Here is a 144179-nt window from a genome sequence, read left to right as displayed (position 1 = left end):
TCAATAGCTTCAATAGCTAACAGGACACACTATCAATGAAGCAGAGTGCTTGTAAAAGTTGAAGGGGGATTAGGGACATTATGAAATAGGCAGAGAAGGACATGGCTCCCAAAAATCAGTTCTCCTTGCAGGTACTACAGGACCCTTGCCTAGATGGTCTTTTGGAGCAAACATACCTAGTATATACTTTCTAAATAAGAAAATAAAAAGGTAAGTCCATTTTCTCGTACTTCTATAATTTCTTCCACCACAAACTATTCTTTCCTTTTCCACATCCCTGTACACACACTGAACAGAACGACTTTGTAACCACCAAATGCTTAGGGACTTTGTTGAGGGCTTTGTTCTGCCTAACATTTAATGACAAGCTGTTGTCCCTTGTCATTGCACAATGGGTCTCAAAATGAGCCTTCGTGCAGGAGCAGAGCAACATTTCAATATGGGCTATGGCTGGAATGAGCCTTTCTCCAAAGACGAACCTTCACCTCTCTGTCCACGCATATTGGTTCCTGTAGAGGTCAGCATAATGACTTACCAAGAAAACATTAAACTCAGCTCTCATCTCCCAGTTTCTCAGACACAGTTGGGGTCCAAAACCCAAGTTCTCAGGTGTGGTTGTCATACAGTCAGCCTATTGCATATATTTTTATGCATGAGAATAGTGCTATTTTTTAGGTATGTGTTGTGTGTATGTTGTTTTTGGAAACAAAATATTTGAGAATTTTTTGTGTATCCTGCTCTTCAACTCGGGCATAGAGAAATGCAGCTAATACACACAGACTATCCTTTAATATTCTTCAACAGGTACAAGCATCTCAGCAACATTAACAGCAGTATATTCATGGTGCTTATCATAGGTGGGGAAACAATAGAGAGAAGATAAGCTCGGGCAAATGAAGGACTTTCAAGAATTTAAAAAATTTAAGAATTTGATACTCCAGGATACGTCTTTGCAGCATTGCAGCCATATGCCTTTGCAGCACAAACCCCAGAGTATACAAGGTCCCTAAACAGCACATAGGGAAAAATGCTTCAGTAGAGTAGTTCAATAATTAACATTGAACAGTTTTAATTTTATGTTGAAAAATTTCCCAGAATAATGCTGAGGTTAGAGACCAGAGATAACTTTTGTCCTATCTCTACTGACAAAGATATAGTTATGCTCTGTCTTCTTCCTCATCTTTTTAGCCACCGAATCTTTAAGTCATTAAACCACGCTGGCACAGCTTCAACAAAAAGGTGGGTAGTTCCTACTCCCGGAAATTTTTCTAGCCATGGTGGGACCTGGGAGATGGCGCTTTTGAGCATCCCAAGATGCAAAAGTAGTTCCCAAATTCCTCCCATTTCCTACCCAAGTTCTCTGACTGGTACAGCATTATGTGTCAGATGGGCAGCATCAGCAGCATCAATACCAGAACCACAGCTGCATGTTGTGAAGGATGACGTCAAGAAGAGGTTGGATAAAAGCAGGGTTACAGAGCTGTCTGGCCTCTGCACCAGGACAGATTAAAATGAGTCTCTGAAGTGGCCAAGGCACCTCCATTCTGAGAAGCTTTGTGCTGAAGGTGTCAGGCATTTGGGCAGCTGAGAAAATGAAAATGTCACCTAGGAAATGTTCACTTCAGAAAAGGAGGTGAACCTAATAACCCCAGGGCACCATAAAGCAAAACAGTTTTTAGATCTCCACAGTTCAGGCATCCTCAGTCACTATCCCTTATATGCCCAGCTCCTTTTGATTTGATTCATCCAAAGTGGCTCATCCAAACTCACACCACGAAACAAAGGAATGAAGTGGACCATTATGCCAGGAGAGGGACTGACCATTAGAAAAGACCTCAGGTCTTCAGTGGACAGCCCTGGGCCACAAAGGGAAGTTTCTGAGTGAAGAAGGAGGAGGCAGAAGCATGAGTTCAGGATGTGCAGGGAAGGCAGATGGGGAGGCAGCTCAGTATTTTCCAGCTGAAGGTGCCTGTGGCCATGGGCTCCACAGCTCCATGGCATATGGGCTAACAGACTGTTTTAACAGAGGGGTGATGCCAACCTCTGGGAAGGAAAGGAGGAACGGTGTGGGGTGGGGTGTGTCAGAACAGGGTATTTTGCAATCAGGGCAATTTATGTGTTGGATGTGCATGTTGACAACCAATACTTTACATGGCATTTGACAACACGAACCCCCTCCTCCCCAACACGCACAAGCAGTATCTTCCCAGAGAAACATTTTGGGCAAGATTCACTGAGGTGATGGTGTTACACTTCCCCACCCTCCAGCTGCAGGGGCTGAGGCGGAGGAACAGCTTCAGGCAAAGGGGATGGTGCCAGGAGGGTAACACAGGCTGTCCAGGCGGGGGGAAACCAGTCCCGCTGGGGCAGCGGTGCGGAAACGAGCGCAGCTGGTGATGCGGTTGCACCAAATCAATTGCATGGGGGGGGGGGGGGAAGAATGAGGAGAGGGAGGGAGCATCTCGAGAGCAGCTTGAAATAACCGAGGATGTTCAGATCTGACGCGGTGAGCACTCCGGACAGCCGGCTGCCTGCCGGTGCGGCGGGCTGAGCCGCCGGGGGCGGCGGCGGCGGCGATCGGCGGGGAATGTGCGGCCACCGCCAGCAGCATCCCCGGGGCTCGGCCGCCCCCGCCGGCGTCCCCCCGGCTCTGCGGGCAAGCGCTGCTCGGCTCTCTCTGCAAGCCGGGGGGGGTTTGTCCTTTTTTTTTTTTTTTTTTTTTTTCGGGGGGGGGGGGGGGATACATTTTTTTTTTCTTTCTTTTTCAAGGCGGGCGTTTCCTACAGTCGGATGGGAGCCAGGATCCCTCCCCTCCACCCACACCTCTCCACCCACCTCCCGTGCTTTTCCTGCGTGGTCTGCAGGGGCGGGGGAGTGTTTGGTCCCGGCTGCCGGCCTTTAGTGCGGTGATTTCTAGATGTACTTTACAGCGCCGGCAGTCCGTGTGTCGTCCCCCCCCTTTCCCTCCTCCCTCCCCCCCCCACCCCCCCCCCCCCGCTTCCTTCTTTGAGCCCAGCTTTAAAAAAGCATAAATATGCGTGTGTGTCTGTGTCCCCCTCCCCCCAGCCCATGACAAAGCACTATGAGGTCAGAATGGTAAGTATATATATATATATTTTAAATTATTGTAATTTCTTCTGGAATCGGGTTAAACAAAGCAAAAAAAAAAAAAAAAATGCAGCAAGGACCGTCGGTTGGGGCGAGTGGAGGAGAAAATCCTCGCACACAAACCTCGTGTCTAGCCGAGGCGCAGGCGGGGGAGCGCGGCGGGATGCGGCAGGCTCCGCCGCTGCCCCGTCCTGCCGGAGCGGGCCGGGCCGGGCCGGGCACCCCCGCGGCGGGGGCGGCCCGTGGGCAGCGGGACGGAGTCCACGGAGGAGGGGAGGAGGCAGCGGGAGGTGTCCGCAGGGGGCGGCTGGTCAAACCCTGCCCCGCGCTTCGTCTCTGCCGTTAAATACCGGGAGGGATGCCACCTTCCCGGGGGCACGTCGGGGATCCCTCCTGCTCCGCCACGATGCCGACCACCCCCAATCTCCCCCCACCCGCGATTTTACAGGGCGGGGCGGGTGTGATGCGGTTTAGAAGCGACCTTCACGCCGGTCGTCTGTCCTTTACAGACCGCTGCTGCCGGGGGTGGGCTTAAAATAGCACGTTTGCACACTGAAACATGTATTTGTACAGCAAAAAAAACCATCTCGCTCCTGAAGAGCACTAGTTCACAAAACAAGCCGGGCAGTGCAATTTGCTCTTTGATTATTTTATTTTATTTTATTCCCATTCTATTCCATTCTATTTTTTTTTAATCGTATCTATTTGATTTCGTTTATTCTTTAAAGGATGGATACTAACAGCCAAGTAAAGGAAGGTTCCTCACTTCTTGATTACCTGAGGTAGCTTCCCCAGTCTTGCAACATTTAGCAATAGGTTAGATTTTATGTTGCATGGTAGACAGTAATAATTAACTTGCACTGACTTCTTTCTGTGGATATCAGAACCATTTCTATAGAAAGTAGCTGTAAGTCAGTATTAATTTAACATCACCATTACTTAAAGCAATACAGATAATTGTCAGCAGTGGTAAATATAGTTACTGTTCTGGTAACACTTTTAGGCTATTGTCTGTTATTGAAAGTGACTAGAACTTACATGTCTAAAGTGTATAAAGGGGGGGGGAGAAAAAAAAAGAATCGGAGTCTGCAATGGGTAAGAAGAAGGTATAGACTTCTAACTGTAGCTACAGACAGGATTTATTTTCCTAAGATCATTTCATCTTTAATAAACAAGTTTTTTGTCTTTTTGAATTATTTTTTTAGTGTTGTCTGTCCAAAGGCACTAATGTTTAGGTTAATATTTTGCCCAAATACAGATAGATGAACATACAGGTATTCTAACATTAGCTTGCCTCAAACTGTCTTCTTTTCAAAAATACTATTCTTCCTCTGACAAAGTCACTAATGTGTGAAATCAAGCATATAGGTACATTCAGTTTAATATTTGCTAGGGACAGTTACTTCAGCAGAGTTTGACCCAGTGCTGGTGGTAGTTAGCTGAACCATTCTAATAGACTGCATGTGGTAAACTGTACACATATTTTTGTAGCCAGGTGTTTGTTGTTTTTTTGTTTGTTTGTTTGTTTTTCCTGTCAGAAAGGCTGTTTCTCCGAAGGAAATTGGATCCACCACATGTATTAATATTTTCCTTTTATATCAACCACACAGAATATAAGTGCTAGAAGTATTTCTAAATTTGAAATTTCTTTCACTAATGGCTCACTTAGCCTTTTTTTCCATTATATTTTAAGCAGTATGCAGGAGAAAAGTGGTGATCATGCAGAGCAAAAGATGTTGAATTTGTTAGGAAACTCCCCTAACTAGAAAGGAACTCACTTTTCTTGCAACTGTTCTCCACAAATGCCATTAACTCCATAGGTAGGGACTAGATAGATTTACCTGTGTCCATTAGTCAGTTTTCTTATCACCTCTCAAATAGATGCATTTAGCCATGCTGGCAGCAACCACCCACCAATTACACAGCCTTTTCATGCTCCCTACCCAGACCCCACCCATTCTGCCGCAGCGTGATGGCGCAGGGGGTACCTTCATTTACCCTCACCTGCATCTGGTTGTGGAGATATCACAGGTTATGCATTAGTGACACTGGACATTAAAAAAAGAAAACAACAACAACAACAACAAAAAAACAACAAAAAAATCTAAGAATGCAATAGATCAAATTTAACCCAAACTGCTGATAAAAGGCTCTGACAACGAAGAAAACTGGAAGATTTGGGGATGCAAGACGTGATAGAATCTTAGACAGTGGCTAAGAATTTGATATTCTGAGTAGAAATATTAGAGGAAAGGCATTATGTTTCTCTGTGATTAGAAATACTTAGGAAAATGGTCTGCGTGCTCATGCAAACACTTTGTGTATGTGACCTTCCTGAGGAATACAGGGATGGATGTTCTGATGGAAGTGTTATTGAAAATTAGAGCAGTGACTGTAAGCAAAATATACCCAGATGACTTTGTGAAATTACAAGGGGTGGGGTGGGAAACCCATGTACACACCTTACAGCAGACGGGTGGGAAATGAGTTGAAATTCTTCTGATCCACATGAATATCACACTTTCTTACTTCAAAGTCCAGCCTTAGTGTGAAAAATTAGAATTCAAATTGAAGGGCAACAGCAAAAGTACCAGGACTGCACCAAATAGTAAAGGATTTCTTGAAAATTTAAAGTAAATGAGATTGTCTGGAGGTTCCTGGGCACACTCTTCTTCTTCCTCATTAGTTTCTAAATGATGCTTTGAGATTCTTCCCTTACAAAACCACCTAAAAGGTGTGAAAGTCCCTGTCAGTTGCTAGATATCAAGTGCCAAAAATGCACAGAAGGCATGGGATATTTATTCTGTTACAAGAAAAAAGTTAATTACAGCAATAGTTTCCTACTTAAGACACCTACCAAACAAGGTAACAAGCACTTCTTGTTTTAGGACCTTAATATAATTGTTAATTTGTTTTATCTTGAAGGGTTATCACTGTAAAATGTTTATACAGAAAGATTTTCATGTCAAATGGGCACAGTTCAAATGCTTTCCTATCTGCCAACGCACTTATATGACTTCACGAGGTCGTGATTTGCGATACTTTACAAGTCTATGTTTTGCAGACTTGTATATAATCAAAGCATGATTTCATACCAAAATACTTAATGATTCAACTACTAATTTTCAGTAATGATTCTTCTCCTCAGAAGAGAGTTTGAAATTTTGGGAATCAAAGTTCTAAATGAGACTCCTTTGCCGATTTTTACTGAACAGATTGGAAGTCATGGAAAAATAAGATTGCAGTTGTTGCAGGGTTTCCATCTTCAAATAATGCAGATGTCTATTAGTCAGGAGTGTGAGAAACATTTAAGAATTGATCCAGCCTAATTGAGGAAGTCACTGCAGCACCTTACAAATCTAAAGCTTAGTTAACTGTGTGGTTGTCTTCTGCCTTCTAAGTTTTTACTTGCGGAAAAGTAACAAATGAAAAAAATCACACTGCTTTGTTTAGAAGCTATGTGGGTCTTTTTGGACAAATATTACTAAAGCCAGTTCCTAACTTGAATGTTTGATAGTTCGTGTAAAGAAAGCTGTTGACCCAAACCCTGCAAATAATTCTGCACGCCTGTAAAGTCAACAAAACTTTAGAAATGCATATATCTTTGATGCTCCCAACAATACCGTTAGGTTTCCCAAATCTGCTTCTATGCTTTATTTATAACAAGGTATTGGCAGATATACTTGCAGGGATATGCCTCATACTTATTGCAGAGAACTAAACATTTGTAATTTTGTCTACTCTTTGGAATTTGATTTTTTTTTTTTTCTAAGCATCATGAAAGTGCAAAACACGTTAAAACATATAGCTTAGGAGCTATCCTTTAAGTCACTAAGTCTTTTAAAACCACAAGGCTTAAACCAAACTTTTGTTTTTTTATGTACTGGTGATAATAAGCGCTTCAGATCTCAGGCTTTCAGAAGCCTCTGGCATTAGAAGAAAATTTACCTAAGTATCTGTGAAGAAGAATCTGTATTGAAATTGAGCCATTTAGGCAGCAGAGAGTGTCATTCATCACAGCTGTGTTTTTCTTGAAAGTCGGCTTCAGAAGTTGTGTTGCTTGCCCTGGGCGTTGTTTGGTGACCTGGTGACAAAAATGTCAGGCTAGTCTACCTTAGCAGAAATAGAGCTGTATTTGTTAGAAATTACAGGTATAACAGTCGGGGTTAACATGGCCAGAGCGTTGTTCTACTGAGTGGACAGTAAGTAGTTTTTGTGGCTAGACAAGTTGTTTCTGTGAAATGCACAAGGTATTGCTCAGTCTTTTGGTGGTGTTGTGATGTTGGTCCCTATACTTTTCTCAGGGTTATGAGGAGAAGACAGCCTTCCCCTGTTCACCTGATGCTTATGTTCAGTTTGGGAGTCGCGACTTATTTCACTTCCAGAAATGAAATCTGCACAGTCATCTATGGCCACAGAAATACAAATTTGGCATGTTTCTGAGAACTCTTTTTTTTTTTTTTTTTCAAGTACAAGGTCTAAATATTTAATGTCATTGACAATGTAAAGTGGTATGGCCACATACAGCCTCAGCATAGGGACAAATCTACAAATATTCCATATTTTTTTTTCTTCAACAGCACAATTTAACGTGAATAAAGTGTTTCCAGCTTCAGTGACTACTTTTTCTACATTGTGTCTTAGCTGCTGGGGTCAGCACGGTCTGAAGTATAGCTGGTTATTCCCTCTAGGCGTGATTTCACTCTTTCTTGTTCCTGTAGCCCTACTGACCATTCAGACAACCTGCAGAAGTGATAATTTATAAACAGAGTGACAGGAGTGGGCACTGAGGCCCAGGGTGTACAGGACGCTTAGTTTTAGCCAGTACTTACCAGTTAGTCAAGTTTTTGATTCTTCTGAGCTATATGAAGATCTTAATGCCTGTTGAGTTAATTTTGTCTGTCTAGTTATGAAACGTTCATTAAAGCAGGCTGGGATACTAAATCCAGATGTTGTAAAATGTTTTAATATATGTCTTGAAATATAACATTTAATATATATATAAACTGAGATAAAAAAATAAATAAAAATTTAAAAAATTACAGGGCAAGGTTGGGGGGGGGGTTTGTTGGCAGGAGGGGAAGGAACAAGAGCAAAACTAGTTCCCTGAGTAGTGTCCTCCCTTTTGTTATGATTTATTTAAAAACGAATGACCATTCGATTCCACATTAAACTGAATGTGCTGTGATGGGGTTTTGCATCCCATGGTACACTATGTTGTCCAAAGCGTGCAGAATATGAAACAGATGGCTTGGGAAGATTGTCAAAAAGACCTGCTGGGCCTTCTCTGGTATTACCTTAAAGCAAGAGACAGGATGAGTAAGTGTGCTGTAATTTTTGGCCTTAACACAGCGTTCAGGAAGTTCAAGCTTCTGAAGGAATGCTTACTCAATCACAGTAACACATATAAAAATAAGTATCTATTTGAGGATAGTGGAACAATAAAAATTATTTGAAATTCAGATTGATAATAAAAGGAAAAAAATGGGAAATTGCAGTAGAGGAGGGGGAAGGGCAGACATTTGCTTGAAGATGCTCATCACAGGTCTGAACAATGCAGAAAAATAAATTTATTCAGGAGTTTCACAGGCCATCTTTAAGTATTTTGTGTACAATGTACTAGAAGCTAAATCCTGTGACCTTTAATTTTGATTTTTTAAATTATGATTTCAGAAGTCTCCTTATGTAAATAACAGTTGTGCCTTCAAGACCTACTTGGGTTTGGTATCAAAATCTCTAAGCACATAGTATCTTCTATCCAAAGGCAAACAATGTATTTCATACTAGAGAACCTTAGGCATGAAAATCAGACCCTACTGCATAAACTTGAGCTTGCAAGACTGTCTTCTTAGGAGATATTTAATATACTGAGAATATATGGTTGCACTTTTTTTTTTTCTATTATAAATAGTAAGTAATCAAAATTCCTCATGTTCTTGTCCACAAAAAATTTTTGGAAGTTAGTTTTTTTTGGAGTCTTATTCCTGCATCTTCATACTGTCTTATTTAACATGAACTGAGAATAAGTAGACCTAGTATTTCAAGTCAAAATTACTAAAAAGTACTACATATTCAGTAGTATTAAAAAAAGTAATTCTATCTTTGGGTTCACAGTTTACTGAAATGAAGATTTATTTCCAGAAGCTCAAATTGTTAGGTAACAGCTCGAAATTGGACATCGCAGTGTAAGGAAAACGATTTTCTTTACTCTGCTGAATTTGTGTTAACTATAAAAATGACCATCAAAACGATCACTGAAAGCTTCAATTGTTTTATGCATACACAGTTTGCAACTTGTTTTATTGTCTGTTGGTAGTTTCCTTTAGGTATTGTCATTGCTCAGTTGTCTGATAAAGCTAAAATGTGTAACTATCTGTCTCAGCAATATTTGTATTTTTCATCTCTGGAGCATAGCACGTGGCTTTGCAATACAGTTATCTCAGAGTTTTGGGAGATTGATACCTGCTAAAGATGGTGTTACAATACCTAATTTTCTGTTCCTTTGAAAATACACCTTTAACCTATTTTTACTTAGTCTCTTTCTTGGCATTGGGTTTTCATTTCCATGTTTTAGGAAAATCCTATAAATGTTGTTATGTTACCACTTTGAATAGGAAAAGAAAGGAGGAAACATGTAAAATACTCTTGAACTCATTTTGCTTGTGATTTTGAATAGCTTTCAAATTAGAATGATTTTCCCAGATTTTTATAGGCTTGCCCAATCCAGCTGTATATTTTATATGCTAATCTAAATTCTATTTTTGTTCCTCTTGGGATTTTAAGTGATTATAATTGTTGCTCTTCAAAAGCCAAACAGATGATGATTGCTGCTTCAGGAATATACCAAAAGAAACTGGCTTTCATTAAACCTGCTCATCCACTTCATAATTATCTCCATTTTATCTCACTAAGAAGCAGGAAAATGGCAACTACAGTTCATTGAAGCCAGTTCAGTTATTTAAACATCACTTTACCGAGATAACAGGAGGTGTTAAAGCGGGGAGGCTTTTTCCTTTCGAACACTAGAATGTAGCCAGTGCTATAATAGGCTTGCCAACTGGGAGACCAGACCATTCATGTCAGCTGAAGAGGTCAGAGATGAGGCCAGAGATGGCAGAAGATACTATGGTCTCTGTTGCGGTTGGGGCCACTTCTGGAGGCCAAAATGTGAAGTAGATGGACAGTTATTCTGCAAGGCATTTGCTGGTCTGAACTCTCTGGAAGAAATGAGAAATCAGAGTAAGCAGAAACATGGGAAAGGAGGAGAGGAGGTTAGAGCAGGCACAGGCGTAGAGGCTGAAGAAGCTAATAAATAGGCAAATTATATACAAGCTTTGATCATAGGTTCACTTTTCATATCTGTTGGACATAGTGATGTTTGGAATGAGCTGGGATAGACAAAAAGGTTTCTCCAGAATTTGTTTCAGTAATAAATTTCAGTATAATTGCATTTTAAGAACATTAATGGAGAAATTTTGCAGTGAAGATCAATGTCGGAGAGGAGCAGGTCCCTGTGAATTGCACCAAGATGCTGCGATATCTGGCAGTCCATGAACACTGGCATAAACAGTAGTAAAAAGGCACAGAGGTTTCTCAAGACCAAGAAATGCGTAACCAGTTATTTACTTCACATAATTGGTTAAAAAACTCACACATTCAAATTTCGGCATGTGTCTTCTAATGTTTTCCCTATCTTACAAATGTAAACAGTTTTCTTTTCTACCTGTTCTCTGAAGTGAAGCTTCTGCAATTTACAGGAAGACAACTGACCATATGTGTTGCCATTTGTCCACTGCTGCTTTCTTTATGCTGGCAATCAGTGCAGTGTTTTTGTATAAATCACAGCTTACCACTCAAGGGGACCTGTAAAAAAAACAGTGCCATCAACAGTTTCTTCTTCAAAGACAGACTAAAGCAGCTGTCTGAAAACCTGGTTCTTTCATCAAAGAAAGCAAGAATCTTTCACAGCTTTAGTCTCCCACATGGCACATTTATGCCAAGAGGATGACCAGGAGAAAAGTAGGAACTCACAAAGCAATGAATGTGGTTTTTTATTTCTCAAATACCTATAGGAAAGCGAAGGTTAAACTTGGCTGAGCACCAGAAACTCCTTTCCATAAATTACAGAAGTATAACTTCTGTCAACTTGTTTCTTTCTAGCTTGACCAGAATGTTACTGCATTTTGGCTACAGCAGTCTAAGATGAGAGAAAAATTGCAGGGCCTACAGACTGGAGGGGAAAAAGAAAAAAAAAAAAGTCAGTTTCAAATAGAACAGAGCTGGAACATCCACTGATTGCAGTTTTGTTGATACAGCATCGGGAGTCAGGCACTCACTCCTGTAAACTCACGAGGCCTTGTAAGCATCAGCAGTATGCTCAACACCTCCTTGAGACCAAAAGGCAGACGGTGCAAACCTCAGAGCGCGGCCGCAGGCTGCCAGCAGCATAGCTTGCTCAGTTCCCACGCAGCTGTATCCAGTACCACCAACAGTTTCGGGCCAGTTTCACCTGCAGCTAGAGTATCCCATAGTACCAAGTTGAGTCTCCCGTGTAATGCAGGAGCCACAGCAGCAAGATCTACTCCTGGGAGGAAAAATCGATGTGCCCCTGTCGCATGCAGACCTGGATTAGGTTTTACCGTAGCCGTATGGCTGAGCGACAGCAGAGGTGCTTTTCCTTTCGAAAACTGCTTTCAGAGGAAGACGTCAGTTACTTCCTCCAAAGGCCCCATATTGCATCTACATTCTTCTCCATTGCCATTGTTCAGCACAAGTTCCTCACTGCTGTCCCAACCAAGCTGCGTTTCCCTCCCTCCCTCCCTTGCCCCACCGGGGCGGGAGGATTCCAGAGGCTGCAGCAGCGCTCTGCCTTGTGCAGCTGCTCGGGAAAATGAAATCGCTCGCCCAGAGAAGAATGGCAACACTGAGATCAGTCCTATCCGTAAAGGCAAGTGAGGAATAAGTGACTGATGATAAAAGCAGCTAGTGTACGAGTTTATCAGCGCTATCACCTGCTTTTCATTCATTATCAAGAAGCAATTGGTCACGTCACTATTGCCTAAAAATCAGAGCTCAGCCCAGAGCAACAGGGCTCAAGAAATCCCGAGCTGTGAGTCCTGTCTCAAAGTTTTACTTCTTTGCTTTGCTTTCCATCCTCTCTCATCTCATAGGAATTTATATTAAATCAAACTCTCGAGTGTATTTAGAACTCGGTTTTCTCATTGCTGGCAATGCAAATTTTTATTTGCAAAATGTCATGCGCTTAACAAGGAAGGAGGTAGGAGGTGGCCTTAGGAAAGCAGATCATAGAGAATTTTGCACTAATTCTTTTTATAAATGGTTTATTAAACAAACCACTATAGGTTCTAAATTTATTACCTTTTCTAACGTAGCTTAATTGCATGCCTGCTTCCTAAACTGTTCAAGATCTGTTTCTGCACTAGTGAGTTTATGGCATAATGATGTGCATTCTGCCATACCACTCTCAGACCAAACTCTTTGTAGATGGTGCGTTTTCACAATGGCAAATGGTACTTCATAGTCCTCATTATAAACTAGCCACACTACATACTTTTAGCTACGAAGGGTTCTTAGATTCTGCAGCTGCTTCTACAGAAGTATTTATGCAGGTTCTGTAATTACTTGCTTACATTTACTTCTTGTTACATTATTATTTGGAATAAGCATCTTAAGCCAAATTAACATGGAAGGTATTGAAAACATATGCAAAATAAACATTGAAAGAAAGCTGTGCAAAAGTAGAATATTTTGTAATGAATTGCAAAATATAATTTTCCATGTTAGGAGAACCTCATTAAAATGGAAAACAACTGTACTTTCGCTTTCTTTTTATTAGTTTTCTGGCTTTGCTGTATTCATGGTAGATGCTTGATCTTAACTCTACATTGTCTGCTTCTAGTGTGATTGCCTTGTTTAATTTAGAACTGAAATTTGCAGAAATAGAAAATATTCTTAGAGAACCAGTAAACGCTAATAAATTAGCTGTGATGTTATAAAGAAATTGATGAAGACGATGCCTCAGTACTTACAGCTATGAATACAAATTGACTAGATACATTGTTGAGGAGGGTTTATTTTTAAAATATGGTCTCTTTATTCTCAAGTCTTTTTTTGAGAGTTACATGAATTGTAAAAAAAAAAAAAAATAAAAAAAAAGCACAGAAAAGTAAAACCTAGGATAGATAATGGTAATAAAACCAAGGCAAGAAAAAAAGAAAAGGCTTAACTGAAAATTACCAGCATAATAGGAGTTAAACAATATAAGACTAGAAAGGTTTCTTCTTTCCTCTGAAACCTAAGGGGAGCATAGTAAGAATAAAAAGAGATGTTTCACAGTACATAATGTCAGAATAATTCATGAAAATGTCTATTGCTACTCATACAATTCGAAAACATCTTTGTTACAATTTACGTTAAGGTATTTGACTTATGATTACTACAGCAGTTCCTAAAGCAACAATAATATTTTATTTCTCATATGAAACTGCAAAAGGAAGGAGGTGGCACTTTTGGTGTACATTGCTATTCCATTTGAGAACAGCTCCTACATACAGTGCAAAAATTATCTTATGCAAAATGATACTCGTATAGTGTTAAGTAATACAAGTTCTTGGCAGTTAAATAGATGAGAAGTGTTCTGCACGTTTGACTTCACACACTATAAATATTTCCATTTATCTCAGTAAGATTACCGTAACAAGGAGAGCAAAGAATGTGTTGAAGTTTCCACAGTGTTAGGGCTCCACAACACTACTCCTAAACCTTACCCAAATAGAAATGACAAAATTAATTTTCCACAACAGCAGCAAAACTTATAAGCCAGGAAGAAAACATTCTGTCCACTCACTGAGACTATGCAAACATTTTCTGGGCTTGTATCTTTGTTTTTAAGGAAATATAGGAAGCATAAAAACCTACGGTTATCTCTTTTTTTCTGTCCAGAGCATTTGGACTACTCAAGACAATACTGTAGTAGGGCTGAGTCAGCACTTTACAATGCAGAGTTGGGGGAGGGAATGGATGGGAGGGAAAGTCAGAGAAGCGGCTATTATATAAAGACTAACCCCAGCTTTGCTATTTCAAATAACCTCATTTCTCCAGGTGTCAACATTATTAAGAACCAGGAAACCCATAGCCCTGTGGACTGATGGGAGATGTTAGAAGATGTCTCCAAACAGCAGAACTTGATCAGTTATTCTCACGTGCTCTGGAGGTGCAAGAAGGGCTGAGCCTCCTCTCTCTCTTTTATTAGCTTGAGGATGAAGTTCTAGGGGAAAGTTTTGGTTCTGAGGAATGAAAAAGATCTATTCTGAATTCAGTCTACACTTCTCCACCTCCCTGGTGTAAACCTCTCCCACCCTAAGCTTAACTACGGTAACAGCTCTCTTTTTTTAAATTGTTATGTGGCTCCTTATAAACCCAGAGTCTCTTGTTTCTTGCTAATTTCTCTCTTGTGTGTAAACAAGGCAGTCACTCCCAACTCAAATACCTACAGCCTAATACTTTCTTCACTCATTTATTTTCCTTTTCTCAAATACCTCAGTTTTCTCTCCGTAGAGAAGGTATTGCATGACCTCACACTCTCAGCCCATCCAGTTGGTGGTGTTGCTCGTTTTCCACCCACACCTTCCAGACACTGTGTGCCACAGCACTACCGCCAGTTAGCACCAAGTTACGGCAAACCAGGTGGTGATGCTGTATAACAGGCTGTAATGAGAAACTCTTTTGCTTATGACTTTAATAGCCTTTTTATCCCATGTTGTGGAAGTGGGCAGCGTGTTAATAAACCATCTTCATCAAAGTATACATCTAAATATTGATTCTCTTAAGATGTACACTATATCAAAACTATGGTGACTCTCCACAGGTACAACCTGTAAATAGTTCATCCCTCTGACTTAGTCTTCCATGGAAAACGCAATTATTCCAAACAGAAAATAGCAAAGAATAAGTGACTGCCTGAACATCACATTACACAATGTATTTGCATGATACAAAATGCTCATTTGCATAGTTATTGCACAGTAGGCTTTTCAGACCTGAACCAGCCAGTAAAAATAGAAAAATACAAGGATGTATAAGCCTGTTTGAAGACGCTAAAGAAACAGGGGGATCTGAATACATAAAAGAAAGACTGGGAGAACTAATAAGATCCCATCTGAAGGCAAATAGATAGCACACATCTGAGTGGTATAAAGTGAGAAGATGGATGTAACTTTCACAGTTCAATTATTATACTCTTGTTCTGAATACTCAATGACAGTTACAGGGTTGTTTTACAAGGATTAAGGAGGATCTGTAGCCAACAAGTATTAAATAATTATTTGGAGAGTAACCTGATATTTACCTTTTATCTTACTGTAGCAGCTAGGAGCACTGCGCAAGTGCTAGCTAGAATAAATACATTTGGTATAAATCTAGTCAATCTCTAGATTTGCCATGCAGGGAAAAAGAGGAAAAGGATTGTGGATGGAAAGCCTTTTTACAGGATTAAGTAAGCCTTTTTACAGGATTTTTAATAATCGTGCTTAATTGTTTTTGTTGCTTTCATACTCTTCCATGCACATTGAAAATGTGGATCTCATCTCGTGTGTTTGGGAAGGAGCAATATGTTTTCATAATCTAAAAGGCAATATCCAGTCATCCTGTAATGCTAATTCGCTCCTTTTTTCACCTGTCAACACATTAAAAAAAAAAAAAAAAAGAAAAAAAAAAGAAGGAAGAAAAAAGTTAAGTTCTATAGGCTTAAAGGTGACGAGGCAGGAAGGCAGGTCTTTAGTGTAGAATGCAAATTTGAGTAGCAAGACAGACATGTTACAGCTTCTTGACACATGATGTGACTTCCCTTTCTGTTTTGTGTTAAATATCACCTGATTTAAATCAGCTTTAGATCTCATAATATATCTTCCATTTCCTGTAAAGAATGAAGAAAATAATCTAAGTATCATTGTGGAAACATCTGGGATGAAAATCTAGGAGAGTTCTGCACTATCAAGAAAGTACTGTGGAAAACCAGTTTCCATCATTAGGCCCTATTTCTAGACTCTGAAAATTGAATCTGTCCCTTAATCGCATATATTTCAGGATTTTGTTATTTTAAGATAAAAAACAGATCTCTCATTGTAGTTTCGCTTTCTACAGATTAGAGGTGAATCTCTAGCATTGTTGATAATGTCTGGTAACGATGTCTAAAATGTAGATTTTTTTTCCTTCTCATAGAGATGGAATTTGGTAGGTATGTGCCTTTACGCTACTGATCCAGTGGGTTTTAGCCCAAAGTTTTCATTAGTAAGTTAATGTCACCATTTTTAAGTGCCCAAATGGGAATTACAAAAGGATGCATCATTTTTGAGAATGCAGATTGTCTGCAGCTAGCTTAATTCTGGATTCCCATGTCTCAAGTGGACCAAAAAAAAAAAAAAAAGGCAAATTAAAAATCAACAGACAAATGCTGGAAGGCACTTTGAAGATAGAGGTCTAGGAGATCAAAAAAACAATCAGTCTTTGAATTCATCTGGAAAAAATGCTAGAATGCAAATAGCTTTGTGCATCAGACTGGCATTTGCTTGGTTTCAATGCTTATTGACAAAAAAGGAAAAATGTGTAGAGAACTTGTTTGGTACTTTACAGCTTTTCTCCTCGGCCTATCACCTATCAGATCTATGTCTTTCTTGGTTTTTTGTGTGGGGGCTTTTTTTTGTTTTCTTAGTCATTCAATTGATTATAAAAGACATAAAGGGAAAAGCACTATTGAGAAATTTAGTCATTTTGATGGGGGGGAATTATATCAATCAGAAATGTAAATCCCTAAGGAGCTTGAAGAGATCAAATAATCTGTCTTATTTCTCTGAGGAAAAATAAAGTGTATATATAACTTCGAACTTCAGCAACTTGCTTAAGTGATGTGGTCCAGTACTTTACTACTCTCAGAAAATGTTTCCCAGTTGTTAACCTAGATTTTATGTGTTGTGAAGCCATTTTCTTATTTTTTTAACTTACAATGCACATGTGAGTATAATCTGCCAATAATGATTGCTTCTAAAAGCAGTTTCTTAGATCGTTTGTTACTGTTCCTGTTTCTAAACAATTTCTCTCTTAAAATATATTCATAGGTCGTGTTTTCTAAAACCTTTACTTTTAAACATCCTTTTATAGGCTTTCTCCAATTTTCTTAAAACATGGAGAGATGGGGTTACAGCGTTCTGGTTTTGGCTCAATAATGTAAAACAAGAAAGGTATTCAGGTATGTCTTTTCGAATCGTGGTCTTGTTTATACATCTCAGTGTGAAATCTCTCTTGCAACATCAAATTCCCATGACTCTTAGCATGAAGCAGTAGTATCCTACAACTTCTTCAGTACTGCTGTTATTCTATGGGTTTCATTTGCACAGTTGATTATGATCTTACTTTTCTAAAATTCACAATCATTTGCCACTTACGCTTATTGAGCTTTATCTTGCTGGTAATCCCCTCTGTTCTGAAAAGATCATTTTGTATTCAGCACTTAATCAGCAAATGTTTATAATCATTCTGCTTGCTGCAGTCCACAGTTTTCATAACCATTCACTATGTTCCGTCTTCCAAAACATGTAAAGAAATACTATCTTAACCTTAACAGATATACTGCAGTAGATCCTTGCTTGATACAGCCATTCATTTGGCAATGAACTATCACTAGGTATTCTCTAGAAATATTTTTGTATACCCTTGTTAATTTAATTAACACTATGCTTCCTTTTTACCCCATGAGAATGCAATGGAAACAAACCTATAAAAATAAATGTATACTACTTCCCTGCCTTATGGAACATGCTATGATTGTAGAAGAAAATAGGATTTGCCCGACAATTTGTTCCTGGTAGAGCTATGTTTCTTAGTGCTGTCATTTTGGGGGCTTCTTTTGAATTAAGAAGCAGAATAAGGCTGAGTCGTCTGCCTTCTCCTGAACTTCTGTTTTAAAAAAAGGAAAGAATATAGTACCTTTAAACCCATTCTGCAGTGTGTATATATATTACCTAATTACCAGATATACAGGAGAACTTTCAGCAATGAGTAAATGCCCATGACATCATCAGAATCATTTGCTGTAATTTTATCACATATTTTATTCCACTAAACCATATTACAGTGCAGTACTTTACTATTAGTTTGAGTAACCTTTTATATGTTTGCAGCTACATGATCATTTACGGTCTGGATTTTGCTGATGACTCATCTTCAGCAGAATCAAAGTAGTACAGAGCTATGCATAATACTTCTGATCCAAAAAACTGAGCTGTATAAGCAGAAGAAACAAAACCTCCAGCATTTAAAGACAAGAAAACTAGGCCAGCACCAGTGAAAGACCATTAAGTCATCCACGAGTGAGTAATTTTGACATTAAAAAGTAGAAAAGTAGTTATTTAGATAATTTTTAGCCTGATCCTTCAAAATAAAATCTTGATGGTCCATCTAAGTAAGTTAAGAGAAGTGCTTTTTGGAAGTGAGACTTGATCTTCATAGCTAGTAATTACAAGGAGTAATCAGCAAAGTCTAATTCTACTGCTGTCGAATATTAAGCCACTTCCTTATAAACAAAATGTAATGTATGTAACATATAAAAGTAAAAAAAAAAAAGTGTGAAGAACTGGGTGGTTATGTGACAAGCATGAAGGGGTACATGTGAAACAGGAGGTAACTGCCTTTAATGTAATGCTAAGAAAAGAACATTTTTAATATTCCTTCTCAAGAATGTATAGATAGTCATCCGCTCCCCACCACTGAGCAGTTATGGTAGGTGCATGTTAAAAAAAAGATGAACTTTATTTGAAAGAGGAGGAAAATATGCTACTTTCATACACCTTCCAAACGTCTACCCTTATATGTTAGAGCAGAACACCACGTGTACCTCTACTGAATCATAATTGCCATCTAGGTTTGTATTATCTTAATTGAATACTACAAAATATTCAAGTTGATATGTAAAATGATGTGGAATATATTTAAAGAATCGCTTTACAAGGTCAAAAAAAAAAAAATTCCATCTACTGCACGTGTGATCTGATTATCTGAAAATTATCTAATTACATATTACACAAACACTCTGGAATTTATAAGGACTTTTTCAATAAAATAACAGCAGCAACAGCCCCTATTTTACTCCACTATGCTGTCAGCAGGAAATATGCTGGTATAATAAAAAAGCTATCTTTGTGTAATACATGCTTTTCCCTCAACAAATGAAAACAAATACAGGCTTCTGAAAAAGTAAAATCCATCTTTTAAGTCAATATTCCTGTAGCTTTAATATCATGAGAGGATATACTAATTACAGTAAGTTTATAACCCTACATCTCTTTCCTGGAGAAACTTATTGTTATGGTCGAAGTCTAATCTAACTGAATTGACAGTATTTGGGATGATTCACTGGAGAACTTGAAAGGACTTGTTATTTTTGGATAACAAACAGCATTAAAAATATTGATTACATTTTTGCTTTTGATTGTCTCTTTTACACAAGGTTATTTCTCCTCACATCTACACACTGGCAAGGGTACCAATCACTTCAGGCTCTGGTTACATATTCCCCACAAATGAGAAGGGGCAAGGGCAAATTGTTATCGGTGAGTTCGCTGATTTGTGACCTTCATTAAACTACCTACCTACTTGTGAGCTACTGAAATGCCTCTTAAAAAAAAAACAGGTGTTTTCCTGCTTTTTGGAATAGCCACTTGGCACTAATTTGCATGTGTTAAAACTGCACAGCCCACCTGAGTCGCTAAACAAGTTTCACCATATCCACATCTGCCTTCTGCTCTCTGCCAGTCATCTTGTGGTTTTACTCTCTGCCACACCATTAGAAAGACCCCCAAATTTCAGGGACAAGCAAAGAGGTGTTTTCAACAAAGGGCATGTGCCAAAGACGCCTCCCTTCCCACCTCACCCCATTCTGCCTTTCCTCTTGACTCTGAGAAAGCATGTCTGAAAACATGAAAGAAATGAGTCACCTTCCGGGTCCTTATTACTCCTCTTCCTCTTCCTCCTTGCTAGCTCCCCCGGTCAGATGTTTAAGTGACAGGCTAAGGCCCGGTGTGTGTGGTTAGATTATCAGGAGGATAGAACTGGTCTCGCCTCTCTGCCCTCCATTTAATAAGTCTGAGTGGTAAGGCTTTATGGTTTTGTTCAGGTTTCAAGTTCTTCTTGGCATAAGTACCTAGCAACTTGTCTTTTGTTAAGAAATAAAGTTAACCTTGTCTTAAATTATTATCCAAAGAAGATGGAAAGTTTGCCTTAATGGCCAAAATTAGATAACGTAATGGCTTACAAGCCCATACAGTTACTCCATCTCTTCAGGAATCAATCACAAGGAGTTAAGTGAATGTAGCCAACCCTTCTTTACAAAATAATGCTCTGTGACCTCAGGTTATATGCTCCATCTACATTCCTTTTAATTGCATTTTCCACAAACCTTCCTTCAAAAAAAAAAAAAAAAAAAAATCCCAGATCACAGGTGAACTGAACTCAGACTAAACTATTTCTGCTGGAAAAAGGTGGAGCTACAGTATTCTAATCTGATGCCATTAGTCAATCAAAAAATGCAGTTTGAGACAGGATTTTCTGCTCCTATAAAATGTTGTAGTGTGTACTATGGCTTATGTTTTGTCAAATGAATAATTCTAAAGGTCATTATAGATCCTTTTCACATCAGCAATTAATTTTTGTTTATCTGTGCTCACAAACACATGCTTCTATTTTCTGTTACAGAATTGAGCTTGTGTGCTTTAATGTGAGCTTGACTGGTTTTTATGAAAAATCACAGTGCAGTTCCTTCTCCTGCAGAGGAAATGGGGAATTGAAAACAAGCTACTGCAGTTTCAAAGTGGAAGTGTTTTGTCCTGTCCAAAGAACTTGACAGCTAAATAAAGAGCTTGTTCTGATACTCAAAGGCATGTCACAACAGTGAACCAGATGAGGAACCCCCACCCCAGTTCAGGTACTGCTGGGACAGCGATTTGGGATGGGGATGTTAAGGTGTATTTATTAAAGCAGTATCAAGTAAGAGTAACCTATTTCTCTTTGCTGAAAACATCCTAATGACAGTTTACTTCACCGGATTATCAGCAACATGCTGGCCGTGCCACCTGAATTTTAATTTCTTAATTTACAGCACAGATAAAATAGAATAGAGCTGGATCTCTGCTGCTCTCTACACTGCGCTGGTCTTATCAAGCATGAAGTTTGGCGCATTGCAAACCTATTCAAGTCATTATCTGTTGAGGACCTCTTGAGCCATCTCCATCTCTGCAATGTGCTGATAAGACAGCTGTTTCTGTAGCTGCAGTGTCTCTCTGGGCCTCGGTCTTCTTTCGGTGCAAACTACAGCGTTGTCACTGTGCCCTGATGCTGTCACTTTCTCTGTTGTGCAAGCGTTTGATCCAAGCACAAAAGAGGTTGATGGCAGCGACTGACTGGCAGGTGACACAGTCTTATTATTTTACAATTAAATGTGCATTACACACCACTGGAAATACAAATCCTCAATATAAGCAGCTACCTAAGCTGTGGTGCAGCAGAAATCTGCTTTTGCCTGGTCACAGTAGGAAACAAGCAAAGATACAATAATTTGAACAAATAGACAGCTTCTTTCAGGTATTTTATTTATCTGGATTAAGGCTCCACAGTTGTCTGTAGAAAATCTGAGCAGTTGTAGTTACCTCAGGTGGAACTGAGTTTTAAAATACCTTTTTAGTTGCTGTTGAAAAAAGGTGAAACCCCCCCCTTTCGCCTTCCCATCCAAATGCTAACCTCTTTTTTGAAAATAGTTTTTATTAATATTCAGACTTTGCTGTGTAACAGAATAGAGGAGAATACAGCAGCCTCAGCTGCAGTGTTTCATACCAGTGTATTTTTATACAATGTCTATATCTTATGACCACAAAGAGGCTTAGAGAAAAAGGAGGTAAAACAATCACACACCTATACTGAAGTGCAGAGTCCATGCAGGTACGTTTTGTACCAGGAATTGTCTGTCTGAAGACTTGATCTGAAGCTTTCCTGCCTGTTACCGTTGATTTGTTGAAGTAACGGGAACAAACATAAACTTGCGCTGTAAAAATGACCCGTGGAGTCCTCCGGGGTGCAGTAACACACACACACGCGCGTGTACCCGTGTGACCGTGCAGTTTCGCACATGAACACCACCGGGCAGGAACCGTTCGTCTGAAGTGCCTCCGAGACAGCCAAGACCACAGCGACATCACGTACCGGGCCGTTTTGAGTTGGTTTGTTTTTTGTTTTTGTTTCCCCCCTCCCCCGGGAGGGAGGGAAGGGCGGGGGCGGAAATTCCCATTTGGCGCCATGCTCTCGGTCGCCGCGGTGCCAGCAAGCAAACCAGCGCGGCGCCGACCCCGGGATCGAGCCCCTGTCCCCGTCGCCCTCCCCTCCGCCGCCGCCGTCGCCGCCGCCGGCAGCCGCGGGCCGGGCCGGGCCGGGCCGCCCCGTCGGGGCGCGCCGCTGTCCGTGGTGCTGACGCGGCGGCGCGGAGCTCCCCGCCCGACCCACCCCCTCCCGCCGGAGCGGCGGCTTGCAGCGGGCGGGCAAGCCGTGCTTCGTTTGCTTGGTTTCTTCTCCTTCTTCTTTTTTTTTTTTTTTTTTTCCGTTTTTTTCTTTCCCCCACCCCAGCCCCTTATGCTGGTTGTTAAACCTCTTTCCGCCAGCGCGTTGCAATTGCCGCTTTCACTGCTGTTCTCTGACGTCCCGGTCGGAGGGTTCAGCATGCCTAAACAAGCAGTCCCCTTGCTTCCTCCTATAGCTTTCCCATATCCAAAGACTACTTAATAAGCCATGCACGTTTTAGCTTAAGGCTATGTCCAGACAGTCAGCTACCGCTAATCATAAAGACTTCTATCCAGACATATTACCTAAGCAATGCTGAACTTCGCAGAAAAACGTGTTTTTCCTGGGAGAGGGGAGAATTTGGCTTTCCTTCTTCTGCCATTGCTGGCATCAAGAGCCTCTGAAAATGCACCAGAGACGAGAAGGGCTGATGACAAGACAATTCACTTTAACAGCTATTTTCTGCCTAATTTCACTTTAGCACTGTGTATCGACAAACGTGACAGATGTGAGTGCGTTATTGGTAGAGATATTAAGCCTCGAAATAAAATGCATAAAGTTTGGCTTCTGTTGCTAAAAGCTGGTCACTAATTACAGCTGGGGGATTGTTCCTTTTGGGAGGGAGCAGAGAGGAAGATGAAATCGGAATCCTGAGTATCAAACCTGACAGGGAAGCTGCCAAGAACAGAGTCCTTTAATTTCTTGGAAGTTCAGAAAGACACACTTCTGGTTTCTAATATCATACATTTTGGCTTCACCTTTCAGACAAGTTTCTTTAGGTCCAAGAACAGATGTGTATTCATATGACTTTTTTTTTTTTTTGGGGGGGGGGTGTCAATGCATTGAACTGCTTTGGAATTTCAGAGAGCTTATTTATTTACTTCCTTTCTCCCTTCCCTCTTTTTCTCCTCTCATCCATTGCTGACATTCTGCTATGGAACACTGTCGTTTGCTTAATCACATTCAGCACAAACTGGACGAGGCAAGAAAGTACCCAGCAACTAAACCTAGTAATTCCAAAGATGTCAACACATTGCACAGGTTTTACAGATGTTTTCTACTTAGTCTCTGCCCTAACCCACGCTTCAAAACTCAGCCTAGAACAATCACTCTCTTTTTTTGAAAGATGTACGGAAAACTTGTTGATATATGTACCCACAGCATAAAGAACATGAACAAGTTCATTGTTAATTGTGGTATCATTAGACTTTCAAAATCAGTTTTGCTGTATCAAAGGGTAGAGAGGGAGCATCAGATACAAACCAAACCACAGTGTAAACTCAGAGGACCTTCTCGAATACTAACAGACACTGCTGAGAGCACAGTTTACATGTGCAATTGCACAAACTGTGTGTGAATAGACATCACATCACGTAGCACTTTTGTATAAGCTGCTTTGAAGGAGTAGCCCCATTCTTTGCTCAGTCCTTAGACCTGCTAGCTTGGCACTTGTTCCTCCAGGGAGTTATTCCCTTTTTCAGAGTGCTGCTGATTCAGAATGTTGGTGATAGATTGTAAATAATCAGCTAAAGACTGTGTGTTCTAGAAAAACATCAGACGCATTCGGCATATAACTAATTACATAAAATATAAAATCAGGCCCTGTATAACACTCGGTTATTGTCACTGCGGTAGGATGGGGAGATTATAAGAAACAGATGATATGCAAGCATGTTTTCTCTTTTGTTGTATTAATCATTTATAAACGCTCAAGGACACTCTCAAGAAACACTACTTTATGTCTCTATTTGAAATTGCATGCCTCTTTAATTTTGCATCTTGCTACATGCAAATACCAGAATATTCTAAATAAGCATTTTGTTTCTGCAGGGTATAAGAGCTTTACTGTTGGAAATACATTATATACACTTGTGTGTTCTGTGTCAGAAAAGACACAAAAGAAAAGCCATGTCTAGGAAGCACTTCAGGTTCTGGAAAGAAATTACGATCAAGTGCAATGAAGGTCAAGCAGTATAAGGAATAAAAGGCATGTTTCTGAATAACAGAGTTTTTTCTTCCATACAACACAACCTTTTTCTCTGCAAACACTTATCTGTGCAAAACATAGGAACAGATCGCATAATGAGTAAAAGCTGCTTTTTTTCATTCCTTCCTGTCTCCCTCCCTCTTTTCCTTCCTTCTATCCTTCTTCCCTTCCTCCAATCCTCTCCTTTCTTTCCCTTTTTTCCCTTTCTTTTCCTTCCTTACCTTTCCCTTCCTCCCTCCCTTTCCCCCTTCCCTTTCTTTCCCTTCCTTCTTCCCACCCAGAATATTTGCTACAAGAAATATCACTCATTAATACATCCACTCTTAGAAGGGCAAATCACAAGAGCAGTCCCTGGGCAGCGATGTAAACTTTACACGCGCGGCGCCGACACACGTCTGGCCAGGACTGCGTGGAGCGGCGGGAAGAAAAAAAAAAGAAAAAAAGAAAAAAAAAAAAAGAAAGGAAAAAAAAGAAAGGGGGGGGGGGAGGGGAGGCTGGTTTCCTGGCAGCTTTTCATGCGAAGGCACGGTGCACCGACAGCCGGCCGCCCCGGGCCGTGCCGTCACGCGCTGCCCCGCGCCCACGTGGCCGGCCGGGAGGGCACGAGCCGCCGCTTCCCCACGCAGCCGTCCGCGCTGCCGGAGTACTGCCCCGCCGCCCGGCCCGCCGCCCCGCGGCGCGGCATGGGAAGGGAAGCGCCGGGGGCTGCCGCGCTGTGCCGAGGAGACGCGCGTGACCGCGGGCCCCGCCCAGTCTTCCCCTCGCCCGCCCCCCCTCGGACCCTCCCGGGGCCCACCCGCGACCGCGGAGGCGGCCCCGCGCGCCGCAACGCAGCCTGAACCGAGGCGCCATGGGGCCTGCCGGAGTGGCGGCGCGCGCGACCAATGGACGACCGCCGCCCGGCCGGGGGCGGGGCGAGCGTGCGGCGGTCGGGCCAATGAAGGGGCGCGAGGAGCCGCCAGCACGTTAAGTTGCGCAGGCGTGCGGGGACGCTGCTGCGCGTGGCGCCGGGGTAGGCGCGGGGCGGCCTCCGGGCGGAGGGAGGGAGAGAGAAGGGGGGGGTGACGGGGGACGGACACGAGACACGCACACGCCCCCCGCGCGCACCCCCACGGCCGCGCCGGCGGGCGCGGCACGCAGACGCACGCATCCCGGCGCGGCGCGGCGCGGCGGCAGGCAGGGAGCCGGGCGGCGGGGCTGCTATAAATCTGCGGAGCGGTCCGCCTCCCTGCAAGGCACGGCGACGGCGCGGCACCGCACCGTACCGCATCGCATCGCATCGCATCGCATCCCACGGCGGCACCCCACGGCAGGGCACGGCGTCCTCCCCCACTCCCCCCCACCCACCTACCCACTCGCCCCCCCCCACCCCCCCCTCCCGCGGCCCCGCGCGTACTCCGCGATGCAGCAGCAGGCTCCGGCGGCGAGCCGCTAGGAAGGGACCGGCAGGCAGGGAGGGGGAGAGAGAGAGAGACACCGTCTTTAAAATCGCCCTTCCATCCCTCTTCTCTTTGTTCCTTTATTTCTCCCTCCCTCCCCTCTTTTTGTTCGATTGGGTTGCGAAAGGAGGGTAGTCCTGTCACTCTCTCTCGAGTTCTTCCTTTTTATTTTTTTTTAATTTTCCGTAATTTTTTTTTTTCCTTTCTGATTTTTTTTTGTCCTCCCCAGTGTTGGATTGTTGGGGGAGGGGAGGGGGGAGAGGATTTTTTTTTTGTTTGGTTTTGGTGGTGGTTTTTGTGGGTTGTTTTTTTTTTTTTTTTTTTTTTTTTGCTTCCTTTTAGAACTGTCCCCAATTTAGCTCGTGTGTGTTGTCTTGAGAGAACTGTCCATCTGCCTCTTACTCCTCTTTATTGGGAGAACTGCATCGTTACTTTTTTTTTTAAGCCGAGGAGAGGAAGGTAAGTTGTGGCTTGATTCTTTCCGTGATTGTGCGTGCGCGATGGGGTCCACGCGAACGCCCTGAGGTGCATGCCGTGTAGAATGACGTTTGATTACCTATGTTTGCTCCGTGTGAACACCGTTCGTGCCGGCGGCGCCGAAATGAGGCAGTTCGCGCACATCGCGGCGTACCGGCGGACCCGAGTTGGTGGAAGTGTTCTCAGCGTGGGGAGGGCATCCATGGAAGCCGGGGAGGGAGTCGGAGGGGGGGAGGGGGGGGAACACGGACCGCACCGCGCCCACGCGGGAAGGCGTGCGCATCCCTACCTGTCCCGACCCAGCCCCAAAGTTCCCAACGCCGCCGCCCCCGGTGCAGCACCGAAGGGACGGACCCGCACCCCGCGGGTGACGGCAGGCGTATCGCTTTGAGGAGATAAACCTGCATTTGCAGATTAGCCGGGATAAGACACCACCCCCCCCCGCGCTTAATTGCATTAGCCGCGCGGCGTTTCGTGGCTTCCCGTGGGGCTGGGAGGCGGCTGCGTGTCACGGCGCACAAAGACGCGGCCGGCCGGCGCAGGAGCGCGCCCGGCGTATTGTCGGCGGGTGCGGAGAGCGGGCGGCGGGGCGAGGAGAGCCCTGGGAGAAGCTGATGGCCATCGGGGGCCGGGGGAGAGGGGGGGGTGTCTTTCGTGGGGATGATGAACCGGTGCGGGGGGCGCCACGTCCCTTTGTTCGGGGGGAGAGGGGGGGGCGGTGTTTGCGCGGCGGCCCCGATCTCTGTCCGTGGTCCTACCGAGGCGGCGGGCGTGGGGGTAGGGTGGGGTGGGGGGGCGGGGAGCGGTCCCCGGTATGCTCGGGGGAAGTTTTGCGTGCGGTAGCCGCGGTGGGGATGCGAGCGGGGCTCCGGGCAAAGGGAGGGACGGGGCGTCCCGTTCTCCTCGGGCGCCTCTCCTCGTCCTCTCGCCCTCCGTCCCCGCGGCGGTGGGAGGGTCCGGGCGGGAGGAGGAGGAAGGAGGAGGAGGCGGTGGTAAACGCTGGCGCTGCAGCGCGTGCTCCCGGCAAGGACCGGCCCCGAGCACTGCCATTGTGGTGTAATTTATGCCCAGCACGTTCCTCCGTGCCCACCTATTTCAGATACGAAAATAGTCAATGTGAGAGCTATACAAGCGGGGCAAATTGGGAGTTGGACGTGTTCCGTCAACTCGTTTCCAAGGCCCGGTGGTGATGCGGGCGTCGAGACTGTTTATTTTGACTAGTGCCGGCATCGAGACGGTTTGTTTTGACTAGTCCTTGCGCTGGGAGAGAAGAGGGCACACCAAGTCGTGTGCCCCCCCCCCCCCGGGGACGGGACCTCTCCCTCTGTCCCAGCGACAGCCCCTCGGGCACTCGCTGGGGCGATCCCTGCGGGACGAGCAGCGGCGGGTGCGAAGGAGCGGGGCCTCGGAAGGCTGCGGCGGCGCTCGGCAGCTGCGCTCTTCCCGGGGGCGGGGAGGAAGAGGGTGCCCCTCGGGCCGCCGAGAAACGGGACGGTGCTGTTGCAGCGCTGCCCGGAGGGAACCCGCGGATCCATCGCTGCCGCTGTGCCCCGTCGGACGGCTGGCTCGGGGGGGGGGGGAGGCGGGGCGGGAGGTTCGTCAGCCCCGCCGGGCCGCTTTCGGAGAGGAGGCAGCGCAGGACCTCCGGGGCTCGGCGTTCCGGAAGGGAAAGGCTGCAAGCCGGTGAGACGAGCAAGCGCTGCGGGGGCCGTGCCCCTTACCCCACCGGCGACCCGACGCCGCCCCATCCCGGTCAGCGCAACCGGCGGCGGGGCGGGGCCCAGGGCCCGGCCGTCCGTAGCGCTGCGGCGGGGAACGGGGCGGCCGCCGCGGGGTGCCGGCTGGGCCCGGGGGCGCGGCCCCGCGGGCGCGGGGCTTCTTGAGTGGCCGCCGGCGGCGTCACTCAGGCGGCGGCCGCGGGGGCGGGCGGTGGGGACCTTTATCAGCCGCCACCGCAGGGTTGGCTTCTTTTTGCGGCGGGGCGGCTGCGGCTCGCTGGGGTGGCGGAGGCGTTGGGACCGCCGGGACCAGCGGGTGAGGCAGCCGCGGGGCTGCGGTTCCTCCCTCCCCCCCCGTCCGGGGGACCTGCCGCCGGCTCCTCCGGAGCAGCGCGGGTCGCTGAAAGGAGGGTGAGCGGGCGGGTCCGGTTGGGAAGGCGCGGGGAGCCGTCGGTGCCGTCTCGGCACAGAGGCGGCGGGACACCGGGCCTCCCCAGGAGGCACGCCTGGGGGAGAAGCGGGTCCGTAGTGGGGCTGCAGCCTGCGGGGGAGGGGGGAGGTACGGCGGGGGAGGCTGATGAGGGGTCGCTGGTGCCTGACGGCGGCCCCACTGGAAAAGGGGGGAAAACCCGGCGTGTGCGGAGACCTTCTCCCTCCCCGGCTGTTGTAGGTGACCGGTGCCTTGCCGCCGGCTGTCGTCCTCCCAGTTACAAACTCCGAGGTATTTGCGGCGTTACATCAAGAGGGGCTTCGTCTTGCTGACAGGGCTTTTTATCTCTTCGAACGGTTCTTCTCTCGTTCCCCCTTTCTGGCGCTCGATGGGCTTCGCCGCTTTTTTGTTTTACCCTTTAGGATATTCTAAATGCCTCTCCTTTCCCCCCCCCCGCCCCTTTTCCTATGTGGTGCTAATTGGGCGAGTTTAGCACCTGTTCTCCTGACAAAACATTGTTCAACAAACGCTTTTATTTTTTTTGTCTGCAGCATCCCTCTGAATGACTTACTCCTCCCCACCACCTATTTCCTTGGCATGGCCCTACCACTTGAGCCTAGCTCCCATTCTTCCCGCAAGCTGCACCTCTCTCCTTCCCTCTTGTTTGGGTCTGACCTTGCTCTAACCGCATCGCTTGTGCCCACAATGGTGCATCTGCCGCCTCACGCCCGCGCCGTCCCGTCTGGTGGGGGGAGCTGCCGCCGCCTGAGCCCCGGGGCAGCAGTCGGGCAGGGGTAAAAACCGGGGGGGGGGAGGGACACGGGACGGGCGGCGGTGGGGGGCTGTCGCGGCTGTCGAAGGGGTGCTGCAGCCTCAGGGGTGTTGCGACTCCCGGCGCACCTGTGCGGCTGCGGGGGGGCGGAGGGGGCCGAGCAGCCCCCGCAGGTGGGACCGGCGGCAGCAACTCGCTCCCATGGAGCAAAAGGCGCGGTAGCCCCCGGTCGACTCCTCACCCCCCCTCCCCGCCGGTGCAGGCTTTCTTTGTCATCTCTCTCTTACATTTATTTCTTGTCGCGGCCGCCCTGGGTCAAGGCTTGAGGGGTCACCCTTCTCTCTTTCTCTCTCTCTCTCTCTTTTTTTTTTTTTTTTTTCTTTTTTCTTAAAGGGTTTTTACCGAGGTTATATATATTTCCCGCCTTTTCGGTTCGTCCTGCCCCGGGGGGGAGGCAAAATGAAGTCTCCTCGTTCTGGCGCCGTGTGCGGGGGGAGTGAGGTGGCTTTGTTACATCTGCATAGCGCTGGTGATAAGATAGCGAGTCCGAGCAGCGAGACAGCTCAGTATTCTTTCCCCTGTGTACATCCCCTAGGTACATCCGTTTAAATACAGGTATAATTTATTAGAGTAGTAAAACTGGCCTTTAGTTAAAAAAACAAACAAACAAACAACAACAACAAAAAAAAAACAAAAAGCAAAACAAAAACCCAAACCCACAAAGCAACACCCAACAGTACCTAAATAAGGTAGTCTTAGTAGTTAATTTAATTGAAATCTTGTAAGACCAAAATGTGTTGCTATATTTATGGAGTTCAGAAGACAACTTTGGTAATATGGTTTAGTAGCTACATAGGACTTCAGTGCCTGGTTTTCTTATGAGTGATTTTTGATAAAGTAGCAGTGCCTAAAAAATGGAATATTTCACAACGTGTGTGTGCATATTTTCTTGAAAAGCGAAAGGTTGCTGTTTGTTTTTTTGAAAGGTTGCTGTTTGTTTTTTTGAAAGGTTGCTGTTTGTTTTTTTGAAAGGTTGCTGTTTGTTTTTTTGAAAGGTTGCTGTTTGTTTTTTTGAAAGGTTGCTGTTTGTTTTTTTTTTTTTTTTTTTTTTGTGTGTGCTAAAAAACTCCATGCCATTTGACTTTGATATTTATCTCTTGCCTTGATGGGCAATGGTAAAATAAACTGAGGGAGTCTAGAAAATACTCCAGTAAGTGAGAACCTGTTCTGTTGAGGAAACTGACGCCAGCTAGAGCTTCAGTTTTGCATTTTTCCTTTTAATCCCATGGATTCTGCATCCTGAAATTAGATTCAGTTTTCTTCCTCCCTCTCTTCCCTGGCCTTCTGGAAATATATTGGGGGTGATAGTTCTAAGACTGGACTTGACTCTAATTTATAGCTGTTATACATGAATCCTTTTGATTTCAAATACTGAGCTGGTAATTCTACATACTATTTAAAATGGGATATCACTTAATCAGAGAGAAATGTAGATATTTTAAGTTTTTGCTGTGACCTACTGAGAACGTTTGCAACTATGGAGACATACAAATGACCTTGAAACTGCTAAGGAATTTTATCACACTTACTAAAATCTGACAAAGCGCATCTTTAATGCCCCCTTCAAATGTCTTATGGCTGTACCTGAACTGATATTTCCACTCAGCGATTACTGTTTTAATTTTGTATATTTTTATTCTGGTGGAGTGGTTGATCCTTTCTGTATGCAGTTGAGCTTTTTAATTGCTTTAGTCTTTGCAATGGATACCTCTTCAATATGTTCATATTTGCATAAATCTCTTCCTATTATTGGCTTAATCATGCCAGTATAATATTTGTGCATGTAACACCAATTTTCATTCTTCGCAAAATGGTAGGGATTGGAGGGGACCTTTGGAGATCATCTGGTCCAACCTCCCTGCCAGAGCAAGTTCCCCTATAGCAGGTTGGAGAGGATTGCATCCAGGCAGGTTTTGAATATCTCCAGAGAAGGAGACCCCACACCCTCTCTGGGCAGCCTGTTCAGCTCTCTGTCACCCTCAAAGTGAAGTTTTTCCTCATGTTGAGATGGAGTTTCCTGTGTTCCAGTTTGTGCCTGTTGCCCCTTGTCCTGTTGCTGGGCACCGCTGAAAAGAGTCTGGCTCCATCCGGTTGCCATCCGCCCTTTAGATATTTCTAAGGATTGATAGTATCCCCTCTCAGTCTTCTCTTCTCCAGGTTAAACAGACCCACGTTCTCTCAGCTTTTCCTCCTAAGAGAGGTGCTCCATTCCCTTGATCATCTCTGCAGCCCTCCACTGGGCTCCCTCTGGTAGTTCTCGGTCTTTCTTGAACTGGGGAGCCCAGAACTGAACACAGTACTCTTCTTCCTGGATTAATTTTAAATGCTGTTTTTCAGTGAGAGGGAGGATCCTTTCATCAGCATGGTTTTTGTTGTCACTGATTTATTTATTGCCTCTTCAGAAACTGTGAACAAACACATTTCAGATCCAGCTGGGTGATCCAGGTGTAGTGAGTTGACATTGTTCTGAGCAGCTGCTAGATCTGGAGTATCTGCTTAAAAAAACCAAAAACAACAACAACAACAAAAACCAAAAAAAAAACCAAAAAAGGCTTTCAGATTATTTAGATTATTTCCTGGGTTTCTGGATGGCAATATTCAAACTGCAGTGGAACCCCAGGCTGAATTGTATTAAAGTCCCTACAATGCTAAGATAGATTTTGGTGGGGAACAAAGCTAAGCTTGCTTTCTTTAGGGACTAAGTAGGAAATAGGTGACATGTGATCTAGTGTTCTAAAAGCCCAAGGAATACTTCAGCTTTCCCGTGCTTCTTAAAATAAGTCAGTGCCATTGCAGAGATGGACTTTGCAGGTAAAAATAGTACAAGGATGCAAGCGCAAGCTCCTTCCTAGTAACAGTGATGTTGAAATGCTGCTTTTATAGGTAAAACTCTTGCTGTCTTACAGCATAATGGCTTTTGATTATATTTGTTGCCACTGATGGTCTCCATAGCAATAAAACTGATTGTTAGCTAATGGATAAACTCAATTTGTGATGAATATACATTTCAGTCTTGCTTTAAAGCTATCTTTGCCTTTGCTGTAATGCTTTTCTAATAGATGCTAGTATCTACAGAGGGCAGGGAATGTTACCAGCTGTTGCTAAGACTTTAAAAGTGAGAGAACACTGTTTTTGTGCGTTCTTTTCCTGCCAGCCCCCAAATCAATTGAAAAAATCACAATACTATCTGGCAGAATTAGGCGATGGTGCTTTGGGTTTTAACATCTGTAGTTCCAATTCTGAAGGAAGCCGCTACATGTTTTTTGATGGGTTGCCTGTGTGACTCTGCGTAGTTTTGACTTGCTCAGAAGGATTAGTTCTGGAGAAGCTGGTATAACAGAGTTAGAGTTAATAGCTTTTAGCTACTACAACCGGTGGGCCAGATCAAGGTGTTTTGTTGCCTAATCGTTTTTGTTGAAATTTGAAAAGTCATCCTGAGTTTCGGGTGGCAAAATAACGCAAAGAGGCAGGCTGCTTGACTGGTTCCTGCTGAAGCTCAGGGAAACTGCCAATATGGAGCTAGCTGCCTTTGCCCACTAGGCATTGCTGTTGGTTTGTAGGGACTCCTAGCATCTAATATTTTGCCACTGAGCAACTGAATATCATGCTAAATTTGACAGAAGCTGTGGTTAGAGAACAGCTAATTGTTGGTCTTCCCTGTATTTGGAAGCGCTTGCTGGTTTTGCGCAGAGTTTTTGGCATACAGCTCTGTAGAAAGGACACCTTGAAAGATAAACTCGGTGAAATACTTGGCTTTAGTAGTCACTGTTTTTGTAGGTAGTGCGGTTTTTCAGCTTTAAAACTAAGTGAAATAGTTACAAACAGTTTATGGAAGAAATATTAAGAAAAGCATGTTTTCTCAAACTTACTTAAAAATTCTAAACCCACATCAGTTTTTTGAAATAGCTCACAGTCTAAATCTGGCTTCACTGGCAAAATATCTGGGGTTTTAGGAGCAGTAATTATATAATTATGACAGAAAATGTAATGGGAAGGTCTTACTTGCATACATTTGAAAAATGCAAATTGGGAATAAGCTGAAGCTTTCCAGATGGAGCTTAAACTAGTGTCACACTGCTTTCTATTCTGTTTGAGCCCCATGTTCCTCATGGTACTCCAGTACTTAAGCAACAGGAGTTTTCATTTGTTTTGGTTGTCATAGTAAGCCCAGACATAATGCGGGTTTGGAAGAAGCTATAGTTTCCTAATAGAAAGTCGGAATGAGCATTACGTGTTTAGATCTCTTTGCAATGCCTCACAATTGTGAGTGCACCAGCCCAGGATCAGAATGAGAACCATTCTAGGCAGCACTAGGCTTTGCTTCATAAAACACTTGTGATACTGATTCTTCATTCCCTCATACGGTCCACACATTACGGTGACCCAAATGGTGCTGCTGATGATCAGAAACTGCGCAAACAGATGCTTGGACTGGATGAGGCTGTAAGATGTTGCTAGAATGAGTTTCTTGGTTTTCTGTGATTGGCAGAAACCGGGTGTATCGCAGTAAACCTGCAACGGTTGACCAAATGACTCAAGCTAGAAAATTCTCAAGTGCTGAGGACACGGTAGGGTAGTCTTAAGGACTCCTGACACTTTCTCCGGTGTTCAGCTGAGTGTGGGGTAGATTTAGCAAATGTTATATGCTGGGCAGTTACTGAATTGCTAGAATGTAATGTAAAGTACGTATGAGGAGTTTCTTGAATACTTAATACCTCAGTACTGGTAAAACAGGGCAAACTTAAACATCCTAGTGCTTTGTAAAACCATCTACGCAGAGGTGGGAAAGGCTGTGCAAGGTGTCCTGGAATACCTGCTGTCATGCATTGAGCAGCCTTTCTGTAGGTTGGTGTTAGCTGCATTTGCTTTCAAGCTGCTCAGGGTGAGTTTGTTTAACCAAGTACTTACTCAGACTTAACAGAATAAACTTTATGTATTTTTGTGGAGTGTAACTGCCATTGCATGATTGCTGAAGTACTGACGTTCTACACTTGAAATCTTAATGACAGAAATTAAATTACTAGATTTTGTTTTACAGGATAGATAAACAGCGCTAACTTCTGGGAAATTCAAATATTTCACTTAACCTTATCAGGGTTGAGAGAAGGAGATTCAGCTATGAAAAGGCAAAAGTAATTTAAATTCAACTTCTAGGAGTAGCATCTCTGCTTCTTACCCTGCTAATAGTATTTTTCAATACTATTCTTATATATATTTATTCAGAAGTAGCATTATGGTCAGAAGGGGTACTTGGAGTCAGCCTCTCTGTGGCTTTTCTTAAGTTGCTTGTTGTTTCTTTTTACATTGATTTGCTGAAGATTTCTGCTGTGTTACCTGGAGCAAGGTAGGTGAGGAGCGAGGACAGAAGAAAACAGATACTCTTTATGCCGTTTCCACCTGGCTGAATTGCCTGGGTGAGGTAGTGGTTCCAGTGGGTTTTGCAGGTATTCAAACTGTACCTACATGCCATGGGGCTTGAACATGGGAAAGGGTCCCTTAGGCTGGCCTTGCCTTTAATTTCAAGGTGAGAAGTGGATACATTCTAAGCATTAACACTTGTGGCATCTAAATTGAGTTTGGTAGAGAAAAACATGTGGATTTGAGACTATTGAGTGTAGACCTCTGTCTCTCTTATACTGAGATTTGGACAGTCAGCTTTTGCGTGCAGGGGGCTGTAGGGTTTTGTTTCTATGTAATGACATGGGAAGCTTACTGTTAATATACCTTGATGTGGATAAAAACAACTGAGGATTTCATGGTTGTTTCTGTTGTTAATAATGGAACTATAAAGTGCCTTCAAGAAATGCAGTTCTGTGTTTCAGGCTTGCCGCAACAGATATCAAAAGTGAGACATTAAATCCCTAAACACCAGAAAAAGAGCAAGGGTTTGTCTACCTAGTGTTTATATTTGGCCTTGTGAGCTTGGTGCTTTTTGTTTTGTAAATGTTTATGGCATGTGAGTGCTCCTCTGCTTCTTATCTGTGATTAACTTCAAGAATGTATTCTCAGATACCCTGAAAATATTGAAGTGATGGTCTCCTCCCTTACATGCTGTAGAAACAGCTGTGCCTGGACTTATGCTGCACCTTTGGAGAAGAGTATGCTGAATGGGCAGATAGCTTTTGGTAGCTCACGGAGCCAGTGAGGCACAAATGCACTGATTTACCTACAGAAATAGTTAAGGTTGCTGCAACACTGCTCCGAGTGACCATGTGAGAAGTGCATGCAAGGCAGGGAGGAGGTGGTGGTCTAGTAAAGGGATGTTTCTGATGCAGAAGCTGGGTGCAGGATGGAGTAGGTGTTGTGGCCATCATGGCAGAGGAGAACATTATTAGGAGGTATTTGGACTTCTGAATTTGCTTTGAGCCTGTACGTGCATAGCCATTGCTCTGAAATGGGTAATACATGGCAAGAATGCTATCAGCAAACATGCCTTCAGTATGTTCCCATTTTATTTTTGTAATGGAGACTCTGTTTTGGTGCCATCCATTTTGTTTGTCCTGTTGAGCTGCCAGAAAACTAATGCTGTGACCGCTGTTTTTATTCATGCATTAGCATTAAATTTCATATGCATCAACCCAGTTTAGAGGCAGAGCAAGATCTTGGGATCTGCTTATTTTTTCTGTATCTACTGTTCATCTCCAGTTTTGAACCAGCAAATATAACTAGTTAAAGGTAAGAGGTGAACACTTGCTTGCATATCACAGTTGATTTAAAAAGGGCTTTTAAACCTTCTAAATTTAAGTCTAAAAATCCTAATACCTGTGGTAATTATAATTAAGGATATTATTTTTATCTCCAGTAACGTGGTTAGAAATCTCATCAGACTTCCTGATACGGTTCCTTTCTACCCAAATAAGCATTAGAAGCTGCTTTCCGTTTCCAAAAGAACAGCTGAAGTCATAACTCTAAAACACTCTATGTTTCTTGTAACAAACTATGCATGTACTGCATGCATGCAGTAGTGAAGAAATTAGTTTATTAATGAGTTTAACTTCTTCATTTTGGTGTGCTTACACCTTGAGCTGTAACCCAAAATTGAGTTCCTGGCCTGAAACTGCTGTTACTAATCTGGCCAGAGCACCCATTCTGAAGGGTACTGGAAAATTGCTGACAAAGTGAACTGCATAAAGTGAGGAAGACTTTAGAAGCTGCTTTAGCATTCAGATAGCTAAACTGTGAAACTTGGCATAGTAATAGCACTTGCCTTGGACTGCATCCACAGTTGAGATGTTGGTAGGCAAGATGAGAATTACAGCCTCATTAACCAACTGAGTAGCTGATTTTTTTTTTTTTTTTTTCTGTAACAGTTGAGCAAACTGAAAGAAAATTAAATGGAGTCATGCTTGTCTTTTCATAAAGCCTATTTTTATAAGGAGAGTGGTTCTTCTAGTGAAATTCCTCTGAACCAGTACGCCGAAAGATACAAAACTAGCTGTCCTGATGGAGACCAAGGCTTTTTTTTTTTTTTTTTTTTTTGATGTAACTCTGATGATCAAGGATCTCTTCTCTGCTGAAATTATAACTGGGCTGTAGGGTTACTTCTTTGCATGGAAGGTTTCTTGCACAACTCTGTTTTTGAGGTGGTGACTGCTTCCACAGCGAGTGGTATAACACAGATGAACATACAAAGGTTCGAGCAACCTAATCTAGTGGAAGATGTCCCTTCCAATGGCAGGGGTGTTGGAACTAGATGATGTTTAAAGGTCGCTTCCAGCCCAAAGCATTCTGTGAATCTGTGATAAAACGTCTGTGAGGGGGACTTTTGTCCCAGTTGGGTAACATTAGAAGAAGTGTAGATTCCATTATTAATTTTTGGGTTTGACCTGGTCTTTCAGAAGTAGTTGTTACAAAAGGAGTAGATACTGCAGACTTTTCCTGTGGCAAAAGTACAACCTGTTGTTCTTCTTTTGTGGATAGGGCCTTTTTTGATCTTTACAAATACTGCATGTGTGTAACCAGGTGGAGTAAGGATTACCTGTTTTGAAACATGTTTAGGTGTTTTGAAACAAGGGATGGCAATGTTCCTGAAGAAATGCTAAGTCACATTGCCTGTCTTTGGTAGGAATTGCATAGTGCAATCAAATGCACTGGGTTTCCTGTTCAAAGCAATGCATGAAAACAGAAAAGGAGTTGATAGTTTCTGTAGGAACAGTTTTCCTTTTTTGACTTAAATTAACTGCAGTATCAGATTTAACTTACATTTCTGCGTATCAATCTCACATAATCTTGGTATGTAGTGTCAGAATACTCAAGATCAGGGACCTAATTTTAATGGCTGTCGCTAGTACTTGCTCAAATATTCTAGTCCTGAAAAAAAAGTCCATCTAATTGTAACTGTCCTCCTATTTGTTAAACTGGGTTGACTTACCTTTATAAAAACTGACTTAGATATCTTAAGTTGCATACCTGAGAAGGCTATGCTGCTTTTATCTGTATACATCTGAAAAATCTGGTTGTTAAGAAGAGCTGTAGGCACATGATTTTTATTTATGTATTTAGTCCAAATTCAGATAACTGAGTAAATTCCCTACAATGCAGTATGTATACGCAGGACTTACCATTGACCTAAATAAATGGATATGAAATGGTACACTCAGGTACAGAATGATGTAGACAACATCTAATACTACCTAGGCATCTCTGAACACTTGAATGCAGATGGTAGGTGTTTATGTGTAACGTGTATGGACTGAAGGGTTATTTAATCCTCAGTGGAAAAATACAGAAATTGTACAATAGGATTAAATGGGAATGGGAGCATCAATTTCTTGAAACATAAAAGTATTTGAATTATTGTGGATGTAGCAAGAGGTGAAGATGCCTTTCATATTTAAATGCAAGGTGAATAGTTTGAGCAGTGTCTATGACCCAAATTTGAGAACTTGTCCCAAAAGACTAATCAGCTTTACATCTGCTAAGGCATGCCTGATTCCATGTAACTTATAATGCGGTTTGAAAACTCAGTAGATAGATGGTGGGTATAGCTTATGAGTCCTTAGCTTCCAGATGTGCCCTTCCTTCTGGTATGTGTCAGTTCTTTTTTTTCTTTCCTGGACAGAGGAAGATGATAAGCTTACTTGCACACTTATGACACTACATTTTTAAGTCAGTGACAACCTCCACATTGAAGCTTTGGTTGCATCATCATGCTGTCATGTTAAACATTTTAAAAAGTTTGCTTGAAGGCTTATGCTACTTGATGGTCTACTCACTATAGAGGTTCTGCCCTGCTTTGACTTGACAATGAATGGGCAAACATTGAAGATTTTTTTTCTTAATCCTAGATGGTAATTTTTTTGTAGGTCTTAGATCTGGCCAGGGAAGTTATACACTATATCTCTGAACTTGAAGAGTCATTTTCCACACCTCCTTGAACAAAAAAAAAGTGTCAGACCAAACTTTTAGCTGCTGGGTCAAGAAAGGTGTTCCCTGAGGAGCAGTTTCCCACAGGTGGCTTCTCTGTACCAGGTGACCTTAGATGACAGCCTAAGCCTTTCTTGCTGCTGCTAGCTGTTGGTTTTGTGGTTTTGTTTGGGTTTCTTTTGTGGTTTTTTTTTTTTTTTTTTTTTTTTTTTTTTTTCAAAAATGGATGCTTTGTGTGTAGCTCAAAATTAGATGGGACTAAATAGTGAGAAGCTCTATGCCCTGTGTAGATAGCTTATGAAGCAGATTGCTTCCCTGGTTATTCTTCTGTGGGGATTTCTAAAAGTAGTTTTTCTCCTCCCCCACTCCAGCAAAACAGGTCCTCCATACATATCCATTTGAAGCTTGAGTGGTGGTTTTGGTGAGCTTGGACATGCTGGTGTCAGTTCCTGTAGAGACTGGTGAAGCCAGTGTCTCGCAGGAGCAGAAACAGATGCAGCCCCCCTGGGACCTGCCGTGGTGGTTTGGGAGATGATGGAAAAAGTGACAAAGACACTGAGAGGAAGCTCACTGGGCTTGAAGAGGCAGGGAGGAGAAAACACCATACCAGGGGTGACAGATCTCTCTTCCCTCAGGGGTCGAGGACAAAATCACCTGTTTCAATATGTCTGTATCAGGAGTTTGAAGCTTGGAGCCAAAGTAGCGTTGGTAGCAGTAGTTTCTCCTGCTGCATGCCAGTGGAGGACTTCACATGGTGGTAGGCACCCAGATGGGGTGCTTCATCCCAGAAAAATACTTCTGTTGCTACTTGTGCAGCCCCGTGCTGGCTGAGAAAGAGGAGCTTTGTCTGAAGACAGCACTTCTCATAAATTGCTGTGGTTCTCCTGAACCGCCTGGATTTCGCCAGGAAAGCGGTGATGAGGGAAACTTGCAGTAAGACTTTGAGGAGGGCTGCCTTCTTCTCTTTCTCCACCGAGGAGCTTCCTAGCTGAGTAATGCTGCTCTGTGTCTGGTCTCGGCCGAGAGCTGGCTGCCCATCTGTCCCTATGCGCAGTGGCCCCGTGCCACGCTGGGTGTGCCAGGCAGGGCTTTGTGGCAGGCCGAGCTCTCTGGGAGGAGGCCCCGGGGCCACTTGTACCAGACATGGCTAGTTCCAGCCAGATCTGCCCTGGCCTCACTGCTGCCGGATCTGTCGGGGGAGTCTGTGGTGCCTCCATGAAAACCTGCTTAAGAAAGGACAAAGTAACACACAGGTGGAGAAGAACGAAGTGTGTGTGTGTGGGGGGGAAGCGTGAGGAACCAGCCCTGTAAGCACCAAGGTTGGAGGAGGAGGTGGTGCTGGTAGCCCCAGGGCAGACGTGGCCCTGCAGCCTGGGGAGGAGACCATGGAGGAGCAGGCCTTTCCCTGCAGCCTGTGGAGAAGACTGTGCTGGAGCAGATACGTGCCAGGCAGCCCATGGAGGACCCTGTGGTGTGGCAGGTGGATGTTTCCTGAAGGAGCTGCTGTCTGTGGAGCATACTTGCTGGAGCAAGGGAGAAGCATGTCTGTAAACCCCTGTCCTCCTTGACCTCAATGGAGGGTGGTGGGGAAGAGGCAGAGGAGTTGGGAATGAAGGATTGAAATTGAGCCAGGGAAGATGGGGGTGGAGGTGAGGGGAAAGTGTTTTAATTTTGTTCTTGTTTCCCACTAGTTAAATCCAATACACTAAAATAATTTTCCTCAAGTTGAGCCCATTTTGCCTGTGACACTAATTGGTAAGTGATGTCCTTGTCTTCTTGACCCATGAGCTTCTGTTTTCTCCCCCATCCTGCTGGAGGCTGGGCAGGTGTCTGGCAAGTCCACCACGCCGGTCACTAGTCAGTGGCTTAGTCTGTGTCAGAGGGTAATGAATCTCTGAAAAATGGGCAATGTACTGATGGCCAGACATAGTTGGCTAACCAGAACGATACGTAAGGGTGAAGATGGCTGTGCTGTGTGTTAAAAGGCTTCCAAATTTAGGTATGTCTGCTCTGATGTTTGTGTGCCTGTGAGATGTGGCTTCTCCAAACTCTGTCAGCCAGTTAACAAGGGATAAGTAGGCTTTAAAGTGGCCCAGGAATGTGGTGCTATTAGTGAAAGGCTTTGCATTTTCTTCTGTACTCCAACTTGCACTTGTAGGAGGAGGTGGTTACTGTGTGTAAGTATTGCAGGTCCCTAGGCAGGGTAGCTGCTAGATGCATTTCTGTAGGATTACCTGACCTACAACAGATTTTTGTCTTCATTCATACTGGCATTTAAAGTTTTTTAAATGTTCGTGAAACAGATATTCCTGACAGCCACCGATCCTGTCCTTCCCAAGAGGGAGTCAGAAGTTGGGGGTTTTCTTAATTTTTAGGTAGGGAACAGTTCCATGGCATATGACTTGCTCCATTCTTCTTTTGTTTGCTAATCAAAGAAATTGGCTGCTGAATTTGGTCTTACCACCTCTCTGGTCTAGGCAACTGTTGTTAATGTCTTGTATTCAGTGCCGTGGTTAAAGATAAGCAGTCATCCTTCCTCAGCAGTGACAGACCTTAAGTCATCTCTCTCTGCTAGGTCTCTGTGCCTTCTTTTGAGCAGTGGAAGAGTTAGGGTGTTGGTATTAGATGTTACACAAAAATGCATAGTAATTGCAGCTTCAGTTTGTGCATAAGTCCCCCTTAACAAGTGGCTGGGTATTAACACTTGCCTCCTCAATTGTCTTTGCTTTTTAGCCAGTGATAAACTGATGGTCGGTCCCCATTGCTGTCCAGTGTCCTGTTTTTCAGTATACATAGTAAATGAATGAACAATGATCTCAAGCTACAGTATCAGTGCAGAGCCATAATAACTATGAGTGTATAGAATTAAGGGCTGATGGTAGATTGACTTAAGTAAGGTGCAGGGGCATTTGCCTTACAGACATGCTGTTGTGGGAGGGTCATTGCTGTCAGAAATCTGTGATTCAGGCTGCATTAGAGGGCTTGGTGAGGTTCATCCAGCTCCTGGACAATTGCCTACTGTTTGCTGCTTATCCCTATGGGCAACAGTGGCAGCTAAGGGAAGGCTGAAGTAAATCAAGTGGGCCACAGAGCTCTGGGAGTGCAAGCAAAGAACATGGGAGCTCTGGAGGAGGTTTTCTCAATCCTGTGGTTGACAGGTAAGAGTTGGTGGAAGCAAACTATTTAGCAGTTAATAAATGGCTTTGTGGCTAGTGTTGCATACAGCGTTTTGCCTCTTAGGACAGTGTGTCCCTCTTTGAGGAGTGAGGACTGAGTGAGAGGTGTGGGACAGCTGAGAAAGTAAGGCAAGAGCATCTTTGCGAAAAGGTTTGCCAGCCTGGGGAAAGGACTTCATAATAGTTATGGTGCATGGGCGTGGGCAGTAGTAATAGCCTGCAGTTAAGTGAGGAGAATGGAGGTTGAGGCTCTAAATATGGGCCCTCAGGAAAGATAAAACAGGCTAGAACAAAGCGTGCATTTGAGTGCCGTACATGACCGTGTGCAGCCCAGATAACAAACAGTGGGAGGCAGAGATCTTTGTGTAGAGCTGTGGGGACTGCTGGTGGAACTGAGCTGTGGTGGGACTGCTCATGTGGCTGCTGCTCAGTGATGGAGGTATACAGGTGCTTTTGGAAAGGGGGAAGAACAGTCTGTCCTTTGTCTGGAAGAGCAGCTCAGATGCATGGAGCTCTTCTAGCACTTAGGAAGTACCGAAAACTCATGACTGAGTTCCAGTGCTAAAAGACGTGTACAAGAGATGGCAGTGGGAACAAAACATGGAGGAGCTTTGCTAGTGAATAAAACTGGTGTCAGATGGTGTCAGAAAAGCTAGAGCTCAGCTGCAGTTGGTGAAGGATATCAAGGGTAATGAGATGGGTTTGTATCAATAATGCAGTGGCAGAAGAATAAAAAAAAAAAGTAGACTGTGGGTTTGCTGCTGAATGGAATGGATGATATAATGACAGCAGACAGACAAGGCTGTAAGGTGCCCAGTGCTTTTATTGCCTCAGTCTTCACTGGTGGGGTCTCCTGAGCTCCTTTTGCATAGGGAGAGGGCACAAGGAGAGGAGCTGCTGGGAGGATCAGGTCTAGGATCTCTTGAGAAATCTCAGCTCTTTAGGTCCATGGGTTTGAGGGTATTGAGACAACTGTCTGCTGTTGTGATGAGGCCACTAATATTTTTGGCAGACCAAGATCAGGCAGGTTCTTGATGACTGGAGAAAAACAAGTTTTGGTGCTATTAAAAGTGAGTGCAGTAAGAAGTATCATGGGGAGTATCACTGTAGTCCCTGAGTAAATCATTTGTGTGAGCTATCTTTGAAGTAATTTCTTCAAATTAAAACAAAGGTGATTGGATGTAGCCAGTGTTGATTTACCAAGTGTAAATTGTAGTGGAACAGGCTATCTTTGGAATTAATAGGTCTGTAGATGAGGAGGAGAAGAGTGATAGATGTCCTCTACATTGAGTGTAGCATGACTCTTCATGTGGTTTCCCACAGGATCCTTGTAACAGCTTTGGGATATGACGTTTTAGGTGGGTGTACAAATAGATAGGTGGAAAACTGGTAAGATTTTGGAGCTGAAGTTCAGTGGATAAAACTTCGTGATCTTCCTGGAGGCCTACTACAAGTGGAGGTCTTGGGGACTCTGCCAGCTATTGTATTTACTATTTTCCTCAGTGACTGGGGGAAAGTTGACCCTCATCAAGTTTGCAGACAGCAACTGAGGGGTGTAGCTGACATTCTCAAGGGCAGGGCTGCTATCCAGAGGGACCAAGGTGGGTGGGAGGGAGGGGCTACCAGGGACCCTGTGCAATTCAGGCAGCAGTAATCTGCAGTCCTGTTCTGGGCAGGCAGAAACCCAACAGCAGTGCCAGTGGGACTGGGGAAGAAGGCCTTGGGCCCTGGCAGGCAACAAGCTGAATAGGATCAGAGAGGCTGGAGATAACGGAAAGATTTTCACCCACAAGAACAGCTGGGCAGTGGGGCTGGGGCCCAGGGAGATGGTGCTGTCTCCCTCCTTGGAGGGTTTCTGTCCCACACAGGATAAAGCCTCGAGTAACCTGGTCTGTCCACATGGCTGAGCCTGCTCTGGGTGGGGAGTCAGACCAGAGACCTCCTGAATGAAGTTCCTGCTAGCCTGAATGACTCTGATCTATCTACCGGTTTTGCCTATGAAGTACATTTACTGGACGGAGAACTGAGGCATGGTGGGGTCCTTTGGTTTGAGTCTCATGGAAAGAACAAACTAACTCAACTCTGGTAAACAAAGCCCTTGTTTTCATAGCATGGTTGAAAGATCTTTTTTTGAGGGGTAAGCTTTAACTTACTGTATTGGACCTAAACTAGAATTGTATTGGAGGGTTAGGCTTGTGTAGGTAGAAAATGTCAAAATCAGATTCTGCTTTGTCGTCTGTGCTCTTTAACAGTTCATTGGTTTGGACGATGTGCTGTAGCTTTCAGTTTCATGTGATGTAAGCATTATGTAGAGAAGCTGACACACCCAAGCTGGAATATTTTAATAATCAGAAATGCCAGCACAGTGTGAAACTACTGGCTGTTCTTATGAGTGCCTCTCAAGGTGAAATTCAGTCCTTTGCACTGTTTAACAGTTGTAGTACTACTTTGACAGTCTCTCCCTCCCCTGTCTTTCAGGCTGTAGGTATTTGGGATAGCATTTGGACACCTAGTATTACTACCCAGTATGTGGGCACCTGCCCTCAAAAGTCTACTTTACACTTAATGTGTGTCATCAGTTAATGTTTTTTCCCCAGACTTTTTAATGAATAGTGGTAGATCCAAATGTTTACTGATTCTGAGGGGCTGTATGGTATCGCTCTCTTGAGAGGGAATAATTTAGTTCTCCTTTCCTCTATGTAAGTCAACCTGTTCAAAGAATGAATAGTGGTTGTCTGAACTTGTTTTCCTGGTGGGGATCAGCCTGGAGGCACACAGGCTCCATAGTTAGATTTTAAGTAGTCTTTAGAGCCCTCTTGGAGCTAAAAGGCTGCACCTCTGCATGAACCACTCTCTGGAGAGCAGTGGCTGTCAGAGGCTTTCCTAGAAATCCCAAAAGGCGGTTCTGGGCCAAATGAGGATCCTTTGATAGCTGGGATGTTGTGTGTTGGGATGTTAGTGTTTCTCTGTCTGGGTAAGACGTGAGCTTTAATGAGAGTGCTATTAGCCAACACTGATCCAATCTGCCTGTGCCAAGTAGAAGCTGTTGAGAGTTCTTGCTTGTTATCAACTTTGGTGTGAGGTTTGGCTTTTTTTCTCAGGATATTAATATTGGTTCAGATGGCAAAGGGGGTTTTGGGCACGATTGTAGGAGAACATGTCTGAGCTTTGGCCAGGTTTAGGCTTTTTCCAGAGGCAGGTCATCCAGTGTCCTATGGATCAGGGTAACTTGGTGTGGGCAATATCCACCTTTGTTAGAACAGTCTTTGGTGCAGTAAGAGAGGAAATTAAAAATGGAAAGATGTGGCTAATGAGTCAGAAGACTGAAGGTGGCTCTAGTGATCAGACTAAATCTGTTCATGCAGCGACATAGTGTAAGCCTGGTTTCTATTATGGAGTGTTAGACTTGGATATCCCCATTCTTACAGAGGTAGCTTTTGCTTCTTTTCCAGTTTCCCAATTTTTGTAAGTGACTGGCATTGTATAGTTAAATGGTAACTTAAATAGGGGAGGCAAAGGACTAGTTGCTCTTCTGTGCTTTTATGCAATACAGGGACTTCTGTATAGCAAATCAAAAATGTAAAAGCTTTGTCTATAATCACATACTTTTGACAGTAATGCTTGTACTTCTGCTGCTGGTTATGAGCTGGTAATGTTTCAGAAGAGATATGCATCAGCAGGATGCCTCTTCTGCAATTAATAGTATACGGCCAACTGGTCACAACTTGTTTGTATCAACAGTACCTTACTTGCTGTTAATTTTTCTGTGTCATATAATACTGGGTAATCTCAGGAGGATTAGGATGCAGAAATACATTGATGAACCCTCCTGAGCATGAAAGGCAGTGGTGGCAGAGGGGGGAGTGAGGGTTCGTAGGTAGTTGAGGTATTGCCTCTGGCTCTGATATTTTGAGAATAGCTAGCTGTCCTTGTTCTGCATTTACTTCACTTTGTTGCAAAAAATATTTAACTTGTGATATGATGTGGGCAATTTTCTTAGAACTTGGAGGCAGGAGGGAATGGAATACAAGTTTAAACAGCCATTCACAGTGTCTTCTGTGAGAGAAACAGTGGTGGTCATGAAAACCAGGTAACTACTTGGAGGATTATGGAGAATTGGAAAACATGATTATTTTAGAGTGAATAGCTAATGTTGTGCGTCAGCTTCTTTCCCTTGATAGTGGTGTGTTCTTCACTGCCTGCAGTCTTTTGAGTCCAATGCATGCCTCATGTGAGTGGCACTTAAAAGTAAGGATCCTAAACTGCATTTCTAGTTCATTCCACCTTGGCCATTCATTCCCATTAACAATTGGGATTGTTTGTGCAGATCAAAACCAAAATGGTTGCTGTCTTCTACAGTCATGTTACTTCTTCAAACCCAAAAGACAGCCCTGAAGTTGAACAAGAAATTCTTCTTAAATAGGAGGAGATAAGTGGATCTGAAATTGCTCCTGTGGGAGTGCTAGTAACTAGCCATTCTGGTGTTGAAATGTGGCACTCTTTGTCCTTGTCTTTATAAAACTAGAACTTTAATTGAAATTAATGGTTCAGTCTAATAAAACAGAATTGGTGATAAAGTTGTCTCCTCTGCCTTCCTGATTCCCACTTTTCTCAGTAGAAGCTTGTTGCTCAGGATTTAATCCTGAGAATAGTCTTGATGCATCAGAGTTGAGCGAAGTAGACTTGAATAGGTTGTGGTGGGGCTGGCAAAGGTCCAGCCATCCAACCAAAATGTGGGAGTGATAATGTGGGGAAACTTGCTCTACCCAAGCTGCTGAATCCAGCCATGTGAATGGCTACAAAGGAAATGTGAGAAGCCTGGAAGTAGACTGGTATCATAGGGTAGGAGAAAACCTCCAGAGCTATAGTAATTAGATGAAACTCTTGGATGTCCTTTTTTGATCCCTGTTCTATGACCAGATATTCATAGGTTGTTCTGCCACAATAGCTGCTCTCTAATATCTAGCCAAGACCTTCAAATGCATCCTCCAAGAGATGTCAAGAAGGAATCGTATAAAAGGAATGCTTGATCACCCTCTTCTAAAGAAGCCTGCCTGAATTTTTATACAGCTTTTCAGTCCAATGAATTGTAACAACCTTTCAACTTAATAAAAAAAAAAATAGCCTCTCAAGGTCAGGTTCTGGAGAGAACCAGGGTGGTGATGTCAGTTTGTTAGAGAGAGTGGCATTTGGAATACTCCTAACATTGAGCAGCTGGCAATCTCTGTGGCTCTTCCTCTAAAAGCACACTCCACAGCAGTTATCTGCAGTATACTTTTGTTGAACTGCTTTGCTGTTCCTTGATTAGGAAGTGCTTATGACTTATTGTGCTGTGTGGGTGTAGCTAGAGCACAGCTACTTGCTGGCTAATCAACGTTTTCCTGCTTTTTTTTATTATGAAACCAATCTTGCACAAGCTAAATGTAGCCACCCTTAAAACCTGCAGCACTACTGTTGTGTATCAGTAAAACATCTTTGGAAATTATACAGGAATAGAGGCTGTGTTTGTCTTCTTCTGTCCTTCTTCCACCCCACAAATATTAGGGTAGGGAAAGGATTGTGTGAACATATGGATTATAAGTTACCTGGCATTTATGTATTTTCCACTCTCTTTTGTGAGAAGCAGGGCATAATATTCTATGAAGTTGTCTACCTTACATGTAATATTGTCTGATTGGGAGAAGGTGAGTGGAATCTGTGAGGACTTTGGGTAGCCATGTTCATTGTGGGTCCTCCTGCCAATGAGCAAACAATTGATGTTGCAGTTGTGTACTTTTCAGTCTAGTAGCAGCAAGCTACTGTTGTTCATATTAAGGTATCAGCTGTCTTCCCTTTTTTTCATGTAGATCTTATGCTAAATTCATGTAGTATGAGTCAAGAAGTGAAATACTCAGCTGTGCTGGAGTTCTCACCTGCCTAGTGCTCTATGTGGAGTTCCTGGCAGCAGAAGTGGCCACTTGTGAATAGCTGTGGCTGGTTCTGGTACATGCTGTTTCTGATGGCAGTTTTCTCACTCAGCATGAGCCAAGACAGTGGTAAGACTAAGAAAGCCAGGGCCACTGATTATACACCACAAGGACTGTTTGTCAGTTTAGTGCTTCTACTCTGCTCTTAATGCCTCCTTGTGCATAATGTGTATGGCATTTGAAAACCCTGTTCTACGTGGAAAAAAATGTGTATTGAATAACTAGCAGAGTTAAGAATAGTGTTTGTTTTGTTCAACTACAGTTGATTGTTTCTAGTTAGGCTTCTGCTAAATAGGCAGACTTGTGTTTTGGGGTAGGTATTTGATGAAAGTCAGGTTGACTGTAGATGTTAAGCTAGAAGTAATTGGAAGATGACTAACTTGAGTGGTATCGCTGAACTGTTGTCCATTTATTTTGTCCTTCAGCTTTTTGAAACAGTCTTGAAATATCTCATTGTGGCATCCATCAGGTTGGAGGGTGATGGGTAGGAAGCAAAACCACTGTCAACAGTTAACTAAAGTTGGAGGTGCTTGGTAGCTACAGCACTACAAAGGTTGGTGTAACAGAAGAACACAGGTGTACTTGATAATCTAACAAGTGCTTCAGGCAACAAAAGATTGAACAGATGGGTTTGGGGTGTGTGGAATCATTTCAATATTGCACAGCTGTAAAACGTAATGTTTTCAGCAGATGTTGGTAGAAAGCCTGCTTGGTGAAGAATTCCATAGGCAAGATTTGGTGTGTGGAGGGAAGAAATCCCAGAAAGCCAGAATAGTGATGATGAACTTGCGCAGTGAATCAAGCAACAATTACTGTTCAAGGCAATTTTCTTCTGCTTCAATTCATTCTCAAGTGTATTTTCTTTTTATAGCTTGGATACAGCTGTTCCTTAACATTGAAGAATTCAGTTCTGAAGCCTCTGTAAAGACATGACACATCTTGTCTGTCTCCAATTGATAAGGAAGCTGTCACAAACAGCCTTGAGGAGACAGACTTTGCAGTAGAAATGTCAGAACAGAATTGGGGAGGTACAAATCCTGATACATCAAATTGGTGTAACTTTACTGAAAAATTTTGAAGCATAAAGCTTTATTTCTTGAACTTCTCTAAGTCTATCAGTTCACTGAGTGCATTGACTTACTTAGAAGGTAAGGGTAGTGTTGGCTGGACTCTTCTGAAAGAAACAGTGTCTTATTTATGTTGGTAACAGTGTCAGGACTATTAAGCTGGGGAAAAAATGGTGCTTATTAGACAAAATGGGCTATTCTCCTGAGCATAGGTGGAATGCATTAATGTACTCTTGAGAACACTGTTGTCTTGGGCCATGTTCTAGAGTGTATTTTATCTGATAAACTGGAGAAAGGAATTGCACAGTAAGTGGAGGATTTTGTAAATTGTAATCTAATGAGTGTGTAATAAGCAGTATTGAGCTAATCTTTTAAAAGTTGAATGCTACTTTGCCAGGTAATTTTTCTGAAGTCTCATGTGTGAATTCTTTCTCCATTTGTGTCGGTTAATTGAGTAACACGAGTATATCCTTTGCTTTACTGTTGGTGCTTTCTGTAAGGGACACCTTAAAGGTATCAGTCCGTCCACAGGATGGTGGTATGCCATCTTAGTTTTCCCCAGCATTCATGTGGATTGTAACACAGTAGTAGTTTGAAACTACTAATAATGTGACCCTGGGCTGGGAATTTAGGTCTCGGGTATTCCTGAAGTCTCTCTTCCTCCTCTTCCTCCTTGCCTTCTCTTGCTTGTTAAGCATTGTTGCTCTTGACATAGTTGTGGAAGGTGAAAGTTGATGTGTAGATTTACCATAATGCATTCCTGTATCTGCAGGTGGATTTGAATGTTAATGAAATATGATATAAATTAACTCTATTTGCCATTGTGGATAGAATAGTAGGATGACTACATGATGGATCCATAAGTTTCCACCACTTATGGATGGTGGAAACTTATCAGTAGCTCTTTTTCCAGTTGTGGGAAAACAGAATGACACAGACTGATGCTCAATGCTGTTTTAATGACTGGAGCTGGTGTGAGCAGTTAACAGCCCTCTACTGCATACTTTAGCTTTTTTAGTGCATTAAAAATTGTCTAAGGCAAATTAATGAGTTAATCAGTTATATTAATGACTGAAATGATTTCGAATTGCAGAAGTTGGCAGGCACCTTGGGAGATTTTCTGATTCAACCCCCTGGTTAAAGTAGGGTCACCCTAGAGCAGGCTGCCGAGGACAATGTCCATTTGGGTTTTGGATGTCTCTTGCTCTGCCCAGAGTGAGTCTGCATCCTCTACGGGCAAGCTGTTCTGTGCTTGTCCATGTTCACTGTGGGAATAAGTTTTCATATTTTTAAATGTAATATCGTGTCCTGACACTGGGTGTCTCTGAGAAGAGTCCAGCTCAGTCTTCTTTACTCCCCTTCATCTGGTATTTGTACTGGTCTTGCCAGTAAAGATCAAGGTGAAGAAGGCATAGACTACCTCAGCCTCTTCCATGTCTTTCGTCACCAGGTTCCCTGCCCTATTCAGCAGTGGGCCCACATTTTCTGTGGTCTTCCTTCTGCCTTTCTTTTTCCAAATGTCTTTAGCTGACCTAAGTCTCTAGCAATACTGGTAAGTTGAATTAACTTCTACAGTTTTAAGGTACACATTGTGTAATCAGTCATCTTGCTAGCTCACTTTAAAAAAATGCTTAAGATGCTTTTTTCTCCCTCTATATTAAGATATAAGTGCTTGTTTTCACTGGCTGTTTTTAGTTCTGCTTTTTACACTTCTTACCGTCATCAATAAAAAGAGCTATGAAGTAAAGGTCTGCAAACTAAATTTTTCCGACTTACTGAGAAGTTACCATGCTTTACATCTTACCTAAGAGCAGTTAATATCTGTGCTTTTAAAGATGCAACTTGGGTGGTAGTTCAGAATCCTGTGTTACACCATGGGTATTTACTCTTTTTTGTTTCCTCTGCAGTCTGTTCGGCTATAGTTGAAGACTTGCTATGGTATAGAGTGCATGATTAAGTGTGTTCTTTTTGAAATTACCGTGTTTTTTTTTGTAATCTATTTTCCAGATTGTGAACTGAATGATAAGGAAGCAATAGTTACTGGAGATCTGATTTTGGGAAAGCTCTGGGTGTGCAGTAGTGGCTAAATTCTTGTTTTGAGGACTTGCGTAAAAGAATGTATCCGGTAGGAAGATGAAGGTCATCTTTGACCTTGTCAGAATGCCAATAACAGTCAAGTATGCCTAGAGTTTGTTTTTCATCTCTAACCTTTAAGGGAGGAACCTTGCAGTATCTAAGCAATAGCTTACATTGTTACATGGGGGGGGATCAACTCTAGTGTTGTAGAAGAGGGGTAAAGTGGATTATTTATCATCAGCACCATATAATAAATGAGTGACTGAAGACAACTGATGGCTGAGTAAACGTGTACTAAGCTTGTTGTCTTGAGTGTGTAGAAGCTATTGCTATCTCAAGACAGACCTTTGCCACAGCTGTCTCTATATAATTTCTGCAGTCTTTTGGGTTTTGCGGGTAAGAAGTCTTTCATCTGCATAGTACTTTACAGACTTGGTAGAGGAACTCTTGTTTCGTCTGTGTTTTGGCTTTACTGTTAACAAATCATTCTAAGAGTTCTAATCTGCATGCAGGATTGCCTGGATTCTAGGGGAACCTGAAATTATAGTTCGCCCTTATATAGACAGATAGCTGTTTCTTTTGGGAAGTTTGTGTTTTAGTTGAGAACTAATGGAAGAAATCCTCATTTATAATGTTCCTTGGAAAATTTTATTTGCACGCTTTTGCTGTTTGTGTGGTGTTTACCTTTTCTGGCTGTGGTATTTGCTTTTCTTTTTGCTTGTGTTTTGCATCAGTGGTGCTACATGATGGCTTTCTGTCTAAACTGATTGTACCAACGAAAATCACGGGTAATGTTAAAGGCAATAATTTTCTTGTTACAGAAATAGCTAAGTATCTTACTTTTCTGAGCCCGTTCTCCAGCATCACTCTCCTATTTCTGACAAACTCAAGCGTTTCCTTGTCTTAATTTGAATGATTTCTAAATAAAGGACAAAAATACTAATGGTGGAACTGGAAATAGACTGTCATAAGTCTTTGAGCTCAGCATGAAGGTTTTATAGTACTTTTCAATGTCATTTCTGTAAAAGGGCTCTATTTTGACAAGTTTAGCCATTTAAAACATCTGTGGGAGAAAATGTTCTAGCATACCAAAGGTATGATGATTAGAAGTATCTTTGTATCTCTGGAAGACTATAGAAAATACCATAGACTCTGTACTGGTTTTGTGTGAGCGAGGAAAATCCCAAGAGTTAGAAAACCCTTTGATTATATTTGTCCTTAATGGATCAAAGTTTGAACTGGAACTACTGTTTGCATGGCTTGAGCAAGACTGAAGTACCTTGGACAGAAACTCTTCTGTTGGCTGACTCAAGGGATGTTGGCTAGCTTAGCTTCTGTGGCACAAATAGGAACTCCTTTAACAGGTTTTGACTCAAATTGTTTCTTCTGAGTAGAAGAAACAGCAGATGACTGGCATCTATTTATGTAGTAAAAGATGGTGATGAAAAGTAAGAAGACAGGCGGCAACTGTGTAGAGTAGTCTTTCTGAGTAAGTCTGCTAGACCTATAGCTTCAGAGCAGTAACTGTAGTTGGCAGGTTCACTAAGTTCCCTGGCTTAACAGAAAAACAGGCCTAGTGAGCACATCCAGGCTTGCATGGCTCTTAAGTCTTAAACTCACAGGAGAACTGGCCATCTGTTTTAGGTTGTGTATAACTGTCAGTGTTTAAATAACTTCATTCTGTGCCAAAACTTTGTGTCCTGTGTACCAGTTGAGCTGAGCTGATGCAAAGAATAGAAAATAGAATTAAAAGCAGTTTGGCAATCTGTACAAAAATGAAGCATGTTATGAGCTAAGGAAAAGTTACTATTTTGTGCCTCATGCCCATTAACACTTCCAATAAGCTTGAATCATTCATTATGTGAAATTTCCTGGTTGTGAGACAGTGTTATCCCTGTATGACAGATTGTGCTGAGGAGGAAGGTAAGGGTTTAACTCAGTGAGTTAGTAGATTGAAAGAAATTCAGTATAAACAAATTTGAATGGCAGTGGAACACTTGATGCATGAAAATTACTCGAAAAACTGATTTAATAACAAGGATTGGGTAGTGTGGAAGTTTGAGAAAAGTGAAGTTGATGTAGCATGGTGACACAGCCTGGCACAGTTTTCCTTTTTTTTTTTTTTTTTTTTTTCCTGAGGTCAGGTTTCTCTTCCAAAGCCAGGTGGTATGGAGCACAGTGTTCTGGGTAAGTATCTGGTATGTCAAAACTTGGTACTGAATGCATGCAATTTCTGAAGAGAAGCAGGCAGTCTGGAAACGCTTATTTTAAAAGCTGGAATAAAGATAGGGTGGACTTCCTGGTATTTGAACTCCAGTTGGCTCCTGATGAAAGCAGCTGTTTTTAAAGTGAGATTTTTCTCACAGTGAATATAAAGGGAAACTTTTAGAAGTCTCTTATATCTCTTACTATTGTCTTAAAATAATAAAAATAAAAGATTATATTAATATTATAAAAATTTCATTAAAGTAGTTCAGTTTCTTTTCAACTCAAAGTCTCTCACTCTTCTCTTACTTGAGAGAGAAGTTAGAGAGCATCTGTCACTTATTTTAGTGCCCAGCCCAAACCTATATATTGCTGCTGCTTATCACTGTCAAATGGGATTTTGCATTTTCATGCAAACACTATAAAGTTTGAACTTCTGAAGCTTCAGATGTAAAGATGCTGCCTTTGAGCGTGTTTAGAGTTACAGGCGGAACTTCAGGGATTATTGATATGAAAAAGCAGAAAAGAGAACCACAAGATTGTTGGGTATTTAACCTGATAGTGCTCTAGATAACTGAAGTGTTATGCTTTTTTTTTTTTCTGTCTTCATCATTTGTATCTTTGTGTGTACTGCGCCCCTCCCACCCACCCAAGGGGTTATTGCCAAGCTGTGGGACTTAGCACAGCGCCCTGGGTAGAGATAGATCTTGTGTGGCATCAGTGAAAGTGCTTTCACGGTATCCCAGAAGTGGGAGAAATGAGATTTTTAGATGAATGTCATAACCAAATTCGAACATCACCTCCTGGGTGATGGTATCTAGCATTTGCATCATTAACAACTGAAATGGGATATCTCTGTAATTCTGCCTATCTTTCAAGGAAACCCTTTGCAAATATATTGTGGGGATTGCTGTTTTCTGCATTTGGGTCTTCTGGATTTTTGATTCCTTGGCAAACCACTGAAATGGGAAATACTCTAGCTGTCATGACAGAGAAAGGCTTCAGATAACTTCTGCCCACAGTGGCAAGTTAGAAAATTACTTGTCACTTAGAAACAGGAGCAGTCTGATTAGGTCAAGTTTTGAAAAGTTAACTTAAATGTTCTGATCACGGAATTTTTGGGGAGTGATAATGGAGAGTTGAGTCTGTTGTGTCATGTTCTTACAATGGTTTAGATTTTACTGAAGTACTAAGTTAGCAGCCAGTGGTATCTTAATAGGGTTTCACATCCATTGATATATTTCTAGCTATTTTCACTCTTGTTCAAATTCTTGAGGTTTAAACTTCTTTGTTTAGTTACTAGGAATGAAACAAATTTAACTTGCTATGTAATGAAGGCTCTGCCTGGCTTACACCTGCCTAGAGGTGTACACTCTTCTTCTGGTCTCCCGAGTTCAGGAGACACGTGGACATATTGGATGCAGTCCAATGAATGGTGATGAAGCCAGTGAAGGCACTGAGGCATCCCTCCTGTGAGGGAAGGCTGGGAGAGCTGGGACTCTTTAGCCTAGAAAAGAGAAGGCTCAGGGGGATCTCGTTATATATATATAATAACATGGAAGGAGGGTGCATAGAGGACAGAGCCAGGGTCTTTCCAGTGGTGCCCAGTGACAGGACCAGAGGCAGTGAGCTCAAAATGAAGGAGACTGTCTGAACACAGGAGACTCTGTCTGAACGTCAGGAAATACTGTTTATTGTAAGGGTGACTGAGCACTGACACAGGCTGCCCTGAGAGGTGGTAGAGTGTCCCACCTTGGAAATGCTCAAAAGCTGAATGGACATGGTCCTGGGCAACTGGTTCTAGGTGTCCCTGTTTGAGCAGGGGAGTTGGACCAGATGACCTCCAGAGGTCACTTCCAACCTTAAACACTCTGATTCTGTGATTTAGTTGGTCAGGTATTCTAAGAATAGTGTATGTGGTGCTTCATTGAACTGAATTTCAACTTTGGAAAACTTTTGGGAAACAGAAAATGTTACTGGGACTTGAAACATGGCAGGGTATGTAAAATCAGGCTTGCAGGTGAAAGATCTTTTGTCTGTGTTCTGTGCGTAGATTCTGAAATCTTCTCTGGCAATTCAAATTCAGTTAACAAGTGTTAACCCCCCACCAAGCCCTCTATCTAGAGAAAGTATGGTGTGGACAGTCTGGGTTTCTAGAGAGGATGGAGGCATGCTCTTTCTAGGAGCAGCGATTTGATTGACCGCTCAGTACCACTGACAGCATTGGGGTGGCTAGTGCATGGAAAAGCCATTTCCTAAAAGCTGTTGAGACACATCTGACTATAGCAGGCTGTAAGGATTGATAACTTGTAGCTTTTTTAAAAGGGTAAATGAAACATTCAAATATGCAAGCCTTGGAAATAAAGATTCTGTACAATGGGGGGCTCCCAGCATCCTAGAGCTCACCTGATGAAGACTGTTCTTTTCTCACTGTTGTCACTTACCTTGTGCTGATAAGGTTTAACATTTTTCATCAGGTTTTACTTGGGATATCCTCCTCTTCTTGAAGCTTCTTGTAAATATTAATAGTAAAAGCTAAGGTGTTGAGCCTTTGGTTAACTTTTTATTTTTGTTAAAAGCTTTCAAGAGCACCTGTTTTTAACTAGAAAACTTGACTATTTCTCTTTCTGTTTTGCAGTCTTGTTTAGCACCAGTGTTGGGTGGGGGCAGCTTTGTGGGATGAAGAAGTTTGTTTCTTGGAGGTGGTAGTAAGAGCATTTCCCTCCATAATGGACTCCAAGTTCCCATGATTATGTGCTGTTGAATCACAAACACACTGCTGAAAACCATCAGGAACAAGCAGTCCCAGGAGCAGATTGCTCCCTGAGGTGAACAGAATCTGCTAGGTCGTCTTACACTGGTGCAGTTTACTGTGGGTCAGGTAATCCAATTGTGATAGGCTTGCAAAGCATTTGATGCCACTTTTCTCCACTTGCTTGTCAAGTGGGCTCTCTCAGCCAGTTGAATCACTTCTACCACTTACTTCTTTCTGAGGTCTGTTGAAAGATTCCTGCTGCTTCTTTTCTGCCACCTGTCTCAATAAATGCAAAAATCCACCCCCGGAGTCGTACCTCTTAGTGCTTCAGAGAAGAATCTTGCTAATAATGTTAGTCTGTGTAGCTAATCCACTTACTGTAGTGGATTCTGTAGAGAAATATAACAATCTGTACTTTGCATAAGCAAATTAGGATGTAACAGACTGGTGTGACAGTTGGGAGACTGCACCACTTGATGTTTTTTTAAATATTGGAACTAAGGATAGTTTTGGGGTTTTGTTTTTTTTTCTTCTACCATTTTATATTGGTTTCTGACTTACTGTTTAAAGACTGTTCCCCATCCAACAGTGTTTCTGTTGGTTTTGGGAGCCTATGGGGAGGACAGTAGGGGGAGAAGTACTTGCTACCTGTGTTGTAAGTCAGCTATGAGGAAGTGCTTCACTGAACAGATAGTGTTCACAGGTTATTTCTTGAAAGTCTGGATGAATAGAACATAAAGTGTTGGTGCTGGCTGAAAAATCAAAAGGGAAGAGAAATACAAGAGCAATTCTTGAGGAAAGAATCTTCCTCATTTTAGACTGTAGTACTTGAGCATACTAACATACATTAACAGGTATTCAGAAGTATCTTCATCTGGAAGACTGTTTAAAGGCAGTGCTGCTGCGTGTAACAGCTTGGTGTGTGGTTGATCTACCTCTCTTCCTTGAGGTTTACCTGACTTCCTTCTGAAGGGGTTATTTAAGGATGCTGACTTAATTGTGTATTTTCTTTGACTAATGAAGTAGAAAGCTCAAAGCTCTCTAGCACAAAAAAAGTAGTTTATTGTTAAACATCCTGGAACAAAATACTTTTTGTCCCTCCCTCATTCTGTGTCTCCCCAGTGGATTTGTGAATCTTTCCATGTGTTATGTGCTACTGCAAAACAAGGAGTGCATGTTTCACTTTCTTGTTACTAGAGATGGGAGACTTTTAATCTCACTAATTCTTCCATATAGACATTGCTTTCTGAAGCACCTGGTGTAGATCAGGCTTTGTCAAAGCTGAAAACACAGACTAGCTTCTGAAGCTTCTCCTGCACCACATCCCTCCCTTCCCTCTCCCCTTTCTGACATAGAAGATGAAAGAAGATGAAGTAAATGCATTAACTTAATCTTGAATGCTTAGATTACTTAGTATGTTTTTAGATTTATGTATTTTATGTGCTATTCTATTTAGGACTGGATATGTTGCAGTCAGATGACTCAGTTAAGAGACATGTCAGAAGTTTTTTGCAAGACTGGAAACATGCTTGTAAAATTTTGGAGGAGGATCTGATGAACTTCCTGACATAACTGGTCTCAAACAGTGGCCTTCATAAAAACATACTAGTGCATCAAAGGCCAGTTGATGACTCCCAGTTGTTACCAGTAAACTACTCAAGCTCACATTTGAGAAGTTCTTGGTGGAGAGAACTGACAATATTCCACAGTCCTGAATTTGAGTTTACTAATCTGTCACTGGGACTTAATATGTGCTGTACACTTCTAGTCATTTTAAATAAGTCTTTCATAGTTCTTTGTGGGAATCCCTAAATGATTTTTGTGTTTGTAGAACTAATGGATGGATCTGTTCTTCAGAATATTTGTCCAAGTTGCATCTAGACCTGATACTTTCAGATCACCCGTAGTTTCCTTTTGGAAAGACAAGCTTGAAAATTCTGCAGACATCTTGGGTTATTAATCTGATTTCAGTGTGGCTGATCACAAGCTCCTATGTTGAAGTTTGTGTATAAGTTATCTGTACAAGGACTTCTGCTTTTCTGTATTTAAGGTGAGTACTTCAGGGATTGAGGAATGCCGATGCTCTGCCAGGAACTGTCTGAACATATCGGGCAGCATATGCTGTCTGATACCACCTTGATAATGTATCCAAGAGATTAAAAATGGCGGGGTGTTGTTGTCTGTGTTGGTTTTACATGCTTAGCTACAGTACAGGGATCATTCAGTAGCTGACACTGAGTACAGCCAACTGAAGGATGCTGGAAACTTGGAGGGTGTTCAGCCACTGAGCTCTAAGCTGTGTCACTCTTATTGTAGTAATAAGCTTTTCTTTGTGGTTCATTAGATGCAGCTGCAGTGAATTAGAACCATCAAATATAACACAGCTGATCTGCTTTGACCGCTCTAGGTATTTTTGTCAAAAGTTACAGGCTTGCTTTCCTTTTCAGGTCCTTACTAGAAAGAATGTTTACTTGTGGAAGCTAAATGCACTTTGAAGGGGACACAGTTTTAGGGTTTGAGCTATGTTAGTTTTAAAAATCATCTCAACTTGCCTTTTCTTTATGCAAAGTATAAAAAAATCAGCTGAAGAGATGGTAGTTTGGAGACACCCATGTGATTTCTCTAACCTCTGATACTTAACAGTCTAAAAATAGTTACCATATGGGATGTCTTTTTTGTGAGGACAGTCTCTGCTACTTGAGAACCTTTCTGTATTTAAGCACTTTTTGTGCCTAAACATTTTTAGCTATTTCTTCAACTAGATGAAGTCGTCATATGGCTTTGAATGAGAGCTCCTGTTATTGTCTGCAGATCTAGGAGGAAAGGGAGTTACTTTCTCTGTATTTAGTAGGGATGGATATGGCAGCACTCTGATCTTTTTTTCTGCTGGGTCTGTTTTAGAACTCATTTAAAAACTAAATGTAAAAAACTTTGATCTGACACCAGTGAAAAACAACAAATTTTAATCTTACCACCTGACTTGTATCTGTTTCAAGCCTGTTACAGTTGTTTAACCTTCTAGCAACCTACTGAGAATTCGTAGCTTCAATGGAGGTTATTCAGAGATGTGCCTGACAGACCCTACTTCAGTAGTTGTCCTTGCTGCTGTAGGGAGCTCACAAAAACTGCTGAGAAAAGTAAGAAAACATTTGATACTTGGCCTATGCTGAGTCTATTTTCCAGTAAGCTATTCTACACAAACAGAATAATCCTTACAGAGTAGCTGGATGACCTTTCAAGATGCACAGTAAAGAAGGCAAAGTCTGAACTTGTACACACTTGTGTGGCACAGGTTATAATTATTTATGTAATATATCTGGTATTTTTCTGTTGGCAGTTTGTGGTAGGTTTGGGAGATAAGTTACCAGTAGTCTCCTTTTTGCAAATTAGAAATAATTACTGTACTACAAGATCTTTCCATTGTCAGTCAAATGATGCTTGATCACAGGTCCTCAGTGTCAGGATGCTGCTCTTCATGTTTTATTTGTGCAGTATCCTAATCTCACCCTCCTTTTGTCTGTCTCTTTTGATGGCATGGACTTTCTCTGAAGTGACTTGTATGTTTGTGGTTTTTAACTCTGACTTTAAATTTTCCAGTGTTCCCATGCACCAGCTTTTTAAAAATCTTTGCAGTGTTAGGCCCTAGAATTTTGGTATGGTTAAATGAATTTTTGCAGTCATGAGTCTCAAACCAATGTTTTTCTAATATTTTTTTTCTATAAATTAACAAGTTTACTGCAGATGCAGCTACTACTAGACTTAGGCGACTAGCCCTGATGTGCGCTCTCTGCCTAGAGTAAAAGAGCTGTAAAGATTTTGTATTACCTATTATGCATAGGCTGAGCACTTACAGATCTGTCAGCTGAGGCACTGTCTCACAGAAGTGACTTGCAGGTAAATTGCAGTAACCATGCATTTTGTACAGTATTTATGCAGGATATTTTTCTATTACTTCCCCCCCAAACTTTATGAAGCAATGAATAAACTTCTGAAGGTCAAAAGTTGAGCATTAACTGAAAGGTCCATTTAATGTAGAATGGTGTAACATGCCTGCAGAGTGAAATACATCCTTCTTGACTTCCGAGTTGGTTTAAAAATAACCTAACAACCCTATGTTCTTGGTCTTTTATGTTGTACCTCTGTAACAGGACAATGAAATTCAGTTTTGATCTTTCAGGCAGAGGTGTGTGGGTCATTGATATCGGGGCTTCAGGATTTAGAGGTGCTGGTCTGTGTATTAAGAAATATGTGGACGATAGTTCCAATACATTTTTACTTTTTTGGTAGCAGAAGAGGAGGTCGAATGATGACACTACTTATAGGAAATGTCTTCAAGTAGTTACCTACAGTGTGAAAAAGGAAAAATCCTTGCTTTCTGGCTGTGAGACAGTGTAGCACTTTGTATCTGACTCTTCAAATTTTGGCTATCATGACTAGAGTTCATTTCCAGAAATGGATGATTGTTTGTCTTACACCTGTGTCCTTAGTTATGCTGTTCTTTTAAATGCCCACATTTAAAATGTGGGTAGCAGAGCTTAAATGAACAGCCTGTCCACATAAATAGTGTGAAGTAAATAGTTTTCTTCCTGGTAGACTTTCTTTTAGTGCTAGATCATGCTAACACCTAATGAAGCAGACTTTTTCAAACTAAGAACTCCTGCTATTATAATCTGCTGAAGAATTTGTTCCAGTGTGATCCAGATGGCACTTTTTTGAAAATAAGACCTGAAAATAAGACTCCTGCTTAAGGAGTGTAACTTCTACGTTTTTAACTGTTTGGATCTCCTGTCCTATAGGACAGTAAGAACCTGTACCTAATACCAGCAAGGACTTTAATAGTGACAATAGCAGTTTGTTCAAACTTCTCTGTAGTACTGATGCATTTTGACCTGTCGTCAGCAAGTCTCCAGTGCTTACTTTTGATATCTTTTTTTTCTGCTGTAGTAAAAATCATTCTTTAGTTGATGCTGGGAAAGCGTGTGCATAAATACCCTGTACTTTAGGAGATTCAGTATAAACCACTGTTATCTTTTTTGCAAGATATAAGTGCCAGGAGGGAAGATGCATGCTGTTTCTGAACAGCCTTTATGAATTTGTTGATGCCAAGGAATCCCCTTCCCTCCCCAAGCATAATGTCCACCTCATGAAAGTGGACTCGTTGCTGTTTTGGAAGTAATTCATTACGAAGCAAAGACAAAAGCTTCCAAACTCAGGTTCCTCTCTCCATGTCAGAGGGATGTTGCAGAGTAAACTGAGCTATCTGGTTTATTTTGAGGTATTTTTCAGCACTTGAGTGGTCAGCCTGTGGGTGCTATGACAAATAACATGATTTGTCAGGTCTGCTATAAAGGGTGCTAGAGATAAGCCAAAGTCTTAATTTCTTGATCTCAAACTTCAGTGCTGGGTGAAAGCAGCTGCCCTTCTCCCATGCCTCAAAGTTGGTGCATTGCTGTAGTGAAATGGTAATAAAAACATGCGGGTTAGCCTGTATTGGAAGCAAAGGTATCTTAAGATATTATCAGCGTCATATTTTCCACCTGTTGGTGTTCTCAAAGTAAATTTTTGGTTGCTGCTGTATGTCTGATTTCTCTGTCCAGGTTCTTTTTTTGTTCTGGTGTGTGTGTTACAGGGAGATTTTTAGGGCATAGGGGACTTTCTAGTGATAGTACATTGATACAGAGGGGGAAAGTATAAGTTTATTCAGAGCTGTGTGCTGTTGAACTGACTTTGATTTTTGCTATCATGCTATCTTGAGACTTCTCGCCAACTTTTTTGGTAAACAGTTTTCTTGATTTTCCTTTGCTATTAAAGTTTGAAGATATGCACAGGAGAATTAAATAAATTGGGAAAGAAATGATTCTGAGGATTTGGGAGCTCTACTGCAGTGGTTTATTTCTGCTTCTCTTACTATTGAATTAGGCATCTAATTAGTTTTACAATGAAATGGGGTGTTCAGTTTTTTTGATGCAATGATAAATCTCCTAATACAGTGAAGTCAGCTTTTCAAAACTAGTTTGAAAGAAAATTGCCTAATCTAGAACTTGCTGTTACAGGGTCTAGATTTCAGTAATATGTATATATAATGTTTAGTGGGTTGGACATAAATAATAGAAGTGTCTAGTGCATAAGTATATCAAGTTGAAATTTTGATAGATTTGGCTATAACACTTGGCATAGGATAATATATTAAATAATATAGCATAAGAATCAAATAAACATGCAGGTTAGTAACCATGTAAGGAACAAGGGTATTTTAAGTCAATTTAGTGATATTTAGTTTAATGGAAATTGGAGTAACACTGGAAATTGGAAACACTGGAGGTAGAAGACAAATTAGATAAAGGGATCTGGCATCTTGGCTGCTGTGTTTCTCTGTTCTTCAATTTATGTTTGTGCAGGGATTCACATCCACAGAGGTGAGAAACCTTAAGACTTGGGTAAAATTTCCATGCTGACTGAAATCAAGAGCAAGATTATTTTAAAATAGGAAAACTTAAGTATCCATCTCTCTGCATATTTAGTTGGATCGTACAAAAAAAGATTTCTGCACGTAAGTCATCTCAGTGTAGCATATGGATCTGTCATGTTATGTCTTTGTTGCATTATTCATTACTCGTGGTATAGGAGGATTAAGAAATGAAGTTCTCTTCATCTGCTACTGGAAGTCTGTGCTGCATTCATGGAACCACAGTGATTTCCTACCCCTGGTGGGGCAGGCAGGGCAAGTCATAGCTGTCTTTAAGCTTGTTTTTTCTGAAAGATGTGATTATTAACTTTAGACCATTAAGAATACTACTTAGAGACTGGATAGTTGTTATCTGTAATAGGTGTTCAGAGTACACTGGCTATGGCCATATTTTTTTCATATAAGTTAATTATGAATTGTTGGACAAGAATGTCTTGTTGATGTCTTTGGTCTTCCTGGATGAGCTTAAATCTTTTTTAAGTGAAGTCATGGAAGCCTCATAAGGCTGTGAGTGAAGTCTGAGCTACTCTTGACTGAAGAGGGCAGAAAACGCGAATGGAAGTGATTTGGTTTGAACAGTATTCTTTTTGCTCATTCATCCCCTCATGCCCAGCTGTGAACAAAATTGCACAGTTCAAGTCAGTTGGTGCCACAAATCCCTATTTATTTTTCTTTTTTGGCTTACGTGCTACTTTGAGGCCTTTCACCTATGAGGGAAGGTGGGTATTTAGTATTTCTGTAGTGTTTGACATTTTTAAGATGTGATCCAGGGTCATTGAAGCAATTGCGGACAACATCATGTCCTGGGCTGTTAAGGTAGTTTGCTATTCTGTGGGCCACAACGATGGGTTCATGGCAAACTCCAGGGCCTCTTGCCCTATCTTGCTAGTTGAGCACTTGTTTTTCTGAAGATCTCTTCTTCCCCAGAAGGTGTAATGGAAGGCTTAATTTTTCCTGTGCAAAAACTAGTTGATTCTATGTGTATGTAATGGTGCATGTTTCAGTTTGGTTTGAATACTTTTCATGTTGCACATTGGCTTTGCTTGTTATCAGTTTTAGAATTAAAAGAAGGATGCTGTCTCCAACTTGTGACATGGCTGTGTGTCAGGCTACAGGTGATCTGGGCTAGTGGAGACATGTGAGGGCACAAGCTTTGTGTTGCTGTCCCAGCCTGATACCTCTTTGAAGTGACTTGTGAAGAAGGGTATGGAGGAAGGGAGAGGCATGGAGGCTGCTGGCTTTTGACTTTCAGTTGCTTGCTTTTTTCCATTTTTGTATGGGATTGAGGATGCCAGTTGCTTAGCTAACTAGCTGTGTATGTGAGGGTTTAAGGGGTTGGGATATTAAGTCATGCAACTTGTTCCTCACCTACTCTATGTTTGAGATCAAAGCTTATCATGAGAGAACAAAAAACTTCCATGAAAGGAGGAAATTGAGGAGATTCGTTCTGTGGTTTGAAAGGTAGTGCTGTGATGGAGATAGCAAGTTCTCAAAATCTGGCTTGGGGCCTGCTGGGGTGTGCCCCTGGTGGAATGTCTTCTGGTGGAGTGTCTGCAGTACTGCCAGATTTTGGGCCCAGCCATCTCTCCAGTTTACCAGGGAACTGTGAGCAAGAGGAGTACTGCAGTGGAGCAGAAGTGTTCTCTAACCTTGTCTCTTCAGCCTGGAAGACAAGTCCTGTCATCCATCGCTGGGCAACTGAGGAAAGTTGGGTGCGTGAGAGAAAATCTGCCAGCTATGTTGTTCTTCAGGGAGAGGAATGGGAGAGTAAATGGAGTAGTGGGTGGCCTTGAAGTTGACACATGCTTTCTTGGTCAGGACAAAGCTGTTTTTCTAACTTCTGTTTTTAAATTGTTGCACCTATTCAGAATCAGACTAAAGTGGTTTGCTTCCTTTTCCTGGCTATTGGTAAGATTTCAGCTTTTGAAATTGTCGGTGGGGCAGAGGGATGTAACTGCAGTGTGAAAGAGGAAAAAGTTTTACATAGCCCAACCAGAACAGTGAGGTAAATGCTGAAAAACTGGAGTGGGCATCCTAGCCAGTTCAAGTGGAGCGGGCGCTGTATGTCTAAAAGTGGATGTTGACTTTGAAACCCTTCAAGCTGTCAAGATGCTGTATTTGAAGAGTCCTCAAGTTGTCTCCTTTCACCCCATTGAATCTGTTTTCTTCTGTTATTCTCAGTAGGCTCAAGAGGACTGCAGATGTATAAGGCTGAAGGGAAATATCTTCAGTAAGATTCTGTTACTTCTTGCAGGATACATCTGCATTTTGACAGAATTGTATTGCCTTGGGAGAGCACTTTGCTAGAAGGCTGGGAGCTAACACATGAGACTGGGACAGCATATGCAAGTGTTTAAATGAGTAAGAGCAAAAACTGTCCTTGGCAAGATTTTGTGAATGGTAGAGTGCAGTTGAAAAGTCTGAGTATATCCTGTCCTTTAAACAAAGGTCTCATTTAAAGTATCAAGCATGTCTGGAATTGTTCACAAGTTGTTTGATGTTTGCTATTTGTTTCAGGCCTGAATGGATGTCTGCGTGATCCAGTGATAGTTTTGGTGGATCTCTTGCTGAACATCAGCAATAGTGGTGGTGTTCAGATAGGCCCAATTTGACATTTCGTTAGGCTTTCAATTACGACAAAAGTAATAATTTCCCCTCAGCTGGCTTTAAACTTTTAAATGAAGGAGGGCCATGAAAAGGAAGAGTCTAATTTTGTGCTGAGTTCTTTCATTCTGTGCACAAGCTAATTAATGCTGCATGTTGATGCTCTCTTGCTCAGGGAATATTATGTTGGTAGAAGTGGTTATGTGTCTAAATTGACCTGAATAATTGGGAACATAAAAATGGTTTTACTTTATTGGAGTCTCACTTGAACTGATCACTTAACAGAATGCAGGTGTTTGTTTTCTTTACAGAAGACTATTAGAGTTGATATTTCTAGTATGGTTTCTGAGAACTTGAATTACCCTGTGCATTTCCCTCCTTTTACGTGAGCTGACAAGGCAGTTAGTAATTGTAGTCCACCAGAAGAGCTCCTGTATGGTGTCTGGTTTACTCCATTGTCAAGCAGTGTCCTCACCTTGTTCGTGCATATGTTTTTTTTCAGAACTGCTTGCAAATCTTTATGCTGGCTTCTTTCTTAATAGACTAGTAGTGTTAGTGCGGCATCGTTTAGAGCATTCCATATGTTCTTAAACATTTTACAGGAATGCCAAGGGTTTCCAGAAGCATTGTGTGCTGTGTGGAGACTCTTTTAATCTGTGTATGCATTTTTAGTGTTCCGCGTACATTTTTACATCCGGTAGGCATCTTGCCCATTCTTCCCTTTGTCTGTCCTTTTAGTGCAGTCACCAGAACTATCAAGCTTTTTTCCTGATAGCAGAATTTATGCCTATACTGATGACTATTTCTCGGACAACTGCAGACAGATGAACACTTTTCATCTTATTGCCTACCCGGAATGGGCAAGTCTGTCTAGCTGCCTTTTCATCATCACTGAAAGCTTCCACAGATTAACTTTTGCGGCAGCAATCACAAGGATTGTTTTAATTTTAATTCATCACAAGGATGAATTAAAATGCTTTTGCTTACATCCCATATGACTCTTTTTAATATCCAACTTCCATCTCTTCACTCACTTTCTCACCATGCCTTTGAGGCCAAGGTATAAAAGTGTAAAGTGGTATTACTTGTTTAGTGATTTATACAAGAGCTGGTGTGAAATGGTTTCCCTTCTACCTGTCACCTTAGAGAGGCTATGTAGTTGGACTTTGTTGCGTAGGATTCCTCTGCTTTCTGGTCTTACAGTTGCCTGTGTTTCCATTAGTAACTTTGTAAGTTACTTTGAAAATTTTGAGACCACCTTATTATCAGAAGCTAGCTCTAAGTTTTCTATGAGTTTTTCTTGAGTCTTTGTGATACAATATTGATCAAACTTCTGCCTCATAACTATGCATAAATCCAGAGATATTGTACTGGTTGGTTCTCTTGGGCTGAGTATTATCCTGGAGCAGTACCTTAATCTAGTTTGTGCTACGGATTTTTTTCAATGGCGTAATGGAGGGAGTGACACAAATCAATGGACATGCAGATGGGCAGGGCTGCTAATGGAGAAATGCTGGTTTATGCTCTTTTAAAATAACAGTGAAAGGTTGCAGGCTGAGAAATTAGCATTGTTTAGCCTGCTTGTGCAGACTCACCAAGCATAATACATGCTGTTAATGTGTGGATATCAGAGTAACCATCAAGCTCTCCTTGACACAACTATCCTTCCTGCAGGGAAAATGAAAGCAAATAGTGTTTTGTTCTGACAAGCAAGGTGGTTGACTGAAGACATACCCTATGGGGTTGTATGTGCCTTTATCCATAACAAAGTTTGAGGTCTTCTAGCAGCCTATGTAACAGTTTTTGCATATGTTGGCTTCGACAGCCTCCATTACCTCTTATTGTACAGCTTTTTTGAGAATGCATGAATTAATGTTGTGCTTTCATACAGGCTCATAAGGTATTTGTCTATTTGAAGAAAAAAAATGAACCCTTCAAATAAACACTCTAGTAAAGATAAAAATAAGTAAAAAGGAAGTATTAAGAATTGCAGCTATTCAAAGTACAAATAACTGCATTTAAATCTTTTTTTGGAACTTAATTTTTTGCTGAGTTCTGTTTTCTAAAGCAAAATTCAGCATCTAGGTTATGTCAGGGCTATTGCCTTTCACTAAGCTCTCAAATAATGATTATTTTTTTTAATTTTATTTTTAAGGTATTTAGCAACACTCCACACAGATGACTACCAGCTTATCCTTGCTAAATGACCTTTGTTACCTGTAGTGAGTCAAAGCAGGTGGTATAAATCCTCTGTAAAACACACTGAGTATTTAAATTTTAAAAAAGAGAATAACTTTTTGACAAGCTCAGACTAAAGTTCTGGTTTAGACTTTTGTATCTAGAAGATATAAAGGATGTTGTACTCAGCCATGGGGTTCTGCTTATTCTGCTATATGATATTATGAAAACAAAATCTGCTTATGCAAATAGCAACCTGTGATAACTGTCACATGCTTCCATTGCACTGTCTGTACCCAATAGGAAAAAGGGTGAGTACTGAATCCTAAAGCGTGTTCTGAAAGTCTCCTGGTGTGTAACTCTTCAGGAACATGTTTAGTGTCTCTTAAGATTTTATCAAGAGCATTGTATCGGCAGTCTTGAGGCTGGAAGCATCTCATGGTGAGGCTTCAGTTGCCTCTGAACAGTGGTAACCTGTTGGAGGATGCAGATGTGCTTAATATTTGGTGTTTGGCCACTTAGATTCTGGGTGCTGATTTTTCTGTAGTCACCTTTGTGCGATAACAGCATTTAGATAATATAGCTTAATATAGCTTAACAAGGGTAGGCATCTTTGCAGTGATTTTGGTGTGATGTCTATAAATAGAAGTCAATTCTGAGTATAAACCTATGTGAAATAATTTTTTTCTCAATGATGGGGATGCACAGGTGTGAATCAAAACAGGTGGTAGAAAGGCTTTAGCCAGAAGTGTGATGCACTAAAGGTTTCTCTGTAGCATGTGCAGGTGAGGTGGTAACAGTGTTTGAAGACTTTCTTGTTTTGTCACCTTATCCTTGATTCTGTCTCAGCACTGCTAGGATCCAGTGTCAGCTTCCATTTTCAGCTGAATATGAGCAGTAGAGTATGTTACATACCAAAATACCTGTTCTGCAGGGAAAATTAGTAGACCACTGTGACTATTGTTTTGCTGGTCTTCAACTTGCTGGCTCCTCTCTATTTTCTAAAGCTCTCATAAAAATCTGCTGTTTATATAACTGAAACTGTTCTATGGCAACCAGAACTAATTGCATAAACCATATGGCTTTTTAACTCCTGATGTCTTTGGTCTTAAAAAAAAAGCCTAGCTGCTTCTCTGCTGGGTAAACCTTACTCACGACTTACTTGAACTGCAGCTGATTAGAAACTGGGATTCAGTTAATGCCAGCAACAGGGTTTAAGAGTGCTTGGATTTAGAGTCTTAATTGTGCTTGGTGAATTAAAAGTAAGTTTACTGAAAGGTAAATGATTCCCATGCTCTCTATGTTAACAAAGGGAACCACTTTCAGTTTGCTGAACTGAACAACTTTGTCTTCGGTTCTGCTTCCTTTCAGGACTGTAAAGAAAGCAGATTTCCTTTTCCAGCTTCACTTATTTGTTCCCCTCTTAATCTGAACGTATTTTAAGACAGACTTGTATTTCTTTAATAGGCATAGAGACCTGTTTCCTGAACTTACTGATTTCTTAGGTTTTTGAATGCAGTAATAGCTGAGCTATTTTAATAATCCAAAATATAATACTGTCTTTGAGGCTAATAGTCAAAAACTGTATTAACGTTTTTAATGATCCTAGTGAGTCTTCAGTAGTTCAGTATTTTAAAACTTTTTTGGAGACTATTCACAGAGATCTGGTCAAATCTGACAAATCTGATCAAATCTGGCTCGAATTCTATGTTAATGTGCAATTTTAATTTTATTTAGGCTGGAAACTGATTTTTGAAAACATACTTTTTCATTTGGTGTAATTGGCTATATCTGTTTTTTCAGGTCAGTTAGGTATATAAATAAAAGGGTAAGAACTCTAGTTTTTCCAAGTAGATGTAAAAGAGCATTCTATACAGCTTAAAAGAAATAAATAGTAAAAAAAAAAAAATTGGTGAAGCAAAACTTGGTTTTGAGGCAAAATGGTGTAGTAGTTAGAAAACTGACTTGTACACTGACAAGAGTACCTTGTGGAACACTTTTTAGTGAAGACAAATCTGTTATGCAAACTGGAAGTAGTTCAAATGAGAAAGGTTCTTTGCTTTTTTGAGAAGTGCTGCAATGCTTAGAGGCACAGCGAGTACACTGAAATACTGTACACACAAGTAAGCTGTCCTGTTGGGAGCTTCCCATCTGCAACCATGGCTCACAAGAAGCAAATAACCTGTCAGGTCATGCTGCTTTGCTGAGAGCCATAGAGATCCAGATATATTGTCTTATGCACATCACTACAGTCTCTGTAGGACAGAGAATTTTGTAGGCTGCTACTTTAATGCAGTCTCCTTGATAAAGCTTGTCTGGACTTAAAAGAAGTCAGCTGAGACTTTCAGAAAGTTTTTCTTCATGTAATAAGCAGTTCATCAAATGTGCTTGCCTGTATACAATGGAGAGCTTCAAAAGTGCAGTTGTTAACATTAGGTTTTGAGTTGAGACCAGAGAGAATGGCCTGAAAGCTTGCAGCTGACACAAAAGCCTCAATATTTTGCATAAAAAGAGATGATTAAAGATCTTCATCGACTGTAGTTAGAAATAAAGACCAGACATGAAGTCAGCTAAGCACGTGGACCTTGGTAGCGAACTGAAATGAGGACTAACTTACACTGATTTACAACAGGAAAAGCTGTTTTAAGTATGTGTTGATAAACCCTGGATGCAGCAGCCTTCCAAAATCTGAGTCCTTGTTTTTTCTATCAAGTTTAAGCTTACCTCATCCACTAATCGGGGGCAAGAAGGATGTCTTATGTACACCAGTCTCAAGCTGTGTGTGGCTATTTGTGCCAGTATTGTGGTTATATTTAACATCTGGACTACTTGTAATCATCTGCAAATGGCCCATTAGCTTTTTTGGTATCCTCCTAGCACTGTTCAATTAAAATCCAACTGGGTTTGCAGTGATGTTTTATTTAAAAACAAGCAACAATGTGCTTGGGGACAAAAATACCCTTATGAAGAACTCTCTCTTGCGTATTTTGCTCCAGTTATTCCACTTGAGAAATCCTTGACTCTGCTGCCACTTGTATGTCCAGTGGTACTCTTAAGCAGCAAGGAAACTTAGTGAATACCGTCTGTGGAAGATTTTAATTGACTTGATTTTTAAAACCTAGGATTTTAAGAGAAGACTGGATTCTAGCGAAGTAGTTTGTTGTCTTCATGTATTTTCTGTGGGCTGGGAAGGGCATGTAAGGGGAGCTGTTTTTCAATGGTACACGATCATCTTGCGTGCTAATGGAAAACCGTATTTGCTGTGTTTTCTTTCTTTCCTCTTCCTTCAGTCTTGAAAAAAGTGTTTCATGGTATAGTTCCTTTTAGGCATGCTGTGGTTTGGGAGGTAGTTTCCAGGGTAGATGTAGGGGTAACTAGACTGCATTAGCTTTCAAATCTTCCTAAAAATAAGCATCTTATTTCATGTAAGAAAAATAACTTTAGAACTGAATTTGGAAAGATTAGATTGGAATTGCCTCAAATCCAATTAAGCCACACTGCATGGACGTGCTGGGAATATAAATGCAATTACTGTAAATTTGTACAAATTGATTTGTTGCATTATCTTGCTAATCTAACATACGGTACTTTTTGTGTCCATATTGCAGACGGCAACTCCAAACTAACATGGCAGTCAGACTGTGTGATGTGGCTTCTCTGCTTAGAAGTGGTTCGTGGGCAGCAGAGCCTTGGACTGGGGTCTGTGGGATTTTTCTTAAATTCTGTAGGCTACTTTTTTACGTGTTAATAGTGCTGAGGCCATACCAAACTCTTTAATCTGCCATTTGGAATATTAACTCTCTTCCATGTTCTGTTACAGGCTGTAGGTTGTGTTCCTATTGTGTGAGAGCCTAGAGCACACTGGTGTACCATGACAACTTTTTATATAATACGGTGATCTCCTGTAGAAATTATACTGCAGTGGCTTGCCTTTCTTCTACTGTCAATTAGATTTTAGTACTAATTCAAAACACCCGGTGGATAATTGAAGAGTAGTATTGTACTAAAATGGTTTTGGTATGGTCTGAATACTAAATTGCCGTAACTTTAAAAACCTGTATACTGTGTATTTATGATTACTATTTTAAAAGTATATTTACAAGTCTTATTCTAAAAAATTGTTTGAAAACTAAATTTAACTCTTAAGCTATTTTTCTGGGTGGAAAGTATTTAGTAACTGCTGAAGTGCTTTGTGTTTTATGAACAGTTGTATGCAACCTATCAATAGAATATGTATTATTTGTAAAACATATTAGTATCACTTTATTCAGAGCAGATGGTTCTATAGCTGAGAGATGCTGTAATTTCAGCACACACAGGCTACTGCAGCTGTTCACTTGAATGTTGGCTTAGGATCTCATTCTTGCCACCTGAACATGAAAATAAATGTGCAATTAAGTGAGGATTGTTTGTTGTCCTTGCTAAATCCTGCTAATTTTGATCAATGAACACTTCAAATTTGAGGGAAAAAAAAAAAAAAGAGAAGGAAAGAAACCAAACCTAGAGAGCCTTAGTCAGAGTGTAGCATTTGTGGCTACTAACTCTGCCAGATACACTAGTGTTTTGAAAAGTATTTTCTCTTAATTGGGATCATCTTTCTCCTCTTTTCATCAGACTGGTTTCATCACAGTGCCAGGAGTAGGTTACCCCTTAGTTTGTCACCAGGGGAGTAAATGCTGTTCCAGTTGCAGCTCCTCAGGAAAACTAGATCATGTTTTTATATTAAATGTTCTTAATAGATGCATCTTCCCTCTTCTGCGTTTTGCTGAACTAATCTCTTGCAAAATACTTCCGCATGCAGAACATAAACATTCCTGGGACACATTTCTGAATTGTAGCTTAAGACACTCAACTTACCCCCTTTCATGTTCTTAGGAAATTCAGATATGCATTCCCTGAGTACAGTTTACCTAATCAGCTGGTTGGGTATGCATTGATTGCTTATCCTGCTTTGAATAGGACAGTTAGGACAGATAACCTCCAGAGGTCCTGACATTACACTATGATTTTTGCAGTAGGCTTTTTTGTGTGAGAATTCCAAGAAATGTAAGTAGAGATTTGGTTCAGTGATTGCTGGATTATATTTTTGTTTTTAGTGAAACTTAATGATGAGTCTTGCTTCTGTGTTGAAATGCTTATTACTGAAGAATTAACTTGTAGAATTTTGTTGTAGGTTGTCCTGTATAGTTGGTCACAAACAGGGTAGGCTGCCTAAGTCTTGGATATATTAGGCTGCCTATAAAAATTCACTGTATTTACAAACTATTACCATTCAGTGACTGACTGAGATGGCAGAGAGCCTTTTGTACATGTGGTAGCTTGTGGGCAAGTACTGACACTTCTCCAAATGATTGCTGCTGTATCTGCCACTCATACAGTCATCTACTTTGGGGTAAAACCCAGTAGTTACTGGAGTGGTGATCACTCCCTTATTTTGATGTCTAAAAGTAAATCAAGTTCAAGTATCAAATTTAACTGTTTTCAGGCTGCAGGAGAGGCAAAAAGTAAAAGCCAGGAATTGTCTGTTTAATCAGATAAAAGCATTTAGAAACCTACTTCCAACCTGTGGTGACAGAAGGCTGACCTGGAGGTTATCAAGGAAGAGTTTGTTTTCCATCCCAGCACAATCATACATCTCCAAGTATCTCTTTAAAATACTAATCCTGCTTTCTGCTATTGCCTATGAGAAGTAGGCTCAGGATACAGTTAACACCCACCTCTTTTTGAAAATAACCAAATACTATAACTTTAAAAGTTACAGTTCATATCATTTCAGTTATGTAAGTTAGTAAAACTGATTACCCTTACAACAGACCAGTTCTGTTTGATAACTTCTGTGCTAGAAAGACTGGATGTCCCTAAATGGAGGGAATGGGGGAGGATGGAAACTCAACTTGGCTTTGAATGTTGACTTCATTGAGAAAGCTCCTAGAAAATTTTTGTGACAACTTTATTTGCCTGTGAGTTTTTAAAGTATTACCTTGACTAACAGTTAAAATCCTTCTCTACTGGTGGGATTTTTTTTGCATATAGAGGCAGTATATGACCCTGGCAATACTACTTCTGCATAGTGACAGGTCTTTTAGATTCTTGTCTGGACTATCCTAATAGATGATGAAATGTGGATTTAGATGGTTCTTGTTTTCTGTGTTTTTCAGCAGGTAATTGCTGCCATGGAAACACAACTGTCTAATGGACCAACTTGCAATAACACAGCCCATGGTTCAACCACCATAAACAATTGCTCATCACCAGTTGATTCTGGGAACACAGAAGACAGCAAGACCAATTTAATAGTCAACTACCTTCCGCAGAACATGACACAAGAGGAGCTGAAGAGTCTGTTTGGCAGCATTGGTGAGATAGAGTCCTGCAAGCTTGTCAGGGACAAAATAACAGGTATGTTGGTTTTAGGATTTTCTGCATCTTTTCATTTTCTAACCAGTGAGCTGTCAGATGGTGTTTTGCAATTCTCTTAAATCATGGAATAAAGGCAGAAGAAACCAATGCTGATCTTGCTAGTCAGAAGGAAGAAGGTTCATCATTACATAAATTCTACACCCAAAAATTGTCTGTATTGCATTTCATCCAGGCTTGTATGAGTGCTGTAAATGTTAACAAGGCATTTAAATCTTCTGAGCTTTAGAGCCTTTGGAAAGAAGATTCAGATTGGGAAAAGCTAGTATTTATACAAGGTTTACTTGAGTTTTCTTCAGCTCCATTTGAGTAATGACTTCATTAGACCCAGTTGATGCAAAACTTCCTGTTTCAGGGATCCTGGTAATTGTACTTTGGGAAGGAAGTGGACTTCAGTTCTTCAGCTTTGTAGGGAAAGTGGCTTTTGAATTGCAGCACTTGAGCAATTTCTTTAGGATGCACACTTGAGTCAATATGTGCTGTCTGAGGGTGCACGTGTGAACTGCAGTGTGATGTGTTCTGTTAGTACTTGATTTTAGCAGCAACTGGTGCACAGGTTGCATATATTTAGACCAGTTGTTTAACTTTGAAAGAACTGCCAGACAGATGCCTGCACTTTGTCAACCATCCTTTCATTCTTTTCTTTTAAAGTTCAGTTTGTCTCATCTGTATTTCTCAACTATGAGCTCTCAAATTGAAAAACATTGATGTACCACTTATGTTGACATTTCATTAGTTTTGTTCAGAATTTTGACTTTGGTACTTTTATTTCCTGGCTTTTTTTTTTTTTTCAGAGTTCTCAAATATCCAGCTTTCAAGAACACATCTTTAACTTATGTTCTTGATTGCAACTCTTGAATGTGCTAGTTAAGTTCTGTGTGTTTAAAACTACACCTCTTCAAGGCTGCATGTTCTCTGTGCTTTGGTTTAAGGGATGAAAGCCAATACTTTCCTATTACTGAAAGGTAGTGGCAGAACACGGACATTTTTCTCACCGAAATTAAAACTTCCGTGACTCAATGTTCCCCAAGCAGCAACAGTGGGAAGTGGGAAGGCAAAAGCTTTAGTTGATGCAGATTGCTTGTGGCTTCAGCCCCTACTAAACGTGTTTGTGTTGATGGCTTGCTTAAGCTGGAGAGATGGGTTCCCCAACTGTGTACAATAAGGAGTGGAGGACAAGGCCTAAAAACCTTCAGGCAGCTCTGGCACCAGCCCCAGGACTTGCCTTTGGCATGCAGCACATGCTTTCTTCTCCTGCTGATATTAAGGGGAATATTTCCCAAGTGTTTAGTCCATCTACACCTGCATGTGGTGAGGGTGAGCAGAGTGAATTAAGCTAGGGATCTGTTCTCCTAAATTTGATCTTCTAGTCCGCTACACAGTGCGACTCTACCTTTTTTGAATTATACAAAGTAGTTTTATTGCTAGTGCTCATACTTGCATTCTACTGGTACACACTTGATGAAAATACTGATATGGCATTGCATAATCACCATGTTCTTTGAGGATGCTTTTTTTTTCTGTCATTAGTCTCTGTATGCTGGCGACAGCATTTGTGACCATGTGTGATAAGTTTTTTACTTGTGTGCGGTGTGAGAATAACCTGTTATGTATAAAGGAATGGGTTTTGGCATTGGCCACTCTTGATTATAGGTCTTGACTACTGTCCTCTAGATAGTTTTGTTGTCCTGCGTTTCTGTGTCCCCAGTCACAAGGTGGATTCTCAAGCCTGACTTCCTGCAGTTCAGCTCTGTACAGCATCAGCCAATTTTATGCTTGACTTCAGGTAACTTAGGAAGTAGAAACTGAAGAGGAGTCCATACTCAGGCCTAGAGAGACATGATGCTTCTGAGCATCTTCTGAGACTGCAAAAATGGGAATTTTTTCTAAGTCTTGATCTTTTCTACTGACTATTGTACACACAGTTTGTTAATATTAAAGCAGATTGCCCCAAAACAAACAGATGCTGCCTGAAGAGTATGACTTTTAAAAGACTACTGCCAGAACATATACTTCTGTCTTGATGAATCCACTAGGCTGTGCTTCGTGGCTGTTCCTCTGAATCAATTAGTGATTGCTGACTGCTTACCCTTCCTGAGGTAGGGAGCATTTAGTGGTGCAAAATGAGTCAAGTTAAGAGGCTGCTTAAAGCCCAGCACTGACCCTTTGGCTTCCTTCTTATTGAATAGTCTCTGGCTGACTTCTGTGCCTTAGAATGAAGGTTGCTTTGCCTCCCTTTGGATCTGAACGACTAGCACTTCTTCTCATAGCAGGTGGCTTGCTCTTAAGACTTAAGGTAGTGGAATGGTTAAATCTGTAAAGTACCTTGCTTCAGCATGGTAGCCTTGGCTGCTGAAACCACTGCATTTAGTCTTTCTGGGCTGACCCAAACCTCAAAGCAATCTCTGCTCTTCACTGTGAAGAATACCTAATGTGCTTGGGGATGCCAAAGAAAGGAGATTGGGCTGATGCCACACCTTGCTGTCTTCAGCTGAAGGCTGGTTGATGCAGAAAACAAGCCTGTCTTCTCCATAGGTCATGACTTCAGTGCTTTGAAACAAGAAGTCCTTTACTTAGCTGTTTCCTGACCTTTTGTTCCAGAAGTGGAAAGATATAACTGGTACTTGATCAGTTGGTGAGATGGCTATTCGAAGTGTTAATCTCTGTCTTGCAGATCTGAGCTCACATAGTTAGCATTCCTTATTAAAGTTGTTTAAGGATTACATGCTTCTCTCGGTTAAGAGGCTGCTGCAGGCACACAGTAGTGAGCCTCAAGGTCTTAATGATCGATGTGCAAATTGCCCACATCCTTAAATGATGGTTTTGATGTGTCACATGCTAGACGCTCACATTGCTGCTACTTAGTGTCAAAAGACTCCTTGCCTGGGGCTTAATTGCAGACCTCTTGTTTGAAAGTGTGATGTCTTTATAGCATGAAGTGATGCCTAAGAAGGATCCTGAATTTAAGTTACATTCTTAGTAGGTGAGAAATCCGGGGTTGGAGTTACTGGAGACAGAGTTGATATTTCCCCTTTATCAGAGAGCAGCTCCTCAGCTTTGGGACATAATTTCAGCTGCCAGCAAAAACATTGCATCAGTCTTGCTCCAAAAGGCTTTTGTATAAATGAGATTGAGAAATGTGGTGTCTGACCTTATCACTGCATTGGGAGCAATACTTCTGATTTAAGTAGCCTGGAGCAAGATTACCTTGTGTTTGTGGATGGTGGGGAAATGCTCTAGTTCCAGTCCTGTTCTTACTCATTTTCAGGTTTTCTACAGAGAGTTCTTGAAAAGCAAATTTTCCTTTTCTTTCTACAATTCAGAAAAGGGATTGTTACCAGGTTTGTGTGAAGGAATAGATTTAGCATGCGTTTCAGAATTATATTGGTTTAATTCTTGTGTTAAAACAATAATTTTTTTGATCTTAAATGAACTGTCATGACTACTACGTACTTGGTGTATGATGATACATAAATACACTTGGTGTATGATGAGAAGTTTAGGGGAACCTAGAAATTGAAATACACTTTAATACAGTCTAAACTGCAAATGAGAATTGGTAAGGGGCAAAGCTTTGGTCTGCCTTTGACTGTTGAATTCAGGTTGGTCTGTGTCACTACTGGATGCATCCTCTGCCTAATTCATGAGGTGAAACTTCCATTTATGTCATACTGGAACAAAGAGCTGTTTGCCAAGCAGGTGAGACAGCTCCAGTATAGGAAAGCTAAGAAATCTGGTAGTATCTGCATGGATGAATGAAATTAAACATGCAGGTGAAGCATTTCGCAGCAATGAAACATTATTTGATGAAGAAAACACAAAATTGTAACCTATCTGCCCATATTAGCAGGCAGTGTCAGTGCCGGACCATACCTCACTGATGTGATCCACTAGTAAATTTTAAGCCATGAAAAAGTCTGCTACATACTGGGTCATGAATGTCATGTGTTGAAATTCAGAGGCATTAAGGTTGGCTACCATCTTGACCCAAATACTTGTCAGAGTATCCTGTGGATTTGAACCAAATTATCTCCCAGTACTGGAGTGCATTTAATACTGTATTATAGAATCAGAATTGTCTAGGTTGGAAGAGATCTTTAAGATCAGGTCCAACCATCAATCTAACACTGCCACAACCACCATGAAACCTTGTCCCTAAGCACCATGTGTACCTGTCTTCTAAATACCTCCAGGGATGGTGACTCAACCACTTCCCTGAGCAGCTTGTTCCAATGCTTAACAACCCTTTCTGTGAAGAACTCTTTTCTGATATCCATCCTAAACTTACCCTGGCATAACTTGAGACCATTTCCTTTTGTTCTGTTGCTTGTTACCAGTAAGAGGAGACTAACTACCATCTGTCTACAACCTTCTTTTAGGTAGTTACAGCAAGCAATAAGGTCTTCCCTCGGCCTCCTTTTCTCCAGGCTGAACAACCACAGTTCCCTCAGCCACTCCTCATAAGATGTGTTCTCCAGACCCCTCACCAGCTTCATTGCCATGTTATAGCAGTGCCCAGGTTCCCTGAAGCTGTCTGCACGTTTTAGGATTGAGATAAGTTGAGCTTGAGGGCCTCCTTGCCTCTGGAGAACCTATGGGAGGGAAAGGAGGCATCCTGGAGTTCACTTCTTAATTTCATGTGAGCAGTCAGAAGCCCTTATTCGAAAGGGCTGTTTTAGTAGTTTCAGTAATGCTTTTTCCATGAAGTGGAATTTGTTAAAATGACATCTTAATTGTTTCAACCAATGATTCGTTCCTTGCAGTGTACTGCCAACATAGAGTTTTTGTCCCTTACTGATTTTTATCTCAGGGTGTAGTTGTGAGGGAGGTAGGGAGGAAAGCTGAATTGCAGAAGGTTCTTGCTGGTCACCTGCAAGCATGCCATTCATGGGCACAGCTTCCTGTTGCAGCAGCATTGGTAGCTGAAGTGAAGCTTACTTGCTTGGCTAATGGAAAAACACTGAAAGTGCTCTCAGCAAGAATTAAACTCATTGCTTTTCTGTTTTACTGAAGGTAGAGAAATTTAACTTTGACACTAACAATGATTTTAAAGGGCGTGATGTGAGAATCCCATCAACAAGAGCAGCAGCTGAGAAGTAGGGCATGAATGTCATTTATCTTCACTTGCTAACCAGAGAATCTGTCTGGAATGAGTCATTGTGCCCAGATATTTTGTAGTCTAACTATTATATGCTTTTTGACGAATGCAGATGTATGTGGTGTATATATAAGATTCAAAACTACCACATGAACTAAGTATAGTTGTACAATAGGTGGGAGACACTGGTCTCAACAAACTGAATCATAACTGAATTCTTATCAGCTGCTCTCGATAGCTGTTTATTTTAGTTTCTTAAGTGTTTCTACGTATTTAAAAGCTGCAGATTAAATTCAATAAAATGTTATGTTAAGCATGTGTAATTATAAAAATTAAACTGAAAAGGGAAGAAGGTAAAATGGGATGATGTCTAATATCAAACTGACCCTGTTCAAGCACTTAAAAGCACAAGCTTTCTGCTCCTTCATAACGGATGGATTTAGCACCTGTTGACAAAATGCAAGGGAAAGTAGTAGCTACCACTTAAAAATGAACACATACCTTAGTATGGCAAACTGCATTTTCTATACCTACTTTTCTGAAACTTGAATATGGGTGAAAATGGCAATGACTGTGATGTCCTTGCAAAAACTGCACTTTTTTTTTTTTTAACACTCACTGTCCTCAGTGCAAATTCAGTTGTACATGCGGAAGATGAATGGTTAGCTTTCATGTTGTGGAATAATCTCCATGATTTCAGGCCTTTGCTTCTTTGTTATTTACCCAGGAATATTTGCAGAGTTGTTAGCTAAACTGAAACTTTGTGGAATTGAGACTCTTATTTCGGAGAGCAGTTGAAATCAAATGTCATAACTTTGGGAGAATTTCTTAGTTTTCTTGGCTTCAAAGCTGCTGCACTGTTCTCCTATTGTAATAATCATATGCTCATAAAAGTAATACTTTCTCTAAAAGAGAACCTGTTTGATAGGTCAATTTTTTCTTGTATTTTTGACAGTATTTGAACTAGTAATAATCCATATATGTAGACTTTGTTTGCAGTTTAGCATACCTTCTTGCGCTACCTAGAAAAGGAGGCAGAATGTGTTTAGATATCTAGCCTGGAACAGTAGTTCACGTTCATAGACTTGTGTGGCTGTGAAGCCATGTTAACAGACTGTTCCATTTAATACACAGGCCCAGGTGCTCCCCATCTGAAGGCTTCTTTTTGTGTCACTTCCTGCTATCCAACTTTCTGCCTTCCAAACCTGAAGACAATGAGAGAGTCTATTTCAGAACAATCTTGCTGATTTCTGTTAGATGGGCCTGTTTTTCAAACCTGATCCGACTGCTTTACTGTCGAGCTTACGTGTTGGTTGAAAGCCTGATCCTTTTGCACACCTTTTTCCAAAAATCTGTGTTGCCATTTGGCCTGTGGCTGATAACTATTTGCCACATGGAGGTGGAGTTTCTTTGTGGTCAACGTTATAGGCTCTCAGTAAAACACATCAGGTTTATTATCTGACCCTGAAAAATTATGTAGAATTTGACAATCTAGAAATAGTACAGTGTAATGGATAGGCACTTAGAGGAAGGGTCATATTTCTTTCTCCTCCTGTTATGTCAATTTTAGTCTTATGGAAACAGGTGTATCTATCTTGTTTTAACTGTGCGCATTCATCTTGCCCTCTGCAGATACTTGTTGTCAGGTACTTGGAAGTATTGTCCCATTACTATTTTTCACATAGCGTAGATGCAAAATGCAGCCTAGAAGTTGAACACTTCCAGAAAGTTGTTGATGCAGCTGTAATCAGTATATTTGCAATTAAAGTTTGTACAGAAATAGTTTTTAGTTGTTAATACTGTAATTTCTCATGCCTATTCTGTTTTCACTGAGGAACCACAGTAATAAATGCAAAGGATTCTGGGTTGGTTACAGAAGAAAATAAAACATGTATGGAGTTGGACATAATGTTATCAGAATTGAGCTTATGTTGTTAGCAGTATTAGTTCTAGTAACATTAGCGTAATTCAGTGTGTGTGAGGTATACGCATACAGTCGGTGCGACGTTAGGAGGGACCCTATGCTGTCACATCCTTGGCTATAGAGTAGTATCCTCTGGTGCAGAGTCTGAGGAAACACCTGGTGACAGTGCTGAATTGTAGTATGGCCAAAGAGCTGAGGCTGTGAGATGAAGGATTTTTTTTTTTTTCTTACTGTGGGGTAGGTGCTCTGTCTCAGCAGAGCATGGGTGAAATGCTGATCTCTTCGTTACTGCTCCTATGTTTGCTGTGACTTCTACAGCAATCTTCTGGTAATGAGGGGAAAGGTACTGCGTGTCCTTAGTGGAAGCATTAAAAAATGTTTTGTCTAACTGGCTGCTTGTATCTAGAACATGTGGAACATTTTAAGCTCTGTAGTTTTCTCTACTTCTGTCATACCAATGCAAAAACTGCTAGGCCACGTTAAAGTCTGGCAAAGCAGAACTGTTGGAAACCTTATCCCTTGTCAGTGCTACTGCAAAGCTCCTGACTTTTTCTGTATGTGACCTTTGAGTTTCAGAGCGATCTCATTGTTCATTTGAACCTAGTCTGTCCGATTCACAGAATCACAGAATTATCAGAGTTGGAAGGGACCTCTAGAGATCATCTAGTCCAACTCCCCTGCTAAAGCAGGAGTGCCCAGAGCACATTACTCAGGACTGCATCCAGGCGGGTCTTGAAAATCTCCAGAGAAGGGGACTCCACAACCTCCCTGGGCAGCCTGTGCCAGTGCTCTGTCACCGGAACCGTAAAGAAGTGTTTCCGTGTATTTGAACGGACCTTCCTGTGTTCTAACTTGTGCCCATTGCCCCTTGTCCTGTCACTGGGAACCATTGAAAAGAGCCTGGCTCCATCCTCCTTCAACCCACCCTTTAGATACTTGTAAGTATTAATAAGGTCTCCCCTCAGCCTTCTCTTCTCCAGGCTAAAGAGTCCCAGCTCTCTCAACCTTTCCCCATAAGGGAGGTGCTCCAATCCCTTAATCATCTTAGTTGCCCTTCGCCGGACTCGCTCCACCAGTTCCCTGTCCCTCTTGAACTGGGGAGCCCAAAACTGGACACAGTATTCCAGTTGTGGCCTCACCAGTGCAGAGTAGAGGGGGAGAATGACCTCCCTCGACCTACTGGCCACACTCTTCCCTATGCAGCCCAGGATTCCATTGGCCTTTTTGGCGACAAGGGCACATTGCTGGGCCATGGATAATTTCAAGTCTTTCAAGTCTCTTGTCACTGTTGCTTTGAACAGTGTTAGCTTAGTCTTCAACCCAAAATCTTTCACTTGCTTAATGCAAGATTAATTCTAGGGCATCTAAACTAACCTTACAGCAATATGGGAAGAAAGTATGGTCATATACTTAAATGCCTTAATCTGAGACTCTAGACTTGTTGCTGCCTTGAAGTACTGTATGTGGAGATGAGGGGAAAAACTAGGCAAGTTTGGGTTTCTTTCTTCATGTCTCAGAGGAAGCAAGAGGAGACAAATAGTATGGCATATCTGTGGAGTGGCTTAATCTGCAAGGTGATTATTTATCTACAGTAAAGAAAGTTTTAAACGTTCCCATGGCAAAAAATGAAAATTTTGAGGATGGTAGGGCAGTGAGTAGCTGGAATTTCAGGTATTTGCTTATATAACACAAGTGCCCAATGCAGGGAGGACCTTGTGAATGAACAGGCAACTGTAACTTTGCCACTCTCCAAAAGAAGTTTGCTATTTTTGTGAGGCTCCCCAGCTCTTTTTCCTTCTCAGCCTTTACTGCCAATGTGCATGATGTTTGCAGTCCTGTACCACTCTAATTCGTCAGACGTTTCTGCGGGGTTTTGAGTGCACTCATAGTGGGAGAGTAGTTTGGCAGCTAAAGGAGGAGCTAGCTGAATCTGGCTGCTCTTTTGTGGTGTACTGAGTCTGTGAGAGGCAGAGGTTCTTGCTACTTGCTGCCTAGTGGTGTGCTGAGATAAAGGAATGAGTTCTGGCAGCCTGACAGTTTTGATTTAGGCAGGGATGTGGACAAAAATGTTGTCTGGCAAATTGTTATCTTGCTGGCAGGATCCCTTGTGTAGAACTTGACTAAAATGTGAAATCAAGAAGAGGAACCCAATGGGATAGGAGGCAAATTTATATTTATATATGGTGATTGTTTGATCTCTTCTCTGGAGAAACTTGCTTAAGACCTTGAAGCATACATTTTCTGGGGGTGGGTGTGAAGGAGAGGGTTGTTCTTCGCATCAGCTTTTTAATTTTCAAGATAAGTCCAAGTTTTGAACTCTTCAGCTTTTAAAATTCAGTCTCTGTGGCCTAGAGACTTGGTGTGTTGTAGCACAACAAGCAATTTTGAACTTTATGTGCTTGTTGGAAGAATGTGCAACAGCAGAGCATTAGTCTACTTCGCTGATGGCTGAAGTACAGTCCTATTGTCTGGACTGCAGGAATAATCCTGAAGGAGTTAATGTTTTCAAACAAGTCTTATGTGTGGATCCAGAGCACTATTAATGGAGACTTGTCTTAGGCCTTTTACTATTGTATCTTATAGTTACTCTGCTCTGATTCTGCATATTGCTATTTTATGTTATTGAAAAGGACTTAGGGGTGTTAACTATGCTTTTTTTCATAGTAAATTGCATAATTTATTGCACTTTGCATGTCTCCTGGAAGTGAGTCATGCAAGCAGGTGGACATGAAGGAACTTGTTTGACATTGTTACTCAAGATGGCACTTGATTTTCTTTGCACTTCCATCCACTTGCTTTTCACTCTTTTGCAGGCACCACAATATTTTGGCTTTTCAGAAGTTTATAGCCTTTGATTTTAAAAATAAAAAGGTAGAGAAAAAACTGTTTGACTAAACCTGCATAGTCTATTCCAGGGGTTCAGTTAAGTTGCCTAGTTAGTAAGTTCTTACTTCTGACGTTGTGTAAACAAACAATTTTTAAACTGGTTAAACAGTTTATTCATCCATATATTAACCTGAATTAATTAGTTGATCTCAATATACAACATAAACAAGGACTTGATGTTTTAAAACTGAAACTCTTTATAAGGATAAAGATAATGTATCTCTGAATGTAGTGAATAAGAATGTTATCTTCACTGAATCACTGTGCTTTTTGATGGGGATTAACACAATATACATTTACGTTCTTTTGCACTTTTCTGCAGACAAAATTCAGTCTTGTCAGTGATAGCAGTAACTTAAAAGAAGCCTGTGAAACCGGTTGGGTCTTGCAGATTGGCACTGGTCCTCTACTGATGTGGGATATCTTCTGTGCTTTTATCAGATGTAGTGCTCTTTGTGTCCACCATGCCTGCTTGGCATGTCTTATCGCTTACTATTTCATGGGTACTTGTAGGTATATATAGCTGTTATGTCCTGGTGATTCTAGGCCAGCTGTTTCAATAGATATTAATTCTAGTGAAACTAGTGTGTGTTAAGAAACCTTGAGTAATGTGAAGTTTGTATAGGCATCACTGCCTTTCAGAGTAACTGTGCTGTGAGATTAGTATAAAGTATAATAATCAAGGTGTGTTTTCAGTGAAGTCTACCTCTGTTTAGGTAGTCTTGTTACTGACATGCACACCCTGAAGCCTTTTCACTCCAAGGACCTCATGTGGATTATAAGGACCTGGGTATCCTTACAGAAAGTGGGTACTTTCATCCACCACAAGCAGACTGGTAAGTAATGAGACGTCAGGCTGCAGATGGTCCTAACTGGTTCATGGTTGGTCCATTATGTGTTGAAGCAGCTAGTATATTGCATTATAGAAATGAGACCTTAAATATGTGCAAGGAACTTTCTTTAGCTTCGTATATTTATACTTGCTCTATGAGCACACTTTGTTTCTACATTTTATTTGCTTTCACTGTGGTACACTTCAAGGGGTATTTCTTACAATACAAAATTGCCAGGCAGATGTAACCTGTCTTTGTGTACAACTGCAGAAAAGAATTTATTGTACTTTTTTAATGGATTTTTTTGTCATCAGTGTGAGTAGAAGTAGGTAGAAAGTTGTAGAAGGCTACAGAAGAAAAATGTGCAAGCCTCTGGTTTTAGTGGCATAATACTGTACCTTTACATGTAGAATACAGTAACTGACAAAAATACAGGTCAGACCCTGCATTTCATGTTATGATTCCTTAAATAGTTTGTGTAAATTGGTCAACTACTAGAGTTATCAAAGGCACAGCCATGCTATCTTCAGGCTTTCCCCGTGGTATTGACTAGTTGTTTCAGTTACTTTGTTTTTACCTTTTCTTATTCAAGACATTTGATGGAACTGACTAAAACAGGAGACTTGTAGTGTCAATTCTTTCCTGCCTTGTGAGTTTCTGGAGCTGTTCGAAGTGAAAGTTGTTTTCTATCTCCTGGTACCTTTTGGTACCTATAGCTTGTTATATGCTTGTTATATATGCAGGTTAAGCCACAGCCCTTTTTGAAATGCATTTGAAGACTAATGTAGCTGCACAATGGTTATGACGTCTTGCATCTGTAGCAAGATGCATTGATTATTTCTCCCCATGCCCTTTTTAATAATAAAAGCTACCTTCTGAAAGAATTTTGTTGTGCTATCAAAATTATTTTGTGGAGACAAGTTTGTTTCAAGTAATGAAAATGTGAGCTTTTCTCAGCATAACCTTTTCCTGTGTGTATTTACCAACTACAGTCAGAAGTGGCTTGTTTTCTATTATCTTGCATTGCAGATTAGTAGCTGTTCTTATTTGTTAATAACAGCTATTAAAACTGAAAGAATATCCCCCTTTGACATACTTGCAAGGACATATTTTTTGAACTGACGGTTAATACTTGGGCTAGGAAAAGAATTTATATTTTGACAACAATTTATCGTTTTGTTACTGTTTTTCAGTTGTCAGTATAGACCAGAAAACAACCCACAATTGAAAGCAATATTGCAAGTTAACTTTTGCAAAATGTGCCCTAGGGGGGAAAATAAGTTTTCAAACATCTCGCCGCAGTACGTTTCAGGATGTCTTTCAAAACTCTGAGATTAAGTAGCAGGTAGAGCCTGAAAGAGAAACAAAACAAAACCCCAACAATAGCATGCGTTAATGTGAAAATTGGAAAAATAATATATGTTCCACATGCCATCCTATTTTTTTACTTGATTGCACAAGTTACTGCATGCTTCTAAACACCCCAGCAGTAGAGCTAGGTGCTTCATCTACCTGCTTATTATTTAATGTAACTAGGTGGTACAATAAGGCAGATCATTTAACACTGCTCACTGTATTCCTGATAACAAATCAACTGTGAAAGACAAAACTTCTCAGCTGCGTAGAACATGTTGTTACTAATAGTGGTAAAACTTAAAAGGTAAATTCAGCTTTCAAAAACATAACTGATTTAACAAATTCCATGGTATACTTTCACCTTATCATGGTAAGGAGCTTCTACTTGTAATAAGACAAGCTGGTTTGTAAGAAAGTGTGAGCCTTAGGTCAGTCATTGTTATTTCAAGCAGTTCATGGTTGTCACTGTTTGTTTGAACACAAGAGACCATAACAAGCAAGACTATCAGTGTTCCAACCTCCTGTAGTGTCCATAAGCAAATGCCCTATTACTTTTGCTTGTGCAAAAGCGCATGCCTTCCCATGCAGTCTGTGCTTCCAGCTGTGTTTGTGGGGTTGAGATTTCCTATTTGAATGTGGTGTATCTGCTAGTAACCCTCAGTTAATGTCTCTTCTGGCTTATTGAACATCTCTGATTTGATCAGATTCATGTAAATCTTGGCATCCACAATACCCCCTGCTCTTGACTTTCTTTGCCTGCTATGGGGAAGAACCAGAGCTGCACCCTCATTTTTGTGTGTGACATCAAACAAGCTTGTGTTGATGAAGCAGCTGCTGGTGATGTTCCTCACATGTGAAGAACCATGCAAGATGTAAGGCAAGAGGATGGCATAAAGTTAATAAAAGGGTAGAGTTTTACCTGGCTGAGATGAAACTTCAGTTTCTTATCCTGAAAAATTCTGACTTTTAGGACAGCTCCGTTAATAGCTGTTTAATTACAGACATAATCTGCTTACTGTATTACAGGATAAACTGTCAAGTACTTGGATCAGCGTTTGATCCTTTTCAAAATTTGGTCTTCAACTTCCATTTTGCCAAATTCACAGCAATAGCTGAGAAACTGGGTTTAGGAGAAAGAGGCATCAAAAGTATCAGATACTGAAATCTAGTAGCAACGATGGTTTACAGGTATTTTCTTGTAAGCTGCCTAGCTTGCTAGCTCAGTGGTGGATGAGTTACAAGTGTTCAGTAAATAGAATCCATCTACTGGAACTGTGAGCAAACTGCACTTAAACTGGGGATGGCCCAATGGCTCATGTGGTCTTCCTTATTATGCTGAAGCTTCTTTTAAAATGCAGTTCAAGCTTTAATGCAAACTTCAAAGGATTGCGAAACTTGAACAATAATGTTAAAAGTGAATTGGAAGAAAGCAACACAGATGGTACTCTGTGCTTATTCCTTTAGCCCTTCTTATTAGAGACACCATAGCTATGTAGGTAGTTTTATGTACAGTTCTACAGTTAAGTGAATTGCATGTCTGGGTGTGTGCTTCTAGACTTAGTCAGTGTTAAAATAATACTGTGGTAATCCAAAGACATGAGGGGTAGTGATAATTTTGTAGCTACAGTAGTGTCTGAGTATGATCAGGTGCAAATTAGGGCTTGTCCCCCCAAGAAAGTGGCAGGACAATTAGCCCAGCTGAAGTGCATCTATACTAAGGCATGCAGCATGGGGAATAAACAGGAGGAGCTGGAGGCCATTGTACAGCAAGGAAACTATGATATAGTTGCCATCACAGAAACGTGGTGGGAGGACACACACAAGTGGAGTGCTGTAATGGATGGCTACCAACTCTTCAAAAAGGATAGGCAAGGAAGGAGAGGTGGTGGGGTGGCCCGGCCCTCTATGTTAGGGGCAGTTTTGAATGTCTGGAACTTAACAGTGTGGATGACAGTGTTGAGTGTGTATGGATAAGAATTAAGGGGAAGGCCAATAAGGCAGACATCGTGATGGGAGTTTGTTATAGACCTCCCAATCAGGATGTAGAAGCCGATGAAGTATTCTATAAGCAGCTGGCAGAGGTCTCACGATCATCTGCCCTTGTTCTTGTGGGGGACTTCAACTTCCCAGATGTCTGCTGGAAATACAATGCAGCAGAGAGGGAACAGTCATGGAGGTTCCTGGAGTGTGTGGAAGACAACTTCCTAACACAGCTGGTGAAGGAACCAACTAGGGGAAGTGCCCTACTGGACCGACTGTTTGTTAACAGAGAAGGTCTTGTGGGGGATGTAAAGGTTGGAGGTCGCCTTGGGCAGAGTGATTACGAAACGATAGAATTTTCAATTCTTGATCAAGTAAGGCAGGGAGCCAGCAGAACTGCCACGTTGGACTTCCGAAGGGCAGACTTTAGCCTACTTAGGAGCATGGTTGAGAGTGTCCCTTGGGAGGCAGTTTTGAAGAGCAAAGGTGCCCAGGAAGGCTGGGCATACTTCAAGCAGGTGCTCTTAAAAGCGCAGGATAAGGCCATCCCCTTGTCTCGAAAAACAAGCAGATGGGGAAGACGACCAGCCTGGCTAAATAGAGAACTTTGGCTGGACCTCAGGAAAAAAAGAAAAGTTTACATTCTCTGGAAAAGGGGGTTGGCAACTTCTGAGGACTATCAAGATATAACAAAGCTATGTAGGGGGAAAATGGGAAGGGCCAAAGCTCAATCAGAATTCAGCTTGGCCACTGCAGTTAAAGACAATAAGAGATTCTTTGAGTATATCAATAGAAAAAGGAAGACTAGGGAAAATGTAGGCCCACTGGTGAATGAGACAGGTGCCCTAGTGGTGGAAGACACAGAGAAGGCAGAGTTACTGAATGCCTTCTTTTCTTCGGTCTTCACTGCTAAAGCTGTCCCTCATGAATCCCATACTCTGAAGGCAAAGGGGAAGGTCTGGAGAGAGGATGATTTTCCCTCAGTTGAGGAGGACCGTGTCAGAGACCACTTGGCCAAGCTGGACATTCTTAAGTCCATGGGCCCTGATGGCATGCACCTGCGAGTGCTGAGAGAGCTGGCGGATGTTATTGCTAGACCACTCTCCATCGTCTTTGAAAGGTCATGGAGAACAGGAGAGGTGCCTGAGGACTGGAGGAAGGCTGACATTACTCCAATCTTCAAAAAAGGCAAGAAGGAGGACCCAGGGAACTACAGACCAGTTAGTCTCACCTCTGTCCCTGGGAAGGTGATGGAGCGACTCATTCTGGATGTCATCTCCAAACACGTTGAGGAACAGGAAGTTATTGGAAGTGGTCCACATGGATTTACCAAGGGTAAATTGTGCTTGACCAATCTGATAGCTTTCTATGATGTTATAACTGGTTGGCTGGATGAGGGGAGAGTCATGGATGTCATCTACCTTGACTTTAGCAAGGCTTTTGACACTGTCTCCCATAACATCCTTTTTAGGAAGCTGAGGAAGTATGGGCTAGATGAGGTGACAGCGAGGTGGATTGAGAGTTGGCTGCGGGACAGAACTCAGAGGGTTGTGATCAGCGGCATAGAGTCTAGTTGGAGGCCTGTAACCAGTGGTGTCCCCCAGGAGTCAATACTTGGTCCAATTTTGTTTAATATATTAACTAATGACCTGGATGAGGGGACAGAGTGTATCCTCAGCAAGTTTGCTGATGATACCAGACTGGGTGGGGTGGCTCACACCCCAGAGGGCCGTGCTGCCATCCAGCATGACCTGGACAGGCTGGAGAGCTGGGCAGAGAAGAACCTAATGAGGTTCAACAAAAGCAAGTGCAAGGTCCTGCACCTGGGGAGGAAGAATGCTAGGCACCAGTACAGGTTAGGGGCGGACCTGCTGGGAAGTAGCTCTGTGGAGAAGGATCTGGGGGTCGTGGTAGACAGTAAATTATCCATGGCCCAGCAATGTGCCCTTGTTGCCAAAAAGGCCAATGGAATCCTGGGCTGCATAGGGAAGAGTGTGGCCAGTAGGTCGAGGGAGGTCATTCTCCCCCTCTACTCTGCACTGGTGAGGCCACAACTGGAATACTGTGTCCAGTTTTGGGCTCCCCAGTTCAAGAGGGACAGGGAACTGGTGGAGCGAGTCCAGCGAAGGGCAACTAAGATGATTAAGGGCTTGGAGCACCTCCCTTATGAGGAAAGGCTGAGAGAGCTGGGACTCTTTAGCCTGGAGAAGAGAAGGCTGAGGGGAGACCTTATTATGGTGTACAAGTATCTAAAGGGTGGGTTGAAAGAGGATGGAGCCAGGCTCTTTTCAATGGTTCCCAGTGACAGGACGAGGGGCAATGGGCACAAGTTAGAACACAGGAAGTTCCGTTCAAATACACGGAAACAGTTCTTTACGGTTCGGGTGACAGAGCACTGGCACAGGCTGCCCAGGGAGGGTGTGGAGTCCCCTTCCCTGGAGATTTTCAAGACCCGCCTGGATGCAGTCCTGAGTAATGTGCTCTGGGCACTCCTGCTTTGGCAGGGGAGTTGGGCTAGATGATCTCTAGACGTCCCTTCCAACTCTGAAAAGTCCGTGATTCCGTAATCCTGGTGGCTTGGATCAGACACAGTTGACAATGGTGATTTATGAAAACACAGTTACTTTTTTGAAAAAGAGCTGGTATCAGTTGAATGTTCCCCCTATCTTGGCACAAGAGAGTGCTCTGCGGGTTCGTCTCTCAGGACGATCACCCTAGCTTATTATCGAACATTCTGATGTCTTAAATTGAATATCCATACAAACAAAAGGTTTGAATGTTTCTTACTCCTACGTCTGAAACTCTTTTCCAACTTTTCATGCTCCTGAAATTGGACTAGACCAGAAGTGCTGTTGATCTTTCCTCTGGCCACACTGGCTTGCCTTCAGGACATCATAGGCTGTGACTACTTGCTGTTTTTAGGTTTGTCCTAACATAACACTGTCTCTTATGCAGTGCCACTTCTGCTTTTGTGTGCTGGTCAGGGAACGCATTTCCCTTCTGAAATTTTTGGAGACTTGTGAAAAATATATGGGTCCATGAGATTAATTCAAATGAAAGCCGTTGTATATAGGTTTGTAACGTTCTGGACGTTCCTTTTAACAGCATTCTTCCACCAGTGTGTGCAACTTCCTAACATCAAGTTGCTGTGAACTTGACTTCGTCCTGTTTACAAATACATGAAGCTGACTTGTTCTTACAGTACTTTAGTGGATCTTTGCCAATTAACTTCATACACACAGACAAAAGTTTACAGCTTTAAGCAAAGTTATGCTTAGTTTATTAAAAATAGTGTTTGATATAAAATGAACACTTGCATGACTGGTGGCAGAAAATGTATTAGTATTCACTAGAAAAAGAGGAATATTCCCTTTCCGTGAAGGACTGGCTGACAGATCTTCAAGGAGTAAAACAATGAAAGCAGCGTATGTAGCTGAAGTTAATTTATAAAAAATGTTGTCCCCAGTCTGCTAGAATTCTTATGTTTTTTTTTCCTGTAGACTTGCAGACATTGAGTTTCAGCTCCTAGACTTTATTGCTGACTTTCAGAAGCGTTCTTCATTATCATATATTTCTGCAAATAGTATGTAATTTTTTGAAGATAGACTTTCTTTAGCATTTCTTTTGTGCGATACGATAGTTCTTGATGGTTATATTCCTGTAATTCGTTATTTTGTAATAAGATCGTTTTTGCTCAAGTTGAAATAGCCTGAAATGTCACTCATTATATATATATTTAAAATCAATGATTTTATTGTAGAAATATCCTATTTTTTAAAAATGTTTATCTTAAATTTTTTTATTGCTGTCATGTGGAAGGTAAATACATGAACATGTATTACTTGTTATTGAGATTTTTAATTTTCCAGCATATCATTAGTGTGTACTTGGGGTAATTTTTTTTTTTATCAGACCATGAAACTAGTTTTATAGCTTAGTGGTATGTATTAGTTTTCAGATGTATTATTAACCAAATGTAAGTGTTCTGGGTTTTTTTTTTTTCTTTCTATTTAATATGCATGTCAGAATGATAATTCAAAATTGAATGATGGTTTTGTTTTGTTTTTTTTTTTTTCTTCTAAGAATTAGCATTGATAGCATTCATGGGGCTATTTTCTTGCATTACTTTTATCTGTTGGGGAGAGCAGTAAGTGGAGCAGGGGTGATGGAACTTACAGACTAACTTGGCTTGCTCCTTAAAATGAACCAGTTTCACAGAACTCATTCAGTCTTAACCTTACCAGAAGTTGAGTACACACTGAAAAGGTTTTGAAAGCTCAGCTGATGGTAGTGTTTGGCTCTTTTTTTTTTTTTTTTTTTGGTGGAAAAAGTGATTACCTGAAATTGCTGATTGCCTATTCTGTTTAGTCTACAGACCTTTACAGGAATGGTTAAGAATTCCTGACAAGGTACAGGATTAGCCGGGTACTCTGGTAATTTAGTCAACAACTACTTCCAGAAGGTTGCTCAGCCCTCGCGTTGGGTGTTTGGTGTCTCTGATGGGGAAACAGCAGCCAAGGGCTCCCTCCTGTGGTGGGTGCGCCAAGGTGTCACAGGCGGCTGGCCACCTTGTGAGAAGGGCAGTGTTCTGGCTCATGCCAGCAGGCAGAGCACGTTGAAGTGATGCAGGTAGCTGATTCCTGGAAGAAATGCTTGTAGTACCGAAGCAGCTGTTTTTTCAGCCCCTGTTTTTCAGCTGGTAATAATGCCGTTGTATACTAATGGAGCAGTGCTGGAAAAAATACCAGCTGCGTGCTCAAGCAAAGATAAAGTTCTACAGTATTGGCTCTGGATTTTGTCTGGGAAGACAGGCTTCTCAGTCATGCGTGTAGGGAAATCATCTTCAGCAGTAGCTATTTAGAGAGGAGAATCGTGAGGACACAGATTCAGTAGACAACTGGACAGCAGGAGACTTCAAGAGCGGAAGATAAATAGGCTTGATGTTGGCCAGAAATTTCTGGGGTCAAACAATGTTTCTCCCAAAAAAACATTCAGAGAAGACATAGTAAATCACCAAGATGCTTTAATCAGTCATGAAATAAAACTGTCTTACTAATTAGCTGCTCTCTAATCACAGTGTTCTGCAGAAAACAATATGTATTCTTTTTCAGGGGTGATAAAATGTTGTAAGACTGCTGAAAATGTAGCACTTGTTCACTGTGCATTTGTAACACCGCAAGGACTTCTGAAATACTGTGAGAGCTGTATCACATAGAAGTAGCTTTTGGAAAGGGTTTACTTAACATCTGTTAAGTTAAAGCTCGTACTTGTCTACCTTTCAAGCCTTTCTTTTAAGGTGTAACACACTGTAGATGACACTTGAGCACTTTCAGGCAAACTCTTGTTAACAGGACTGCATATTTCAGACGGCTGAACTGTCTCTTACTACTATGCATGCAGCCCAGTAGCATTGAGTGAAGAGCCGTTGAAGATGCTGCCTTTAGCACTTGTGTCTGAAATAGTATTTCTTCTTGGTTTTGAGGTGCCTACAGGCTTTATAGAGTGTTTCTCCTGAAAATGAGTGGTAGCTTGTAGGTTGAAAACAGAAGCATTTTGCAGCAATTCAGCACTCCCATGTCTGTTACAAAACAGATTATTGGTGCAGAAGGGAGCAGCCACACCGAGACAATCCTGCATATCAATCTAGTTACAGAAGTTTTCTCGTATTACATTCTGTAGACCCACTTTTGTTTACTTTCACCTGTTTTCCAGGTTTGAGTGTAGTGGTCAAAGGAGAGGATCTGTGGAACTTGGCCTTCAAGGAAGCTGTCTGATCTGAAGGCTCTTGTCCTTTCTGTCCTTTTTGGAAGTGCAGTGTGGGGGAACTTAGCTGTTATGTGGCAGGTATATTCAAGCTATAGAAGACAAGCCACTGCCTGTGGCTGTTGTAGCTGCTTCCAAAGAGAAAAAGGAAAGAAATGCATGTTGGGAGTATACTTTCTCTTGCATGAAAAGTTGTCAGGTAGGCCACTTCCCAGAGAGGTTGAGAGGAGAGGCTGTAAAACATCTTAATTGCTGGTCTGGTGTGGTTGGGCTAAATGGTTGGGTTCAGCTGTGTGTGTAAATCCTTAACCTAACAGTAGGCTTTTAATGCAGGTTTGTTGGAAAGAAGAGGACAGGCTTGTTGGGGGTAGACAGTTTAGTTTGGAATGCCTTTCAGTTTTTCTTACGTTCCAGTGTAGTTGAACTACTGTTTGGAAAGAAGTTCTGTGTTTTCCAGAGAAACAGGAAGTTTAGAAGATGCCATAAAAACTATTTGAGAAGAACAAACTCCTTGGAGATAGTAATTATGTATAGATTCTCTAGGGAGAGTAAAACCTTTGTCATGTTATCCTGCACTTCTCTTCAACTGGTCATTACTATTTACAGGTGCTGCCCTCAGTCCAGTCGAGGCATAAATTGCTGCCTTGGACAGGTGATCACCGCTAGCAGCCCAGCCCTTAAAACTGTCTGTCAGTCGACAGACAACAGCAGGGAGACACCACCAGCTTTTAGCATGCAAACACTTCATGCGAATCTAGAAAAAGAATTGTGCCTTTTCTCTAGATCTTACATTCCTCCCCAAGTTCATGGGAGAGCTTTGCAAACGTAATTAGTGGTGATCAAGCCAAGTGAGCTCGATTGTAATTGCTTTTGAGCATTCAGTAATTCCACAATAATATCTTTTAGTTGGTGTAAGTAGCTGTGCCCCATGGATATGTACAGTACAGTGTAGTGATGCATTTTTTTTTAATCCCACAATCCTTCTGAGTTACTAAGGAAAGACTAGACTTGGTTTGGATTTTGCTAAACAATCTGTTAAGTTTTAGTCTTTTTGTTGTCTCTTCTCTAGTGTCACATCTCCAGTAGTCCAATCTAAGTCTTCATCATGATTTTTTTTCTTCTGAAATAAAGTTCTTGCAATAAGACTCTGCTATAATCTGTCTATTTAAAAGCATTGAAGCAGTTGCTAGAATATATATTGACTGTATTGTGGAAAAATAACTTGGTGTTATCCAATAAAATACTAATTTGCACCATCATCATATGTGGTGGTCAAGTGGTATTTATGAAGCTCATAAACTCGAAACATAAATGGAACTGTTTCCCCTGTTAGAGTGAGTGGCATAGTCCTACATTGTGCTTTCCAGTTCATGTTTTCTCATAGGCCACATACTTAAGAGGTTGAACGTTTGGCAGTGACCCACTTAGTGTTGGGTATAGCATGCTTAGGGTCAAAGAAATGACTGACTGAAAGGATTTTTTGCCACTTGTGCTTAAGTTTGATTTTGTCGCAAGTGTCAGTTACATAAAACATAATTAATGAATACAAACTTTAAAATCATAGCCTTCGCTTTAAGTCCTTTGCTATCTTACAGGCTTGCAAGATGCACTTCTACTGCTATGTGGGTTTTGCTTTTTATCAGATTTTGTTGAAGCAAAATTTAAGTCAAACTGGTTTTCCTCAGTCATTTTGTCATTCCTTCCAGATCATTTCATCATTTTGACTTTGCCTACTTCAGGTGACTTTTTTTACCAATCATTTAGCTAACTGTTATTCTACACCGCACTGTCTAATATTCGTAGTGTACCAAGCTTAAAATCTATTAGGAGTACAGAAACCGCTTTAAACAGTACTGTGAAATCGCCACGAGAACTATTGAGGAGAAAAAGTTCAACTGATAGTTTGAGCATGTAATTTTGAAGTGTTGCTCACTGCTGCGAATGAGCAGAGTATTGCCCCTTGAAGGCAGTGAATGTTTTTTTCTTATTGGCATAAGTAATAACTCACAAAAATAAGAAACTTGCAGTCACTCCTTTCTTTAGGATAAACTAAATTTAATACAGTATTAAATTTATGGAGAAATGGAATCTGAGTTATGGAATAAATAGCTGATGTGCAGAGATAGTCTCTTGTCTGTGTTGAGGTTGAGTTGGCCATAACATTGAAGATCTAGGAAAGGCTAAACTGGATACTAAGAATACATAAACATATACTAGCAGACAGAGCACCAGGACAGCTAACTTGGAGAGGTGTCAGATGTTTTTCAGACTATAGTGTCATTAAGCACAAGTTGGGAAAGCAAAGCTGAGACAAGAGCCAGATGGACTTGACTGTTCTTAAAACAGTAAGAAACCAAGCTGCTTTTCAATATAAATAATCCTCAGATTTAAATGTAAGTTGTGGACAATTATAGATTTACCTTCTTTCTTCCATCACCCTGTTGTGGACTCAGACACATAATCTACTCATACGTGTGTTATCAGACTTCGAAACAAGTGTCTGTTCTGCAGGAGCCTTCTGTCCTGGCAAATGGGAGTTTGGTGTAGAAGAGGCACAAATGGAAGAGTCCAAGCTATTTTCTGTCAGTGTTTAGTTTAATCTTTGGCTTCAGGCAATACAAATTAGTCATTAAAATTATTAAATAAGAAGTTCCTCTTGTTAGATATTCTAAGTGGTGGCTGATTTCAGTGTGTCTAGCTTCTTCTGCTTGGTTTGTCTTGAAAGCAAAAAGCTTAGACATTGAGGAGGGGGGGGAAAAACTGCACAGGAGAACGTATTTGAATTATACTGGCCAGGTATCTCTAATTTTATTAGAGTAAAATTTGTGTGCAGTGTGTATGCTGCTTTTTATCCGTCTGAAATCCACAATGAGATGGGACTTCTCTGCGAGCACCACTGCAGCTGTACAAGCCATAACTCTGGACTCAAGTCCTGTACATCAGTGAAACAGTTAGAAGCTCAGTTCTTCCTAAGTTCTTGTAACCCAGTTGGCACTTTCTCACACCAAGTGAAAGATATCACCAGCTGTCAGACATAGTTTGCAATAATTGGGGTATCTGGGTCATTTGAAGTACCTGCTTTTTCCATTTTGTGAAATCTTTGTTTGGATTTACTAAAACCATCTGTATATGAACTGGCAAATCTCTTGAACACGCATCTTCCCTTAACACACTTGAGAGTGGTCCCTCAAGCATCCAATTCCAGAAATCGGGTTCAACTTCCACTTATTTGTATTGTGTGTTGAGAGCCAAGATTCGTCTTTCTTATGTGCTTTTGTGAAGAAAGTGATTTTTGGCTATGAATTACTGATAATGTGTGATTGAACCACTAATCTTCAGGCAAAATTTCAATCTCTTTAAGAGGTTTTACCTTTTCTTAACCTTCTCAAATATATAAGGCCTTTGGAGTGTCACATCTGAACACTTGAATTTTAGATGATAGCCCAAATTAAAAGTGAACTAAATAAAAGGAGGAATCATTCACAGAATCATTGAGGGTGGAAGGTACTTCTGGAGGCAATCCAGTCAACTTGCCTTCCTCAAGCAGGTTCTCCCTGAGCAGGTTTCCCAGGACCGTGTCCAGTCAGACTTTGAGTATTTCCAGGAATGGAGACTTCACAACCCCTCTGGGTGGCCTGCTTCAGTGTTTCACAAACCTCACAGCGAAAGCTTTTTTTAATTGCAAAATTGTAGAATCAACCTGCATAAATGAGTTCAAGCTTGTCCTGAATAAATTGCTGGATTTTGTTTGTGCAGCGTCCTAGGCTAGTCTACTAATACTACTCATCAAGCTTAACGAATACAATGTCTACAGAAGAATGTATCAGGAATGATGTCCTTTGTGACAGCTGGGTGTGCTCTTTGCCTGCAGTGGTCTAGGTGTTTTTAATGGGGAAAAATAGATCACATGAACAGAGGGGTAGCAGAAATAATTTCTGCACATCTTATTCTGTTCACTCTGGAATTAGATAGTAGTGTGTTGGGAATGTCTTCCATGAAATAGCTTTCTCTGAGGTTTTAATGTCTTTTAAGGTTGTGGTTTAGAAAGGTTCCTTCCTGGGAGACTAATAATAACACCGAAAATCAGCATTTCTGTATTAGGAGATAAGACTAAAATAAAAGCCCTGCAGAAAAAGAGATATTTCTTAAAGTTGCTCTTCTTTGGAAACAGTGTTGTGAAGAGTTTCTGCAGACAGTGGGAGTGATAGAGGTGACAGGTATAGAAATTGCTCTGCTGTAACCAAACTAATAAGGAAAAAGGCACTTCTAGGATAAGGAACTTAGCTATATCTACGTAGAGCTGTAAATGAATACAGAAATGCTTCTGAATATTTCCGTATTGTCTGTTACAGAAACACGGAATTGCTGAGGTTGGAGGCACTTCTACAGATTGTGTAGTCTAACCTCCTGCTCAGAGCAGGTTTGTCTAGAGCAGGTTGCTCAGGACTTTGTCCAGCTGGGTTTTGGATGTTTTTTTGTTAATACCTTTGCATATATTAATGTGTTCACAGCTTCATCTAGCCAATTTATTTGTGTCTGTGTGTGCGGTTTTGAAGAGGAGATTAGGAAGAACGGGGGTAGCTTTTTGAGGGTGGGGTGGTGGTGGTGTCCTCTAACTTTTGGTGCTATGATAGAGTAATTTGTACAAAACTTTGAATGCCAGCAGTGGTAGGTTTGTTACTAAACCCTCTCTTGTCTTATTTAATCAATTACAAGCTTCCCATCAGTTGTTTGCTTTATATACTATTTAATACATGCTGTATAGATTGTGAACAAGAACTTAATGAAGCATAGGTTCTTTTGTATCTTTGGCAATAAACGAATTTGCCATTTGTGCTTTTTGTAATATTGTTTATCCTTTTATATGTTTATCTCCAAGATAATCTTTCAAACTAGCATTTTGTGAATTAGATGTATTGGATTCTTCCCTTTGGCATGTTGTCTGGTTTTTGACCTCGTTGAATCAGTTTCTAAAAAGAATGGTCAAGGAGTATGGGAGAGTTTCTGCAAAGGTCCCTGCTAGTGAAGGATAGTATTCTTATGAAGTGTATCCTTTTGCTAATGTTACATTTTTCCACTTGTTTGCATTCTTAAGCTCTAAAAATATTTTTAAAGGGGTATGCTAGTTAAGGATACTTTAGGTTTTGAAGTTGTCAGAGATGACTACTACTAAACTCTCAAGTGTTTAAGTGCTTCGACAGAATACACTGTTAATCATTGAACCACAGCCCATTTCTAAGAGCTAATTAAAAATGCTTTATGTCCATCTATCATCTGAATTACTAATGCTAAAAGAACTGGAAAATGTTGCATTTTTGATGTTTAGCTTATGACCAATTCTACCAATTGTTTTGAATATAGGCACAAAATGAGCCTTTAAACTCCTTGTTACTGAGAGGCTCTATTTAGTGTGTGAATAATATTTGTAGAAATGTTTGGCTTCAAATGTCACTCAGATTCTGATATTGAAGTGTGTTTGAAACACACTTATTTTCAAGCATTGGTCCAGAATTTTGCCATTATATTTTTTATGTTCAATTAAAAAGTCCAAATTCAGTAGTGGATTTTTGATGTTGTCTTAACCTTGAAGCTCCTGCATTTCCTCTAGTTTCTAACACATCATAACAGACTCCTCAACCTATTTTGCATAGCAATTTTTAAGTCTGACTGTAGCGATTTTTGCATTGAACTTAGGACAGTCCATGGGAACAGAGGAAGCTAGTTAAAAACCACTGAAAGCCTTTGAAACTTTTATCTGGGGTAGATACTGTTCTCTAATGTAAACAATTTTTGCTCAGTGTGTCTGTATAGGCTTTCAACACGGTTAGTTATCCACTGCGTAGTACTGCAGTACTAACGATCACTCTTCTTCCTCTCTTTAATCAGGACAGAGTCTGGGTTATGGTTTTGTCAACTATGTTGAGCCCAAGGATGCTGAGAAAGCTATCAACACTCTGAACGGATTGAGACTTCAAACTAAAACCATAAAAGTATGTAGTGCTATTATGACTTAAAGAAGCTGAAGTATTCTGACTTATTGTTGATCAGATGCATGATTTGTTTTCCCTTTCCAAGTGTAACTTAAGCATTCTGCTAATGTCAGTAGAATAGACTGGGACTTCACCATGTCGCAGATGGGTAGTCCTTTGTAGTATGTTTAGATTTAGACAGGTTATGATTAAGTATAGAAAATCTTGGGGGTTTTTAATGTGCTTGATAACATTTAAGATGTAAGTTTGAATTGTTTTAATGGAGAAATTGTGTTGTATGCTTTAGTTACAGAAATGCAATATTGCATATAATCTGAACACTGTACTATGTGCTTCCTCCTTACTTTCTCAAAGAAGATGATATAACGTGACTGTTAATGCTTCCTTGTTTAGGTTGCTGACATGTTGTTTCATTTACAAATCCTGAAAATGAAATGCTGAAATAACTATATTTCGGTTATCTGAATTACTGGACTCCTAGGGCTCTAGCCTCTAGGTCTCTAGTGTTTGGGATTCCTGTTTTTTTTTTTGTGTTGTAACTCCTGCACCTCTTGTTTACTAAATGCAGTCTCTTAAATTTCTAGAAGCAGAAATCTTGAGTTACTTTTTCTCATCTACTGTCTTAATTCATTGTCAGAAGAGTGAAGACGCTCATTTGAGCAATTGTTTGGGCTCTGAAATCTTCAGAGAGAGGAGATGAAATAAATTTTATCAGAATGCAGACATTTGAACATGTTTCACGTGTGTTGGTGCCTGAAGGCAATCCATGTTCCAACCAGCCCATTCTTCCTCATTAAACAGCAGGGTTTGCTGACTGATCGCTTGGGCAGTGACTGCCCTCTAACTAGGAATATATCTGAGTCATAAAATAAAACTCACCTCTAAAAAGGTTTGAACTTAAAAAGCAATGCAGAGCCACTTTAAGGTGACTGAGACAAAAATAAGATGGCAGTAATGGTGTTTAGAGCGCCCTACCTGTTCTGGATAAATAAGATTTAATAAAGTGGATTACACTATTTGGAACTTAAATACTGTTGTTTAACAAACAGTGAACTGTGGCTCACAGTAACAACAGGTAAAAGACATGGATAGATGCTTTGCTTCAGAAAGCTGCTGGTGTGCTTCTGGCAGACTTCTTGCTCACATGCAGTCTCTCCCATTTTCTGCTTTGGGGGAAAATTGAGGAAAGTAATTTTGTGCTCTATTTTTTTGAAGCTGTCTGCTGGGTGGAACTGGGTTTGCATTCCAGGTACGCTGTCTGTATCTTTGCATTTAATGTCTTGGATTGGACAAATAAAAACCGCATGTGTCCAGGGTGGTAAGTTGGAAGTTCTGGTGCCTATATAGCCAGAAAAAAAAAGGATGTTGTTATAAAAAGTCAAGCCAGGTCTCCCAAATCAAAATGATCCTTTAACAGGGTTTCCAGTGACTTACTTTATGCTGCCAGTATATGAATTTTTAATCCTCTTTCACCTTGCTGAGTGATTAATGCAAACAGTCACTGTATTTCTGCAACTAAAATTTGGTTGTAAAAAAAGAATCAGAGAAAAAGGTGAAAATGGAGTAGATAGATGTGGGTGATGACACTGGTGGTTTTCCTTTCCTGCCTTCCCAGGACATGAAAGGAGATTTGTAGGTTATACACAATACCAGACAGTGACCCTTGCAGTGAGACTAAAGCTTATATGTAAACTTTCAAGGATTTGTGCCTTAGATATCCTTAGCTAAATAAAATCTTAAACATTTCAGTTTTTACAAGTCAAAACCATGACCTTTTCACCAAAATGAAGAAAATCCTTTGTTAGTTATGAAAAAAAAGTATCTGTAAATGTTGTTTGTTCATGTTACAGGGAAAATTGTGACTCTAGCTACCTCATTCACCCCTGTTTAACTTCAGCAGCATCTTTCAGTGTTAGTGTGCATGACTGGAGGGAAAAACTGCTTTACTCCCTTCTCTTACTCTTCCTTCTTGGACAGAAGCTGGATTTCAGGCTGAGTTTTCATGAATGGATTCTCCCAAGATGCTGTTTAAAGAGACTGGTTTTAACCTCCTTCCACACTGCAGAAGGGGCAGAGGGTAATGGGATCCCTAATATGTTTTAAGACTAAGGCTCTTGTACATTGGACAGTTGCATCTCCCATTAAAAGAACTAAGATGTTTGTGTGGCAATGACTTGAAAGGAGACTTATCAAGAGCCTTTTTCTGTGGAGCAACAGAAATGCCCAGCCTATTGTGAAACACTTTGTAATTTACATATTCTTCAGATCAGACTTGAGGCAATACTGAGCAGAACTAAAGTTGGTGTCTGAGGCCTTGGCTGCCTCTGGGAGCGACATCTGTGGTGGAATTACCTATGAGATCTCAGTGCCAGGATCTTCGCAGAGACTACTTACAGTTTACAGACCACAGTGTTCCTATTGTCCAGAGTTCATACTTCAGTTAAAAGAAATATAATCTGTCTGGCAAACTCGGAATTGAACCCTTAGATTTACTTTCAGCTTTAGAAACTGGATGTCATTGAGATTTTTGTATATACCTTCGTATGAAAAATGATGGGATTAGGATAGTGTTAGTGGATATTTGACTTCAAAAGAAAATAGGTATTTGTTCTCTCTGTACACTTTTGGGACTTCTGTTAGGAATGTTGTGTAGTTCATTAGATTGGTAGTTGAAAGGTTTGGTTCTTGTTAGTCTATAAAACTGGAAGTAACCTTGTTGGTTAGGTGATGGACCGTCACGCTGTGGCTGAACTGAGAGCATTCCCACTCAGAGGGAATTGTTCTGATCCTGATATGTGATCTCCTAGATTAGGGCAATGACACCTAACTCTGATCCACTGCTTCTATACTAGCCTGTTAGTCACAGGATCTATTTCTCTGACCCATAAAAGGGGATGCCACCTACTATTTTCTTGAAATAAAATGAAAAGGTGAATTTGCAAAATGCTGGCTTATGTTTTCTGTATAGCTAGTGATATTAAAACCTATTGCTTGATACCTTATTAAAAAGAACATTCTATGGAATGCTTTATGGAACACTATTGAACTATTTGTAAATTATCTTAACCAAATTTCAGATCAATACCTCCAAAGGAAATCATAGCAGTCTTAGTCTTGTCTAACCTGGTGCCAGTTGTGGTGCCTTCTGATTTGACCTGAATATTAAAACTGTGGGGTGGGTGTGCATTGATGTTGAAGGCACATCTAGGTGAGCTGGATACCTGAACCCCATTCTGCTAGGCAACATACCTACACATATTAGATGGTGCCCTCTGTGGCATGATTTATGGTTTATTTGCAGTGTAAACAGGCTTACTTGTATTGCAGGTAGCCAGTGATGTTTGGGCTTAACTTAATTATGCAATTTCATGAAAACCAGTTGTATCTTAGAATTTTCTGTGGCTTCTCTTTTGGAAGAAGCTTCTTCTGGGAAGTACTTTGGATCTCTCCTATTTAAGACCCTGTGAAAATGCGGATTTCTGTGCCTGGAGTGATTTTTCTTCTTACACTCTTATTTGTCCATAACTTCTTTCATTTGGGTGGTTGTCCTGGAAAGATCAGTTCTTCCCAAACATGGAAAATGCAGAGGAACAAACAGCATGTAAGACTTGTCACTGATTTGCACATAGTGATAAAAAATTCTGTGTGTATTGCTGGCTTGGCTTCTGCTTGGGAGAGGAGAAATCCTCAGTGGCTTCCACTCCCACATCTCCTGGAAAAATGCCTTCAAAAAGAAAAAAGATACAGGTGTGAATTTATTGTGAGATTATCTGAATAGAAGTATCTTTCAGTGTGGTGTAAGAGACTTGTATATTAATAAGGAAGTGTAGTAAGATTCTGTCTAACGAGGAGTGGTCAAACAAACGGGCTATCCTTGAAGTGGCATCAAGCTGTTTTAAGATCTGTAATAGGCGGCAACTTTTTACCTAGATTGTTAGGGGTAGGAGGAGGACATGGGAATGGCTTTTCTCTGTGGATGCTAGACGGATTGGATGATGGACATGGTCTTTTGTGGGTTGTAGCTGCCAAGGGGATACTGCAGATGGCAGTAACAGAGTGCTCGTTCCTCCCTTGCCAGGTGAACTGGGGCTGAGGAGCTTCCTGCTGTCCTGTCCCCAGCTCTCCAGTGTGAGAGGGCCTGAAGTGGCAGAGCCTCTGCATGTGGGAGCTGGCAAACAGTTTTATTACTCATTATTGCTGGTGATACGTGCATAGACATGTATGCAAATATGCATTGGAAAGGGGAAAGAAAATAGTTTGTCCAGGCTAGATGCCTAGGATTTGTTCTTTAGAAGATAGCATCTAGTTGTATTTTACCTAGCTAGTGCTTCTTAAAAATCAGATTTAGTAAGGTTTCCTCCTCTTTTAAATTCTTTGGACTATTAGGGTGTTTACATGGGTAATTATCACCTGTCAGGGGAATAGAGATTTAAGAAATATTTTATCTAAAGTATTAAATCTGTAGGTTTTCTTCCCACTCCTTTATAGTTTTGCATATATTAGAGAAAAATCAGGCTTAACATGAAACATTCTGTCAACTTCCTGTTGGAATGAAGTTTGACAAATTCTTCGGCTACAAGCATAGATTTCCTACTTTGCCATCATCACCTAGTTAACTGTCCTACTGTAGAAAGCTGTATAATGATAAGAGCTAGTTATGGCTTCAGTTGAAGAGTGAATACTGAACTATCAGCTTTACAAATGCCTAAAGAAGTGCAGTACCACAAGGGAAGACTGGAAGTGAGGAGTGTGCCACAATTTCATTAGTGTCCTCTGAGGCACAGTGTACTTAAAACTTGGCATTATGCAATGCAATGTCACCTGGTGCCTTGAACCATTACTTAGACTTACAATAAGATTAATTTTAAATGAATTATCCTTTAACCTAACTGTTCAAGATGTCTACCCTTATGACATTCTACCTATGATAGTACTCTTGAAAACACTGTGTATGCTTAATGGAAGATAACAAAAAGCTGAAAAAGAAGCATGCTAGTTTGATTTCTGAGTTAATGCAGCAGGTGAAAGATTGAGATTGTTCCTGTCTTCACCATTGGTACTTGTAAAGGAAAATTTTGGTAGTGTCAGTTTTTACAGTAATTTTTTCATTAGTTAATGTCCCTGGGGAGCAATGAAATATGAGTTGTGTAAAAAGTCTATTAAAATAGCAGAGGCGAGTGAGTGAGCTGTGAAGGTGAGAGAAACCCTCTTTCCTTCTGCATTTTTTTCTTCCAGCACTAAAGAACATTGATGTAGTGAGTAGCAAAAGGGGATCCTATTTGGAGCTTTAATTAAAACTAGTAAGTTTTACTGATGCTATCAATCAGCAAAGATTGAGAGAGGGGGCATGGTGCCAGACCATTTAGTGATCTTGACAGGGTAATTAAATACCTCAGGACTGTATTCTCAAGGTAAAATTGAAGTGCTCTAGCAGATCAGAAGCAGAAGAACAATTTGTCTTGGAACAAAGGTAAAGGTGTTTTTTTTTCCCCTTAAATTTCTGCAGGAGTTACATAAATGGTAATTATACAATCTTTTAGCTATGTTACAGTTTAAGCTTTGACAGCATTTCCATTTTCAACCCCCTACCCACCCCACACATGCCTTTTCACCCCCAGGTAAAATTTGTTCTTCGCTGAAATTCAAATCCCCTCAGACTTTGAATGTTACTTAACCAGCTTAAACTGGCTGCTTGTTTTTCATGTTGCTGAATAATATTGAGAGGACGATTCACTTCTAAATGCATAATGCTGTCACTTCCAGTAAACCACATTACGGCCACACGTTTGTTCATTAATGCCTAACCACTCTGAGGAAAATAACACAGCATGTCAGACTGAACTACGAAATGTGCTAATCTCACATTCAACAACTACATAGCTTGTTTTCTGTTTGGACCCCAAGTGCTGTGTTGCAGCTGATTAGTTTCTTGCAGGAGTTTGTCCATGCTGTCCGTGGGACAGGGGATCCTTAGACCAGTGCAGCTCACCCTAAGGCTGCTGAGCAGGTTTGCAGCCAAAACCTCCAGTGGTGCAGTAAGGTCCGTTCTGAACCTGCATAGGGGGGTTTCTGACACAGAAATGGAGATGTTAGAATGGGGTCAACGGTACTGTATGGAGCTGAAGGAAGGCTGCAAGCATTGCTCAAAAGCCAAGCTCTAAGCTGGTGAAAAAAGCAACCAAAACCAACAAAAAACTGCTTGTTACCGAGATGGATGATACATCTTCCTGTCCTCTGCCCTCCCCATGCGATAAAAAGTCCTCTATGTAGGATATGGCTTTCTGCATGGGTCCAAAATGCTGCAAATGCCAGGCATGGAGATCTGTCTGGGTTTCTTTAAATCCAAATAGTTGTTTTCTCCATAAGAATGCTTCTACTATTGTAAAATATGGCTGCATGTAATTTTGAAATTATGGAAGTCTTGAGATAAATTGGCCTCTATTAAGCTAGTGGCTTTCAACTTTTTTTGACATATTAATTAAATATTGACTCTGGGTGTCTTTCATCCATGCAGTAATAGTTTTTCCTGACAGGCTGTAAGATATTCCAGTGAAGCGATAACTGTACGTGGCAATGGATATGTTTTGTGCATTTCTATAAGGTATATTTGTGGAATGAGTAATGCAAGAGAGACCCAAGGGATGTGCTTGCCACTGTCTCTGTCAGTAGCAGCAGCTCCCTAGACACAAACACAGAAAAGCTGAAGTATACCTGTTTCCTTCAGAAAAAAAGAAAACTGGTGAACAGATTCACCTGAACTCCAAAAACAGAAGGAGAATTGGGTCTGCTGTTTTGAGATTTTATTCTTGTTTGTATTATTCCAGTGGAGGGCTGGATATTATCCTATGTTCTCCTGTCCTCCAAGGTATGAAATGGAATGTTTTTATAACTGTAAGTGTCTGAAACTTGTGGTGCTCATGCTCAGTGGTTGGGCATGAGTGGGGAGGGAGTATCCATCAGGTCAGAATCAGGAATGCAAAGTATGGAGGCTATAAGAAAGAGAGAAGTAAGAAACTGAAAATGTTTGGAGACTGGATCTCCTTTTGTTTCTTATCTTTACTTTGTACTTAAATTCTAAGTTAAGTATTTCTTATTTTTAGAGAGACAATGATAATTACAACTGCTATGTTTAAAATGTTCTTCTCTCTTAGTCCTTTTAAAGGCAAAACAGCAGAATTGTTATTCTGTGATTGTAGTGCATAATTCCCATCTCCTTTTTTAGTGTAGAAAGAGGCCAGTGAACTTAATTATTGTTTTTCTCTTAAAGTAGTATGATAAACTTCTGATAATAGTACAGCAGTTTACATATATCTCAAGTACTTCTGGGAAAACCTCTGGTTCTGTTTTCATCTGTAGCAGGACTTCCTGTTGGTTTCTGTAGTTTACTTGTATGTACTATTACACTTGCTTCTGTTCACCAAATCGCACTTTGGGTCTCATGTATCAGCTCCAAACCAAGTCTTGTGAAAGCCTATATCTGGTGTTCCTTTGTGGTACATACATCAGCAGTTTAACAAAGTCTTCCTCTTTGAGTAATGTGCTGTTCTTATATGCTTTAAATCTAAATTCTTCCTGGAAGAAGGCTGTCATAAGAGATTGCTAGCATAGTGGAAATGTGTAGACCTTAAGTCTAGTAAAGAGAAACGGAAGAGGAAAAAAAAACCACACAAAACCCAGAAACAAGACACAGAAGCTGGCCAAGCTGGACATTCATAAGTCCATGGGCCCTGACGGGATGCACCCGCAAGTGCTGAGAGCGCTGGCAGATGTTATTGCTAGACCACTCTCCATCGTCTTTGAACAGTCATGGAGAACAGGAGAGGTGCCTGAGTGACATCACTCTAATCTTCAAAAAAGGCAAGAAGGAGGACCCAGGGAACTCCAGACCAGTTAGTCTCACCTCTGTCCCTGGGAAAGTAATGGAGCGACTCATTCTGGATGTCATCTCCAAACATGTTGAGGAACAGGAAGTTATTGGAAGTGGTCCACATGGATTTACCAAGAGTAAATCATGCTTGACCAATCTGATAGCTTTCTATGATGTTATAACTGGTTGGCTGGATGAGGGGAGAGTCGTGGATGTCATCTACCTTGAGTTTAGCAAGGCTTTTGACACTGTCTCCCATGACATCCTTTTTAAGAAGCTGAGGAAGTATGGGCTAGGTGAGGTGACAGCGAGGTGGATTGAGAGTTGGCTGCGGGACAGAACTCAGAGGGTTGTGATGAGCGGCACAGAGTCTAGTTGGAGGCCTGTAACCAGTGGTGTCCCCCAGGAGTCAATACTCGGTCCAGTTTTGTTTAATATATTAACTAATGACCTGGATGAGGGGACAGAGTGTATCCTCAGCAAGTTTGCTGATGATACCAAACTGGGTGGGGTGGCTGACATCCCAGAGGGCCGTGCTGCCATCCAGCGTGACCTGGACAGGCTGGAGAGCTGGGCAGAGAAGAACCTAATGAGGTTCAACAAAAGCAAGTGCAAGGTCCTGCACCTGGGGAGGAAGAATGCTAGGCACCAGTACAGGTTAGGGGCGGACCTGCTGGGAAGTAGCTCTGTGGAGAAGGATCTGGGGGTCGTGGTAGACAGTAAATTATCCATGAGCAAGCAATGTGCCCTTGTTGCCAAAAAGGCCAATGGAATCCTGGGCTGCATAGGGAAGAGTGTGGCCAGTAGGTCGAGGGAGGTCATTCTCCCCCTCTACTCTGCACTGGTGAGGCCACAACTGGAATACTGTGTCCAGTTTTGAGCTCCCCAGTTCAAGAGGGACAGGGAACTGCTGGAGCGAGTCCAGCGAAGAGCAACTAAGATGATTAAGGGCTTGGAGCATCTGCCTTATGAGGAAAGGCTGAGAGAGCTGGGACTCTTTAGCCTGGAGAAGAGAAGGCTGAGGGGAGACCTTATTATGGCGTACAAGTATCTAAAGAGTGGGTTGAAAGAGGATGGAGCCAGGCTCTTTTCAATGGTTCCCAGTGACAGGACGAGGGGCAATGGGCACAAGTTAGAACATAGGAAGTTCCGTTCAAATACACGAAAAAACGTCTTTACGGTTCTGGTGACAGAGCACTGGCACAGGCTGCCCAGGGAGGTTGTGGAGTCCCCTTCTCTGGAGATTTTCAAGACCCGCCTGGATGCAGTCCTGAGTAATGTGCTCTGGGCACTCCTGCTTTGGCAGGGGAGTTGGACTAGATGATGTCTAGAGGCCCCTTCCAACTCTGTAAACTCCGTGATTCCATGAAGAAGAACACAATCAAAAGCTAGGAACAGAAGCTGCTAACTGGAGGTGAAGTGCAATGTCAAATTAAAGTTAGAGAACAGCTAACCAGCAGATGTGGCGAATTCTTTGTTTCAGTTATTCTCCTCATCTACTCTTCTCTTACAGTAGAATGCATGTGTTTAGAATTACCTGAAGATTACAGAATTACGATTCTAATAGAAACAATGCTGCTTAGAGCTCATCCAACCCTAGTCATCATACCTGTCCTTCTTGATCTTAACCTTTGCAGTAAACAGTCTCTTTTGTCTTCCTCAGTGCTTATAGCATGAAACAAAAGGAAAGCCAGTTCACCCTTTGCAGGGTCAGTCTCTGGACTCTATATAAAATTCATTGAGCCATCCTTGCAGAACACGGTAACCATTGCTCTGGCTCGGTCATGCTTTCTGTCTCTCACAATGCCTCTCTGAGAATACAAATGCAGCTTTTTGCATAAGCTGACTGTATTTGAAATACATTGTGCTACTATTTTACAGGTGCATCTTAGCCTAAGCAAGGCCAGAAACAAATTTAGGAAGACTGCTTTTTTTTCCTGTAATGCTGGAAGGTCCTCATCTGGTACTGGGACATACTCTGTAAAGATCCTTTCTCTAACTTTGGCCATGATTTTGACTTTTTTTCGGAGATATAGCCATGAAAAACTGTTAAGGACTTAAAGAGTTTTTGTGTTTTAAGACTCTTAAGGCATATTCTTCATATGCCACTGATGTTTCTGAGGAATGTTTTCAGAGAGCTGGTATCACAGTATCACAGTATCACAGTATGCTAGGGATTGGAAGGGACCTCAAAAGATCATCTAGTCCAATCCCCCTGTCGGAGCAGGAACACCTAGATGAGGTTGCACAGGAAGGCGTCCAGGCGAGTTTTGAATGTCTCCAGAGAAGGAGACTCCACAACCTCCCTGGGCAGCCTGTTCCAGTGCTCTGTCACCCTCACTGAGAAGAAGTTTCTTCTCAAATTTAAGTGGAACCTCTTGTGTTCCAGCTTGAATCCATTACTCCTTGTCCTATCATTGGTTGCTACTGAGAAGAGCCTGGCTCCATCCTCATGACATTCCCCCTTTATATATTTATAAACGCTAATAAGATCACCCCTCAGTCTCCTCTTCTCCAAACTAAAGAGACCCAGCTCCCTCAGTCTTTCCTCATAAGGGAGATGCTCCACTCCCTTAATCATCTTAGTTGCCCTACGCTGGACTCTCTCCAGCAGCTCTCTGTCCTTCTTGAACTGAGGGGCCCAGAACTGGACACAATATTCCAGATGCGGTCTCACCAGGGCAGAGTAGAGGGGAAGGAGGACCTCTCTCGATCTGCTAACCACCCCCCTTCTAATACAGCCCAGGATGCCATTGGCCTTCTTGGCCACAAGGGCACAGTGCTGGCTCATGGTCATCCTGCTGTCCACCAGGACCCCCAGGTCCCTTTCCTCTACACTGCTCTCTAACAGGTAGCTCCCCATCCTATACTGGAACCTGGGGTTGTTTCTGCCCAGATGTAGGACCCTACACTTTCCCTTGTTGTATTATTATTATGGTAGAACCATACAAACATACAAGATAGCAGGGCAGCGCATTTATTAAGAGCAAGATCAACTTGATCTGTTCTTGCTTGCTGAGTCACAAATTTATCTGAATTTATTTCATGTGATACCTTTAAAATAGTTGTCTGCAGAAAATTCTTTTACAAATCGGGAAAAACTTTTTAGAAGCCACGTTCCTTCTGAGAATTGCAGAACAAGGGATTGTTTTCTGATAGCACCTGAAAGTCGGAACAGGCCTGCTGATCTAATTACAGCACCTCCACTACCGAAAGAAACCTGCTGTGGCTTGTAGACAGCCTTGTCAGACAGGCAGTGAACTCTAGTTGATAGTTTTCTCTGGCTTGTAAGAGAAACAAGGGTATAAACCCTTTTGGAGCAGGCTTAGCTGCTGGGAACTGCTACACAGTGTGGCGCCTGAAGTCCCATAAGGATGCCACTTTCCAACATCATGACTACTGCTTTTCCAAATGAATGATGATTGTCTTGGATAAGTTATCTAAGGTTATGGGACAGGGATAGATTGATTCTAGCCTTTTAGCCTCTGGCTCCTTTAATCCAAAGTGAAGGGCATCCATCTAGCTGGGTACTCTCAGCATATGGTGAAGGAGAGGAAGGGCCCATTAAGTTCTGCTTTGAAACTGTAGCTCTGATTAGGCCTATTATTGCTATGTGTATTGAATCTGATACCATTATTGATCAGTATTGCTCCTGCCTTGTGCAGGGAACTGGCCATATTTTATTAGAAAACTCATGGCATAATGGCTAGCCTGGTGATGACAGGGAAGATGAGTTGATGACTTACTGATGAAAGACCAATGGTTCATCTTAACTGTCTCACCATGAGTGCTCAGGTGCTTTATGTAGTGAGTCTTCAGCACATGGGAAAATATCTCGTCTTCACAAGGAGGTACTTCATTTCAAGATAACCTTGGGAATAGTACTGGGGAAAAAAAAATGCTTCCCAGGCTAGAGAATCCCATGCTTTCTTACAAAACATTTAATCTCAAGATGAGCTTTCTCAGCTTTTCAGTCTGGCTGTCTTTTATGTCTCACTGCTGTCCTAGGCCTTTATCAGTCTTCTCATCCAGATGAAAACTGCTTGTGGTCTGAGTTCTGCTTCAAACATGCTTTGCTGTTCTGAATTTGCTGCTTCCTATGCTTTAATAACTAAATTATGTCCCATTCTGAGGAAATCTCAAAGGTAAGAGGGAGGAGTGGATTAAAATGCTGAGCCAGAATTGAAACCAGATTTTTCCTTAGATTTGATGCTGATCTAAATAACCCGAGGAGCCAGCTCAGTTTCCTTGCTTTGTTGAGGAGCTAGCGCTTTTGTGTTGTTTAAAAAGCAGGGCAAGCATGGGCTGTGCTGGAGGTGAGTAGCACCAGTGGCTGTGGTGGTTGTTTCCTGACTGACAAGAGTACAATACAGAAACATAGTCAAAGAGGGATGAAGGTAAAACAAAAAAAATATCTTAGTTGCAGTACTTCTTGTACCAGTAATGCTCCTCTCTGTCCAGTAACTAATCTGAAGATTGGTGGAAAAAAAAAATCCAGTGTCCATTCTGTGCACTAACATGCTGAAGAGTGAAGGTGGTAAATATGTAAATATGTAAAGGTGAAAGACTTTCTTCTGAGCAGTAACTTACCAAAAACTTTACAGTTTACAGAGACCACATCTGTCAGGAGACTTCACTTATTTCAGTGGAAGGAGACTTCACTTATTTCAGTGGAAGGAGACTTCACTTATTTCAGTGGAAGGAGACTTCACTTATTTCAGTGGAAGGAGACTTCACTTATTTCAGTGGAAGGAGACTTCACTTATTTCAGTGGAAGGAGACTTCACTTATTTCAGTGGAAGTTACCTGCAGAGAGGTCATTCTTTAGTTTTGAAAAACATACCCCTGTGTATTTTTTTTGTCCCAATGCGAAAATTATGTTGGGTTAATTTGAGTCTTAGTAGATGTGGTGTGGTATTTTCAGCCTACAGCTCTTTGGCAAACTTCTAGTATCTTGATACAATTATTCTAGTTCAAAGAAAGAGCTTTATAAATACAAGTACTCCTATGTTGGCTGGTCATGCTCATGTGAACTGCTGCACCCATCGGTAATCACTTTGAATGTCATATTTTAGTCCTGCTTCTATAAGAAGCTTGTAAAGGAACTGGAGCTTCAGTACTGTTCTAGCAGTTGATTAGAACGGGGAAATGGCTGCCCTGGTTATTGTAGTTCTCCTTGTGTGCCAGGGTTGTAGGAGATCCTTTGTCAAGAGTGCATAGTGGCTACTGATGTAATTACTCTGTGCTACAATATCCTGAGACAATTACTGACTTTACAGGTCCCCTATAAATATATCCTGTTTTGTGCAGTCCTTGAGGAGAAGGCTCTGATATCAGGGCAGTGTATTGATGAGCCATTTGTCTGAGGTGTAGCTCATGATGATCCCCGACCAGTTACTACTGTGTGGCCGGATCTGGTTCTGATTGTGTCTCTTTCGCAGAGGAACAAACTGTCGGGTTGGTCTGTGGCTGACCCTCAGGGCTGCAACTGGTTGTATGTAGCTCTCAGAGTTGGCACTCTTGGAGACACACGGACTAAAATAGCCAAACCTCTTCTGATGGTAGTTCCGAAAGACTGTTACTTCTGTGTCTGTTTTTCAAATGTGTTACCTATTGCAGGCAGGCTATAAAAGCAAAGCCTGTATGGGATATGGTTATATTTACTAGATGAATTCACATACATAAGTGAAGCTGTGTTGAGTAGTATGTTTTCATAGTTCCACAGAGTTGAGTCTAAATTGCCTTTAGAGAGGGAAGTCTATTGTGTTCCAGTGTGCTTTGCCCACAGAAACAAATGCTGCTGCAAGCTTGCACTGCAAACAGCATGTGCGTGTTTAACAAGGCAGTCTTGTGTATACTGGCAAAAGCGACCTTCAAGCTTTGTTTGAAAGGGAACTAACTTTCATTTGAGGGGAGACAGAAAGTAAACTTGATGAGTGTACGGCAATGTACCCTACTGTTTCAGACAAAAACTTATCACTGACTAGTGACAACTGCGACCCTGTCTCTGCTGTGTGCTGCAGCATCTTGTTACTAGAAATCAAATTGAGTTCTTGAGTCATGGTGTCTATATACTAATTTAAGTGCAAGCTAAGAACGCTTGCCTGGTACAATGGTATCAGAACACTGCTGTAGCAAAACCAAGGAAATATATCGTTGTTCTTATTGCGCTTGCCAATGGGGCTTATGTATTCTATGTATTCCCAATGTATTTCTCTTCTGTATTGTATGTAATGTATTTACTTCTTCCTAATGTAAATCTGTCGAGTCTGCAGGAAGGTTTAACCCATTTTCATCTGCATAGACTAGGTGGTAATTTATTTGGATTTTTTGTTGGATTTTTTTTTTCCCCTCTGAAATACGCATTTTAAAAGAACCAGATACTATCTATAAGGCAAACAGTGTTCTAAGCTGAAATTTTACACTGGAAGTCATCGAATGCAATTATTTACTGATATCCTCATTTTAACATTTAAAGACTTCAGATTTAACGACTTGCAAGAATACCTTAAGTAGAAGTGTTTAGAATTTAATATCACTTTTTTCTAAAGTTAGAATCATGGAATCATAGAATTGTCTAGGTTGGAAGAGACCCTTGGGATCATCGAGTCCAACCATCTACCCTACTCTACAAAGTTCTCCCCTACACCATATCCCCCAACACCACATCTAAACGTCTCTTAGACACATCCAGGGGTGGTGACTCAACCACCTCCCTGGGCAGTTCTTGCAGGTAATACAAACACTCTGTTTGCCCTCTATACTGCTAATAAGCTATAAGATAAAGATGGAAGTATGGTGCTGAGGTGTCTAAAGGTAGTAGCAGATAGTAAGAAATGGAAACACTAATTTGTTAGGGACTGGGTCTCTTTATTCTTTTTGGCAACTTCTTTTTTTAACCTGTTAACTTTCACAGTTTTGACTTGAAAAATGTAAATTGGTTCATCTTGATGTTAAGAAATGAAATATTAAAGCAATGAAAATGCTTGGATTTGGCGTCGTAATGTTTACATTTCTAGAAACAAGTGTCTGTCCTACTAACTGCAGTGGAAAATTCCAGTAAAACCGTTTTTAAATTGGTGTCTCCAGAGTAGCTGTGTTCAGTGTTGTACAGTGTGTATCATCATTAAATATTTAAAATTGTAGGCTTTCTCGCTGCTTATGACTCGCATTGTGTTCAATGGCTTTGACATTGCATAACCTTAATGTTTATCTATTAAATATTCACCTGTTGAAGTAGCTGTGGGAGGTAATATTTTAGCATAGCTATTAATTTAGTGCATATGTATATTGTTTGAAGAGGATGAATCTAGAACTATCGGCAAGTAATCACTGAACAAACTAACTGACAGGATACAGGTAGGGAGATGAATCTGGAGATTCTCTGCTTTAAATCTGTATCACAAGTGAAATAGCTGCACTTGGACATCAATAATGAATAGAAACTGTATATCCCATACTCCAGCCAAGCTTCTTTTGCATGGGAATTAGCTCCCTTATCTTCATAACATTTTGTGGTGTCCTTGTTTGTCTTTAGTGAAGCTGACTTGGAATAATCACGGATCACTGGTAATGTTTTGCCAAAGAAGGTCAAACTTCAATTACACTGGGTTTCTTAAGTTCTGTGTTTCTTTGATTTCTTGCCTGGCCAGACTAGTGCTTGGCAAGATTCACTAGAGATAGTGTTTGGGTATTGGTAATGAAGTACTGATTTTGGTTTGTATGTTATATTCCTATGACTAATCTGCCCAGATTCCAGTATACATCAGTCAGGATACAGGAGTAGTCACTGGGATACTTCCCATGTAAAGTAGTCTGATTGGCATATGTTTTTAGATGTGAAAAATACCTTTTAAACACACTTCAAGAACTTAAAGGGAATGATGCTGAAACTGATCTTATAATGGTAATATTTACCGGTTAGAGCTTATTGCTTTCACTTGCCTGTTTTCTTTAAATTGCATGCAGTATAGGCCTTGACTGCTATGTCAAACTCCATTCCAAATAGCATTACTGGCTTGGGCATGGGCAATAACCATCACTGGATCAACTGTCACTCTGAAAGCTCGTACTCGCTTGACAGAGGAAAAGTGAGAGGAGGTTTGCAGATACTGTTTTATATAGAATTAAAGAATTGTTTATGTTGGAAGGGACCTTGAAGATCGAGTTCCAACCCCCCTGCCTTAGGCAGGGACTCCTCCCACTAGACCAGGTTGCTCAAAGCCCCATCCAAACTGGCCTTGAACACCTCCAGGGATGGGAAATCTGCAACTTCTCTGGGCAACCTGTTCCAGTGCCTCACCACCCTCATAGTGAAAAACTTCTTCCTAATATCTATTCTAAATCTCCCCTCTTCCAGTTTAAAGCCAGAGCTGGACACAGTATTCCAGGTGGGGTCTCACAAGAGCAGAGTAGAGGGGAAGAATCACCTCCCTTGACCTGCTAGCCACACTTCTGGGCTGTGACTGCACGTTGCTGGCTCATGTTGAGCTTCTTGTCAATCAGCACATCCAAGTCCTCCTCAGAGCTGCTCTCAATCCATTCTCCGCCGAGCCTGTATTTGTGCTTGGGATTGCCCCGACCCAGATGTAGGACCTTGCACTTGGCCTTGTTGAACTGTATGAGGTTGGCATGGCCTCACCTCTCCAGCCTGTCCAGGTCCCTCTGGATGGCATCCCTCCCCTCCAGTGCTGCCTTGCCAAACAGCTTGGTATCATCAGCAGACTTGCTGAGGGTGCCCTCAACCCTGCTGTCCATGTTGCCGACAAAGACGTTGAACAGTACAGGTCCCAGTACCGACCCCTGAGGAACGCCACTCGTCACTGGTCTCCACTTGGACATCGAGCCATTGACCGCAACTCTGAGTGTGACCATCCAGCCAGTTCCTTATTCAGTGAGTGGTCCGTTTGTCAAATCCATGTCTCTCCAATTTAGAGACCAGGATATGGTATGGGACAGTATCAAATACTTTGCAAGTCCAGGTAGATGACATCAGTTGCTCTTCCCTTGTCCACTACTGCTGTAAACCCCTCATAGAAGGCCACCAGATTTGTCAGTCATGACTTGCCCTTGGTGAAGCCATGTTGGCTGCTACCCATCACCTCCTCTTTTTCCTTGTGTCTTAGCAGAGTTTCCAGGAGGAAACAGATACCAGTTCTGTAGCGTAAGGCAAACTTGCAGTAAGTTAGCAAACAGTTTTTTGTTTTTGTTTTTTTGTTTTTTCCCCTGTACTGAGGGGCTCAGAGTGAGTTTATATCCTTGATATGTGACAGCACGTGTCCAGGAGTGTGAATTCCCCTTTGGAAGACAGTGTCTCTCTTGAATTCCTCTTGGAAGGAACAAGGGGGAAATGACTGTATTACTGGTTTTATACAAAAAGCTGAGTCAAATCCTCTGTCTTGGTTTTGTTACCTTCACTTGATTGAAATCATGTCCAGAATCTAGGTAGAACTCTATTTCAAAGAATTTCCTTAAGATTTGTTATGTGTTGTTGCAGCTGGCTGCAGAATGGCTGACGTTGGAGTCGCCTCTGGAGGCCTCTAGTCCAAGCCCCTGCTCAGAGCAGGTTCACAGGCCTGTGTCCAGTTGGGTTTTGCACATCTCAAGGGTTAGACTACAATCTGGGTAACTTCTTCCAATGCTGGACCATCTTTTACCATGAAAAGCTGTTTTTTTATGGAATTAAATCTATATGGAATTTCTAAATGAACTCTTCTGTGTTTCAGTTTGTGTCCATTGCCTCTTGTCACTTGATACTACAGAGTCTGGCTTCATATTCTTTACTCCATTCATCACGTTTTTATGGCTAAGATCCTGCTGAGCTGCCTTTTTTCCAGATTGAGCAAACCCTGCTGAGATGCTCCAGTCCTTTAATCACTCTTGTGGCCTTTTACTGGACTCACTCTAGTTGTAAATATCTGTCTTTTATTGGGGAGCCCAGAGTTGGAGACAGGCCCCCAGAAGTGTCTCATCAATGGTGAGAAGGATCACCTCTCTTGACTTGCTGGTGATGCTTCTACTCGTGCAGCTCAGGTGGCTGTTAGCCATCTTTGTTGCAAGGGTATGTTCTACTGGCTTATGATCATCTTGGCATCTGCCAGGACTCAAGGTTTTCTGCCAAGATGGTTTTCAGCCAGTGACTCCCAGAATGTACTGGTACATGGAGTTATTCCTCCCTAGGGGTAGGTCTCTGCTTTTCCTGTTCTTGAACTTCTTTGATGTTCCTGTTTGCCCAGTTTTCCTGTCTGTTGAGGTCCCTCTGGATGGTAGCACAACTCTCTGGCCTGTCAGCCACTTACCCAAGTTTTGTATCATTTGTGAAGTTTCATCTGTGACGTTTCGTAGGGTACGCTCTGCCCCATCACCCAGCTCACTAGTGAAGATGTTAACCAATATTGGATCCGGTATTGATGGAGGCCAGTGACTAGCCTCCAACTGGACTTCATGCCTCTGACCACAACCCATTGGGCGTGGCAATTCAACCAGTTTTCAGTCTGTGTTGCTGTCCTTAATACTTATAAGGCCACTGTACTTAATGCTTATTTAGTATGTGCTGAAGTACACACAGGTGTACTTAATGTATACTTTGTGTGGATATTGTGGGAGTGAGTGTCAAGTCTTACTAAAGTTGACATAAACAACATCTGCTGTTCTCTCCTTGTCCACCAAGGCATTTTCATGTCATTGTGGAAGACTGTTAGGTTGGTCAGACATGATTTGCCCTTTATAAATCCATGCTGATTACTTCCAGTCACCTTCTTGTCATTCATGTGACTGGAGGAGATTTTCACGATTAGTTGCTCAATCACCATACCAGGAAATGAGTTGAGATTGACTGACCTGTAGTTGCTTAGAGAGCAGGAGAGTTTCTTGCCACTCTTTAAGATGGGTGATACTTGCTTCCTCCCACTCTTCAGAAACCTCCCCTCTTCTCCATGACCCTTCAAAGACAACCAAGAGTTGCCTTGCACTGATATTCATCAGCTCCCTCAGCACTTGTGGGTGCAACCTTTTCAGGCCCCATGGACTCTCGTCTGTGCAGTTTAAGTATTTCTCAGCGTGATCCTCCGCTAAGGGTAAGTATTCCTTGTTCCCAACTTTCTACTGTCTTATGGGCCTGAAGGCCAGTTGCACTGGTAAAGACTGGTGCAAGGAAAGTACTAATTATCATGTCCTTTTCAGTGTCCCTGGTCAGCAGTTTCCCTGCCCTATTCAGCAGTCTTCCTTTTGCTGCAAATATATTTGTACAGATCTTTTTTTTTTTTTTTTTTTTTTTTTTAAATGGCCCTTCAGATGTCTCACCAAATTCAAATCCTGGTGGGCTTCAGCTTTCCTAACCTCATCAGTGCGTGATTGGACACCATTTATATATTCCTGCTTTCACATCCTATACACATTATTTTTATGTTGGAGTTTAATCCCTTGTTAATCCAAGCAGGTCCTCACTCACCTTTGCTTGTTTTTCTGCTTGCTAGGATGGACCTTTGGCTTGGAGGTGATCCTTCAGTCACTGGAGATGCTAAGCAGGGACATCAATGTGGTTTCCAGACCTATAAAGCTGTTCTGGCAGGTTGCTTTGTAAGAACTATGGTATCCACACCTGTGGTATTCACCAGGGAGGTCCATCAGTGTGATGTGTGTGTAAGAAGGAAGAAGTTTAATTTCACTCTCAGAATGACTGAACTTGAACTGCAGATCAGACAGACCTTGTGCATTATTTTCTTCTAGCCTACCTTAGCATCACTGACCAGGAGGGAAAGAAGTTTTAGGTATCAAGCATTGCCTCACAGGTCACTTATTTGATTTAAGGTGTTTTTTTTTTCTTTTTATGTGTGTTTCCTTCCCTCTTCATAAATAACATAACTCTCTTGTTTCTGCTTACATTGTACTTCCTCAGTTTTATGGTATCCAATGTGTCAAACCAGGATGACTTTGACAGTTAGTGGGCAGCTGGAGGGAAAGTCCAATTACTGCACTAGATTGCTTGGAAAATGGAGCTATTTAATCTATTGACATCTATAGAATTACTTTTAGAGCAAAGTCTAGATAGTTTGAAGACTGGGAAAATAGTATCACTGTAAACTATGGCTTAGGGGTTTTGGTAGGCCTTTGGTGTCTTCTATTCATACAAACTTCTTTTATCCTGTTTGAAAGGAATTTGTGAGGCTTACATTCTGCAACCTCTGGTCTGAGTGCTTGTGAGCATGCACGCTTAGAAAACAGCTTAGTAACAGGTATTTATTTGAGTTCAAAGTTAACATAAAGTCCACAATACCTCCTTAATCTTTAGCAAACCATGGGGTTTTTTTTGAGTTTCTCAATGAAATGTTGTTTGACACAGAGTTGCATTGCTTTCTTGTTAAGGATAAAGGTAAGTCACTGTTTTTCTTCCTTCTTTAGTTGATGGTCACTACCAGGAATTCTGACTCCTCTCCAGAGGACCTGACCCAGTGTGTATAGAAAGAAAAGCTTGTGTCTGACAGCTTAACTAGGACTTGATAGAACAGTTTTCAGTGTATCTCAATTCCACAGAGAATTAAAAAGTGACAGATAAAATTAAGATGTCAGTGATGCATGCAGCTATACATCTGGTTGATAAGCGGTGTCTGTCCTCACCTGCTTCCATTGGTGTCAAACTTAATAACAGTTCATTGTCTTCAGTTACAAAATGGATTTTACTGTGCCCTCCTACCATGTAGAGTTAAATTTGGGGAGGGTGGAAAGGTTCTTTTTAAAATGAAACTTTTACTTAGCTGTTCAGAACTGCTTGTTTTTGATAATTCAGGATTTTGTCTTGTTCTGTCCCCCAGGCAGTCTGTCTCCATTCTCTGGCCTTGGGTCCCCTTAAGGTCATCCTGGCAAGTGTGGCACAGAACTTTATTTTTTTTAAAGAAGCTCATGCTAAGTAGGCAAGTAGGGCAAGTTCTTTCATTCCTTAGCTGTTGTATTTTTCTACCTCTTGCATAGCCATCATTGTTCTTGCTGCTTCTTTGGCTGAATGCAGGCAAGCTTTACTCTCTTTTCCCTATCTCTGGTGCAGCTTACCTCTCAGACTCTCTGTGCACCTGTGAATATCATAGGTGTATGCTTTTGCCTGTAGAAGGGTAGGAAAATTACTCAAGATCTAGAAACTGTTCTTTCAAAATACGGGTGTAGGTAGTGTGAGGGTTAGATATACAGAATAAAAAAAGGATTTGGTTTCAAACACAACTTGGAAGTATTGGGCTTTGGCTGTACAGCCATATAATGGTAGCAGTTTACCACTTCAAGAAAAGAAATTGTTTTTCCAAAACTCTGGTGTTAAATTCTTCAGCACAGAACTGGCAAAATCAGTCACTTGATCCAGCTAGGTCAGAAGTCTGATTCCTCTTCTCGTTGTCTCACTTTTGCAAGACTTATTTCTGTAGTTCCACTGGTGCTCATTGTCCTTGACTTTGCAAATGCTGATCTAAAGAAAAGGCATGGTTAATTAAACAACAAAATGATAGAACAGTAGCATCTCTCCTTTCCTTTCTTCCTCTGAAAGAGCTAATATTTCTGATGAGATTTGGACTTGAGTATTGAATCTACTCTAGCAAGTTTTAAGAAATCAGAATTATGTATTTGCTTTTCCTGAGGGACCAGTTAAATTTCTCATCTACCTTGTGAAAGGCTCTTGGGAATCAAGTATTCTGTCACATGCAGGAACGTGACTGCTGTCCTTGTGACATCTTTCATCTGGTGTGGGTTTTTTCCAGTGGTTTACAAGATACCATTATTGTTGTAATTTAAAGTGGTGCCACATAGTATATGGATAAATTACTTACGATGCTGCGAAATGGCCATAATCACATTTTTACTACTACAACTCTGGTAACTAGAGAGACTTCCTACTTCCTGTGGCAGGTTACAGGCACTGAAGTCCTGAACACTCCAGTTGTGTGAATCTGACTCTAGCTAGTAGTTGATTTGCCTTCTAGGAACAATCCTGTGTTGACTTTTTTAAACTGCAAGAATCAAGTTGAACCAGAAAATCTAATCTATCAATTCCCAACTAGTCTACAAAATGAACTCTACTACTTTCTGTTCACACTGTATCTTGAAAAATCATAAGAGATCTCAAAGCAGTTTAAAGATAAAGAGAACTATTAACTTACTGGAAAATACCCATTGTCAGTGTATGTGACTGGAATGTAGAAGCCATGAGAAGCTGAGGTGGAAAGATTTGTCCAGAGTCACATTGCAGATTCCTGCCATGATCAGATGTCAGGAATATGTTTTAGTATCTGGTGAGGTCTTTTTTTGGTTGGTTGTTTTCTTACATTTAGCATCATAGACATTGAATCCATTTTTGCTAAATAAAGGATCTGTGGCTTTCTACCTGGCACCTTGATGGTGGTAATTTTCACGAGCTCTTCTGTGGACAGTTTCCTAATGCATGTTTTTAATACTATAAAAAAGTGAGGGGGCATGTAGAAGAAAGTGGACTAAGTAGTCTTTAGTTCAGTGGGATCAGCTCCAGTGGAAAATAAAGTATTCTTCAGTGCCGCTTTGTTGGAATTGAAACAAACTGTATGGAAACTGGGTAATTCTGTCATTCCTGCTGTAAAACTGGACACTGTGAGCTTTTCTATTATGATTAAATTTGCACATATTCACAAAAAAAAAGTAAATTAGTAGAAAAGACTGAGGTTATTCCCAGCTCCCTGGGTAGGAGATCAGAAGACAAGTGCTTCAGACACAGGTCTTCAGCTCCAGTGTGGCTCTCACGTTAAAAGAGCAAGGCACTGTGGCTGGCAGGGCTCTATGGTGGATAGTGTGTTGTCTTGGACAGGTACAGGTTTTGTATGTCAGCCCTGTTCAGCCAGCTTTGGAAGATACCTTGCACAAAACCTCTGGGTAGAATGTTGAAGGGTCACAGCAATGTTCAGGGTACTGCTTGTTTAGTCTTCAGAGTGCTCTAATTCAATTGCCTCTTTTGTTTTACTTCCACAGGAGTCTTAAGAGTCTGCTGATCTGCATGGAAATAAGACAGAGGGAGGGTTTGAAAAGAAATGTCAAAGGATTAGGCAAAAGATGTATTTAGAGTTAAGTTCCAGCTGCCCAGAGTTGGCTGATCCTCCATCGCGGGGAGGGAAGGAAAGGAGATAAATGTAACCACTTTTTGAGGTTCCTTTTTACTTTTACACTTTGTATGGTGAAAACCCCAAATAAAATATTTTGTCTTGTCCTGTTCCACAAGCATGGATGTTCTGTTCTAATCTTTCCTGTAATAAAGGATAAACTACTTGTACAGACTTCAGTGGGAGATACTGAACTCCTCAACATGCTGTTTTTGTAGCATGTGTCTAAGGGTTGAAGAATCTAATTGATGATCTTAAAATATGTTTGACTGACACTTTGAGGCAGCAGGTAAAAACTTCTATCCAAAAGGACCTGAGAAGCTCAGTATTACTAGTCATTTGGTTGTAAGACCTACATGCTGCAGAAATTGGCAAGCTGCTGAATTTGCATTCCTACTTTTGCCATTTATTCTTAGGCCTATAAAAGTGACGTAGCAGAGTTTATCTTGACCTCATGAATGTGTGTCATTTGATAGCAAGCTGAACACACATACATAGGGCACAGCACTTGGAAAACTCTTGCAAACCTCTAAGTGCTTTGGACTGTCTTTCTGTGTTTTTGACCTGGGTATCAAAGTGAAATCTTTATTCCTCTAATTTTTTGATGCTTTTTAATGATAATTAGAAGGAAAGCATTTTTGCATTTTCTTAAATTTGTTTTCTTAATCTTATAGTAAGCTAACTGAGAACACTTCTCCACCAACGCTTGCTGGAGTGTATACCTAGCTTTCCTCCTTTATTTGAAAGTACTCCTTAAATTATATATGAGTTCATGCAGTCAGCCTCTGCTGTGTGGTCTATGTTGCATTCCTTCGGTGTTTTTACAGAAGCCAACACCAAAAAAAAAAAAAACCAAACCACTTAACTGAATTAGCAAGGTAACTTTTCCAGCTGCCCTTAAAAAGACTTGAGTGTCACAGAACAAAAGACACTGTCTTATTTCAGCTGTTTTTAAAGTGTTTGATTCCTAGTTTTCGTACTTTCTTTTTTTAAGGTTTCCTATGCGCGACCAAGTTCAGCTTCTATCAGAGATGCAAATTTGTATGTTAGTGGACTTCCAAAAACAATGACCCAGAAAGAATTGGAACAGCTCTTTTCCCAATATGGACGCATTATTACTTCCCGTATTTTGGTTGACCAAGTCACTGGTAAGTAGGCAGTTTTGCACTTCCTCTCATTTTTGGACTGACAGTTTAAGAAATAATCTCACCTTTCAGTACAATAGTCTTGTCTGTAGAATGTATGAAAGGTGTATGTACGCCAGAAAATGCAATTTTCTGCTGGAATTGTTCATAAATATGCATGGACAAAAATAGATTGTGGAGCGTACTGAGCCAGCTTGAGTCATTTCCACCCTGAAGGTGCAGGTTTGAAGCCTGTTTCATGGCTTGTAATAAATTTACAGCTGCTATAATCTTCCTTTCCAAGCTGCTGTGTGAAAATAGTCCCTATGTGCTTTATGAAATGCTATTAAACACTTTTTTTATAAAAATAAAATTTTATGCAGAAATGCACAGCTGGTTCTCTGAGGCTAGGATTACAAAAGACCCAGACTGGTAATTGCTGTTAAGACTGTTTTCAAGGTTGCCTCATTAACTTTGGGCACACTGAAGAACGTGAACTTTGAGTTCCTCAGGAGCAGATAAGTTTTATGCTTAGCAGTGCCCTGAAGAACTAAGCTCTAGCCAGGTTAGTTGTGGTGTTACAGTATGTGTCTTAACCAGCGAGTGAGTGTCAGTGACACTCTGTAGTAACTCTTCGGACTTGGACAGTAGTGCATGTGTTTTTGCTGGCACAAATGGCTGATCTTTATAATTTGCTGCTTGTATAACTTGGCAGCTTTTATAATTTGCCTCACCTGCTTCCAGCAGGCCTGTTCCAGAAATAAGCAATCAAGTGAAATGCCATGACAGAAGTATTCAGTGTGCAAAGTGAAATACAAAGGAGTGTGGCTCTCAAAATTCTCATCTTTCCAAAAAACTAGGGATGTGAGGCAGAAGAATTAATTTACTCACGTAATTATTCCCTGAATAATAAGGTTGCTTGGATTTTTTTATAGTTGTAACTCTTCAAAGCCACATGTCATCGTGGGTGACAAAAAGCTTTCAGCTGTAGGAGGTCATAAAGTTTTCAAATGGTCTTACTTTGAAAGGATTGTGCATGCCAGTGTTTGACACTTGGCTGACCTATAAAGGATCTTGTATGCGCTACTTTGCTGTTCCATTATGTTAACAGAAATCTCCATATTGGCGCATAATACTTAGAGTGTTTTAATAGTCTGAGTTGGTGAGACTGTAGAGAGACAGGGAAAGGAAAGCTAAAGGCCAAACAGTCACTTGTAGAAGCAGTAGATTTGCAGGTCAAATTTCCCGTCTTTGCGCAATAAATAGCTGTTTCAGTGTGTTCCTGTATATTCATGCATAGAAGTGGTGGGATTTGACAAATGTACCAAATAAGTAAATGTAATTAAACTTCTAAATGTGTACTGCAATTCTCGGTACTCATAAATCCTAGTATGTGCACAGTAGATCTCTGGCATAGACTGTTGTTCAGGTTTAAGCTTTCTTCCCTCCTCCTTCTTAATAATTTGGAAGAGGTAGGCTCAAAATGGTATGAATAATAAGGTTGTGACACAAACTGACAGATGAAAATGCACAGTTGAAGCTGTGACGCTCACCTCTTTAAAGATTTCTTCTGCCTGCTTACTGTCACTTTGATGGTTTGCATTGTCATTGTTTATAAACAGAATACCTTTCTTGTCATTAATGTCTTCCTCAAGTGAGGACAGGCAAGTGTCTAACTTGTGTGTTTATTCATGAACCAAAATACGAGGGGCCTTTAAATGGATTTAGGAATATTACACCAAAGTATGCAACTAAGTAGTGTTGGCTGTAGTAGCTTTTGGTTCAAGTATTGATACTTCAGTGTGTTTATATTTAAGCCACAGTATAAATTTTTGAGATGTGGTGTTAAGACCTTCCATAAACACTTGCTGATCCCCTTGCGTGTTGTGTTTGACTTTTCTATACCAAGGAAAAATCTATTGCCCAAGAAAAGTTTCCTTCAAAAAATAACACCTACAAAAGTATGATGGTATGCTGAAATGGAATCTCTTACTTAGAGGTAACTATGGACTGTTAAGAGGCCCATAATTACCATTACTGCAATCTAGAACCTGCACTCCTTTCATTGTCCTCTCAGCATAATTGCTTCAAAGGAAACTTCAAGGGACGCTGCAGGAGAGCATAAGCCATTTCTTGCTGCTAGGGGAGCAGATGACTAAGCTATTTACAGAATTTCTGTGATTTTTAGATACCGCAGAGTAGCGTGAACTGAACACAGGTTACAGTGCAGCTGGTTCTGGATTCAACTCCACCCTAACCCTGAATTGCTTTGTTTCAGAATTACACTTTGGCTCACTATGTTTAAGTTTTGTCCACCGTGTTTTCCCTCAACCTTCCAAGCTTTCTACACAATGTATCTTATATTAGTTAAATTAAAAAAAAAAAAAAAATTACAGTAGAAAAGCCTTTGAGCAAAAGCTCAGTTCTAATAAGCTCAAAATTATGTGTTCACAGCAGTTGGCCATTAACATAGCAATTGGCTATGAAAATCAAATGTTAGTATCTAATATTCCAGAGTCTGTGAATTAATTCTTTCTTCATCCTGTCTAGGGGTATCAAGGGGCGTTGGGTTTATCCGGTTTGACAAGCGAATTGAGGCAGAGGAAGCTATCAAGGGCTTGAATGGCCAGAAACCTCCAAGTGCCACAGAGCCCATCACTGTAAAGTTTGCTAACAATCCAAGCCAAAAAACCAATCAGGCCATCCTTTCCCAGCTGTACCATTCTCCAAACAGAAGGTATCCGGCACCTCTAGCTCAGCAGGCTCAACGGTTTAGGTAAGTCAAATACATACTTGTGTGCAACTGTGCTGGAAACCACGTTCCCATGGACCTGTTTGTTTCCCTCCACTCTTTCCCATCCTTGCTTGTCTGATTTCTGTGCATGAAAGAAGCACAGGAAAATGTTGAACTTCAGCTTACAATACAGCTAAAAGCAAAAATACATTCTGTCCTATTGATAGCATTTCAGTATCTAATAAACCTACTTAAACAGAGATGACTTATTTTTCTTCTACACAGTCACTAAAAACCCTGTTTTCAAAGGTTATTTTTAATTTCCTAGATTATCGTTGATTAATGTGCAAGTTGATTCAGTTAACATTGACCTAGGCAGTTCAATTTTCTTCTTAGTCATATGGCATGCCACAGCCAGCCTCCTCTTCCCCACCCCCTATCTTTCCTCCCCGTTCTGGCTTTTAGTTTTTTTCCTAGTCAGTTGTCTAAATCCTGCATGCCACACTTTGTCTTCGCTTACTACAAACTTCTGTAATGAAGATTATTCAAATACTTTTTGCATGTGTTTTTTGTGGCTGTGTGTTCCCACCGTGTTGAAACTACAGCCATACAGTTCCCTGTGATATTTAGTGTATTGAAAAGGACAGATGGTGAGAACAAAGTGAAACAAATATTGTATTGTCTACATTCATGAGTACCTCGGGTTTTTTTCAGTGATTTTGATCATTTCTTCCCACCCTCTGCCCCTGGGCTATGTGACTGGAATGTGTTAAACAGTAATATACTCAGCTTCTATTTTATTTTTCAAAAAATAAAATCAGCTGGCAGTTTGCTTCAAAGAGAATATACAAAACTTCAAAAGCTCTGCGTTGGCCACCCTTGCTTTTAGGCCGAACATCCAGAGTTCATGGACTGCACTTCTGGCAGAAATTCTGAATTCTTTTCTTCAGCTTTTCAGCCTAATGTGCTGCAAGTGTCTCACAGGTGTGAAGGTCAGCACTAGAGCAGGTTTTCTGCCCTAAGGGAACATATAACCAATTTTATTTGCTATTTGATGGTTTCTTCTTACCATTTCTTAGGGAATAAAAAGGTTACTTTAAACAGTGTGCTGAATATTGAATAAAAGTAGGCTTGCCATTCATCCATAGGCAGAGCATAGGGGCAGAAGTTCCATTCGCAGGATGGACCCAGGTGCATTATATGAAATGAGATCATGAGGGAGCTGTTGTAACAGCCTGTGTTAGAGCATTCAACATATTTTGGCAAGGCTGGCCTGCTGACTCATTGAGTTCTTCCGAGTGCACTTGTTCCCAGATACTTGGCTGTGTTCGGTATTACTCTGATGCTGGCTGGGATAGCATCTGTGTTTAACTGATACTCCAGGTAGATCTATCACAATTTGTAAAAATTCCCCAACTTTTGGAGTTTTTCCTTTGGATAGGACCTAAAGTTCTTTGCAGTAAAGTGATTTCAATAGACTAGCCCTGTCCTGCAACATTAGGCTTTGAACCTTCAAAATTTTACTTGATTGCTTGTGATTTAATTTTGTTTAGAAAGGAAGTATATTTTTATGAATGCCCATTTAAATTTCACTGGAAAGTTGTCTGTTTTTTTTCCGAGATACTCAGTGTAAAGTGATGCCTGAAACAACCATAAGAGATTCTGATTTGCTCCACTTAAAAGTGTAATGGTAACAAAATACGCTGAGTAGGTACCAAGTCTGTAGTGAATAGGAGGAAGAGTATAATCTTTCTTACTTTTATAAGTGTGGAAGGAGGAATAGGGTTGAACTGACTGGTCAAAGGTAAACTGGAGTTGCAGACAGAATTAATTTTTTTTGTAATTTTTTGGGGAAGACCTTCAGGCTTCTGTTTCTTTTCTAAAAGAGACAGCCCTGCCAAATTTTTAATTTTTATAACTCTGAAGGGAAATCTGTCTCTTCTTGGTTTGTGTGTTTTTTTGTTTTGTTTTGTTTGTTTTTTTTTTTTTTTTAGGTCTTTGCTCTGCTGTTGTAGCAGCATTCCAGATCTGTTGCTGACTGTGTAGTTCAGATTGCACTGATGCTTCAGATCTTTCATGACTTTCACATGCAAGAAATCCTAGCTGTTGATGTTTCAGACAGGATTACCTGATGCAGTTTCCCTGTCTCTTGTTAAAAGTTGACAGAGACCTGAAAACAGAATCAGAATAAACTTTAGTAGTGAAGAACAATAGGATCACTACAATGTTTCTTTTTTTCTTACTAAGAAAAATCTTGAGCTGGACTTTAAAAAGCAGCTATATATAATTGTTTCTCAGTTTCTGTAGGATGTGTAACTTAAAGCATCTTTAAAAATTGTCTAGTGAATACCCCTGAAATTTTTCCAGAACACTTTTAAGTCGTCCAGGTAACTGATGAGAACTGTTACAGTGATACCGTTACTGTATGAAGTCCTCAGCCAACTGCTCTACAGCAAGGACTTGCAAGTGGTGGTGTTCCTGGAACTCTTCACCTTCCTCTCCACCCCTAAATGTTAATGATAGTAGACCTCTGTCATCCACACTAAGTCTACTGATAGACTTACTGATAGATAGACTTGCCAGAGATGGGCAACAAAACTGGTGAAGCGTCTGGAGCACAAGTGAGGGAACTGGGGTTGTTCAGCCTGGAGAAGAGAAGGCTGAGGGGAGACCTTATCGTTCGCTACAACTATCTGTCAGGAGGTTGTAGCGAGGTGGGGGTCAGTCTATTCTCACTAATAACAGGTGACAGGACAAGAGGAAATGGCCTCAAGTTGTCCCAGGGGAGGTGTAGATTGGATATTAAGAAAAAATTCTACTGAAAGGGTGGCCAACCATGAGAACTGGCTGCCCAGAGAAGTGATTGACTCACCATCCCTGGAGGTATTTAAAAGACAGGTAGATGTGGTACATAGGGACATGATTTAGTGGCGGACTTGGCAGTGTTAGATTAACAGTTGGACTCAATGATCTTAAAGGTCTTTTCTAACCTAGACAATTCTGTGATAGTAGACAGGCATGTTTTAATTTCCTCTTTTCTGCTCCTTTTGGGGGTTCAGTGGCTTGCTTCTTTGTCAGTATATCCTGCAAACTCCCCTCACTGCACAATCATAATGCTCTGTAGTTTGAGACCTTTACTTAGCTGCAAACAAGACCAAATATTTTTTTCATCAAGTTTTTTGTGCACAAGTGTAGTTATACTACTGCAGCACTTGAGTTTAGGTTCTGTATTCCAGTAATGTTCTTAAACCCTGTAGCTCATAACTGGAGAGAAATCACAATAAGATACATGTCTATGAGGTAGCTGTAAGCTGAAAACAAAGTTAAATGTACCTCTTTTACCTAAGCACATACTTTGTGGAATCCTGAAGACACGCACATGTAGGAGCTTTGCCAGGAAGAAACCAGAGCTGCTTTAGGGCAGAAATTTTCTTAGAGAACCACTTCAAGGGACTTGAGGAATAAGATTAGTAGGATTGGTAGGCACTGCATGTTCTGAGTATTGGCTAAGTAGTTCCAAAGTGTTTAGAATTGTGGTTACATACTGGCAGTTTGGGGGGAAGGTGGAGGAAGAAATACATGGAGAAAGCTTACAGTCTAGTGTGTGTATTCTAAAATTGCTTTACACTGGAAAAGAGTACAAAAAAGAAAAATCTTTTTTGCAGTTCATGTGCTAACGTTTGTTACTGCTCCAAAATCCTGCATCTGTCTGGGTATTCATGTCAGCAGACTGTCAAAAGCCTCAGTAAATTCTTCATCCAAAGCAAGTTAGTAATCTTGAAAATTGCACTGAGGTGGTCACTGACTGTAACTTTATGCTAACAGTATTTGACTTAGGCTAAACTTGTGGTAGTGGTGCACTTTCTGAACTGTTAATGGTTGTGGATGCTACACAAGAACATCTATTTTGTCTTCCCTAACTGTATCGGGTGTAATAAGGTGCCACAGCTCTTTCAGTGGTGATACTTCAACTTTGCATGAGGTTCTGTACAGTGCAAGGAATGTGGCAGTAATACACCGAGTTTCCTTAAGATTAAAGGGTGGAAAAGTCTGAAGACTGAACACTTTGCTAAATGTTTTGCAGGCTGGACAATCTGCTCAACATGGCTTATGGAGTAAAGAGGTAATAAAGGACTATGAGGTTAATAATAACCAAATTATTGTTAAGTATTTTGCGTACTCTTATTTTTTCAGTAAGACTTATGTTGGATTTTTGCACGTTGAGACTTCAGGTGAAATGGTTCGTTTTGGTGCCCTGTGCATGAAAGAGACAAACTTTTTGTAGAAGCTCCATGGAATTCAGTTTCAAATGACTTTTAATCCTCACTGGCTTTATAGCATGCTTTTGTTTTCTTTTTCTATGTTACTTTATTTCAGACAGACCTAGCACTGTTCCCCCTACTTGTGTATAGTATTGTATGTTGTATTTGTGTAGTTGGGGGAAAAAAAAATTGTGGTGTTACCTGTTAGCCTGGCAAACATGTTCATGCTGTGAAAAGCCCTTTATAATTTTCTTTTTTATTTTGAAACGTCATTGCTGGGATTTTCTGCAAACAGCTACTTTATGATTCTCTTTTCCGTGTTCTTCAGTAGGTTTCCTCCAATGACCATTGATGGAATGACCAGTTTGGCTGGAATTAATATCCCTGGACATGCAGGAACTGGATGGTGCATTTTTGTGTACAACTTGGCCCCTGATGCTGATGAGAGTATCCTCTGGCAAATGTTTGGACCCTTCGGAGCAGTAACCAACGTGAAGGTCATTCGTGACTTTAACACCAACAAGTGCAAAGGGTTTGGATTTGTGACTATGACAAACTATGATGAGGCAGCTATGGCAATAGCCAGCCTGAATGGATACCGCCTCGGGGACAGAGTATTGCAGGTCTCCTTCAAAACAAACAAAACGCACAAAGCCTAACAAGTTATTCTCAGTGCATTAATACATGAAAACTATACAACAAAGGCAATTTACAAGAAGCTTTATGCATTAGTAAATGCCTTTGTTGTATGACAGCGTGGAAATGGGGATAAAATGACTACTTAGCATCCTAAGAATATGTGAGATTTTTTTATTGCTAATATTTGAATTAAAACTTCTTAAATATCTTTTGTGTTTGAATATTGACAAGAGGTACAGGGTTTTTGCCTGTTACAATGCATATTCTATTGCCTTCTTTGAAGAAGGTGGACCTTTTAAAATGTTTCAGCTAAGGGAAGAAGTTTTTTCTTGTTACATGACTGCCTTTAACCTATGAGTGAATACTGAGGCTTTGTGTTATACTTTAAGTTGTTTTTTTATGTTATTTCTTGATTTGCCTTGTGTTTAATTTACATTTGAATGCATTGATGTTTCGTTGTTCAAGAAAAGTATTTGAAGTTTACATTTAATTTATAAAGTTATAAGCAGTATTTATTTTATAATTATCATTTGGGTTGGGGAATGGGAACACATTATAAAAAGCTTATTGTAAGAATACTGGAGAACTTTTCGTAAAGCAGTACCTTGCCAAAGAGATAAGAGCCTCTTTGATGTGGGTTTAAAAAAGCATCTATTTTTATAAAAAAAAAATAAAAAAAAAATTTGGAGAAACTTTTTACTGGTCCTGGAACAAATATTTTGACTTGAATACTTTGAGAAATCTCTTCATATGACACCTAGTGAGCTTTTAAAACTTACCAGGAAATTTGCAGTTGTTGGGGAAAATTTAGAAAGATTTATGATGTAGAAATACTTTTGAGACCTTTGTATTAAGAAGTAGAGTCAATGGGATGCACTGTTGGTTTCATTTTTGTAATCATCAGTGGAGTCTTTGATCATCCTGGTTATTAAGTGATAGGTGGCTCACATTAATTTGTGATTTTGAAACAAATGAAAATTTTAAAAGAATATAAGAGCAAGCAGGAAACTTAAAATACTGAGAGATGGGGGAAAAAAAAAATCTGTTCTTCCTAAAGAATTCCCTTCAGATAGAGCTCATGGTGTTTAGTGATGTACTTGCTATTGTTTGAAGAATTGTTTTGTCTTAAGAAAAGACATTGAACATGGTTTGCGCAGTAGCAAATCAGCAGAAGTGGCCTGAGTTGGGTATATTTGGAGGTTTTTTGAAAGTTATGTTCAAGGCTAACACCTGAGCTTTGTGTAATGTAAATAAGACCTTGAGTTATGAACCTTTCAGCTAATTTTGATTTCAGTTTATTTTTTAAGTTACATGCCAAGTGATGTTAAATTTTGAATGTTTTTGTATGAGTTTTTTCTTTGTAAATGGCATTAACATTGTTAACTTGAGGTCTGCTTATTCATTTTTGTTGTCCTGAGGACTTGAATTTACAGTGCATCAGATCTGTTGCTATTTTTGTCTGTAGATAGTCTAGCTTCAGCTGTTTATGGTGATGCTACATTTTTGTTTATAAATATGTTTGTGGTAAAAAACGAGTATAATCATAAGTTTTGAACAAATTTCCTTACATTTTTCATACAAAAACCATAAATACCTGTATGCTATTGAAATTTAACTTTGTATGATGCTTAAATCACTATTTGGGGAAATGGAAAAGGTCTTTACCATGTATTGAAGAAATTTAAGAAAAAAATACAGACTATTTTCTGATTAGCAGCTAGCTTATAATTAAATTAAAAAAAAAAAGCTGAGGGTTTGATGCCTTCACCAGGATGCACTGACAAATATGTAGTTACGTCCTGCTTTTTGTATAAACTGAGATGCTCATATGCTTCCCCTTAGAAAAAGCAATGTTCTATGCATAACATAGTTGTACACTATCTTTGCAGTTGCTTTTGGTTCTTATTCTTTTAAATTGTAGTTATAAATTTTTCAGTATAGTACAGTTACATATACTGTGAAGCGCGTGCTAAAGTGAGTAAGCGAGTTTTCATGCTGACCCACTCAATGCTATTCAAAAACCAATTGGCTTCCTGAGCACTTCCTCATTCTTAGGTGCATTTAGATTGTTAAAGCTAATCCTCTGCATTAAAAATTGTATATACTATAGAAATCACAAACTTTCCAATGTGGGAGAAACAGTAGCTACATGCTTCTTTCCTATACTACTGTAGCAACTAACGGCATTGATGAGAAGGCATGTAAATTGGGCTTCACTTTACAGTGTTTATCAGAGCACTTAGTAAAATATAAGGCTCGTATTTATTTGAAGTTGTATAGTATGACTTAATTCACACCTGTTGGAATAGAAAATATATTCTGTTGAGTATTTAAGAGGTTGTACATGTTTTCTTTTGTGTTTGGATCCTTTGTACTTTTTCATGTTCAGTACATCAATAAACAAAGTTGAAGGGAAAACAGTGTCACGGAGCAGGTCTTTTACCATATTGTTCTCTGCTTTAATGGGTAAGTGATCTGAGGGAGAGGTTTCTGCAAAGTTCTTGAGCTTCTTTTAACTTAGCTTGGGGTCCTAGTTACCAACAAGGAAGTAAGACAGTGGAGCTGTGTACCAGTTCTGGTATGCTAGAATTAGTGTCGAATCTTTTCACTTCAGTTCTGTATGAACCACTCAATACTTAAGCTGATATAATAAATGAGGGTCATTAAACACATTCAGTACAAATTAATATGCTGTCTGTCTAGTAGACTGCTATTCAGTGTAGCTAAGTTAATGCCCTAGTGTGTTAGGATAAATACAAAGGAGAGGGAAGGATTTACTCTTTATTGCAATGTCCATTTGCTGTTTAATTACTGCATTAATTTCTGGGCTCCATTAATTGAATGAATATTCAGTTAACCTTAGTTTGCTCTTCTTTTCCCTTACCAGCTCTTAAATTCTTTAAAAACTGGTCAACTGTCTCTTGCCCTCTTAAAGTACATATACTCCTAAATTCATTTGCTTTGTTCGATTGAATGAGAGTGAATTTCTACCAGTGAGAATACAATTCTAAAAGTGGCTTATGCAGTATAGCTTTTATTTTTAGTTGTTTTCTTTCACCTTCTCTTTCATATCTTTACTGTGAGATTTTTTGATACAAAACCTTGTATGTGTTGTGGTGTGAAGGATGTCCCATTGCTACAGTGTGGTGGAGTAAGTTTACTTGGATGATGGGGTCATAAGTCTGTGAACAACACACATTGATAATAGTACCTCATGTTGTCAGACAACCAGTGTTGACAAACTGACTCTTTATATTTACTTACAGAAATAGTGTGTGCTGATGACTTTTTATGTGTTTTTTTGTTCTTCGGCGGCTGGAATAATGAAAGAATGAAAGACAGTGCTTGGCAGCAAGTGAGGAGCTATATTTGGAGTTCAGATTCCAGCAGGGACATCTGTGTGTTCAGCTTGCACTCTTTCACGGAACGATAGTTTTGGTTCTCAACTTATACTAGTTTGAGTACAGTGTAACTAGCCACGGTTGAATTATTTTGTTGCATGGAAATGAGGACAAAATGTATTTATGTAATTGCCTTCAGTTTAAAATCAAAACTGCTTATATTTTGAGGTGTAGCTGCAGATAAGCAAGCAGCCAAGGAGCAACACTAAAAATAAGTGCAGTTGCCCAGAGGAAAGCTCAGTGCCGAAAAATACAAACGTGATTACGGGTAGCTGAGCACCTCTGGGCAGTCAGAGCTCATGAGTAAGGGAACCTGATGCAAATTTATACAGAGGTAGTACTTTTCTTATTATATTAAAGTTTTATGATAAAGCTAAGGAAAAAAAATGGGAAAGTGCTTCATGCAGTAATGGTAGAGGAGGACTAGTTCCTTTTGTACCTAAATAAGAGTTCCAGGCAAGTCTGCAAACGTGTGGGACTAACAGTGGTAGATAAGACAAGCTGGAAGCATGACCCTGGCAGAAGGTGAGCTGTAATTAGGGAACATGATTTCCCCAATTACAAGCACTGGGGTGCTTGTAGAAGGGCTTTGTTACTGCAGAAACATGCTTGAGGCTGGTGTGGCCTCTTCTGCAAAAGATGTATGCAGCGAAATCAACCACGACAGGTGAGCTTACCACCTGTGTCTAGAAGAGCCTGCCTTTGGCAAGACAGTGTCTTCCCAGTCTGAATGAAAAAGACTTATTTTTTTAAAACGGATGGGATGGCTGTCACTTGGGGTTGTATGGGGTGTGTATTTGTTGCATAGCACCCAGGGGTCATCAAGTACTAGTAAGTCTGGGATACTCTTACGTGTACTTCTGCGCAGGCCTGACTGATGTTTAAAATCTATTTCCCTGTGTATTGTCACTTTAAACACAGTGCATGAAAGTGACTAGATGTGTACAAACGGTGTTTTAAGTTTTGAGAAGCAACAACTTGTTAGGATTTACTATATAAAAGCTTACAGCTTTATGACTCTCTGCTATGACTAGCAGAGTATCTCAGGTTTTTTTTTACTGTAACAGTTTGAGAAATGAAAACAACTTGATATATGCTCCATCACAGGTAAAATAGCCTGGGACGGTGCTATTTCATCTCTGTCAGCATGGTTGATCCAGCTGTGCTTGTACCTTCTTTTATGCTGGGCTTTGTCTGCCTAGTTGTGGCATTTAATGTGTGCATCTCAAAACCAAGAAGAATGCACCTAATTTAACTCTGAATTTTTCCTAATTAAACTTTGCTGTAGAGGCACTTGTCACAAAACTACTGCTGTGGTGACTAATGCTGTGGGCCAGCAGATGTGCGAGCACATCAGAGGTCATCTGGCCCAAGCAGCTTAAAACAAAGCTGGAGGAGAGATTGAGTCTTTTGATGGGAGGAGGTGGAACAGGTACACTGATAACGTGGGAAGTCTGCTCTTGGGGTGAAGTGCAGTTTTAATCTGAAAAGCCCACACATGGTAACTATGACAAAAATTGAGGAAGCAATGTAAACTTTCAGATACCTTCAAAGCAACATGAGTGACTCCAGTGGGTTAAGAAGTTGCCTAACTTTATGCTATCAAGTCTGATGCATTACTGTGAGTACTCTTTTATTTTCTGGTTTTGAGCAACATTCTGCTCCGAGACATAAAAGGGAACAAATAAAACTTACTAATTTTTTTATACTTGTAAGGCCACTCTAAAAATCAAGTGTAACTGGAGAAAGCTAATAAAACATCTGACTACTTATTTTATAAACTACATCATGTGACTCCTATACATAAGTGAATTTAAGCAAACATGACATTTTTAGTGACCCTGCAATACTGTAAGGAAAGTTGCTACAACTGTTGACAGAGTATTGATTATAAACACTGCACACTTTACAAAAACATAAGAGCTGAATGTTAATTTGAAGCAACTCATCAAATTATTCTCATTTAAGTAGTAGGACCCTCACTTGGTACAGCAAATGTATTTCTGTTGCTTTGAGTGCGAGGATGTTCTTAGTTTCAAGTGTTTACATCAATGTTCTGCTGATAAAAGCGTCTGCAGGTCACCCAGCTGCTGATACAACAGGGCTATTTGCCAACACTTAGGAAAGACAATATTCTCCAATAAAAAATTAAATAGCTGTGAAAGCTAGTCCACCACTTTGTGATGTCTGTCTGTCTCAGAAGTTTGGTATTAACTTAGAAATGCGAGGTATTCTGTAGCAGCCTGTTCTGTCAGAAGGAAGGTGGAGAGAAGTCAAAGTGAAACACTTGTTTTCCTCCTACTATCTGTGCTTTGTGGCATCATACAAAATACAATAAGCAAAAGTGTGGTGGCAGACTTTTTTTTTTTTCTGACCTTGATTAACATTGTCACTATTCTGATGGATCCAAAACAGTTCAGTTGTACCCTTCACTTCAAGCTGCCTGTCTTCCCTGTTCAACACTTCATGTTTCCCGAGAAGTTACGACTTTCTGGTTGAATTACTACTTCCTTGAGGTGTGGTGTGTTGCGTTTGTATTGCAGACAGCTGCAGTATCCATTTTTATTGCCACAAACTCAGATATGTTATGAATCTGAATTTTGAAAGTAACTGTAGTGCTTGCTGTAAATGATGCCCACTGATGGTGGGCTTTTTTTGTATAGGCTAAATATTTAGTAAAGTGAGTTTAGGCTTCTTCAGATTCCTGTTTGTTGTGCTAACGTGTGTTGGGCCCCAGCCCACCTCTCTGACCTGTTACTAACCAACACAGTCATACAAACAGATTTGTGCAAGTAACAGGAAAATCTTAAGACCAAGAATGTACCCTATGTGTTTTACAGACCATAAAGGGCAAAATTAGTCTTCAATTAATGCTATTAGGTTGCCTGTATGGGACTTGCATAAACTGATCCACAGCTGATCATCTTGACTTTCTAGTGAAAACTCATTCCTGGATGCTACTGCTTACTTTCCTGATTGAAAACAGGGTCTTCTGTGTTCTAGATACCTTAATGATACTTGCCATGACCCTGAAGCTGATGCCTTAGGAATTTATATGGCCATTCCTCAGACCAACAGGGGGAGGAGAGGAGGGAACTCCAAAAGGATCAAGTCTGGACCAAAAAGCAAAGTTTAAGACATTGTTGAAAATTCAGGTTATGTCTGAGGCTCGTCAAGACTTCTCTTACTTCAAAGATTATCCTCTTTAGTCCTTTGGCTTGTTTTTGCTTTCTCTGGGAAAATAGGTATTTCATTTCCTGCTACCAAAATAGCTTCTCCAGAAAAGCAGAAGCAAAGCAAAAAAGGATATGAAAAAACCAAAAGTAAAAGCAGCAAAAGCCTGAGAAGGAGCTTTCAAATTGTGATACCAAATTTCAACAGTTCTGTCAGTTGATAGTGGACTTCTTTGAAATCTGTGCAAAGTATGGAGACCAGAAAAAGTAATTAAAAATAAACTAAAAAATTAGAAGTAAACTTCTAATAAAATGTGAAGCAAGTGAACTTACTCTTTACTTGACTGAACTGCCACTTGTGAAATGTTGTGTATTTCTTGAGGACTTTACCTGGTCATGGTAAATCTTTGAAGGACTGAGAGTCCCTGCTTTAAGCATTTGCTCACAGTAAAATCCTGTAGCTGTTACCTAGAAAAGGAAACGAAGAATTGACCAGATTTCCTTCCTCATGGTGGAACTTGAAGTAATTTTTACATGTATTAAAATAACTTACTTATTCTCTGTTCCACACAGACACTTTTTCTTAGCAGCAGCTCTAGATGAGGATTTCTATAGGACAATGAAGGAATTGATCCATCCCAGGCACTTAAACCCAGTTTTCTTGGAAAAAGTTGATACTTCTCTAACTATTTAAAGTTCTTGAAGATGCTGCCTCAAAGCCTTTATTTCACTTCTTGTATGAGAACTAGCAGGTACTTCTTCCATTGATGAAGATCAATTTTGTAAAATACTCCAGGTGTGGAATGTTTTTGTTTTGCTTCAGGGTACTAAGGCTGAGATCACCTCATGGCATAGTCTAGTTCTTAGTCTTTTATAAACTTTGAACTGTAAATAAGCCTTACAAGGTCTAGTCCGGGGAATACAAGGTGTATTATTTCAGGGAGTCTTGTCAAGGCATTGTGTGACCATGTTTGCTCCTATTTGACAGCGTTTTCTTCTCAGATGATTTCTAAACATGAAAGGTCCTTTGGTAATATGGCAGTGTTGTGACAGATGTCACAAAATATTCCTCCTCAAATTCTGATCTCTACCTTTTTCCAAATACCCTATTTAGAAAACAACCCAGTAATCTGATGAGTCTACCCGGGGTCAAGTATCCCTTCAGCAGAAGAGGCTTTGAAGAGTTGAGTAAACTTGCAAATTTAAAGCCATTTGGCAGAATCCAGTGGTAGTTACGGTAACAGGTACCAGCGGGTTTTGGGGACTGATACTCATTTGGGATTTTGTGTGATTTTGGGCAAAGCAGTCTTCTCCAAGTGTCCATGCATTGGGAGAAACCCATTGCAAGAGACCCTGTTCCTATCACAATCTAGTTTCGCTTAGCCACCAAGACAGGTGGGAAATTAAGAGCTGAGACTTTGGGTTCAGAAAGTTGCTTTGAACTTGTGTGTTTCTCCAGGAATGCATATACTACGCAGTGGAAGTCACCAAAGCGACAGTAACAAATGGGATGAGGTGAGCAGCTCTGTGCTTGGTTGTAGGAGCCTCTTTAGCCAGAAGAGACGCACTTCAGATTCTGAAGCAGCTCAGCCTGGCTATGGAGGAGAGGAAGTGGAGTCTGTCGGAGGCATCCAATGTAAATCTTCTTTCACACTTGCTGACGTGTTCTTCTTTCCCTAAATAAACCTGCTTGCACACCAGAGTTTTGGTAAGATGGCTACGTTTTTCTTCACGTTCACTGTTATCTCTCCACCATAACCCCAGGCTGCCATAGAAATATCATCTGGGGTCTACCTAGTTTAATTCGTGCTGTCTATTCAGGCTCCTTTGCCTATGGATGAGCAGGTGTGTCATGTTCACAGTGAATGGCACTTCACTTTGAATGCCATGGAGTTTTTGTTTCTCATTAGGTCCCCGTAAATGTCTCTGGATATTGGCAAACCTTACAGATTCTGAACTGTTCGCTCTAAATCCAGACAGCTGCTCACCAGCTGAGCGCTATCAACCCTCTTAGGAATCTGATTTCCTTAGTAAATGAAGCAAAGCTGGTTTGGGGGAGGGTTTTTTTGTCTGTCAGCCTTAGCTGCCCATGTATCGTCATTTCCAGCTTCAGCCTGGTATTTTGTGCATAAAATGCTTTACGGAAGGAGTGTTGTTTCACACTCAGATTTATTAATATTAGCACTAATTACATTAGTGTTCAGATCTACTAATATTAGTAATTAATGTTCGTATTGCCGGCACGATGTTTTCAGACTCTGGAGAAAAGAGGGGAGCAGGAGGATATGAGAGTGTTGTTTGACTTCGAACACTGGTATGTTTTTCTCTCCTCTTGGTTACTAACATGAGCTTGCAAGCCTAAGCATTTTCACTGAGGCCGTGTTCTTTCCTACTATGTGAACTGAAATGCAGCATTCAGCTCAAACAAGTCTGTATTTATAATTCCTTTCTGTCCTAAAATTACAGCAGTGCCTTACCACATGTATTACTGGTGCAGTCAGAAGATCATAAATTCCGACTACTACAAATTAAGTTATGAAAGAAATCGGGTGCTCTGGAACTACCATCAGTAGATACGCAAAATAAAAATAAATCTCCCCAAACATGAGGGAGCAATTTGTGGAGAGAAGGTTTAGGAGGGAATGAGAGTTACCTTGATGTGTAAATGCTGACCTTTCGGGTTTTTTCTTTACTTTAGACTGCGTGTGCTTTTTCTATTGCTGCAAGATGTATGGGTGCAGTTGACAAGATGCATCTGTTCAAGGTGCTGGGAGAGAGAAGACCCAAAAAAAGAAGGCCCAACCACCTCATTGACTGGGGAGTGTGGAAAGACATTTTCTTAAGCGATTGGAAGCTCATCTGGATTCGCCTCCCAGCAGAGGTCTTCACAGGTAAGAAAAGATTGCATCGTGCATGACTTCAGTGGCATCTTTTTCTTTCTGTGCGTCCAAGTACAACCTTTTCACAATTTCAGAGCTGAAGATTTGGGAGAAGTGTAGGATCAAAACCCCAAATCATTTTAAATGTCAAACGTAGCACTGATGCTTCTGCTTGTTTAGCTTACAGTGGCAGGGGTCCCTCATAAGGCAGGCAGATCCACCATGTACTTTTGCACATGTCAACAGCACTTCTATTCCCATGTAAGCATGGCGTTTTCCATGCTGCTCTTCCCCCACGATGTATTTCTGGCATGTGTGCTCTTGTAAATAACACAGTGAATTTTTAACAGGAGCGGCTTCCAAACACACTAAATTGTTCATGGCTATAACAGATCCCTAAAAGCACACATCAGGAAATCATAAACTGTCTTACAGTGCTAAAGATATACAAGAATAGCTACAGGGAAGAGTGAAACAGAGCTCTTGTTCTTTGCGTGTGAGAGTTAAGATGTTGTGTTGGCTATCCCCCATGCCAGGTCTGGCAGGCTCGTTTAAGGAACCTGTCACCCCTTGTCCCCGCCTTTCCTCAGAGCCAGACTGGAGGCAAGACAAAACCCCACTTCAGATGTGGTGTGGGAGCAAGGGCATCTCTGTTTGATAGTCCAGAGTTTGCTTGGTCTCTTCCGTGCAAGGACTGCATCTACAGTGTCAAGTTGGTGTTGGAGGACACAATGTGTCCCGGTATGGCTTCTCTCTGGCCACAGGGCTATTGCACTTGTGCTAGTCTACCATCTGGTGCGTATCTTGGCAGTAAGGCAGGCCTAGCCCTAAATGTTGATGGACAACTACTCAGTCAGAAATCTGTTAAAGGCTTTGTGGGAAACTGACATTTAAATAGATGACAAATGTTAATACAACTTACTGGATAGCCTTGGGTTTTTTTAGGAGCCTTTGTTCTAGGAAATTTCAGAAATGCACTGTGAAAAGTAGAAAATAATGTGATAATGATGAGTTCAAAAAAGAAAATTGGCACCGAGATAGAATTGCTTTATTTCTTCTAGAACGGAAGTAATTCTAATAATCATCACTTTCCACTGTGATCTTGTTAACCCTTTTTTCTGTAGCTATTCATACTCCTCTCTACATTTCAAATTGAATTTGTAAATATATTGAAGTTTTAGGAAGGTGCTAGGTGATTTTTTTCCTGAAAATAGTCCACTTACAATTTCTACCATCGTCACTGAAACATAGTATCTGAAGAGTTAAGGTCAAATATCTGATTACTGAAACTACTAGGCAGTGTGGTGGTGTGTTCTATTGCTGCTCAAGGTTTTTCTAAGAGGTTGATGAAGCATAGGGCCCATTGTAAAATCAAGAACCTGATTTTCATGAAAAAAATGTATATACAAACTAATATTTAAAGGTCTGCATCTGAAAATTCTTGCTCTTTCCCCAAGGCCATGGATCAAGGGGAGCTGCATTTGTTTAGTATTAGGTATTTGGAAATACTAATAATTCATTGCCCTTCAGTAAGAATGGTTATCAATTGTTCTGTTTGGTAGAGGTAAGAGGATTTCTTTTTTCCCAGCATAGTCAAGAGAAAAAGTATTTTGACCCTGTCTACTGCAGGAAAATAAACTGCAAAAACAAACCACCATTTAGTTTGTGCTCTGTTATGTAAATTCCACCGCTAATGATTTCTTTATTGCACATCATCACTGTGGAGAAGAAAACCAGACTTCACACTGATTCTTGCTGTACCACTGGCAGGTGAATCTATATGCAGTTTCGTTGGAATTGCAGGATCAAAGGCAAAATGAGCCTTCCAGTTCTACGCTGTCAAAACAGTAGTTTTGTGCATAGCAAGAGACGTTATGTGATGAGCTGGGTAATCAGTTGAGACGATCAGTTGAGTTTGATGCTAAATTCTGTAGTCTGGGAACACTTCTGCAAATTTTCTGTGTAAAACCCAAAGGAGGGAGAAGAAAAGAAACTTAGAGGTTAAGAAAATGAAATCTTTTTCCAGGTATATGCTATTCCAAACAGATTGTTCTTCCCAAGATTCCCCAGGAAATGGACCTATCGCATGAAACAGAGACAGATTGATAAAAGCAACTAGAGCCCTACCCATTAGTGGAAATAATACTTGAAAACAAATGGATTTTCCAATTTTTTTTTGAAAACTTTGTTCTCAGAATGCCTTCTGTCTCCATCTCCTGATCAAGACCAAGAAGACCTCCAGGTTTCAAAGTGTAACACGGATCAGCCATGATATGACCCCAGTGGCATCCGAAGGACATGGTCACAAACAGAGGCTCCATGCATGTGGGAGTGGATTCTTCCCGCCTTTTTTTTTTTTTTCTTTTTGGAGGGTCATGAAGCCCTCGCATATGTGCAGAACAAGAATGAGCCCCTGAAATGGTGAGCCTTGTAATCACCCCTCTCCAGCAGAAGAGTTGATTTCCCCTTGACATTCATGTGTATTAAACACTGGAGGTTTGCCCATACCGTGACAGTGGCTAGGTCCATTGCACTTTATCATTAATTCAGCCATAAGTGCTGCTGCTTTGAAACAGTTCTAAAGTGAAGAGTATTTGGTTCAATTTGAACTCAAGCAGTCCTATAGTAAATATTAGTCAAGAGGAAAATGAATTTGAAGAATTTGCTTCCACTGGTGGGAATAATCCCTGCTTAAAAAGCTCTTAACGTTAGAACTGATTCCTTGAAGTGGCATAAAAAAAAAATAATCTAAAACTACCTTAAACTTGCTTCAGATACTTTGTCCAATCTATGAACAAGGGTCTGGCTTCAGTGACTTCATATTTGCTTCACTGCTGGGCTGCACCCTTGTATTCACTTAGCTGGAGACATACAATAATGTATGATTTTGTGCATAATTGCATGCTATTCTTCATAGCTTATGCTGCTAAAACTCCAGGGAGCATCTTTGCGAGTGCCTTCAGTTTGCGGTACCAGTTTACATGGTCCTGGGTGCCTCTGTTTTGGAATGCCTATACAGTGACTGCTAAAGAGCAAATCCATGCTGAAAGATCACTGAAGCAGCTGCATTCATCTGGTATGAGGCACACCATGATGTCGTGGAAAATGTGCTCACAAGCTTAGTGAAGAGCAATTCCTAAGAAGTTATAGTTATGAACAGACTTCCATAGGAAACCAGAGAATGCAAAGTGTAACTGTTGAGGGCATGCTGTAAAATATTTCTGTTAACAGGTGGTGTTCTACTGGAGTCTTAGAAAAGCAATACTCCGTGAAACAGGAAAAACATAA

General features: G+C 41.1%; 1 protein-coding gene across 6 annotated transcripts; it reads left to right on the top strand.

Annotated features, from left to right (window-relative positions):
• Positions 1 to 71076: 71076 nt before the first annotated feature.
• Positions 71077 to 131466, top strand: ELAVL2 (ELAV like RNA binding protein 2; the record flags this gene model as incomplete). Of its 6 annotated transcripts, none has more annotated exons than XM_082497399.1 (7): positions 71077 to 71163; positions 73623 to 73863; positions 99608 to 99711; positions 123674 to 123827; positions 126354 to 126579; positions 130622 to 130660; positions 131128 to 131466. In XM_082497399.1, the coding sequence occupies 7 exons, from the start codon at positions 71092 to 71094 to the stop codon at positions 131456 to 131458; spliced, it is 1167 nt and encodes a 388-aa protein (XP_082353525.1). In that variant the 3' UTR covers positions 131459 to 131466. The 6 variants fall into 6 exon arrangements, with proteins under 6 accessions (XP_082353525.1, XP_082353526.1, XP_082353522.1 ...); XM_082497400.1 differs by having other exon boundaries at positions 71080 to 71163; positions 131131 to 131466; XM_082497396.1 differs by having other exon boundaries at positions 71092 to 71163; positions 73626 to 73863; positions 131131 to 131466.
• Between the last annotated feature and the right edge of the window lie 12713 nt (positions 131467 to 144179).

This window comes from Vanellus vanellus (genome assembly GCF_965231255.1).
Source record: "Vanellus vanellus genome assembly, chromosome: Z".
In the NCBI taxonomy this organism is placed as follows: Eukaryota; Metazoa; Chordata; class Aves; order Charadriiformes; family Charadriidae; genus Vanellus; species Vanellus vanellus.
Note: the sequence above shows the minus strand (reverse complement) of the source record. Positions and strands in the feature narration are given on the sequence as shown.